General features: G+C 52.0%; 1 protein-coding gene across 1 annotated transcript; it reads right to left on the bottom strand.

The window, feature by feature from the left end:
• Nucleotides 1–65,588: 65,588 nt before the first annotated feature.
• Nucleotides 65,589–114,720, bottom strand: LOC137447108 (perilipin-3-like). Its single transcript, XM_068150377.1, has 8 exons — nt 114,565–114,720; nt 71,117–71,196; nt 70,171–70,366; nt 68,662–68,744; nt 67,824–68,082; nt 66,811–67,010; nt 66,548–66,676; nt 65,589–66,453 (listed from the first exon to the last, which is right to left on the bottom strand). Exons 2-8 carry the CDS (start codon nt 71,189–71,191, stop codon nt 65,998–66,000), a joined length of 1,398 nt encoding a protein of 465 aa, XP_068006478.1. The 5' UTR covers nt 71,192–71,196; nt 114,565–114,720; the 3' UTR covers nt 65,589–65,997.
• Between the last annotated feature and the right edge of the window lie 12,319 nt (nt 114,721–127,039).

Below are 127,039 nucleotides of genomic sequence, written 5' to 3'. Positions count from 1 at the left end.
AGAACAAGAGGACACAGTCTCAAGCTGTGCCAGGGGAGGTTTAGGCTGAAGGGTGAGAAGAAAGTTCTTCCACAGAATGATAGATTGGCCCTTGGGATGTGCTGGCCCAGGGAGGTGGTGGAGTCCCCATCCCTGGAGGGTGTTCAAGCGGGGACTGGATGTGGCACTTGGAGCCATGGTTTAGTAGTCAGGAGGGTGTTGGGTGACAGGTTGGACTTCATGATCCTTGAGATCTCTTCTAACCTTATTGATTCTATGACTCTAATGCTCTGGGATCCCCCTGACCCTGCAGACACTGAGAGCTGGAGGAGCAGCTGTTTGTAGCCCAGCTCTAGAGGGTGTCTTAAAGGTCCCAGGATCTCCTTCCCACTGAGGGGTTCGAAGAGAGGACACTGTGCTAAAGCAGTGACAGCCCAAACCACACAGATGAGATGAGTGAGTCCGTGTCCCTGGTAGCTCACTCAGGCTTCCTGCTGCCTTTTGCAGCTGGGTCCTCCTAAACCCCCAGGTTAGCTCCTGGTTGTCTCTGCCACCTGCATGCAATAAGGGCAGAATCAGGAGCACACAGGAGCTTATCCCTCTGTGCTGCCAGTCCTCACTGCTGTGCTCTGGCCAGAGATTACCAGCTGAGTGCTTTGCACTCTCCCCCAGAGAGGAGCCCATCCTGCCTCTCCATGCTTCACCAAGCTTTCTCCAGAGGGAGGGGATCCTGCCCCTCTGCTCTGTTGAGACCCCACCTGGAGTACTGCATCCAGTTCCTGAGCCCCCAGCGTAAGAGGGACATGGAAGTGTTGGAGCAGGTCCAAAGGAGGTCATGAAGACAATCAGAGCTGGAGAACCTCCCCTATGGGGACAGGCTGAGGGAGTTGGGGCAGTTCAGCCTGGAGAAGAGAAGGCTCCAGGGGGACCTTAGAGCAGCCTTCCAGTACCTGAAGGAGGCTACAGGAGAGGTGGGCTGGGACCAAAGCCATGAATGCATTTTTGGTTTATTTCTGGCCTTGGGCTCTCTAAATCTCACCCTAAATAAAGAAGACAAAGAGGACAGAGCCAGACCTCATCCTTCCCTGAACTGAGGTTAAATGTTACCAACATCCCTCTTGCAGGGGAGAAGAGAAGGCTTCAGGAAGTCCTTAGAGCAACCTTCCAGTACCTGAAGGGGGCTATGAGAGAGCTGGGGAGGGACTTTGGAAAAGGGCTTGGAATGACAGGATGAGGGCAATGCTTTGAGCTGGGAGAGTGGAAATTGAGACTGGAGATGAGGAAGAAATTCTTTAGAGTGAGGCTGGGGAGACACTGCCACAGGTTGCCCAGGGAGGCTGTGGATGTCCCCTCCCTGGAGGTGTTCAAGGCCAGGCTGGATGAGGACTTGAGCAGCCTGGGCTGGTGGGAGGTGTCCCTGCCCATGGCAGGGGGGTTGGAACTAGAAGATGTTTAAGGTCTCTTCCAATCCAAACCATTCCATGAATCTCTGAAGCCCTATGCCCCCATCCTCACCACCCACTGAAAACACCAATTGCACAGAGACACTCAAACCATAGCAGGAGACACCAAGCAGCCTCCAGCTCTGGTGCTGAGCCCTGAGATCCCTAACCCACAAAGCACTTGATGACTCCAAGAGGATCTTCCACGGGGTCCTGGCTTCATCTCAAGGAGCTCAGCTGCATCAAATGCAGGAGAGACAGAGCCCTGTCAGCTACATAACCTTTAAAGCAATTAGCTCCTGGTTTCTCTGCCTCCTATTTGTGGCTATTTGCTGTAATGGATTCAATCATGTAAAACATGCACAGAAATTGACACCAGATAAGAATGCTTCCTCAGTTAGGATTCCTGCTAGCTGCTGGGCTCAGCTCTCCAGGGTGCCAGGGGTTTCATTTAGCCCTTAACTCATTGATTGAGTGTTTACAGACGAGGGCTTTGTGCAGAGCAGCCCTGGCCTTCTGACAGCTTTATTTTGCTTTATCTCTCCAAGGGGCACCTTTGCTCACTCTGTCCTCACCATAGCACTGCCACTGAAGGATAGGATAGGATAGGATAGGGAATAGGATAGGATAGGATAGGATAGGATAGGATAGGAGTAGGATAGGAGAGAAGGGAAGGGAAGGGAAGGGAAGGGAAGGGAAGGGAAGGGAAGGGAAGGGGAAGGGAAGGGAAGGGAAGGGAAGGGAAGGGAAGGGAAGGGAAGGGAAGGGAAGGGAAGGGAAGGGAAGGGAAGGGAAGGGAAGGGAAGGGAAGGGGAAGGGAAGGGAAGGGAAGGGAAGGGAAGGGAAGGGAAGGGAAGGGAAGAGGGAAGGGAGGAGGGGAGGGGAGGGGAGGGGAGGGGAGGGGGAGGGGGGGAGGGGAGGGGAGGGGAGGGGAGGGGAGGGAGGGGAGGGGAGGGGAGGGGAGGGTGAGGGGAGGGGAGGGGAGGGGAGGGGAGGGGAGGGGAGGGGAGGGGAGGGGAGGGGAGGGGGAGGGGAGGGAGGGGAGGGGAGGGGAGGGGAGGGGAGGGGAGGGGAGGGGAGGGGAGGGGAGGGGAGGGGAGGGGAGGGGAGGGGTGAGGGGAGGGGAGGGGAGGGGAGGAGGGGAGGGGAGGGGAGGGGGAGGGGAGGGGAGGGGAGGGGAGGGAGAGGAGAGGAGAGGAGAGGAGAGGAGAGGAGAGGAGAGGAGAGGAGAGGAGAGGAGAGGAGAGGAGAGGAGAGGAGAGGAGAGGAGAGGAGAGGAGAGGAGAGGAGAGGATAGGAGAGGAGAGGAGAGGAGAGGAGAGGAGAGGAGAGGAGAGGAGAGGAGGAGGAGAGGAGAGGAGAGGAGAGGAGAGGAGAGGAGAGGAGAGGAGAGGAGAGGAGAGGAGAGGAGAGGAGAGGAGAGGAGGAGGAGAGGAGAGGAGAGGAGAGGAGAGGAGAGGAGAGGAGAGGAAGAGGAGAGGTGAGGAGAGGAGAGGAGAGGAGAGGAGGAGGAGAGGAGAGGAGAGGAGAGACAGGGGAGAGAAGAGAATAGAAGAGAGAAGAGAATTAACCAGGTTGAAAGAGACCTTTGAGATCATCAAGTCCAATCTATCACCCAGCATCATCTCATCAACTAAACCATGGCACCAAGCACTGTATCCAGTCTCCTCCTAAATGTCTTGTAGTCAGGAGGTGTTGGGTGACAGGTTGGACTTGATGATCTTTGAGGTCTTTTCCAACCTTATTGATTCTGTGATTCTATGATGTGCAGGGATGGGGACTCCACCACCTCCCTGGGCAGCACATCCCAATGGCCAAGCTCTCTTGCTGGGAAGAACTTCTTCCTAACATCCAGCCTAAACCTCCCCTGGCACAGCTTGAGACTGTGTCCTCTTGTTCTGGTGCTGGGTGCATGCCTGGGAGAAGAGACCAACCCCCACCTGGCTATAACCTCCCTTCAGGTAGTTGGAGAGAGCAAGAAGCCTGAAGAAGAGGAGGCTCAGGGGAGGTTTAGGCTGAACACCCCCCAGCTCCCTCAGCCTGGCCTTTATAGCAGAATTGCTCCAACCTTCTGAGCATTTTTGTGACTTCCTCTGGACCCTCTCCCATCAGGTCCAGGTCCTTCCCAATATTGAGGTCTCCAGAGCTGCACGCAGTACTCCAGGTGAGGGTCTCACCAGGGCAGAGCAAAAGTGGCAGAGTCACCTCTCTGGCTCTGCTGGCAATGCTGCCTTGGATGCAGCCCAGGCTGTGATTTGCCCTTCTGTGCTGCAAGCTCACACTGCCTGCTCCTGGCCAGCTTCTCATCCATCAGCACCTCCACATCCTTTTCCACAGGGCTGCTTTCTATCACCTCATCCCCCAGTCTGTGTTGATAGTGAGGGCTGTTCCTGCCCCAAAAGGTGAACTATTCCTTTAGCACTGAATCACCTCATCTCCAGCCTCCAGCACCACTCCAAATGGTCCCACAAAGCCTGGCCAAAAGAGAAGAGGTGTGGCAAGATGACTGCTCAGCCACCCCCACAGGTGAGAGCTCACAAAGCAGCTCAGCTCCATGTTCTCCTACCTCCTTTTCTCATCCCACATTGCAGAGACATTTGAGAGTCCACTCAGCCTTTAAAACACACAGATTCTGACATTCTATTACTTGCCTGTCTGTTTTGTGGTTGTTAGGGTGGGTGAAAAATGAAGGCTGCTGGAGGCTGCAAGTGAAACCCTCTGCTCACTCAAAGGCCATGTAAGGAATGGCTGCATCTTCTGGAGGAGACAGAAGGAGATTTAGGACCTTCTCAGTTGCTTTGCATAATGACCATGAGCACTTCCAGTGGCAGAAGCTCAACCTCAAGTCCTTTCTGCCCACCCAGTAACATTCATTTCATCCCCTCCCCTGCTCCCTGCAATGATTCCAGCTCCCAGGACACCAAGCTGGGGGCAGGAGTTGATCTGTTAGAGGATAGGAGAGCTCTGCAGAGGCACCTTGCCAGGCTGGACAGATGGGCAGAGTCCAACAGGATGGCATTCAACAAGTCCAAGTGCCAGGTGCTGCACTTTAGTCACAACAATCCCAGGCAGTGCTATAGGCTGGGGTCAGAGTGGCTGAGAGCAGCCAGGCAGAAAGGGACCTGGGGGGTAGTGGTTGATCGCAGGCTGAACAGGAGCCTGCAGTGTGCCCAGGTGACCAAGAAGGCCAAGGGCATCCTGGCCTGGATCAGGAACAATGTGGCCAGCAGGAGCAGGGAAGTCATTGTGCCCTGTGCTCAGCACTGCTGAGGCCACACCTTGAGTCCTGTGTCCAGTTCTGGGCTCCTCAGGTTAGGAAAGATGTTGAGCTGCTGGAAGGTGTCCAGAGAAGGGCAACAAAGCTGGGGAGGGGTCTGGAGCACAGCCCTGGGAGGAGAGGCTGAGGGAGCTGGGGTTGCTTAGCCTGGAGAAGAGTAGGCTCAGGGGAGACCTTCTTGCTCTCTCCAACTCCCTGAAGGGAGGTTGTAGCCAGGTGGGGGTTGGTCTCTTCTGCCAGGCACCCAGCATCAGAACAAGAGGACACAGTCTCAAGCTGTGCCAGAGGGAAGTTCAGGCTTGGTCTGAGAAATTCTTCCCAGAAAGAGAGATTGACCATTGGGATGTGCTGCCCAGGGAGGTGGTGGAGTCCCCATCCCTGGAGGTGTTCAAGAGGGGACTGGATGAGGCACTTGGAGCCATGGTTTAGTTGTCAGGAGGTGTTGGGTGATAGTTGAACTTGATGACCTCTGAGGTTTTTTCCAACCTTATTGATTCTATGAACCTATGATTCTATGATCTCAGCTGGAAGATTGTTACAGACCTAGGAGTGGGAGAAGGTTGAACAGCAGTGGAGAAGCAGCAGTGCCAAGGGGCAGCTGTCCCACTGGTAGAAGTCATGGAATCATAGAACCATGGAGCTCTTTCTGATGGAAAAGGCTTCTAAGATCATGGAGTCCAACCAACAACCCAACCCCACCATGGCCATCAAACCATGGACCCAGGTGCCATGGCCACAGCTTTCTTGAGCACCCCCAGGGATGGGGACTCCATCACCTCCCTGGGCAGGCTGTGCCAATCCCTGACCACTCTTGCAACAAAGAAATTTTGCCTAATCTCCAACCTAACCTTCCCCTGGCACAATTTCAGGCCATTTCCTCTCCTATTACCTGGGACTGGGGAGAAGAACCCAACCCCCACCTCACTGCAACCTGCTTTCAGGGAGCTGCAGAGAGCAATGAGGTCTACCTCAGCCTCCTCTTCTCCAGGCTGAACACCCCCAGCTCCCTCAGCTGCTCCTCCCCAGCCCTATTCTCCAGACCCTTCCCCAGAAGGGACAAATGCTGTCTGGGGGAGGTGGGACAGTGTGAGATCTGCAAAAGTGTCTATGTGAGCTGGCCTGGGATGTGCTCAAGGCCAGTTTTCTCCAGCCTCCCCAGACAGTGGTCATTGGGATGTGCTGCCCAGGGAGGTGGTGGAGTCACCATCACTGGAGGTGTTTAGGAAGAGCCTGGATGAGGCACTTGGTGCCATGGTTTAGTTGATCAGATGGTGTTGGGTGATAGGTTGGACTGGATGATCTCTGAGGTCTTTTCCAACCTGGTCTATTCTACTCCTATTCTATTCTATTCTATTCTATTCTATTCTATTCTATTCTATTCTATTCTACTCTACTCTACTCTTCTCTACTCTACTCTACTCTATTCTCCCTTTCCCTGCCCCTCATCTCTGCAGCTTATTGCTGCATGAGGCAGCAGTGCAGCTCCAGCTCCTGCTTCTTTCCCCTTTTCTTACAGCTGCTCCCTCCCTCCTTCCCTCCTTCCACTCCTCTTGTTCTCCTTTTTCTGCCTTCCTTCTGCTTGGGTTTTTCTCTTTGACTTTAAAAAAAAAATGGAAGCTGGCTGTAAAATTCACCTCCTAGGTTCTCCATTTTTCAAGAGAGTGCTCCTGACATGGCATGGAGGGAGGTGGAGAGGGGGGAGGGGGGAGAGGAAATCAGGAGGAATGGATGACTGCAATCGAGCACACAGCAAAACCACTTCCTCCAGAGAGCTCCTCACAGTTCACTGAGGAAGGAAAAAAAACCCCAACCACAATCCCAGACACTGAATCATGAACCTCCAGCTTAATTATAGACACCAAGCAGCAGAGAATCAGAGCCCTGATGTCAGTGCTTGCACCGCTCCTGCCTGCCTCTGCCCAGCAGCAGGCGAGGAGCTGATGGAGCGCTGAGCTCAAGTCATCCTTCAAACCAAGGCTCCAGTTAGGAGCAGGAGCAGCCAGAACTGCTGGCAATTGCAGTGTGTCAGGGAAGTGGCCAGCTCATCTGGGAGAAGGAGGTGGGGGGGAATCACTCAAAGTGTTTTCATCAATGAGGGAAGAGAAATGGGACGGAGAGAGGAGAAATGGTAGGAACGGAAAGGCAGAGAGGAGCTGAGAGGAGGGGGGTGGGGGGAAATAATCAGGTTGAAATCTTCCTTCCCAACACAAAGGGGCTGGGTGGAGGGAGGGGGTGCTGGGTGGCATCAGTTTGGTGGAAATTGTGGGAAGTGTTTCACCTGTAGAATGACTGCTAAAGACATGTTGAAATGCATTTCATTAGTTAAATGTGCCTTAGAAAGCTGAAAGAAGGGAAGGTTTGCTTCAGCCTTTGACCATCATTTCTCAGCTAGGAAAAACTGGCCTCCACGGGGCCCTCTGGCCTGGACTTTTGGAGGGGTGGCACTGCCATGGTTCTTGGAGGTGGAAGGTTGAGCTTGGATGTCCTCATTACTGGCTTAGGGTTGCCAGTGCTCCTGGCAAGCATGAGAGCTCTACCCTTGTGCCTCAGCCTTGGGCAGCAGTATTTGGGCATCCCAGTGGGAGCCCAGCTTCCCTGGCAGGTTAGGGTGGAAGACAGGATCCAGGGGAGGAAAGAGTGGGATAAAGACACAGGCTAAGCACCCTTAGGGAGGGGTTGATCAGGCAAGAACAAGGAGACAGAATGCAACAGTCAGGGATACCCACTGAGTCCTTCATTTCCCTCTGAGCATTCTCAGGCAAAGCCCAGAAGATTCCAAGGCACAAAGCTGTGCTGATAAACAAATCCCAGCCAGCTTCCCGGGCAAGCCTGAACATTTTGTAGCTGAAGTTCAATGCAGGATGTTTTATGCCCTTCACCATGGTTTTAGGAGCTCAAAAGCTGTGTTGTTCTTCCCACACACCTCTCCAACCTCTGGGTGGTAAGCTGTCACTGGGCAGCGTAGACTTTTCTTGCTTCATTATGCAGCTGATACAAAAGGCACAGCCCCTGCTCACCTTTAGGGCCTTACCAGGTACCATGCAGACAAACAATGAAGTCTATCCCTGCTCCAAAGCACTGATCTTTAAAGGACAGGTTAGACATGGGTGAGAAGCTGGATGTGAGCCAGCAAAGGGTCTGGCAGCCCAGAAGGCCAATGGCATCCTTGGCTGCACCAAAAGTAAGGTGGCCAGAAGGGCAAGAGAGGCGATTCTGTCCCTCTGCTCTGCTCTGCTGAGACCTCACCTGCAGTGCTGTGTTCAGCTCTGGAGTCCTCAACACAGGGGGGATGGAACAAAACTAGAAATGGGGAGATTCAGCTTAGATGTGAGGAAGAAGCTATTCCCCATGAGGGTGGTGAGAGCCTGGCACAGGTTGCCCAGGGAGGTGGTGGAAGCCTCCTGCCTGGAGGTGTTTGCAGCCAGGCTGGATGCGGCTGTGAGCAACCTGCTGTAGTGTGAGGTGTCCCTGGCCATGGCAGGGGAGTTGGGACTGGCTGATCCTTGAGGTCCCTTCTAACCCTGACAATTCTGTGATTGTATGACTCCCTTGTCCTGAATGGACAAAAAAAGCCTCAAAATTGCTCAGAATCAGACAATGAGGCAGAAGTTAGTAGACCTGGTTCTTTAGGCTTGCCTGAACATGTTTCAGAGCCAGAATGAGCCAGGTGGGGGTGCTTTTGGCCATGTTTAGAAAGAAGGCTCTCACGAGTCCTGTGTCCAGTTCTGGGCCCCTCAGTTTAGGAAGGAGGTTGACTTGCTGGAGCATGTCCAGAGAAGGGCAACAAAGTTGGTGAGGGGTTTGGAGCACAGCCCTGTGAGGAGAGGCTGAGGGAGCTGGGGTTGCTTAGCCTGGAGAAGAGGAGACGCAGGGGTGACCTTATTGCTCTCTCCAACTCCCTGAAGGGAGGTTGTAGCCAGGCAGAGGTTGGTCTCTTCTCCCAGGCAGCCAGCACCTGAACAAGAGGACACAGTCTCAGGCTGCACCAGGGGAGGTTCAGGCTGGAGGTCAGGAGGAAGTTTTACACAGAGAGAGTGATTGCCCATTGGAATGGGCTGCCTGGGGAGGTGGTGGAGTCGCCGTCACTGGAGGTGTTCAGGAGGAGACTTGATGGGGTGCTTGGTGCCATGGGTTAGTTGGGTGGGTGGTGTTGGATGATAGGTTGGACTCGATGATCTTGAAGGTCTCTTCCAACCTGGTCTATTCTATTCTATTCTAATCCATTCTATTCTATCTATTCTATAGGTTGCAACAGCAGGGTTTTATCCCTAGCTCTGTGCTGCTACTGGCCATTATGCCTCGGGAAATCTATAAGTATCAGCCCAAAGAGCCAGAGCATCGTCTTGCAATGTCCACCCTCTGGAAGGAACCACGAGCTTTGCTTGGAAGCTGAACTGTGTTTCAGCTTACCCAGACAGGACAGCAAGGACCCCTCACTATTCTCAGTGTTGTAAAGCCCAGAGGACAGACAGACGTCTTGCCAGGCCGAGAGGCGAAACCCCAGAGGAGCTGAGTCCCCGGGACAGTTTCGTTTGACTGGAGCAAGGAGTGAGCACTGCTACAAAAGGGTTACAGCCGAGAAACCTCCTCTCTACAAAGCTTTCAGCTGCAAACCCTTTGGGAACAAATCCTGCCTCAGCAACAAGTTGCAGACACCAACAGAAAGTGAAACTCTGCTCCTGCAGCTGCCACGTGGTCGGCGCCAGTTTGGTTTGTCTAGATCTTAACGTGTGCCACGAGGTGTCAGGAGCAGTGAGGGATGACAATAGCTGACTGTGATAAGCATCTATTGAAGGTCTGTTGCCCTAGGGAATTCTAGAGTTAGAAATTCATAGTATCAGTCAGGGTTGGAAGGGACCACAAGGATCATCTAGTTCCAACCTCCCTGCCATGGGCACGGACACCCCACACCAGATCAGCCTGGCCAGAGCCTCATCCAGCCTGGCCTTAAACACCTCCAGGGACAGGGCCCCAACCACCTCCCTGGACAACCCATTCCAGGGCTTCACCACTCTCATGGGGAAGAACTTCCTCCTCACCTCCAGCCTCAATCTCCCCACCTCCAGCTTCATTCCATTCCCCCTACTCCTATCACTCCCTGAGATCCTGAGCAGTCCCTCCCCAGCCTTCCTGGAGCCCCCTTCAGATCCTGGAAGGCCACAATGAGGTCACCTGGGAGCCTTCTCTTCTCCAGACTGAACAGCCCCAACTCCTTCAGTCTGTCCTCACAGGAGAGGTGCTCCAGCCCCCTGCTCATCCTCCTGGCCCTTCTCTGGACACCTTCCAGCACCTCCACATCCCTCTTGCAATTGGGGCTCCAGAACTGGAGGCAGTACTCCAGGTGGGGTCTCACCTGAGCTGAGCAGAGGGGGAGAATCACCTCCCTTGCCCTGCTGGCCACACTTCTCCTGATGCAGCCCAGGCTCTGGTTGGCTTTCTGGGCTGCAAGTGCACACTGAGAGCTCCTGGTGAGCTTCTCCTCCACCAGCACCCCCAAGGCTCTCTCCTCAGGGCTGCTTTCCAGCCAGTCACTGCCCAGCCTGGATTTGTGCCTGGGATTGCCTCCACCCAGCTGCAGGACCCTGCACTTGGTCTTGTTGAAGCTCATGAGGTTGGCTTGTGCCCACCTCTCCAGCCTGTCAAGGTCCCTCTGGATGGATCCCTTCCCTCCAGCTGTCTGCTGCACCACACAGCTTGGTGTCATCAGCAAACTTGCTGAGGGTGCACTCAGTGCCACTGTCCATGGCACCCACAAAGATGTTGAACAAGCCTGGTCCCAGGACTGATCCCTGAGGCTTGTCCCTGGCCTCCACTGGGACATGGAGCCATTGACAGCCACTCTTTGGGTGCAGCCATCAAGCCAGTTCTGTATCCATCCAGTGCTCCACCCATCACACCCATGTGTCACCAGCCTGGAGACCAGGATGTGGTGCGGGACAGTGTCGAAGGCTTTGCTCAGGGCCAGGTAAACGACCTCAGTTGCTCTCCCCTCAGCTATTAATTTCATCACCTGCTCACAGAAGGCCACCAGGTTGGTCAGGCAGGATTTGCCCTTGGCAAAGCCATGCTGACTGTTCCCAATCACCTCTTCACTATTTTGAGCCAGTAGTGCCTCCAGGAGGATCTGCTCCATGATCTTTCCAGGCACAGAGGTGAGACTGACTGGCCTGGAGTTCCCTGGTTCCTCCTTCTTACCCTTTTTGAAAGTGGGGGTGATCTTTCCCCTTTTCCAGTCTGTGGGGACTGCCCCAGACTGCCATGACTTTTGGAATATAATAGAGAGGTGTTTAGCAACCTCATCTGCCAGTTCTCTCAGCACCCGTGGGTGTAACCCATCTGGTCCCCCTGCCCCGTTGGGGGCAATCGCCGGCTTCAGTGCCGAGGTTGCTTTTCTTTGCGGTTTAAAGTGCTGTTTGTTGTTTCTGGATTTGTGTACATATTGTTTCAATTGTTACTTGTTCCTGCTGGGGAACCCCTCGAGTCTGTAAATAGGTTTTGATTAGTGCTTTTTTTGGCGGGATTTCTTTTGTGATTAATAAAATTATTAATATTTTTATTAACGGCTCCGCTTACTGAACATTAATTAACATTAACATTAACATAGTGTGGGGTGTCCCTGCCCATGGCAGGAGGGTTGGAACTAGATGATCATTGTTGTCCCTTCCAACCCTGACTGATACTACTGATACTGGTGCTGGGAGATAGGTTGGGGAGGCATCTGGAGGTGCTAGAAGGTGTCCAGAGAAGGGTCAGGAGGATGAGCAGAGGGCTGGAGCACCTCTCCTATGAGGACAGACAAGGAGTTGGGGCTGTTCAGTCTGCAGAAGAGAAGGCTCCCAGGTGACCTCATTGTGGCCTTCCAGTATCTGAAGGGGGCTCCAGGAAGGCTGGGGAGGGACTGCTCAGGATCTCAGGGAGTGATAGGACTAGGGGGAATGGAATGAAGCTGGAGGTGGGGAGATTGAGGCTGGAGGTGAGGAGGAAGTTCTTCCCCATGAGAGTGGTGAAGCCCTGGAATGGGTTGTCCAGGGAGGTGGTTGGGGCCCTGTCCCTGGAGGTGTTTAAGCCCAGGCTGGAAGTTCAGGCTGGAGGTCAGGAGGAAGTTTTACACAGAGAGAGTGATTGCCCATTGGAATGGACTGCCCGGGGAGGTGGTGGAGTCGCCGTCACTGGAGGTGTTCAGGAGGAGACTTGACAGAGTGCTTGGTGCCATGGGTTAGTTGATTAGGTGGTGTTGGGTGATAGGTTGGACGTGATGATCTTGAAGGTCTCTTCCAACCTGGTTTATTCTATTCTATTCTATTCTATTCTATTCTATTCTATTCTATTCTATTCTATTCTATTCTACTCTAGTGTGGGGTGTCCCTGCCCATGGCAGGGGGGTTGGAACTGGATGATCCTTGTGGTCCCTTCCAATCCTGACTGATGCTATGATACTATGAATTTATCCTTTTTATAGACCACAACATTCCTTTCCCACTTTCCTCTCCAACCTCTCCATTTAAAAAGTATTTCTTTTCCAATTCCAAACCTATGATATCTCCCCTTCGTTCCCCTGGGATCATGCTGGCCCACTCTTTCTTTTCCTAAAGAAGGAGCCCATTTGAATAAACCTTTATTTAGAATAAACCAAACCAGGTTGGAAGAGACCTTCAAGATCATCCTGTCCAACCCATCAACCAATCCAACCCACCCAAACAGCTAACCCATGGCACCAAGTACCCCATCAAGTTTCCTCCTTAACACCTCCAATGATAGCAACTCCACCATCTCCTTGGGCAGCACATTCCAATGGGCAATCACTCTCTCTGTGTAGAACTTCTTCCTAACATCCAACCTAAACCTCCCCTGGTGCAGCCTGAGACTATGTCCTCTTGTTCTAGTACTGGCTGCCTGGCAGAAGAGACCAACCTCTGCCTGTCTACAACCTCCCTTCAGGTAGTTGTAGAGAGTGATAAGGTCACTCCTGAGTCTCCTCTTCTCCAGGCTGAGCAAACCCAGCTCCCTCAGCCTCTCCTCACAGGGCTGTGTTCCAAGCCCCTCACCAACTTCGTTGCCCTTCTCTGGACTCATTCCAGCAAGTCAACCTCCTTCCTAAACCGAGAGGCCCAGAACTGGACACAGTACTCAAGGTGCAGCCCAACCAGCTCATTTGGCAGCTCAGGAGGAGCTAATGGGCAGATTTTGCCATCATGCTCAGCACCATTAGTGCTCTCCTCGTCCCCTTTGGCAAGGCACATTTGTATGTTTAATTGAAGAAGGTTATCTGTCAAAACCCATATCTCAAGGTAGCACTGAGCTGGATATATATGTCAGAAACAAAAGCTCCTGCTGGGGGAAACAAATGTTCAGAAGATTCATCAGTTGGAGGATCTCAAGGCTGAGCAAATCAGGCCAAAGTGACAGCTCTGTTTCAGAACTGCTCACTGCTCCATCTCCCCCCTCCTCTGCTACTACAGAGCAAGGGGCAGAGACAGGCTGGTTGTTTCTCCAGCTCAAAGAGGGAATTACAGAATCACAGAATGGTCCAACCTGGAAGGGACCTCTAAAGGTCATCCAGTCCAACCCTCCTCTGCACTCAGCAGGGACATCCTCAGCAAGGTCAAGTTGCCCAGAGATCTGTTCAGCCTCACCTTGAATATCTCCAGGGATGGGACCTCAACCACCTCCCTGGGCAACCTGTTCCAGTGTTCCACAAGCCTCAGAGTGAAGAACTTCTTCCTGATATCCAACCTAAATCTGCACTTTTCTAGTTTGAAGCCATTGTCCCATGTCCTGTCCCTTCAGACCTTTGCCAACAATCTCTCTCCTTCTTGTAGCCCTTCAGGTACTGGCAGGCTGCTATTAGGTCTCCCTGGAGCCTTCTCTTCTCCAGGCTGAACACCCCCAGCTCCTAGCAGAGCTGCTCCAACCCCCTGATCATTTTTTGTGGCCCTCCTCTGGACCCTTTCCATCAGGTCCATGACCTTCCTGTATTGAGGTCTCCAGAGCTGCACACAGTACTCCAGGTGAGGTCTCCCCAGAGCAGAGCAAAGTGGCAGAATCACCTCTCTCTGGTGGTGAGGAGCAGTTCTGCTCCTTAACAGCCTGAGCTACCTGCAACGGTGGTGAGGAGCAGAAGTTCTGCAACTGACCATGGCAGGACTGATTTGCAGAGGTGCAAGCCTTGTGCTTTCCTGGAACCATCCCGTCAGCTGGTACACCCTAGGCCCCATCTGATCCATCCATCTGCTCTGGCTTGTCTCAGCCCCTTCAGCTAAACAGCTTTGGATCCAACTTCAGATCCATCTGCAGAGCACCCAGCATAAGGTGGGGGCAGGCTGCCTGAGCTCCTCTGGATTTCCAGGTGTAACTGCAATGGGAAAAGCAAGCCCTGGATTAGGGAGACCACAACTGCAGAGCACAAACCAGTTCTCTTGAAACACAAACCAGCAAGGAATGGCTACAAGCCCCTGGTAAATATGTGAAAGAAGTCCCCTCTGAAGCTGGCAGGGGAAGGGGACATGTCCTCCTCTTTAATCCCACACTAAAACCAATGGACTGTAATATCTCCATAGCAAGTAAAGGGAGGGAAGATGAGGCTGGGGGAGATCTGGCAGCCCCTCCTGGTTTCCAGGGCAAAGCATGAGCCCTGTAGCCAAGTGCTGAGAAATCAATCCCTTGCTGGGAAAAGCAGGAGCAGTCCCAGCTCCAGCACAAGCAAAGCCAGTTCAGCTTTTGAAGAGGAATACCTTCATCCCAGAGGCCAGAAGGCTAATGACAAGAAAATTCAGCCTTAAAGGAGGCAATTCCTTCAGCATGGTAAGTGATTAAAATCAGCCTTTGAAGCTTCCAGAGGCTCCCACTGATGCTGTCAGAAACAGAGAGAGAGAGAAAAAAAAGCCAGCCCTGGGTGAAGCTCAGCTCTTCAAAGTGCTTCCAGGGGCTGGGGAGCTCAGAGCAGAGCACACCACTGCTGCGGGGGCCAAGACAGCCCAGGTTCCTATCTGCCTCCCAGCGGGGGACCTAGTCATGATTGAGTCCATCAGCAGTAAATTTGCAGATGACACCAAGTTTGGAGCACGAGTTGATCTGTTAGAGGGTAGGAGAGCTCTGCAGAAGGCCCTTGCCAAGCTGGACAGATGGGCAGAGTCCAAGGGCAGGAGATTGAACACATCCAAGTGCCAGGTTCTACACATTGGCCACAACAACCCCATGCAGAGCTACAGGCTGTGACTGTGGTTCTGTGACTGTGGTTCTGTGACTGTGATTCTCTGATTCTATGCTTCTCTGATTCTGTGACTCTGATTCTGTGACTGATTCTGTGGCTCTCTGATTCTGTGACTGAGACTCTGTGATTCTGTCACTCTGTGATTCTGTGTGGTGGTTTGAGCCTTAACTGGGAGTTAAGAGCTCAGATGGGGGCAAGGCTGAGAATCTCTCCCCTGCTCCCCCCTCCTCCCTCCCAACAGAGAGGAAAAGAAAAGGAAAGGGAAGGAGCAAATCCACCAAACAATAATTTGGAGTTGGCCTGGGAGTAGAGAGTTAAAGAGTTGTCTTTAAACAATATATATATATATATAACAATAACAGGTAAGGTTCACAAGGGCAAGGGACAAGGATGGATGGGAGGGGGGGGAAAGAAGAAGAATACAAAACCAGTCTCTCTCTGAAGAGGAGCAGAGGCAGCAGGGAGAAGGATCAGCCCCAACCACATGGCAGAGGAGCAGGAGGGCAGCTGCAGTAGCTCTCATCCAGGAGAGGCAGAAGCCAGAAAGGAGAGCAAATGACTCCAATGCCTTCCCTTTTATACCCTAGCTGGGCAGGGAGGGGGGAGTGGAACAGACTCAGTTTCCCAGGGAGAAAATGTGCTGCAGGGAGGGCAAAGCACTGGCTAGCCCTGCAGCCTGTTTTCAGAACAGGCATTAACCCACCACACTCTGACACTCTGTGATTCTCTGATTCTATGACTCTGTGGCTCTGTGATTCTGTGCTAGCCACACCAAGTTGCAGCAGTAAAGAAAGGAACTGGCTGCAAAGAACTGCAGAAATATCTGAGAGATTGGCTGACCAGGCAGCCAAAAGGTGGAAGAGGACACAGTCTCAAGCTGTGCCAGGGGAAGTTTAGGCTGGAGGTGAGGAGAAAGTTTTTCACAATGAGAGTTGTTGGCCGTTGGGATGTGCTGCCCAGGGAGGTGGTGGAGTCACCATCCCTGGAGGTGTTCAAGAGGGGAGGTGGATTGGAGCCATGGTTTAGTTAGTCAGGAGGTCTTGGATGAGAGGTTGGACTTGATTTCTGAGGTCTTTTCCAACCTTATTGATTCTATGATTAGAGTTGCTGCCCCTCGCTTGCTGGCAAAGGCAGATCCTGAGCTTGGGGGATTTTGCTCCAGTCTGATGCAGTTGAGCTTAGCTGAGCACAGGCAAGGAGCACACTCTGATGCCTAAAAGCACTTTAATACAGATCTGTCTCTTTTTGCTCAGTTTCTTTGCCTGCAGACATGGTGGCTCGTGCTCTCAGCAGTGTTCTTGGACACAGGCTTGGGTGGATGCTGCTGCTGGAGGCTGGCAGGATGAGGTGTGGGCAGAGCTCTGGGCGTGGGGCAGCACCTCAGCTACCCAAACATCTCCAGCCTCCACAGGAAGCATCTTGCACATCCTTTGACTCACTGAGTGCTAACTGAAGATCATGGCTGGGGACACAAATACAGGCCAGGCAAGGAGTGGCTTGAGAGCAGTGCTGAGGAGAAGGCATTGGGGGTGTCAGCTGATGACAAACTCCCCAGGAGCCAGCAGTGGTCCCTGGCAGCCCAGCAGGCAGCTGTGTGCTGAGCTGCAGCCAGAGCAGGGAGAGCAGCAGCACAGGGAGGGGATTCTGCCCCTCTGCTCTGCTCTGCTCAGAGCCCACCTGCAGCACTGCCTCCAGCTCTGGGGCCCCCAGCACAAGAAGGACCTGGAGCTGCTGGAGAGGGTCCAGAGGAGGCCACAGAGATGACCAGAGGGCTGCAGAACCTCCCCTGTGGGGACAGGCTGGAAGAGTAGGAGCTGTTCAGCCTGGAGAAGAGAAGACTCCAGGGAGAACTTTGAGAAGCCTCCCAGTACCTGAAGGGGCTCCAGAAGAGCTGGGGAGGGACTTTGGACAAGGGCTGGGAGTGCCAGGATGAGGAACAATGGGTTTGAGCTAGGAGGGGGGAGGTTGAGACTGGAGAAGAGGAAGAAATTCTTTACAGTGAGAGTGGGAAGACACTGGCACTGGTTGCCCAGGGAGGCTGTGATGCCTCCTCACTGGAGGTGTTCAAGGGCAGGTTGGATGACACTTTGAGCTGCTGGGAGGTGTCCTTGCCCGTGGCATGGGGTTGGAACTGGGTGATCTTTAAGGTCCCTTCCAACCCAAACCATTCTATGATGCTAAGCCGATGCAGCCTGGAGCCAGCAGTGCAGGTGGCAGGGCTTTGTTGTGCAGGGTAACAGACTAATTACTGGTGGAAGGGATCTGGCCTCAGTGGAATGCTTCACAGCCCTCTGGGTGGGGCAAAGGGGAAGGAGGAGAAGGGAAGTCATAGTTCACTCCCATCCATGTTTTAAACAACCCCTTTCAATTACTCTAAGTAAGGTTTTAAGAGGCTGCAACTGCAGGAGCTGAGGAATAGAATAGAATAGAATAGAATAGAATAGAATAGAATAGAATAGAATAGAATAGAATAGAATAGAATAGAATAGAATAGAATAGAATAGAATAGACCAGACCAGGCTGGGAGAGACATTCAAGATCATCAAGTCCAACCTATCACCCAACACCACCTAATCAAATAAACCATGAAACCAAGCACCCTATCAAGTCTCCTCCTGAACACCTCCAGCGACGGTGACTCCACCACCTCCCTGGGCAGCACATCCCAATGGGCAATCACTCTCTCTGTGTAGAACTTCTTCCTAACATCCAGCCTAAACCTCCCCTGGCACAGCTTGAGACTCTGTCCTCTTCTTCTGGTGCTGGGTACCTGGGAGAAGAGACCAACCCTCACCTGTCTACAACCTCCCTGCAGGGAGTTGGAGAGAGCAAGAAGGTCTCCCCTGAGCCTCCTCTTCTCCAGGCTAAGCAACCCCAGCTCCCTCAGCCTCTCCTCACAGGGCTGTGCTCCAGACCCCTCCCCAGCTTCGTTGCCCTTCTCTGGACACACTCCAGCAAGTCAACCTCCTTCCCAAACTGAGGAGCCCAGAACTGGACACAGGACTCCAGGTGTGGCCTAAGCAGTGCTGAGCACAGGGCACAATGAGCTCCCTGCTCCTGCCGGCCACACTTCCTGATGCAGGCCAGGATGCCATTGGCCCTTTTGGCCACCTAGGCACACTGCAGGCTCATGTTCAGCCTACCATCAACCAGCACCCCCAGGTCCCTCTCTGCCTGGCTGCTCTCAGCCACTCTGACCCTAGCCTGTAGCACTGCCTGGGATGGCTGTAGCCAATGTGCAGAACCTGGCACTTGGATGTGTTCAACCTCCTGCCCTTGGCCTCTGCCCATCTGTCCAGCCTGTCCAGGTCCCTCTGCAGAGCCTCTCTACCCTCCAGCAGATCAACTCCTGCCCCCAGCTTGGTGACACCTGCAAATACACTGCTGATGGACTCAATGCCCTCATCCAGATCATCAAAGATGTTAAGGAGCACAGGGCCCAGCACTGATCCCTGGGGCACAGCAGTACTGATGGGCCACCAGATGGATGTGGCACCCTCTGTCATGATGCACGTCTCTGTCATGATACCGCGGTGGGGGCTGGGGTGGCAGGGGGTGGTTGTTGATTTGGTTCGTTGGGGTGGGGTTATTTATTTATTTATTTAACAACCAAAACCCAGGCTTCAATTTATGGGGCTTTAGCCATGGTAGATGAATTTTTATGGCAGAAATCCACACTCCAGTTTTGCTCTCAGGTTGCTCTCTGAGGAACCGAGCCCTTCTTTATTGCTGTTAGCCCAGACTGTCAAAGGTAGTTATATTGCTCTCCTAAAAGCAGATGCAAAAATCACTTGTCCCTGTGCAGCATCAATAAAATTGAGGCTTTTCTGGCTGCTAAAATTCCTTCTCTTAATTCTAGCAGAAAGAGTGACGTCGGGCTCACAGCTGCCTCTTCTTTCACCCAAAGTCATAGAATCGATAAGGATGGAAAAGACCTCAGAGATCATCAAGTCCAACCTGTCACCCACCACCTCCTGACAACTAAACCATGGCTCCAAGTGCCACATCCAAGCCTTTTTTGAACACCTCCAGGGATGGGGACTCCACCACCTCCCTGGGCAGCACATCCCAATGGCCAATCTCTCTTGCTGGGAAGAACTTTCTCCTCACCTCCAGCCTAAACCTCCTCTGGCACAGCCTGAGACTGTGTCCTCTTCTTCTGCTGCTGGTTGCCAGGGAGAAGAGACCAACCCCCACTTGGCAACAACCTCCCTTCAGGGAGTTGGAGAGAGCAAGAAGGTCTCCCCTGAGCCTCCTCTTCTCCAGGCTAAGCAACCCCAGCTCCCTCAGCCTCTCCTCACAGGGCTGTGCTCCAGACCCCTCCCCAGCTTTCTTGCCCTTCTCTGGACACCTTCCAGCAGCTCAACATCTTTCCTAACCTGAGGAGCCCAGAACTGGACACAGGACTCAAGGTGTGGCCTAACCAGTGCTGAGCACAGGGCACAATGACTTCCCTGCTGCTGCTGACCACACTCTTCCTGATGCAGGCCAAGGTGTCATTGGCCTTCTTGGCCACCTGGGCACACTGCTGGCTCCTGTTCAGCTGCTGTTAACCACTACCCCCAGGTCCCTCTCTGCCTGGCTGCTCTCAGCCACTCTGCCCCCAGCCTGTAGCACTGCCTGGGGTTGTTGTGGCCAATGTGTGGAACCTTGAGCCTAAACTTCCCTTGGCAGAGCTTGAGACTGTGTCTTCTTGTTCTGGTGTTGGCTTCCACCTCCCAGATTCCCCCAACACCACCATTTGCTTTCTGCCTTCAGCTCAACAGGAAGGAAAATCTCTTCAAGACAGCATTAGGAGGCTCTCCAGTGGGTGCTCTCTTTCTCTCTAGAGAGACCAGCACCGAGAGCAGCACATCTCATTCCCTTACAGAACATTTGCTCTGGAGGCATTAGCATTAATCAAACTGGGTGCAAGCATCTAAATAAAAGATGTGCAAGGTAATTCCTGCTGATTGCTGCCTCAGCTTTTCAGATGCTGGGCTGGGGAGAAAGGGGAAAAAAGGAGGAAGCAGCCCCAGCCAGCACCCAGGCAAATGAAAAGCTGCAGCTTTCTTGGCCCTAATTAAATCCAGGCTGCTCTGCCTGCAGGTGCAGTGAGCCTCTTGCTCCTCCCTGTGCAAAATGACAAATTAATAACTTGACTAACAAGAGTTCAACAGAAACAGCCTGATGACAAAGCTTGATAGGATAGAAGCAGCAGCAACAACAACAAATAGGTGTTGTTGCAGGAGTGGTTTCCACTTCAAAGGCAGTAAATCAGCTGTCTCTGAAGGAAGGGGAGAGCAGCTTCACAGCTGATTTAAATGAAGTGATGGTAAATAGGAGAGGCAGTGCCCATATCTCTTATTACAGGAGTATGAGCCAGGCAGAGGAAAACCTCAGCAGAGGAGCTGCTTCAATTTGCTGTTATCAGAGGGGATTAGAGCTGAAGATCCCTGATAGCCACAAGAGCTTTCTGGTGTTATTAACCAGGCCTGGTGGTATTTTTTCCTCCTTTAGAACACAAATGGGGGGGTGGAAAAAAATAAACCTCTTCACTTGCAATGCAGGGCTGGGTGGTTCCTGCTTTAATGCAGCATTTCTCCACTGCAGTATTCCCACAAACTTCTGCTTTGATTATACTGCTGGAGAGCAGAGCTTGGCAAGCCACATCAGAGCACATTATGCCCAAAGCCTGGCAGCTTCTGGAAGCAGCAGGCAGTGGAGGGGATGAGGAGACCTTCTCCTTGCTCAGAGGATGCAGCACACCACAGGCAATGTCAGGAACATGCCTGTGGACACTGGGAGGGAGTGCTTTAGGCACTGGGAAATAGGCTTTTTCCTTTGGACATTAGGAAGAAGTTCTTTGGACATTAGGAAGAAGTTCTTTGGACACTGGGAAGAAGGGTTTTTTATCTTTGGACACTGGGAAGAAGGTTTTTTTTTCCTTTGGACATTAGGCAGAAGTTCTTTGGACATTAGGAAGAAGTTCTTTGGGCACTGGGAGGAAGTTCTTTTCTTTGGACATGAGGAACAAGTTCTTTGGCCATTAGGAAGAAGATTTTTGGACCCTGGGAAGAAGTTCTCTTCTTTGGCCATAAGGAAGAAGTTCTTCATCATGAACTGGCTGAAAGTACACTCTGGTCCTTCATCCAGGGCATTGATGGAGATGTTGAACAAGGCCAGACCCAGTACTGATCCATGGGGAACAACACTAGCCACAGGCCTCCAACTGTCCAAAGAACTTCTTAAAATCATAGAATCACAGAACCAGAGAATTGTCAGGGTTGGAAGGGAGCTCAAGGATCAGTCAGCTCCAACCCCCCTGCCGTGGCCAGGGACACCTCACACCACAGCAGGTTGCTCACAGCCACATCCAGCCTGGCTGCAAACACCTCCAGGCAGGAGGCTTCCACCACCTCCCTGGGCAACCTGTGCCAGGCTCTCACCACCCTCCTGGGGAATAACTTCTTCCTCACATCCAATCTCAACCTCCCCATTTCTAGTTTTGTTCCATCCCCCCCAGTCCTATCACTCCCTGACACCCTCAAAAGTCCCTCCCCAGCTTTCTTGCAGCCCCCTTCAGATCCTGGAAGGCCACAATTAGGTCTCCTGGGAGCCTTCTCTTCTCCAGACTGCACAACCCCAAATCCCTCAGTCTGTCCTCACAGCAGAGCAGCTCCAGCCCTCTGCTCATCCTTGTGGCCCTTCTCTGGACACCGTCCAGCACATCTGACAATGTGTTCACAAAAACCTCAGGTCCTGGACTCACAGGTTTGCAAATTAAATCATGTTAATTTTTCTCATGTAGCAGAGGTTGTCCTGTTGGGCATTGTCAGGGAAAGCCAACATTGCTTCCCCTACTTCACAGGGAATCCAATGCTCAAGGGGGCAAACAATGGTGGAAGGGGACCTGGCATCCAGACACCAGGTCTCTCAGAGCCCATCCATGGCACAGCCATCCCTAGACAAGAAGACATCAGGAACAGTGTGGCCAGCAGGAGCAGGGAGCTCATCCTGCCCTGTGCTCAGCACTGCTTAGGCCACAACTTGAGTCCTGTGTCCCGTTCTGGGCTCCTCAGGTTAGGAAAGATGTTGAGATGCTGGAAGGTGTCCAGAGAAGGGCAACAAAGTTGGGGAGGGGTCTGGGGCACAGCCCTGTGAGGAGAGGCTGAGGGAGCTGGGGTTGCTTAGCCTGGAGAAGAGGAGGCTCAGGGGAGACCTTCTTGCTCTCTCCAACTCCCTGAAGGGAGGCTGTAGCCAGGTGGGGGTTGGTCTCTTCTGCCAGGCAGCCAGCACCAGAACAAGAGGACACAGTCTCAAGCTGTGCCAGGGGAAGTTTAGGCTGGAGTTGAGAAAGAAATTCTTCCCAGCAAGAGAGATTGGCCCTTGGGATGTGCTGCCCAGGGAGGTGGTGGAGTCCCCATCCCTGGAGGTGTTCAAGAGGGGATTGGCTGTAGCACTTGCAGCCATGGTTTAGTTGATCAGGTGGTGCTGGGTGACAGGTTGGACTTGATGATCTCTGGGGTCTTCTCCAACCTTACTGATTGTGTGATTCTCTGCTTCTATGACATGAAGTGCAAGGTGCCTGTCTGCTCTCCCTCTCTGCAGCATTATTCTTGAAGTGCTTCCATCAGGTACAGGAAGAAGCCCAGGGAGGCACAGAGATAAATCCTGTAGACAACTGGAGGGTTTAAGCTGCAGCATAAAAAATTTATGGCTTTCCAATTAATGTTCACCTGCTCTCCTGTTCTGGAGGTGTCCAGCCCCTTGGGGATCTCAGTTCTCTGCTTTAAAGGTCAGTTTCATCCGGGAGCAAGTCTGGCAGCAGGGGATACTCAGAGAGCCTAATTAGAAACTGCTGTAGCTACAGAAGCAATGAAAAAGAAACCCCCATGATAACTCTGCCCTCTTGTCCCCAGGGCTCCCAACCATCTTCCAGCTTGCCTCTTTTGTCCAAGAGAGGATTACATGAGCTGCCTGCTATTTGGGGAGGGCATCTTTGATTCCCCTTTCCTCTAGGGGCCTCCCCCCCCCCCCCCACTCCACCAGGTTTGCAGGAGCAGCTTTTCAGAGTATCACAGTATCACAGTATCATTTAGGTTGGAAAGGACCTCGAGGATCATCGAGTCCAACCTATCAACACAGACCTCAGGACTAGACCATGGCACCAAGTGCCACATCCAATCCCCTCTTGAACACCTCCAGGGATGGGGACTCCACCACCTCCCTGGGCAGCACATCCCAATGACGAACGACTCACTCGGTGAAGAACTTTCTCCTCACCTCGAGTCTAAACCTCCCCTGGCACAGCTTGAGACTATGTCCTCTTGTTCTGGTGCTGGGTGCCTGGGAGAAGAGACCAACCTCCACCTGGCTACAACCACCTTTCAGGTAGTTGTAGAGGGCAATGAGGTCACCCCTGAGCCTCCTCTTCTCCAGGCTAAGCAACCCCAGCTCCCTCAGCCTCTCCTCACAGGGCTGTGCTCAAGGCCTCTCCCCAGCCTTGTTGCCCTTCTCTGGACACCTTCAAGTGTTTTGATGTCCTTCTTAAACTGAGGGGCCCAGAACTGGACACAGGACTCAAGGTGTGGCCTAACCAGTGCTGAGCACAGGGCACAATGACTTCCCTGCTCCTGCTGGCCACACTGTTCCTAATGCAGGCCAGGATGCCCTTGGCCCTCTTGGCCACCTGGGCACACTGCTGGCTCATATTCAGGCAGCTGTCAATCAGCACCCCCAGGTCCCTGTCTGTTTGGGAGCTCTCAGTCACTCTGACCCCAGCCTGTAGTTCTGCATGGGATTGCCATGGCCAAAGTGCAGCCCCTGGCACTTGGACTTGTTGAATGCCATCCCATTGGACTCTGCCCATCTCTCCAGCCTGTCGAGGTCCCTCTGCAGAGCCTTTCTACCCTCTAACTGACCAACATCTGCCCCTAGCTTGGTGTCATCTGCAAACTTGCTGATGCCTGACTCGACCCCCTCATCTAGATCATCACTGAAGATGTTAAAGAGCACAGGGCCCAGCACTGATCCCTGGGGCACACCACTGGTGACTGGCCACCAGCTGGCTGTGGCACCATTCACCACCACTCTCTGGGCTCAGCCTCCAGCCAGTTCCTAACCCAGCACAGAGTGTTGCAGTCCAAGCCACGGGCTGACAGCTTGGCCAGGAGTTTGCTGTGGGAGATGGTGTCAAAGGCCTTGCTGAAGTCCAGGTAGACCACATCCACAGAGCTCCTAAAGGACCACGTCTCTTCTTCAGTCAACAGCAGATCTGTGTTAAAGCTACTTACATGGATGGAAGTGTTTCAAAAGTCTTGCCTACACAGCCCTAGCAAACCACTGGCCACTTAAGAGAGGCCAGAGCAGCCCCATCATAGAGCCACAGAATCACAGATGGTAGGGGTTGGAAGGGACCTCCAGAGATCATTGGGTCCAACCTCCCTGCCACATTAGCATCACCCAGGGCAGGCCACACAGGAACACATCCAGGTTGGCTTTGAAAGCCTCACAGAAGTACAGAAACATTCAGGTTGGAAAAGAGCCTCAGGAGCACCAAGTCCAACCCAGAACCCTACTCTGCAAGGCTCACCCCTAAACCACAGCCCCAAGCACCACAGCCAAACCACCCTGGAACACAGCCAGGCTTGGGGACTGCACCACCTCCCTGGGCAGCACATTCCAGTCCCTGACCACTCTTGCTGGGCAAAAACGTTTCCTAATGTCCAGTGTAAACCTCCCCAGTCACAGCTTGAGGCTGTTCCCTATTATTCAATCACTAATTACCTGTGAGCAGAGACCATCCACAGCCTCTCCACAACCTCCTTCCAGGCAGCTGCAGACAGCAATGAGGTCTCCCCTCAGCCTCCTCTGTTTCACACTATCCATCCCCAGCTCCTTCAGTTGCCCTTCACCAGATTTCTTCTCCAGGCCCTTCCCAGCTTCCTTGCCCTCCTCTGCCCTGGCCCCAGCACCTCCACATCTCTCTTGGACTGAGGTGCCCAAACTGAACACAACACTCCAGGTGTGGCCTTACCAGAGCTGAGTCCCAAGGGACCATCCCCTCCCTGCTCCTGCTTGACACAGCATTGCTGATCCCAGCCAGGAGGCCTTTGGCTTTCTTGGCCACCTGGACACGCTGCTTGGTCATATTCAGCTGCTCGTCCATCAGCACCCTCAGGTCTCCAGAGAAGGAGACCCATCATACCAGCTTGACCTAATGGCTCAGCATTAACACAGCTCTTCACTCCTCAACATCATTTCCCACCTGCTCAGGAGGCATTTGGCAATCTCCCTTCAGAAAGAGAACATGACCCAGAGCCAGTGCCAAAAGGCATGGGTGGAGGCTGGCAAAGGCTGCTCCTGCTGTGTCAATGATTTCTGACAAACAATTATTCACTTGGAAAGCTACCAACCACACTGACCTGCTGGCAGCTGGGAAGCACCCAGCCATGCCCCACGTCAGCCAGCAGCAGTAGCAGGGCCAAGCTATTCCCTCTGGTTTGCCTTGTGATAAATCCATGGTCATAAAGACAAGCAAGCAGCAAACCTGCCAACAAACCACAGCCCCCAGGCTGGGAGCATTCCCCAACCCCCTTTGCCTCTGGCTGTTCCTCTCTCCCTGAGGGACTCAGCCAAGCCCTGGCCAGCACCCATTTCTCCCATACCCCAGCTTTAGCCTGGCCCACAGCAGTCACACCTCTGGGTTCAGTTTTGGGCCCCTCAGTCTAAGAAAGACATTTGAGGGGCTGGAGTGCATCCAGAGAAGGGCAATGAAGCTGGTGAGGGTTCTGGAGAACAGATCTGGTGAGGAGCAGCTGAAGGAACCTTGGGGGTTTTTAGTCTGGAGAAGAGGAGGCTGAGGCTCCTTGCTCTCTACAGCTCCTTGAGAAGATGTTGGATCAAGGTGGGTGTTGGGCTTTTCTCCTGAGTTTCAGGTGCTAGAAGGAGAGGAAATGGCCTGAAATTGTGCCAGGGAGGGTTAGGTTGGAGAGGAGGAACATTTTCTTTGCTGCAAGAGTGGTCAGGGATTGGCACAGGCTGCCCAGGGAGGTGGTGGAATCCCCATCCCTGGAGGTGTTTAGGAAACCTGTGGGATGGCACCTAGGGACATGGTTTGCTGTCCATGGTGGTGGGTTCCTGGTTGGCCTGGATGATCTTAGAGGGCTTTTTCCACCCAAACAATTCTATGATTCAGTTCAATGAGAGCAGACAAGCATTGCCCACCACTGCAGCAGAGGTTACCAGCCACCAGCAAGCCACCAGCCAGAGAACTCTGGGCAGACACACAAGGTTTCTGCAAGCCCAGCTCTCATGGCAGCACAGCACCAAAGAACCCAAAGCTTCAGCCAGCTTTGCATCAAGGTTTTTATTTAATTCTTACCTTTATTACACATTTGCTCTTGAATCTTAATGTCTTCATTGATGATCTGGATGAGGGGGTTGAGTCCATCAGCAGTAAGTTTGCAGATGACACTAAGCTGGGAGCAGATGCAGATGTAGAGAGTTGGAGAGCTCTGCAGTGGGATCTTGCCAGGCTGGACAGGTGGACAGAGTCCAAGAGGATGGCATTCAACAAGTCCAAGTGCCAGGTGCTGCACTTTGGCCACAGCAACCCCAGGCAGTGCCACAGGCTGGGATCAGAGTGGCTGAGAGCAGCCAGGCAGAAAGGGACCAGGGGGTACTGGTTGACAGCAGCTGAGCAGGAGCCTGCAGTGTGCCCAGGTGGCCAAGAAGGCCAATGGCATCCTGGCCTGCATCAGGAAGAGTGTGGCCAGCAGGAGCAGGGAAGTCATTGTGTCCTGTGCTCAGCACTGGTTAGGCCACACCTTGAGTCTTGTGTCCAGTTCTGGGCCCCTCAGTTTAAGAAAGATGTTGAGCTGCTGGAAGGTGTCCAGAGAAGGGCAACAAAGCTGGGGAGGGGTCTGGAGCACAGCCCTGTGAAGAGAGGCTGAGGGAGCTGGGGTTGCTTAGCCTGGAGAAGAGGAGGCTCAGGGGAGACCTTCTTGCTCTCTCCAACTCCCTGAAGGGAGGGTGGAGCCAGGTGGGGGTTGGTCTCTTCTCCCAGGCAGGCACCCAGCACCAGAACAACAGGACACAGTGTCAAGCTGTGCCAGGGGAGGTTTAGGCTGGAGGTGAGGAGAAAGTTCTTCCCAGAAAGAGGAATTGGCCATTGGGATGTGCTTCCCAGGGAGGTGGTGGAGTCCCCATCCCTGGAGGTGTTCAAGAGGGGATTGGATGTGGCACTTGGAGCCATGGTTTAGTAGTCAGGAGGTGTTGGGTGACAGGTTGGACTTGATCATCTCTGAGATCTTTTCCAACCTCATTGATTCTATGATCATCAAGTCCAACCTATAACCCAGCACCATCTGACCAACTAAACCATGGCACCAAGTGCCTCATCCAGGCTCTTTTTAAACATCCCCACTGATGATCACTCCATCACTTCCCTGGGCAGCAGCTCTGTACAGAATGCAGATGCTGCCTTGATTTTTTGTTTGCCTCCCCTTGAATATTGTGTTCACTTTTGGGCTCCTCACCACAAAGAGGACATTGTGGTACTGAAGTGTGTCCAGAGAAGGGCAACAAAGTTATGGAAGGGTTTGGAGAACAGAGTTGGTGAGGAGCAGCTGAAGAAGCTGGGGGTGTTCAACATGGAGAAAAGGAGGCTGAGAGAAATCATAGAAGGGACCTCAGAGATCATCTGCTTCATCCTCCCCACCATGGGCAGGGACACCTCTCAACTAAACTCAGCTGCTCAAGGCTTCATCCATCCTGGCCTTGAGCACCCCCATGGAGCAGACATCCACAGCCTTCTTGGGCAGTCTGTTCCAGAGTCTCAGCACCCTTGTACTGAAGAACTTCTTCCTCAGCTCCAGTCTAACCCTGCTCTCCCTTAGCTTCAAAGTATTCTCTCTTGTCTTGTCTCCAGACACCCTCAGGAAAAGTCCCTCTGCATCTTGCCTGTAGGCTCCCTTCAGCAATTGGAAGGCAGCTCTAAGCCCCCCCCGCCCACAGTCTTCTCTTCTCCAGGCTGAACACCCCCTGCTCCCTCAGCCTGTCCTTATAGCAGAGCCCTTGGATTATCTTTGTGTTCTCCCCTGGACTCACTCCAACACTTTCATGTCCTTCTTATGGTGGCTAATCAAGCCCAGCTTCCCACCTCAGACTTTCATAGAATCATAGAATCCATAAGGTTGGAAAAGACCTAAGAGATCATCAAGTCCAAGACCTCCTGACTACTAAACCATGGCTCCAAGTGCCACATCCAATCCCCTCTTGAACACCTCCAGGGATGGGGACTCCACCACCTCCCTGGGCAGCACATCCCAATGGCCAATCTCTCTTGCTGGGAAGAACTTTCTCCTCACCTCCAGCCTAAACCTCCCCTGGCACAGCTTGAGACTGTGTCCTCCCAAGCACTGTGAACAAACTGCTCACTAACAGTTCCCAGAGCAGGAAGGAACGTTAAAAATCACCCCAGAAGTCCTTTTTTGAATAACAAGTAAACCCAAGACATTCATATACCACTGGCAAGCAATTTCCAAGCAGGAGAAGTAGTCAAATTCATTAAACAAATTAGACATTACATTTTACCCACCCCCCACCCCCCTCCACCTCAGCTCTACTAAAGATTATAAACCAATCTCTATCCAGCCACAAATAAGGCTCAATTAGAAGTATTTGTCCAAACTAAGTGCAGGAATGCAAAGCATCCTATGAGCAGTCAAGCAGTGGGAGTCATCTGTAAATACAGTGCTGTGTGGTCTAATTACTGTGATAAACTTAACCCAACAGCCTGAGCACAAACACTCACAATTAGGGACTCAAAAACGAAGCCAAGGATCAATAACCATTCACTGAGCTCAGCTGACAAAATATTTCAGTTATTATTCCAGCACTTATTGCCCTGCTTGCTCCATAAACTACCTTAAAGATCTCATCCATCTCTTGCCTTAATGAAGGTGGTGGAGACAAGCCACACTTTGTTCTCAAACAGCTTGCCAGAGGGAAAGCCATGGGGAGCAGGGAGCTTAATCCTCATCAATCTGCTGGCCTCAGCCCTTCCCCCATTTCCTTCCCATCACGGTGCTAAGCTCTGTGTTTTGCCCTCTCACTCGGTGCAGCAGCAGCAGCAGCAGCAGCAGCAGCAGCAGCAGCAGCAGCAGCAGCAGCAGCAGCAGCAGCAGCAGCAGCAGCAGCAGCAGCAGCAGCAGCAGCTTTGCACCAGTTCTGCTGAGGATGTACCCTGTCCCTGGGACTGTGGCTAATGCCTTGATTTAAGCCTAACAGACCCCCACCTGCCCTCTGGGCTGCACATAATGGGAGCTGAACGTGGGGTGGCCCAGAGCAGAGGCACGTGAAGAAAGGTTTGGTCTGATTAGATGTGTGCACAGGTGGCCAAGAAGGCCAGCAGCTTCCTGGCCTGGATCAGCAGTGGTGTGGCCAGCAGGAGCAGGGCAGTGACCATGTCCCTGTACCCATCCATGGTCATAAAGACAAGCAAGCAGCAAACCTGCCAACAAACCACAACCCTCAGCCTGGGACCTGGGGGTACTGATCGACAGCCGCCTGAATATGAGCCAGCAGTGTGCCCAGATGGCCAAGAATGGGGAGCTTCTTTTCTAGGGGAGCTCCTCTTCTAGGGGAGCTTCAATTCTAGGGGAGCTCCTCTTCTCAGGGGGCTTCTCTTCCAGGGGAGCTTCTCTTCTAGGGGAGCTCCTCTTCTAGGGGAGCTCCTCTTCTAGGGGAGCTTCTTTTCTAGGGGAGCTTCTTTTCTAGGGGAGCTCCTCTTCCAGGGGAGCTCCTCTTCCAGGGAGCTTCTTTTCTAGGGGAGCTTCAGTTCTAGGGGAGCTCCTTTCCTAGGGAAGCTCCTTTTCTAGGGGAGCTCCTTTTCTAGGGGAGCTCCTCTTCTAGGGGAGCTCCTCTTCCAGGGAGCTTCTTTTCTAGGGGAGCTTCAGTTCTAGGGGAGCTCCTCTTCTAGGGAAGCTCCTCTTCTAGGGGAGCTTCAATTCTAGGGGAGCTTCTTTTCTAGGGGAGCTCCTCTTCTAGGGGAGCTCCTCTTCCAGGGGAGCTTCTTTTCTAGGGGAGCTCCTCTTCTAGGGGAGCTCCTCTTCTAGGGGAGCTCCTTTTCTAGGGGAGCTCCTTTTCTAGGGGAACTACTTTTCTAGGGGAACTTCTTTTCTAGAGGAGCTCCTCTTCTAGGGGAGCTCCTCTTCTAGGGGAGCTTCTCAAGGACAAGGCAAGTCCTGCAGTCACAGGCATGGCGTGGTTGTGTTTTGGGCACCTGGCACAAGCACCCAGAGCACAGGGCTGCCCAGATCATTGACCATGCAGTCAACACACCTCTGCAGTCAGAGCCTTGCACAAGCAAGCGAGCTAAGATGCTGCACACACATTTGAGTTCCTAGAGAGAGCAACTGGCCTCATGTGCTCAGGACCTTAGCATTTCACAGCCACCATGGAAAGTGATTCTTTTTCACGAGGATGGAGACTCCCTTTTTACAAGGAGTCCCATGGGAAGGACAAGGTTTAAATATCAGCTTCCCAGCAGGGCCTGGCTCTACATGTTTGGATAAGGCTTGGTGCAAGATGGTTAAGGAAAGTGAGTTAAAATGAGTTGCTTTTTCAGTGAGGTTTCTGCAAAGATCCTGGAAGGGCCTTCCCAGTCCAATCAGCAGAGGATTGTGCACAGCCATGGGATCTTTCCTGGCTATCCTAGAATCCTTCTATGGTCCTACAGTAAGGATTTCAGCTTTCTGTAAGTGAGTTTCTCCATGGATCCTTTTGTTTTCATAGTATCATAGTATCAGTCAATGTTGGAAGGGACCACAAGGATCATCTAGTTCCAACCCCCCTGCCATGGGCAGGGACACCCCACACTAGATCAGCCTGGCCAGAGCCTCAGCCAGCCTGGCCTTAAACACCTCCAGGGATGGGGCCTCAACCACCTCCCTGGACAACCCATTCCAGGGCTTCACCACTCTCATGGGGAAGAACTTCCTCCTCACCTCCAGCCTGAATCTCCCCACCTCCGGCTTCATTCCATTCCCCCTAGTCCTATCACTCCCTGAGATCCTGAGCAGTCCCTCCCCAGCCTTCCTGCAGGCCCCCTTCAGATCCTGGAAGGCCACAATGAGGTCACCACGGAGCCTTCTCTTCTGCAGACTGAACAGCCCCAACTCCTTCAGTCTGTCCTCACAGGAGAGGTGCTCCAGCTCCTGCTTTCCAGGAACAAGTACATAAAAGGTGGCTCCCAGGAGGATGGAGGCTCCCTTTTTACATGAGTCCCCTGGAGAAGACAAGAGGTGATGAGGACAAGTTACTGCTGGGGACATTCCCACTGGACTCCAGAAGAACATTTGTCACCATGGGAACAGTCAGACACTGGAATCATCTCCCAAGGGGAAGCAGTGGATTGCCCTGCACTGGACAGCTTGAAGACTCATCTTGGCAGTGCACTGAGCCAGCTCATTTCAACTAGACCATTACTTAGGAAACTTGGAGCAGATGATCCTTGAGGTCCCTTCCAAGCTGGCATTCTGTGATTCTATTCTCCAAAGAGGAAAGACAGACAAAAGAATAATGCATAGGCTGCTCACTGGGCAGATAAAAGATGTGATGACTAATTTGGTGTGACACACAGGTCCAGGTACCACTTCTGCCTCTGCTCCTAAGCTGAGGAAGGTAAATGTCACAGCAGAGATCAGCCATCATGTGTTGTAATGTACTTGGAGGCTAATGTCTCTGCTGAAGAGTGCACATGGCAGGGCTGTCTCCTTTCTGAGGGTGCTTTATGTCAAGTGCTATTGCAGCTGATCTCTCTGCAGCTGGGTTGGATGCCCTGTTGCTTCCTGGCAAGTACAAGCTCCTGAGGACTTACAGTCCCAGCACTGACAGGCAGCAGAGTGCATTTGCAGAGAAACTGAAGTGGCAGCGCAGCCACTCACCCATCTCCTCCAAACCAGCCCTCCTCTTTCCTGAGATGCCACAACGATCACAGAAAGCACAGAAATCAGAGTGTGAGGGGCTGGAAGGGACCTCAAAAAGCTCATGCAGTCCAACCCCCCTGTCAGAGCAGGGTCACCTAGAGCAGACCACACAGGAACACATCCAGGCAGGTCTTGAGTATCTCCAGAGAGGGAGACTCCACAACCCCCCTGGGCAGCCTGCTCCAGGGTTCCATCACCCTCACAGTGTCCTCATAGTATCAGTCAGGGTTGGAAGGGACCACAAGGCTCATCTAGTTCCAACCCCCCTGCCATGGGCAGGGACACCCCACACTAGATCAGCCTGGCCATAGCCTCATCCAGCCTGGCCTTAAACACCTCCAGGGACAGGGCCCCAACCACCTCCCTGGACAACCCATTCCATTCATGTTCCCCTGGAACTTCTTATGCCTTCCTATAATAAGTGCTCTCCCATTTGGTGCTCAGGATCTACCTTCTCACCACAAAACCAAGGGGACAGGAGCACCCCAGCCACATCCCTGGGTTCCTGGAGCTGAGGCAAGGCAGGGGAGGGGTGTAGTGGAAGGGGCCCCTGCCCCTGGTGGGAGGCTTGGAACTAGATGATCTTGAAGGTCCCTTCCAACCCAACCCATTCCATGAGTCTGTGGATCTGATGAGAAGCCCTCTGACCCTGGGCTTGAGTGGCCACTTGCATTTGCAGTGTAGGTTTCTGAGCAGCATTGCTGGGTTTGGTCCTTCTGGCTTCCTGAGTGGGAAAGAACAGCATTTCCAGCACAGAGCAGCTGAAATCATCATCAGGAGCTGACACCTTTTAACACCCTGCTGTAAAACAGGTTGTAGGAGGAGGGCAATAAATCCTTGTGGTGATCACCTTTTTCAGGCTGCATTTGAAAGGGCTTGAAAGGGAAGCATTTGCCTCAGGACCACTGCAGAGAAGTAGCTGCTGGCTGATGTGGGATGGGAAGGGCACAGTGTCTCAGCCAGAGAAATTTCTCTTCCACTGCCCAAACCCCCCCTGATCTCTTCTCACAGGTAATTAGCAACAGAACAAGAGGGAATGGCCTCAAGCTGCCACTGGGGAGACTTAGACTGAACAGTAGGAAGAATTTTTTCATGGCAAGAATGGTCAGGGATTGGAATGTGCTGCCCAGGGAGGTGGTGGTGTCCCCAAGCCTGGATGTGTTTCAAGGTGGTTTGGATGAGGTGCTTGGGGACATCAGTATCAGTATCACTAAGGTTGGAAGAGACCTCAAAGATCATCGAGTCCAACCTGTCACCACAGACCCCATGGTTAGAGTAGGGAGGACACTACTGCCCACTGCAGGCTTGGATTCACGACCTTCCCATTAAGAGTCTTATGCACTACCAACATGGTTTAGGGGTGACCCTTGTAGAGTAGAGTAAGTGGTTGAAATTGGAGATTCTGAGACACTGAGACACTTGAAGGTGTCCAGAGAAGGGCAACAAAGCTGGGGAGGGGTCTGGAGCACAGCCCTGTGAGGAGAGGCTGAGGGAGCTGGGGTTGCTTAGCCTGGAGAAGAGGAGGCTCAGGGGAGACCTTCTTGCTCTCTGCAACTCCCTGAAGGGAGGTTGGAGCCAGGTGGGGGTTGGTCTCTTCTCCCAGGCAACCAGCACCAGAACAAGAGGACACAGTCTCAAGCTGTGCCAGGGGAGGTTCAGGCTGGATGTTAGGAAGAAATTCTTCCCAGCAAGAGAGATTGGCCATTGGGATGTGCTGCCCAGGGAGGTGGTGGAGTCCCCATCACTGCAGGTGTTTAGGAAGAGCCTGGATGGGGTGCTTGGTGCCATGGTTGAGTTGATTTGATGATGTTGGGTGATAGGTTGGACTTGATGATCTCCAAGGTCTTTTCCAACCTGGTTAATTCTATTCTATTCTATTCTATTCTATTCTATTCTATTCTATTCTATTCTATTCTATTCTATTCTATTCTATTCTATTCTGTTCTGTTCTGTTCTGTTCTGCTCTATTCTAACAGGGAAGGGTTGCAGAGTGGACAGAGCAGGCAGAGTGAGGAGAGCAGGCAGTGATGGCAGCGAGGGCAAAACAGGGAAAGTTGGCAGAGCAGGCAGAGTGCACAAAGTGGGCAGAGCAGGCAGAGTGGGCAGCAGTTCCTGTGGGCAGCAGAAGCTCACTGTTGGTGTCCTACAAGAAAGACGGAGCAAGACTGTTTCCAAAGGCCTGCAAGCATAGCATAAGGGGCAGTGGCTTCAAACCAGAGAAGAGGAGATTCAGATTAGATGTTAGGAGGAAGTTTTTCACCATGAGGGTGGTGGAACACTGCAACAGGTTGCCCAGGGAGGTGGTTGAGGCTCCATTCCTGGAGATATTCAAGGTGAGGCTGAGCAGTCTGATCTCATTGGGGATGTCCCTGCTGACTGCAGGGAGTGTTGGACTGGATGAGCTTTGGAGATCCCTTCCAACCCAGACTATTCTGTGATTCTTTCAACTTTAATATCACATCAGAGACAGTTTTGCTGGGGGTGAGGAGGGGGGAAGTGCATCCTGAATGCTTTTCTCATCAGATCCTGAGAGCCACTGAAGTGTTTTGGATAATAGGGATGAATAATGGATCGTGCACTCCTTGCCTACCAGACTGATTTGTTTACTAATAATTTAAAGCCCATTATTGTTTCACTGCTCACACACTGATTTACTTCCCAACACCAACTGAACAGATATCATTACATTAGATTTATCCATTTATTTATTTATTTATTTATTTATCTAACTCTGGAAATAGATTGGTAGCAATTTGCTCCCTTGCAAGGAAGGCCCTTGGGCTGAGCTGCAGAGATTTGTCTCTAGGATTAGGGGTCCAAAGTCATCTCCAAGCTGAGTATTTCCCAGGATTTTTCCAAGGCTTCCTTTTAGTCTTAGGATCAGAGAGGCACAGAATTGTTCAGGTTGGAAGGGACCTTCAACAGCATCTGTTGCTCAGATGCAGGGGCATCTCCCACCAGCCCAGGTTGCTCATCCAGCCTGGCCTTGGACACCTCCAGGGAGGAGGCAGCCACAGCCTCCCTGGGCAACCTGTGCCAGTGTCTCCCCACCCTCACTGCAAAGAATTTCTTCCTCATCTCCAGTCTAAACCTCCTCCACCTGAATTTGGTTCCCTCTCCTCCTGTCCCTTGTATAAAGTCCCTCCTCAAGAAGACCCATTGGGATGCGCTGCCCAGGGAGGTGGTGGAGTCACCGTCCCTGGAGGTTCAAGAGGGGATTGGATGTGGCACTTGGAGCCATGGTTTAGTAGTCATGAGGTCCTGGGTGACAGGTTGGACTTCACAATCCTTGAGGTCTTTATTGATTCTATGATTCTATGATTAGCAGCCCCTCTGTGAGTCATTTGAATAGACACTAAGCCTAAAGCTCTGTGATGATCTTTGCCCCTGGACTGTCTCTCTTCAACCTGTGAAGAACATCAGGAGCATCACTCCACGCTTCTGCACTTAGCTTGGCAGTGCCAAGCTGGTTTGTGCTGTGTTTTGCAAGGAGCAACATTTCTGTGCTGATGAAATTGAGAAGCAGAAGAAGTCCATCGGGAAAATCTCTCTCTAGTTGCACTGCAGTGCAGCAAAGCTTGCATGCTCCAGCTGAAGGAAGGGAGGGAGGTGTAGGTCATGCTGCTGGCAATGCAGGAAGGGAAAGGAGGAAAGGGAAAGGGAAAGGCAAAGGGAAAGGGGAAAGGCAAAGGCAAAGGGGAAGGGGAAGAGGAAGGGGAAGGGAAAGGGGAAGGGGAAGGGGAAGGGGAAGGGGAAGGGGAAGGGGAAGGGGAAGGGAAAGGGAAAGGGAAAGGGAAAGGGAAAGGGAAAGGGAAAGGGAAAGGGAAAGGGAAAGGGGGGTTGAAAGAGGGAGGGGAAATGAAACGGGAAGGGAAGGGAAGGGAAGGGAAGGGAAGGGAAGGGAAGGGAAGGGAAGGGAAGGGAAGGGAAGGGAAGGGAAGGGAAGGGAAGGGAAGGGAAGGGAAGGGAAGGGAAGGGAAGGGAAGATGTGGTGGAGGGCTGCAGTGGATGGTCTGGTGCAGAGGCAGGGGCCCCTCCAAGGGAAGCTGTAAGAAACAGCTGGATCAGCATCCCTGGGGTGGGCTGGGGCTGACTCTGCTGGGCTGGGGAAAGCCCAGCTCAGCTTTGAATTCTTCCACAGCCCTTTTATCCAAGCTTCTGCATTGCTGTTTGGGGAGCAGAGTGCTGGAGCTGTGGGGTGCAGGGTATGTGTGTGTGTCAGCACCTTCAGTAAGCTGGCTGTAGAAAGACTCCAGCATCTCCTGCATGATTTGCCTTTTCAGTGCTTAGATGTGAGAGAATTCAAATGATGCTGGAAGGGGGCTCTGGGTGGATGTACTGCTGGCCAAGCCCAGCCACCATCTGCTCTTAACTGAGTTCTGAGAGTGGTCTGGAGGAAAAGGAAGGGTCACCTCTGTGCAAGTTTGGGCCACCTTCATTCAAGATAAATGGGGTCAAAGGATGTTTGTTCTGGAGGTAGGAAATTACCTCCCACTGCTGTTGCATCTGTTAACTCACTGCAAAGAAGAAACTGAGGTTTCACAAGCCCTTGGAGCTGGCTCCTCAGCAAGCCTGCTTGGAATTCCTCCAAAGAGAAAATCAATGCAAGCTGTGGGGCTACAAAGACCCCAAAGCAGGCAACCCTTTGATTGTTTAATTTTTTGTATTGTCCTCCCCCCTCAGACTTAGAGAATTTAAAACCAGAGAAGAGGAAAGCATCTTGACATTGCTTCCAGGGATAAGAGCTGGGAAGAGATTGCAGAGCTTAGAGGATGAGAAAGAACTTAAACCACAGCCTACAACCCCCCAATATCCCAGCTGCAGGCTCATCCACGAGGTGAAACCAATCTCATTTGTTGGACTCTTTCTTCCCAAAGCCTCCTGAGCCCTTGAAGTAGAAGAAAGAAGCTACCCAGAGAGCAAAGAACATTTCCAGCCTGGAGGAGCAGAGGAGATGTCATGTTTAGTTAAAAAGAGAGAAGGGACAGTGAAGTGGAAGGCAACCTTGGGTGCCTTCAAGCTCTGCCAGGCAGATCCTGGGAGAGATGAGCCTATGGCTCACAGCCCCTCCTGCTTTGCTCCAGGCAGCTGTGGGGAATCATAAAATGGTTTCAGTTGAAAGAGACCTCTAAGATCATCCAGTCCAGCCTTCAACCCAACCCCACCATGGCCATCAGACCATGTCCCCAGGTGCCATGGCCACAGCTTTCTTGAACACCTCCAGGTGTGGGGCCTCCACCACCTCCCTGGGCAGCCTCTGCCAATCCCTGACCACTCTTGCAGCAATGACATTTTTCCTCATCCTCAGCCCAAACCTCCCCTGGCACAATTTCAGGCCATTTCCTCTCCTTCTAGCACCTGATGCTAGGGAGCAGAGCCCAATCCCCACCTCACTGCAACCTCCTTGCAGGGAGCTGTAGAGAGCAATGAGGTCTCCCTCAGTCTCCTCTTCTCCAGACTGAACACCTCCAGCTCCCTCATCTGCTCCTCCCCAGCTCTGTTCTCCAGACCCTTCCCCAGCTCAGTTGCTCTTCTCTGGACCTGCTCCAGCTCCTCAATGTACTTCTTGGAGTGGGGAGGCCCAAAACTGGACCCAGTACTCAAGGTATAGCCTCACCAGTGCTGAATACAGGAGGACAATCACTGCCCTGCTCCTGCTGGCCACACCATTGCTGATCCAGGCCAGGATGCTGTTGGCCTTCTTGGCCACCTGTGCACACTGCTGAGAGAAGAAACCTCCAGCTCAGCTCACACAGAGTGCAAAGGGCTGTGATGCTTATGGAGCCACAGAAGGAGGAGGTTGGTCAGTGGGGACAAGGTGGGCAGGAGGGAGCAGCCTGAGGGTGGTGATGCAAAGTCAACCAGGTACCAGGCACCCAACAAAGTTGCCTGTGGGCCAGCTGGTGTGGAAAAGCACTGAGACAAAAATGCTCTGAGCTATGAAAAGTATCTCCTTAACACCTTGAGCAAACAGACTGTCTGTATATATCACAGAGAAAGAAGGTCCCTTACTCATCTGCAGCTGGCAAGTTCCATAGCTGCTCCTGCTCCTGGGAGCTGTGATGAGCAATCCCTCAGGGCAGAGGGAGGGATTCATGCTCTGCCCTGCAGCTATTTGCCATTTTGCCTGACAAAGTGCTGCAGCTCTCATGGAATGGTCAAAGCCTCAACGAGATTATTCAAGCACTTAATCACTGTGCTTTGACTCGAAACTGCACTTCTTGATGCACTGATGATTGAACCTGAATCCCTGCATCATTCCATAGCTTAATCCCCTGCCTGAACCACAGCCAGCCACAGCAACCTGTTCCAAGCCTTGTCCAGTTGAGTCTTGAATGTCTCACAGCCTCTTTGCACCCCTGGTTCGGTGTTTGGTGGCTGTTTGATCACCCTTCCTCCCCCACTTCTGTCTAATGAAGGTTTCCCTTCTTTCAACTTTGTGTTTCTTGTCGACTCTCACCCTTTCACCATGTACCTTTTCAATGCCTTCTCACCAGGCCATTGCAGATGGTGATGAAGTCTCAGCTTAACCTTCCCATTTTCATGTGGAACAGATCCAGATCACTCAGCCTGTTCTTGGATGTCCTGTTCTCCAGCCCTGACCATTTTGATGGCCTCACTGGACTTCCCCTGGGAGCCAAAACAGCCCAGCAATACAGATGGGGTTTCACCAGAGCAGAAAAGGGGAGAGGATCCCCTGCCTTGCCATGCTGGCTGCACTCTTGCTAATGCAGATTTTAGAATAATAGAATTGTCAGGCTTGGAAGGGACCTCAAGGCTCAGCCAGTTCCAACCCACCTGCCATGGCCAGGGACACCTCACACTACAGCAGGTTGCTCACAGCCACCTCCAGCCTGGCTGCAAACACCTGAGGCAGGAGGCTTCCACCACCTCCCTGGGCAACCTGTGCCAGGCTCTCACCACCCTCATGGGCAACAATTTCTTCCTAACATCCAAGCTCAATCTCCCCATTTCTAGTTTGTTCCATTCCCCCCCAGTCCTATCACTCCCTGACACCCTCTAAAGTCCCTCCCCAGCTTTCTTGGAGCCCCTTTCAGAGCCAGAAGGTCACAATTAGGTCTCCTCAGAGCCTTCTTTTCTCCAGACTGAACAACCCCAACTCTCTCAGTCTGTCTCCAGAGCAGAGCAGCTCCAGTCCTCTGCTCATCCTCATGGCCCTTCTCTGGACACCTTCCAGCACCTTCAGATCCTTCCTGGCTCAGAGGCTCCAGAACTGGACCCAGAGCTCCAGCTGTTGTCTCAGCAGAGTGGAGCAGAGGGGGAGAATCCCCTCCCTGGCCCTGCTGGCCACACTTCTCTTGCTGCAGCCCAGGACACAATTGTTCTGCAGGGGCTCAGTGGTGATTCATGCTTGACTTCTCCACCAGGATCTTTTCCTGCAGATCTGCCATTGTATCCAGTGGTGTTGGGCTGTCTCCCAGGGCAGGATTTGTGGAAGGTACCACTCCTGCAGCCTGCATAGGTCCCTGGAGGGAGCAGCCCTTTTCCTCCAGCATCCCAACCATTGCCCCTGAGGCACAGGGAAAGCACTGCAGAGCCTGTGCTGCCGAGGAGGGCATCTCCATTCTGCACCAGCTCCAAGAAACTTCCTGTTTCCAGGCATTTTAAAACTCAAACTAGTAAGGTTAATTGGAATAGAGTGCAGGCTACATTTTTGTGCTCCAACCTCTGCTCAGCCTAAAATTTCTGATGCCTGACCTGCTTACCGAGCTCAATCTCTCTCTTTCTCTCCACACTCACAGTGGAGCTGGTGGAATGAATACATTATTCAGGGAGGTAGTCCTTCAATCCAGGATCCAAACCCATTTTGCTGCAAATATATTCATTGCTTCCTCATGTTTGTTGACTTGTTGTGTGAAGGACATTCAGGCTGTTGCAGAGCATTTGGGAACATTCTGCTTTGTTTGAGGAGCGTTGCTTGTGGTGGGGAGGTCATAGCTGAGCCTCTAAAAGTATTGTTCCCACCCCTCCAAGCTTTCTGACTGAAGATCAGTGAATTCCAAATGCAGACACCCAAGAGCTGCAGAGTAGGGAATAATAAGGGTTAGCTCGGCTTCCAGGTCAGGAAATCCTAATTGCACTACAAGTTTTGCTCCGGGAGGAGCAAGTTTGTCTCCCAAAGGCTGCTGGAGATGTAGATGAGTAGATTCAGCTTGAATGGGAGGGACTTCTGAGGGTGTCAGGGAGTGATAGGACTGGGGGGATGGAACAAAACTAGAAATGGGTAGATTCAGCTTGGATGTTAGGAAGAAGCCTCACCCCTGGAGGTTTTTTGCAGCCAGGCTGGATGTGGCTGTGAGCAAGCTGCTGGAGTGTGAGGTGTCCCTGGCCATGGCAGAGGGGTTGGAACTGAATGACCCTTGAGGCCCCTTCCAACCCTGACAATTCTGTGATTCTATGTGTGGCTTGAATTGCTCCTAATGTCCACAGCTAAGGTCTTTGTAGGACTGCCTTCTCCTTGGGGCAAGAAGAAGGGGCCAGGCTCTTCTCAGGGGTGTCCTGACAAAGAGCAATGGACACAAAGTGGAGCACAGGAAGTTCCACCTCAGCATGAGGACAAACTTCTTTACAGCGAGGCTTCTGGAGCCCTGGAGCCTCCTCTGGAGACTTTCAAGACCTATCTGGATGTGTTCCTGTGTGACCTGCCCTGTGTGATCCTGCAGCTCCTTTATTTAGTACACCACTGATACACAGTGAACTCAGTCCCTCCCTGACATGAGGACAGGATGAGAGCATTGGGGTTGTGCAGTCTGGAGAAGGCTCTGAGGAGACTTAATTGTGGCTTTCCAGTGTCTGAAGAGGGCTCCAAGAAAGCTGGGGAGGGACTTCTGAGGGTGTCAGGGAGTGATAGGACTGGAGGGAATGGATCCAAGCTGGAGGAGGGGAGATTTGGATTAGAAGTTAGGAAGAAGTTGTTGCCCATGAGGGTGGTGAGACACTGGAACAGGTTGCCCAGGGAGGTGGTGGAAGTTTTTAAGGCCAGGCTGAATGTGACTCTTGGCAATCTGATAAAGTGTGAGGTGTCCCTGCCCATGGCAGGGGCTTGGAACTGGCTGATCCTTGAGGTCCCTTCCAACTCTGACAATTCCATGATTCCATGAACCTGTCTGACATCATTGCTAGGGCTGAGTCCTCAGGAGCTCCTGAGATTGGGCTGGGCCCTTGTTGTCTACATTCCTGCATGCAAGGAGCATTGGATGTCCTGACAGGGCCTCTGGGACCTCCACAGATCTACCATCCTGGTACCCCCAGGGCTAGCAGGTCAGCCCCAAATCCCCCAGGCTCCCAGAGGACCAGCTGGATCCCACCTCTAGCAACAAGAAGCACCCAGGTGCCCGAGAGCAATGGCCACCTCCAGCCCAGTCTACCTCACTGCAGAAATCCCAATCAATATCCCCATTAGAGAGCTGCTGAAGTGGAAGCAATTTGGCCAGGAGCTGTTGCTGGAGGTCTGCTCTGCCTGCTCTGGGCTGGTGAAGGCTCTTAGGGTGAAAGATGTGGAGCGCTCTGGAGTGGCTGGGTTATCCTTCATGAGGCAGGAATGCTGACAAGCTGAGGCTTTTCATCTTCATTCCACTCCTGCAGTCCCTCTTGATGCATTGCGCTTTGGCCTTCTCCTTGGTGTAATGAAATCAAAATGTTTGTGTTGAGATATAATATAGAAAGAGAGCAGCATTGATTCCCTTTCCTGCAGGGCATTTGATTACTCTCAAGCTGCCAAAGCCTTCCTCAGGCTTTTGAGTTGTTTATTATTATTATTATTATTATTATTATTATTATTATTATTATTATTATTATTATTATTATTATTATTATTATTATTATTATTATATTATAATTAATAATAATTAATATAATTAATATAATTAATTAATAATATTTAATAATCATTAATATTAATAATAGTTAATACTATTTAATAATAAATATTATTAATATTTACTATTAATAATAATAAAAAATAATAATAATATTAATATCATTTAATATAGTTAGTTATTTAATAATAATTATTTAATAATATTTTCTATAATAACTTTAATTTAATAAGTTAATAAGTCATCTAATAATAATATTTAGTAATAATTATTAATAATAAAATATTTTATGATTTGGTATTATTTCAATAAAATAATACATCATTATTATTATTATTATTATTATTGTTATTATTATTATTGTTATTATTATTATTATTATTTCATTGCAACACATTTTCAAACCCACAGCTTTTCCTTTTTCTAATTCTATTTTCTGATTACTCTGGAAACTTCCAAAACCTTCCTCAGGTCTTTTTGGTTTCTTTTTTCCCCCCCTTATTGTATTATTATCATTATTAAAATCATTATTACTACCACTATTGCTATCATTATTATTACTATTATTGTTGTTATTATTATTACAATTACTGTTTTATTTCAACACCTCTTCAAACTCACAGCTTTTTTGGTTTTCTAATTGTATTTTCTAATTGCTATGAAGCTTCCAAAGCCTTCCTCAGGTCTTTTTGGTTTTATTATTGTTGTTATTATTATTATTATTATTATTACTACTACTACCACTATTCTTGCTATTATTATTATTATTGCTATTATTATTCTTACTCTTACTATTTTATTGTAACACCATTGCAAACTCACAGCTCTTGTTTTTCTAATTGTACTTTCTGATTGCTATGAAGCCTCCAAAACCTTCCTCAGGTCTTTTTCGGTTAATTATTTTATTAATGTTATTATTATTATTATTATTATTATTATTATTATTATTATTATTATTATTATTCCTATTATTATTGCTATTATTGCTATTATTGCTATTATTAGTATTATTGCTATTATTAATATTATTGCTATTATTAGTATTATTATTATTGCTATTATTATTCTTACTATTTTTATTGTAACACCATTTCAAACTCACAGCTCTTGTTTTTCCTATTGTACTTTCTGATTGCTATGAAGCTTCCAAAGCCTTCCTCAGGTCTTTTTGGTTTATTATTATTGTTATTATTGATTATTATTACTATTCTTGCTAGTACTATTATTATTGCTATTATTATTCTTACTATTACCATTTTATTGTAACACCATTGCAAACTCACAGCTCTTGGTTTTCTAATTGTACTTTCTGGTTGCTATGAAGCCTCCAAAGCCTTCCTCAGGTCTTTTTGGTTATTATTAATGTTGTTGTTGTTGTTGTTATTACTATTATTATTATTATTATTATTATTATTATTATTATTATTATTATTATTATTGTTGTTGTTGTTGTTATTATTATTATTATTGCTGCTATTATTATTCTTACTATTACCATTTTATCACAACACCATTTCAAACTCACAGCTCTTGTTTTTCTAATTGTACTTTCTGGTTGCTATGAAGCCTCCAAAGCCTTCCTCAGGTCTTTAAGGTTTGGGTTTTTTTTGCCCTGTAGTAGTAGTAGTCATATTAATCTTATTGCTACTATTACTAATATTATTTTATTGCAACACCTTTTCAAACTCACAGCTTTTCTTCTTCTTTTTTTTTTTTTTGCTAATTGTGTTTTCTGCTGAGAAAAGCTGGAGGTGTTCAGGAGGAGACTTGACAGAGTGCTTGGTTGCATGGTTTAGTTGATTAGGTGGTGTTGGATGATAGGTTGGATGCAATGATCTTGAAGGTCTCTTCCAACCTGGTTTATTCTCTTCTCTTCTCTTCTCTTCTCTTCTCTTCTCTTCTCTTCTCTTCTCTTCTCTTCTCTTCTCTTCTCTTCTCTTCTCTTCTCTTCTCTTCTCTTCTCTTCCTCTTCTCCTTCTCTTCTCTTCTCTTCTCTTCTCTTCTCTTCTCTTTCTCTTCTCTTCTCTTCTCTTCTCTTCTCTTCTCTTCTCTTCTCTTCTCTTCTCTTCTCTTCTCTTCTCTTCTCTTCTCTTCTCTTCTCTTCTCTCTTCTCTTCTCTTCTCTTTCTCTTCTCTTCTCTTTCTTCCTTCTCTTCTCTTCTCTTCTCTTCTCTTCTCTTCTCTTCTCTTCTCTTTCTCTTCTCTTCTCTTCTCTTTTCTCTTCTCTTCTCTTCTCTTCCTCTTCCTCTTCCTCTTCCTCTTCCTCTTCCTCTTCCTCTTCCTCTTCCTCTTCCTCTTCCTCTTTCCTCTTCCTCTTCCTCTTCCTCTTCTCTTCCTCTTCTCTTCCTCTTCTCTTCTCTGTTTCTGTGGATTCTGTGATTCCTGTGCTTCTGGGACAATCTCTTGCCCAGCTGCTCTGTTCCAGGTGCTAAGCTGGTCCTACAGCAACCGCCTTCCTCCTTCAGCTCCTTGGAATTATTGATTTACTGAGACAGAATGTTAATTATTGCAGAACCCCTGACAAGGCTTGTTTTCTTTTTTCCCTTAATGAGCAGTGGTTCAGCAATTAATCTTGGGTTTCTTATGCATGTGGGGGGAAGATTCTCCAGCCCCACCAAAGGCATTGATTTTGTTGTGGTGGTTTCAATGTGTTTATGCTCAGCACAACTTCACCATTCCCTTGTTTACTAAAAAAGGGAAGGTGAGCTATAGATGAAGCTGGAGCAGGCTTTTCCCCTAGAGGTGTTCACTTAGTTGTTCAAACATCAGCTTCCCAGCAGGGCCTGGCTAAGCTGATGGATGTCTGCTTCTAGAAATCAATTATTGCAGAAAATCCACTGATACAAAGGGCAGAAGTTGTTCCCCATGAGGGTGGTGAGAGACTGGCACAGGTTGCCCAGGGAGGTGGTGGAAGCCTCATCCTGATGCCTGGAGGTGTTTGCAGCCAGGCTGGATGTGGCTGTGAGCAACCTGCTGTAGTGTGAGATGTCCCTGGCCATGGCAGGGGGGTTGGAACTGGCTGAGCCTTGAGGTCCCTTCTACCCCTAACAATTCTGTGCTTCTATGATCCTGCATTTCTTTGGGATTGATTTCTCTTGGGAATGCTCACCTGAGACACAGGAAAGCTCAAGTCCACATCCCCCCCCTGCCCTGGAGGGATCCTGGCCTCATTCTGCACCTCCTGTTTCAGTCCTAATCCAGAACTCCATAACACAGAACCACAGAAATGAACCAGGTTGGAAGAGACCTTTGACATCATCAAGTCCAACCTGTCACCCAACACCATCTAACCAACTAAACCATAGCACCAAGTGTCTCACCCAGGCCCTTTTTAAACGATTATAGGGACTCCACCACCTCACAAACTGCAGAGACAAGATGACCTTTGAGGATCCCTTCCAACCCAATGCAATCTCCTGAGTCTGTAGCAAAACTGGACCCTGGAGTTAAATCCAAAGTTCTTCTGCTTCATTACTCTGGACCTGTGTCCAGTTCTGGGCCCCTAAGTTTAGGAAAGATGTTGGAGGTTGCTGGAAGGTGTCCAGAGAAGGGCAGCAAAGCTGAGGAGGGGTCTGGAGCACAGCCCTGTGAGGAGAGGCTGAGGGAGCTGGGGTTGCTTAGCCTGGAGAAGAGGAGGCTCAGGGGAGACCCTGACCAGTGCTGGGTACAGGGGTAGAATGTCTTCTCTGCTCCTTATGGCCACACTATCCTGATGCAGGCCAGGATACCCTGAGATAAGCTAACACACTGCTTTCTCCCAGCTTCTCTCTCTCTGGTCTGGGGGGGTTGGGAAGTTTGAGGGGTTTGGGGAGGCAGTGGAGCAGCTTTCCTGGTCTCTTTTTGACCAGGGGGCTTTCCATGTTGTTTGCTAATTGTAATTAGCTGTATAATATTGTAACTCCCACATATTTTGTATCTATTCACAGAACCAAAGAATCATCACCAAGGTTAGAAGAGACCTCAAAGATCATCGAGTCCAAACTATCACCACAGACCTCATAACTAACCAATGCACCAAGTGCTACATCCAATCCCCTCTTGAACACCTACAGGGATGGGGACTCCACCACTTCCCTGGGCAGCACATCTCAAGGGCAAATCTCTCTTGCTGGGAAGAACTTTCTCCTCACCTCCAGCCTAAACCTCCCCTGGCACAGCTTGAGACTCCTCTTGTTCTGGTGCTGGGTGCATGTCTGGGAGAAGAGGACCAACCCCCACCTGGCTACAACCTCCCTTCAGGGAGTTGGAGGAGAGCAATGAGGTCTCCCCTGAGCCTCCTCTTCTCCAGGCTGAGCAACCCCAGCTCTACATTCCATTTCAGAGTGTAGTGTTTGCTTGTAAACACAGCTCATCTGCTTCTAACTGAAGTTGGTCTGGCTAAAGTTAATGCTGGGGGAAACTCCAACCCACCACAGCATCCACAAGCCAAAGGAGAATCCACAGCTTGGAGATGTTGGGAGACTTCAGGTCCAGCCTCTTTGGAAGACTGATCACAGTATCACAGGATCACAGTATCACAGGATCACCAAAGTTGGAAGAGACCTCGAGGATCATCGAGTCCAATTCTGTCAACTCAGACCCCATGACTAGACCATGGCACCAAGTGCCACATCCAATCCCCTCTTGAACACCTCCAGGGATGGGGACTCCATCACCCTCCCCTGGGCAGCACATCCCAATGACAAATGACTCGCTCGGTGAAGAACTTCCTCCCTCACCTTGAGTCTAAAACCTCCCCTGGCCACAGCTTGAGATTGTGTCCTCTTGTTCTGGTGCTGCTTGCCTGGGAGAAGAGACCAACCCCTTCCCGGCTACAACCACCTTTCAGGTAGTTGTAGAGGGCAATGAGGTCACCCCCTGAGCTTCCTCTTCTCCAGGCTAAGAAGATGCCACAGGAGGGAGGGCAAAGCAAGCCTCATGATGCTGCTCCCCAAAGGAATCATTTCTGCTTACAGAGAAAGGGAAAAAACTGAATTGGGGCATTATGAAAAAGGGGAGGGGGGAGAGAATACATATATATATATAAAAAAATAATAAACCCCCTCTCTGTGTAGGCTGCAACTGGAAGCCAGATCATTCATTTAGGCTAAATATATGGCTGTAATTGAAACCCAAATAAGGACTGCATTCTGCATTGATCCATGGGATTTAAATCAAGCTATAAACCATCCAACATTACCCAGCGAAAGCTGCAGGAGAAATGGCAGCCAAGCAGAAGATGAAATTCCAAGGAGACCATTGAGCTGGCTGGGAGGAGAACTTAATTGATTTTAGACAAAGAAACCTATTTGCTGTTTAATTGATTCCTGCTCTAAATTCACAGCACTTCCAACCCGAGCAGGGAGAAGCAGCAGAACAGTTGATTACGCCACAGCAAATTACAGCTGGCCAGGGCTGCAAGACTTCAGGTCCTGCTTATTCTCTGTTTACCAAATTACCTCTGTGGGTTTTCAGGGACCCCCAACACTAAAATCTACTCAGAGAGGCACATAAATCTCTGCAAGAGTTGCAGGCTGATTGAAAGAGCTATTCAGACCACTAGAAAAGGCCTCAGGAGGAGCAGTGAGAATCCTCAATTTATTCCAAAGGTTTCTTCATGCTCTTCTCCACCTCCTTTAGAATCATAGCATCATGGAATCAACCAGGTTGGAGATGACCTCAGAGATCATCAAGTCCAACCTGTCACACCAACACCTCATGACTAGATAAACCATAGTTCCAAGTGCCTCATCCAAAGCCTTTCTTTAACACCTCCAGGGATGGGGACTCCACCACCTCCCTGGCGCAGCACATCCCAAGGGCCAATCTCTCTTGCTGGGAAGAAGCTTCTTCCTAACATCCAGCCTGAACCTCCCCAGCACAGCTTGAGACTGTGTCCTCTTGTTCTGGTGCTGGGTGCATGCCTGGGAGAAGAGACCAACCCCCACCTGGCTACAACCTCCCCTTCAGGGAGCTGGAGAGAGCAAGAAGGTCCTCCCCTGAGCCTCCTCTTCTCCAGGCTAAGCAACCCCAGCTCCCTCAGCCTCTCCTCACAGGGCTGTGCTCCAGACCCCTCCCCAGCCTCACAGGTTCGTGGGAGATGTCCTTTGCTGGCTTGGAGGGAAGGAGGGGATCACAAATTGTGTCAGTGTTGTAAAGCCCAGCTGGGCAAAACCCAGGACAGCAATAGATGACTCTTCTCAGCTTTGACAGATGGCTGTGCCATGCTTTTCCAGGACCTCCCACCAGCAGGCTGACCTCCAGTCCATCTTCCCTACTTCTGGGGAGAAGTTGTTCAGCAGCCTCATGAGTCCCAGGAACAGGACCGTGTCCAGGTGCAGCTTGTGTAGCTCCAAGTTATGCTGGAAGCCTGATGCCTCCCAAGGGTCTGCAGAGGCATCACTGAGCTTTTACCTTCATGTCAGGGAGGGGGTGAGTCTTTTTTTTCCCATCTTAAAACAGAGAAGCAGTCCCTGCAGAACCACTGTGGTGGTGTGGAGCTGCACAACAAAGTCAGTGGATGTCGGAAAAGGACCTCAGGAACTGTGTGAGTGGGGAAAGTCACCAAGCCACCCATGCTGCTGCTGCTGCAAGCATTGATGTGTGACCTGCAATCACAGCATCACAGAATGCTAGGGGTTGGAAGGGACCTCTGGAGATCATCTAGTCCAACCCCTCTGCCAAAGCAGGCCACACAGGAACACATCCAGGCAGGATTTCAAAGCCTCCACAGGAGATTCCACAACCTCTCTGGGCAGCCTGCACCAGGCCTCCAGCAGCCTCAAAGAAAGTAAGTTTTGACCTAAGTTCAAGGGGAACCTTGTGTGTCCCAGTTTGTGTCCATTGCCCCTTGTCCTATCACTGGGCACCACAAAAAGAGCCTGGCCCCTTCTTGACACCCACCCCTCAGACATTAACAAGATCTCCTCTCACCCTTCTCATCCCCAGGCTGAACAGCCCCAGAGCTCTCAGCCTTTCCTTATCAGACAAATGTTCTATTGATCTTATCATCCTTGCAGCCTCTGCTGGATTCCCTCCAGCAGTTCCCTGTCTATCTGAACTGGGGAGCCCAGAGCTCCTGAGCCCAGATGTGGTCTCACTAGGGCAGAGTATAGGGAAAGGAGAACCTCCCTCACCCTGCTGGCCACACTCTCCTTAATGCATCCCAGGACACCATTGGCCTTCTTGGCCACAAGGGCACATTGCTGGCTCAGGGTCAAATCATTCTCCTCCAGGAATCCAAGGTCTTTCTCCATGGAGCTGCTTCCCAGCAGGTCAGCCTCTCACCTGTACTGCTGCAGAGGGTTACTCCTGACTGCTGCAGACCTGCCAGCCCAGCTCACACAGCCCTTGTCAAGAAGGCTCCTTTGCTGGGGCCATCCTAACTCCAGGAGTGGTTTCTTCAGGAGCAAGGAGGATGGTTGATGTCATCCTCATGAACCCATCACTAGAAGCACAATTGAGAGCCCAGAAGGCTCAACAAGACCAAGTGCAAGGTCCTGCAACTGGGGCAGGATAAACCCAGGCACTAATATAGGCTGTGCAGGGACTGGGTTGAGAGCAGCCCTAGAGAAAAGGCCTTGGGGGTGCTGGGGGAGGAGAAGCTCAAGAGGAGCCAGCAGTGAGCACTTGCAGCCCAGAGAGCCAAGCAGAGCCTGGGCTGCAGCAAGAGAAGTGTGGCCAGCAGGGCCAGGGAGGGGATTCTGCCCCTCTGCTCCACTCTGCTGAGACCACAGCTGGAGCTCTGCGGCCAGTTCTGGAGCTTCTGTGCCAGGAAGGATTGAAGGTGCTGGAAGGTGTCCAGAGAAGGACCACAAGGATGAGCAGAGGGCTGGAGCTGCTCTGCTCTGGAGACAGACTGAGAGAGTTGGGGTTGTTCAATTTGGAGTGGAGAAGGCTCTGAGGAGACCTAATTGCGGCCTTCCAGGATCTGAAGGGGGCTACAAGAAAGCTGGGGAGGGACTTTGGAGGGTGTCAGGGAGTGATAGGACTGGGGGGGGGGGGGGGAATGGAGCAGAAATAGAAATTAGTAGATTCAGATTGGATGTTAGGTAGAAGTTGTTCCCCATGAGGGTGGTGAGAGCCTGGCACAGGCTGCCCAGGGAGGTGGTGGAAGCCTCCTGCCTGGAGGTGTTTGCAGCCAGGCTGGATGTGGCTGTGAGCAACCTGCTGTGGGTGTGAGGTGTCCCTGGCCATGGCAGGGGGGTTGGGACTGGCTGATCCTTGAGGTCCCTTCCAACCCTGACAGCTCTGTGATCTCACTGTTGTTTAATCCATGTTTTCCCCAGTGCCTCCCTACCAATGACCGATGGACCTGTGGCAAAGATTTTTCAATTTGAAAAATCCATTCTCATTTCAGAAATCATCTTCCTCTGCACTCATCCATTTGTCATTTGATGATGGCAGGCAGAGCTGGGGCTGCATTGCTCCTCTCCAGCAGGGAAGGCAAGGGCTGGAGAGCTGGGAGAGAAAGCGTGGTAATTGTAACCTGGAGAAGGAAGAATAAATCATTGACTTGGTTTCCTAATAATTAGGCAAAGTATGTTGGAAAGTGTTAAGAGGCAGGCTGGGCCTAAGAATACATCATGATGATCCTAGAATCATTGAATCAACCAGGCTGGAAAAGACCTCAGAGGTCATCAAGTCCAACCTGTCACCCAACGCCTCCTGACAACTAAACCATGGCTCCAAGTGCCACATCCAATCCCTTCTTGAACACCTCCAGGGATGGGGACTCCACCACCTCCCTGGGCAGCACATCCCAATGGCCAATTCCTCTTTCTGGGAAGAACTTTCTCCTCACCCCAGCCTAAACCTCCCCTGGCACAGCTTGAGACTGTGTCCTCTTGTTCTGGTGCTGGGTGCATGCCTGGGAGAAGAGACCAACCCCCACCTGGCTACAACCTCCCTTCAGGGAGTTGGAGAGAGCAAGAAGGTCTCCCCTGAGCCTCCTCTTCTCCAGGCTAAGCAACCCCAGCTCCCTCAGCCTCTCCTCACAGGGCTGTGCTCCAGACCCCTCCCCAGCTTTCTTGCCCTTCTCTGGACACCTTCCAACTTCTCAACATCTTTCCTAAACTTAGGAGCCCAGAACTGGACACAGGACTCAAGGTTTGGCCTAATCAGTGCTGAGCACAGGGCACAATGACTTCCCTGCTCCTGCTGGCCACACTCTTCCTGATGCAGGCCAGGATGCCCTTGGCCTTCTTGGCCACCTGGGCACACTGCTGGCTCCCTTTCAGCTGCTGTCAACCACTACCCCCAGGTCCCTTTTTGCCTGGCTGCCCTCAGCCACTCTGACCCCAGCCTGATCATCAATACTTTAGGGTTAGTCTTATTCTTTCAGGGTTTATTCACTTTTCCCATCTCTCATGCTGAAAGTCATCTTGCTTGGAGGTCCCCCAGGAGTGGAGGAGCACAGCTGCCTGTGGAACAAGCAGCACATGAAGATGCCAGCTGTGTGGCTCCATGCTGGGGCTATCCTTGCAGATGCTGCAGAGGCAGATCAGGCACAGACTACAGCTTGAAGACCTGACCTCAAACCTCTGTCCAGAGAAGTGAGGCTTTTCCACAAGCCAGAGAAGTTTTCTGTAACCCCTGGGAAAGAGAGAAGCCTCCAGCAGCTGTGGGAGCAGACATGACAAATGACAATTCCCCAGCTTGCCCTTTTGCAAGCTCTGCCCTAATTAAAAGCAGGATGCTGAGAAATCAGCACAGCCAAGGCCTGAGGGACCACATCAGGTGGCTGAGTGCTTTTGGTGCATCCTTTCAGGAAGGTGTTCACAGCCTTGAGGTCTGCTCTGGATTTCTTTCTTTATTTTTTCCACCCAAAGCTGAGGCTCCTGTGGACACCTAACTGGAAAGGAACCTCTGCTCTGATGCAAGCAGAGAAGCATCCTGAGAATTTCCTTCCTGCTTCCAACTCTGTGAATCAAAAAGGTCTGCAATCAAAAGAGAAAGAGCAAAGGGAAACCTTTCTGCTCTGGAAGCTCCACTGAGTGCACTGCCAGCAGCATGCTTCACGAAGTCCAGAGAATCATGGAACCACAGAATGCTTTGAGTTAGAAGGGATCTCAGAGATCATCCAGTTCCAAACCCCCTGCCACAGGCAGGGACACCTCCCACCAGCACAGGTTGCTCACAGCCACATCCAGATTGGCCTTGAACACCTCCAGAGAGGAAGCAGCCACAGCCTCCCTGGGCAACCTGTGCCAGAGTCTCCCCACACTCACTGTCAAGAATTTTCCCCTCATCTCCAGACTCAATCTCCCCTCTTCCAGCTCAAAGCCATTGTCCCTTGTCCTGTCACAACAAGCCTTTGGCAAAAGTCTCTTCCCAAAATGCAGGATGGGTGAAATGCAATTATCAGAGCAGGAACTTGGGCAAACCCAAAGCATCCAAGACAGAACCACAGAATTGTCAGGGTTGGAAGGGACCTCAAGGCTCATCCAGTCCCAACCCCCCTGCCATGGCCAGGGACACCTCACACCACAGCAGGTTGCTCACAGCCACATCCAGCCTGGCTGCAAACACCTCCAGGCAGGAGGCTTCCACCACCTCCCTGGGCAGCCTGTGCCAGGCTCTCACCACCTTCATGGGGAAAAACTTCTTCCTAACATCCAAGCTGAATCTCCCCACTTCTAGTTTTGCTCCATCCTCCCCAGTCCTATCACTCCCTGACACCCTCAAAAGTCCCTCCCCAGCTTTCTTGGAGCCCCCTGCAGATCCTGGAAGGCCACAATTAGCTCTCCTCAGAGCCTTCTCCACTCCAAACTGCACAACCCCAACTCTCTCAGTCTATCTCCACAGCAGAGCAGCTCCAGCTCTCTGCTCCTCCTCATGGCCCTTCTCTGGACACCTTCCAGCACCTCCAGATCCAGATACTGGAAGGCCACAGGAAGGTCTCCTCAGAGCCTTCTGTTCTCCAGACTGAACCTCAGTCTCTGGCTGGGTCCTGCCTTTTCCCTCCAAATTGATATTTTCTTCACTCTAGTCAGAGCTTCAACTCTTCATCCAAACCAGCCATGGTGAAGGTCTGGTTGCCATAACTCACCCTTCCAAGCCTTGCCAGTCCTGCCAGAGAACACAGCCCCTGCAGCACTGCTCACCCAGCAGCAGCTTCTCTCTGGTCCTGTTTCTGTATGAGTTGGACAGAAAAAGAAATAGGAAATAAAAAAGAATCATCTAACTCTTCACTTCAGGGCCCCCTGGAGCTGCAGCTGCAGGGCCTGAACCTGCTGCCAGGGCTGTGAGCTCTGCCCAGGAGGGGTAGGGGGAATGTCACTGGGCTGTTCTCATTTAGGAAAGATGTTTTGCTACTGGAAGGTGTCCAGAGAAGGGCAAGAAAGCTGGGGAGGGGTCTGGAGCACAGCCCTGTGAGGAGAGGCTGAGGGAGCTGGGGTTGCTCAGCCTGGAGAAGAGGAGAGTCAGGGGAGACCTTCTTGCTCTCTCCAACTCCCTGAAGGGAGGTTGTAGCCAGGTGGGGGTTGGGCTCTTCTCCCAGGCAACCAGCCCCAGAACAAGAGGACACAGTCTCAAGCTGTGGCAGGGGAGTTTTAGGCTGGAGGTGAGGAAGAAATTCTTCCCAGCAAGAGAGATTGGCCATTGGGATGTGCTGCCCAGGGAGGTGGTGGAGTCTCCATCACTGGAGGTGTTCAAGAGGGGATTGGATGTGGCACTTGGTGCCATGGTTTAGTTGACTAGATGGTGTTGGGTGACAGGTTGGACTTGATGATCTCTGAGGTCTTTTCCAACCTGGTTAATTCTATTCTATGCTATGCTATGCTATGCTATGCTGTGCTATGCTATGCTGTGCTATGTTATGCTATGCTATGCTATGCTATGCTGTTCTATGCTATGCTGTGCTATGTTATGCTATGCTATGCTATGCTATGCTATGCTATGCTATGCTATTCTGTTTAGGTTGCAGGTCCTGGAAGGCTTTAGCTGCAGTGCTGGGGGCTGCCTCAAACAAGAATGCTTCTCTCTAACACAGTGAACTAGATCTGGCTGACATTTAAGGTCCCTTCCAACCCAAACCATCCTCTGATGCCATGAAAAGCAGCTTGTTTGGCACTGCTTCCTCTGTTGCTCTCTAGCTTTTCACATTAATCACTGCAACCCAGGCTCCAAACCCCTGCCAGTCCCCAAAAACAGCGTAAAACAGAATCTCAAATGGGAGCAGAGTGCTCAGAAAGAAGCATCTAGGACACTTCAGCCATCAGGTTTCCAACTCTCAGGTCTGTTATCTGCAGGCAGCACTCTAGCTGCACAGGGATGCCTCTGTTGGTGTGGGGCTGAGGTCTGAGGGAGCCTCAGCAAGTTCTCAAGAAAGGAAACAGCTAGAGGGATCGATCAGACACCACTGCACCCTGCAGATAAAAGCAGCTCGACGTTTAAGATCATCACTTGTACAGGAACAGCCTGGCTTAGGTACAACACAGACAGCCAGGCAGAGCTGTCACTGAGCCACAGGGTTACATAAGCAGCACTCTGCACAGAGGGTGAGGGGATGGGGCTGAGGGATCCACTTTCCTCTGGGTCAGATGGATCCACCTTCCTCTGGGGCTGATGGATCCACCTTCCTCTGAGGCTAAGGGATCCACCTTCCTCTGGGGCTGATGGATCCACCTTCCTCTGAGGCTAAGGGATCCACCTTTCTCTGGGTCAGATGGATCCACCTTCCTCTGGGGCTAATGGATCCACCTTCCTCTGAGGCTAAGGGATCCACCTTCCTCTGGGGCTGATGGATCCACCTTCCTCTGGGGCTGATGGATCCACCTTCCTCTGAGGCTGATGGATTCACCTTCCTCTGGGTCAGATGGATCCACCTTCCTCTGGGGCTGAAGGATCCACCTTCCTCTGGGTCAGATGGATCCACCTTCCTCTGGGGCTGATGGATCCACCTTCCTCTGGGTCAGATGGATCCACCTTCCTCTGGGGCTGATCGATCCACCTTCCTCTGGGTCAGATGGATCCACCTTCCTCTGGGTCAGTTGGATCCACCTTCCTCTGGGGCTGATGGATCCACCTTCCTCTGAGGCCGATGGATCCACCTTCCTCTGGGGCTGATGGATCCACCTTCCTGGAGTGCATTAAGAAGAGTGTGAGGGAAGTTCTCCTCTCCCTCTACTCTGCCCTGGTGAGGCCACGTCTGGAGTCTTGGGTCCAGTTCCGGGCTCCTCTGTTCAAGAGAGACAGGGAACTGCTGGAGAGAGTCCAGCAGAGGCTACAAAGATGCTGAGGGGCCTGGAGCAGCTCTGTGAAGAGCAAAGGCTGAGAGCCCTGGGGCTGAGAGCCTGGAGAAGAGCAGCCTGAGAGGAGATCTGATTAATGCTCAGCAAGAGCTAAAGGGTGGGGGGCAGCAGAATGGGACCAAACACTTTCAGTGGTGCCCAGTGACAGGACAAAAGGCAAGGGGTACAAACTGGAACCCAGGAGGTTCCATCTGAACAGGAGGAGAAACTTGTTTGGTGTGAGGGTGTTGGAGGCCTGGAGCAGGCTGCCCAGAGAGGCTGTGGAGTCTCCTTCTCTGGAGAGATTCCAACCCCACCTGAGCATTGTGATCCTGGGCAAGCTGCTGTGGATAAACCTTGCTTTAGCAGGGCTGGGTGATCCCCAGAGGTCCCTTCTGACCCAGACCATGTTGGAATTCTGGGATTATGTTAAATTTTATTTACTCTTTGTTTTCTGCATCCCTCTTCTGGTAAATGGGAGAGTTGGGAGGAAATGGGAAGAGGCTGCTCAGCCCACTGGTGAGTGATGGAAGAAGCCTGGAGAAGAGGAGGCTCAGGGGAGACCTTCTTGCTCTCTATAACTACCTGAAGGGAGGTTGTAGCCAGGTGGGGGTTAGTCTCTTCTCCCAGGCAACCAGCACCAGAACAAGAGGACACAGTCTCAAGTTGTGCCAGGGGAAGTTTAGGCTGGAAGAAGTTCTTCCCAGAAAGAGAGATTGGCCTTTGGAATGTGCTGCCCAGGGAGATGGTGGAGTCACCATCCCTGGAGGTGTTTAGGAAGAGCCTGGATGAGGCACTTGGAGCCATGGTTTAGTTGTCAGGAGGTGTTGGGTATTAGTTAGTAGGTTGGACTTGATGATCCCTGAGGTGTTTTCCGACCTGGTTGATGCTGTGATTCTATGGCAGGCTTCTGTCCTTCACTTCCTTTATTCTGTAGGGTTTGCTGCAGTCTCTCTTTTGAGCCAAACTCATCACAGCAATATTGACAGCAGGGAGGGAGGAAAGCTCTGAGCCAGGAGCTGCAGAAGCACCAAGGCTTGAAAGCAATTCTGGCTGCCTTTTTTTGCCACTTCATCCTTTAGCTTTAAACAAACCTGAGAGATGGGAGTGCAGCCCCAGTTTCCTTCCCTCTGCTTGAGATGCTTCTGTTGTCAGCCCCTAATTCAGAGCCACAATCAGGAGAGATCCCCAAGCCCTGAGTTTCACAATAGAAAACAAATTGTTTAGCCTCATATGGCAATTTGAAGGAAGGAATCCTGGAGGTAAGGATTGCATTGAAAGTCTGATTTTTATAATGGACTCCATTACTGCTTCTTGCAGCATAGCCAGCAGGGCCAGGGAGGGGATTCTGCCCCTCTGCTCTGCTGAGACCACAGCTGGAGCTCTGGGGCCAGCTCTGGAGCCTCTGTGCCAGGAAGGATCTGGAGGTGCTGGAAGGTGTCCAGAGAAGGGCCAGGAGGAGGAGCAGAGGGCTGGAGCTGCTCTGCTGTGAGGGCAGACTGAGAGAGTTGGGGTTGTGCAGGCTGGAGAAGAGAAGGCTCTGAGGAGACCTAATTGTGGCCTTCCAGGATCTGCAGGGGGCTCCAAGAAAGCTGGGGAGGGACTTTTGAGGGTGTCAGGGAGGGACAGGACTGGGGGGGGATGGAACAAAACTAGAAGTGGGGAGGTTAAGATTGGATGTTAGGAAGACGTTGTTGCCCATGAGGGTGGTGAGAGCCTGGCACAGGTTGCCCAGGGAGGTGGTGGAAGCCTCCTGCCTGGAGGTGTTTGCAGCCAGGCTGGATGTGGCTGTGAGCAAGCTGCTGTAGTGTGAGGTGTCCCTGGCCATGGCAGGGGGGTTGGGACTGGCTGAGCCTTGAGGTCCCTTCCAACCCTGACAGTCCATGGCTTGGACAGGAGCACACTGCAATGGGTTAGGAACTGGCTGGAGGCTGAGCCCAGAGAGTGGTGGTGAATGGTGCCACAGCCAACTGGCAGCCAGGCACCAGTGGTGTGCCCCAAGGATCAGTGCTGGACCCCAGCCTGTTCAATATCTTTATTGATGATCTGGATGAGGGCATTGAGTCCATCAGCAGTAAATTTGCAGATGACACCAAGCTGGGGGCAGGAGTTGATCTGCTGGAGGGTAGAGAGGCTCTGCAGAGGGACCTTGCCAGGCTGGACAGATGGGCAGAGGCCAAGGGCAGGAGATTGAACACATCCAAGTGCCAGGTTCTGCACATTGGCCACAGCAACCCCAGGCAGTGCTACAGGCTGGGGTCAGAGTGGCTGAGAGCTGCCAGGCAGAGAGGGACCTGGGGGTGCTGGTTGATAGTAGGCTGAACATGAGCCTGCAGTGTGCCCAGGCAGCCTGGAGGGCCAAGGGCATCCTGGCCTGCATCAGGAAGAGTGTGGCCAGCAGGAGCAGGGAGGTCATTCTGCCCCTGTACACTGCACTGGTTAGGCCACACCTCGAGTCCAGTGTCCAGTTCTGGGCTCCTCAGTTTAGGAAGGAGGTTGACTTGCTGGAAGGTGTCCAGAGAAGGGCAACAAAGTTGGTGAGGGGCTTGGAACACAGGCCTGTGAGGAGAGGCTGAGGGAGCTGGGGTTGCTTAGCCTGGAGAAGAGGAGGCTCAGGGGAGACCTTCTTGCTGCCTACAACTACCTGAAGGGAGGTTGTAGCCAGGCAGAGGTTGGTCTCTTCTCCCAGGCAGCCAGCACCAGAACAAGAGGACACAGTCTCAGTCTGCACCAGGGGAGGTTCAGGCTGGAGGTTAGGAAGAAGTTCTATACAGAGAGAGTGATTGCCCATTGGAATGTGCCGCCTGGGGAGGTGGTGGAGTCACCATCGCTGGAGGTGTTCAGGAGGAGACTTGATGGGGTGCTTGGTGCCATGGGTGAGTTGGTTGGGCGGTGTTGGATGATAGGTTGGATGATCTTGGAGGTCTCTTCCAACCTGGTCTATTCTATTCTACTCTACTCTACTCTATTCTGTTCTATTCCTTCTCTGGACACCTTCCAGCAACTCAACATCTTTCCTAAACTGAGGAGCCCAGGACCAGCTAGGATCTGATCCTCCTCTGCTTTACAGCCACTCCTCCTGGATGCAGAGATGTTGTTTTGCCTTGAGCTGGGATACCAAGCTGTCTCACTGGGTAAGATACACACACACTGCCCTTAAAAATACAAAGGGAGCCTCAAGCTCCCTGATATCTGGTTCCTCTCCTGCCCTCCACCTTGCCCAAGTCCTGCCTCGGGTGAACTCCTCTCTGTTCAGCACTTCTCTGCTTTCCTCCTGGTTTTCACACAAGCCCAGCATGGTGGGGTTGGAAGGGAGCTCTGGAGATCAACCAGTCCAACCCCCCTGCTAAAGCAGGGTGACCCACAGCAGCTTGCCCAGGAGCCCAATGGCTGGGGGGGTTGGAATCTCTCCAGAGCAGGAGACCCCACACCCTCTCTGGGCAGCCTGCTCCAGGGCTTTGGCAGCCTCGTGGCAAAGAAGTTTTTCTTCATGTTTAGGAGGAACCTTCTGGGTTCCAGCTTGTGCTCACCATCCCTTTTCTTATCACTAGGGACCACTGAATCTCCTCCACACTTCCAGATACTGTTTATTCCTCCTCCTCCATGCTAACTTAATTTTCTTCTGTAATCCCAATTGAGTTTCTTTCCTTCCAGCCTCTAACCTGTTTTCTTCCTCCTGTCTCCTCCCCCAGCTCACTCCCCTCTTCTGCTTTTCCATTCCTCCTCTCTACAGTCTCATCCTCAAACTCCTCCACACCCTTTCCTGCCCCATCCCTTTCTTGCCCTCCTCACCTGTCTCTCAGATCATCACAAACGGTTTAGGTTGAAAGAGACCTTAAAGGTCATCCAGTTGCAACTCCCTGCCATGGGCAGCGACACCTCTCACCAGCCCAGGGTGCTCAAGGCCTCATCCAACCTGGCCTTCAACACCTCCAGGGAGGGGACATCCACATCCTCCATGGGCAACCTGTGCCAGTGTCTAACCATCCTCACTGTCAAGAATTTCTTCCTCACCTCCAGGCACAATCTCCCCTCTCCCCTTTCAAAGCCATTGTCCCTCATCCTGTCACTCCCAGCCGCTGTCAAAAGTCCCTCCCCAGCTCTCCTGTGGCCCCTTCAGGTACTGGAAGGCTGCTCTGAGCTCTCCCTGGAGCCTTCTCTTCCCCAGGCTGATCTCCTGTACCCCCTTCAGGTACTGGAAAGCTGCTCTGAGCTCTCCCTGGAGCCTTCTCTTCCCCAGGCTGATCTCCTGTACCCCCTTCAGGTACTGGAAAGCTGCTCTGAGGTCTCCCTGGAGCCTTTTCTTCTCCAGGCTGAACAGCCCCAACTCTCCCAGCCTGGCCCCACGGGGGAGCTGCTCCAGCCCTCTGATCATCTTCAAGGCCTCCTGTGGCCCTGCTCCAGCAGTTGCAATGCAGTCACACTTTGCATGAGAGAGAGCAGCATGGGGGAAGCTGCCTGCCAGCCTGAGCCTCCTGCACCAACCTCCTGTCAGAGATTCTGAAACAAGCTTAACACAGAGAGACAAAAAAGCAAGCAGCAGCATGGGGGATGGGATCAAATCCAGCCACGTCAGCACTGGGCTTGCTAATTATCCTCTGGGTTGTCCCCACCTCCAAATTCCCTGCTGGAGAACCTCAAGCCACTGCTGGATCTAAATAAATAGGAGAATCAGAGGGGGGTGGAAGTCAATACTGCAACCTAACTGCTTCTGCAAACAGCTTTTCATTAGCATAGGGCAGCCACCGGTGTCCACACAGCACCAGGACAAGGGGAATGAGCTGCTGGCAGTGCTCTGCAGTCACAGGAGGGCCTTTTCCTTGTTTGCAGCAGCAAAGGGCAGCTGAGCTATCGATCAGGTCAGCTGCCTGTCACTCCAGCAGGCATCAGTGGCTTTAACAAGCCATGCAAGGACCGCGCTGGTATCGCCACAGGCTGACGCTTGGTTTGCAAGGCAATTGGAAGCGGATTATCGACACCCCCTTCCCTTCCCCTGCCAGCCACACTGGGCCAGCTCAAGGTCTTGCCAGCATCTGCCAGAAGAGGTCTACCTGGCAGGAGCATCTACAAGAGGGAAGGGGCAAGGGGAAAGGGAAGGACCAGGTTGGAAATGACCTTCAAGATCATCAAGTCCAGCCTATCACCCAGCACCACCTAATCAACTAACCCGTGGCTCCAAGTGCCACATCCAGGCTCTTCCTAAACACCTCCAGGGATGGGGACTCCACCACCTCCCTGGGCAGCACATCCCAATAGCCAATCTCGATTCTTGTGAAGAACTTTCTCCTCACCTTCAGCCTAAACCTCCCCTGGCACAGCTTGAGACTGTGTCCTCTTGTCCTGCTGCTGGGTGCATTCCTGGGAGAAGAGACCAACCCCCACCTGGCTACAACCTCCCTTCAGGGAGTTGGAGAGATCAAGAAGGTCTCCCCGAGCCTCCTCTTCTCCAGGCTAAAAAACCCCAGCTCCCTCAGCCTCTCCTCACAGGGCTGTGCTCCAGACCCCTCCTCAGCCTTGTTGCCCTTCTCTGGACACCTTCAAGTCTCTCAATGTCCTTCTTAAACTGAGGAGCCCAGAACTGGACACAGGACTCAAGGTGTGGCCTAACCAGTGCTGAGCACAGGGCACAATGACTTCCCTGCAAGAGCTGAAAGGCAAAAGTTCTCTTTTCCCCCTTCTCCCTTCCATGCTTCTTGACACACTTGGACATTGACATCTGCAACTGCTGCACTCTTGCCTGCTGTGCAATAACATTGCTTGGAAAAGATCTGTGACCCCCCTGCAGGGCTGCTTGGGTAGCTGAGGCCTTGCTGAAGCAGCAGCTGGCTGGCTTCCAGTTTTTGTGTCACCTTAAGTCCCTGTGGTTGGGGAACTTGAAGACCTTCGAAGTTGATTGGAATACATTTGCAGTGGAAGCAGAATGAAGTTGCTGTCCTCGGTGCTGGAAGATGGAGATGCTGGCTGCCCGCGGTGGGAGCAAAGTCACACTGTGGGACCTACTCTCCTATACATGCCCCCTGCTGTTGTCTGATGTGAGCAGGCAGCAGTTTCGTTTCAGTGGTTAGCATTTAGTCCTGTTCTCTTCTGCTGCAGCTTTCCCCATCACAGAACTGTCAGGGTTGGAAGGGACCTCAAGGATCAGGCAGTTCCAACCCCACTGCCATGGCCAGGGACACCTCACACTACAGCAGGTTGCTCACAGCCACATCCAGCCTGGCTGCAAACACCTCCAGGCAGGAGGCTTCCACCACCTCCCTGGGCAACCTGTGCCAGGCTCTCACCACCCTCATGGGGAACAACTTCTTCCTAACATCCAATCTCAATCTCCTCACTTCTAGTTTTGTTCCATCCCCCCCAGTTCTATCACTCCCTGACACCCTCAAAAGTCCCTCCCCAGCTTTCTTGGAGCCCCCTGCAGATACTGGAAGGCCCCAAGAAGGTCTCAGAGACTCCTCTTCTCCAGACTGCACAATCCCAACTCTCTCAGTCTGTCTCCAGAGCAGAGCAGCTCCAGCCCTCTGCTCCTCCTCCTGGCCCTTCTCTGGACACCTTCCAGCACCTCCAGACCCTTCCTGGCACAGAGGCTCCAGAGCTGGCCCCAGAGCTCCAGCTGTGGGCTCAGCAGAGTGGAGCAGAGGGGCAGAATCCCCTCCCTGGCCCTGCTGGCCACACTTCTCTTGCTGCAGCCCAGGCTCTGCTTGGCTCTCTGGGCTGCCAGTGCTCACTGCTGGCTCCTCTTGAGCTCCTCCTCCCCTAGCACCCCCAAGGCCTTTTCTTCAGGGTTGCTCTATCCTCGACCTTTCCTACTGCACCTCCTCACCTTGCATTGGTAGAGGAAACCAAATCTGTCGGGACATGAGAAACTTAGAGGGACTTCAATGTCTCTAGGCTGGATTGTGCCAGCCTGAAATGATCAGGTGAGCTCAGTGTGGGCTTATGAGCCCCTGAAGATGTGCATTTGTCTGTTGGAGTGAGGCAGAGGTGCTTGTAAGATGCTGCTGAAGGGATCTGTACTCCCAGGTGCTGAAGCACACCAACTCTTTTCCAGCTAAAAATCTTTGCTGCCATCAACACTCAACCACTGGTTAGGCCACACCTTGAGTCCTGTGTCCAGTTCTGGGCTCCTCGATTTATGAAGGACATTGAGACATTTGAATGTGTCCAGAGAAGGGCAATGAGGCAGAAGGTGGCATCCAGCATGAGAGAAACAAGGAACAAGACCCCTGTGACTGCATTCCATATTCAAATCAGCCTGTGGCAGAGCTATCAAGTGTGACCACAGCAGCAGCTGGGAGGAACTACAGTAGGGGAGGGGGAGATAAAAATCACTTGGGCTGTGATAATCAAAATCAAGGAACACTACCTGATTTCTAAGGGCTCCTGAGAGCCAGAAGAGACCTCAAAGTGTACCAGGAGGTATCCCTGCCCCTATCAGGGTGGTTGGAATACATGGTGGAATGGCTCAGGTTGGAAGGGACCTCAGAGATCACAGAATGTTAGGGGCTAGAAGGGATCTCGAGAGATCACCCAGTCGAAGCCCCCTGCCAGAGCAGGAGCACCTACTTCATCCTCCCTGACACAGGCAGGGATGATGCCTCTCAACTAGACTTGGTTGCCCAAGGGCTAGAACACCCCCACCTGAGTGGGGCAGGAGGTTGGAACTGAATGATCCTTGAGGTGCCTTCCAGCCCTGACAGTTCTATGATTGCCCCAAAGCAGCAGGAGTAGCTCCAATGCTGCCTGCAGTAAGTGCCCCACTTCCCACCCCACAATTACCTCCAGTGGCAGATTGAATCTGCCCCTCTTGGAGCTCCTTTCCAGAGAAATGGCTCAGCAGAAACCAGAGAGCATGAAGCAGAGATGACCCCCAGCAAATCCTCTCTCATCTCTAACTAACAGTTTGGCCTTTCCCTTGCATTGCCTGGCTTTGCTTTCAGCAGAAACCAGTTGCTGCCTGAGGAGCACAGGGCTGGGTTCTTGTCTGGTAGCCTCTGACATGCTGAGCCCTCAATCTGGACCCAAATCTTTGCTACATCAGGGGGTTGTGGTGCATGCATGGAATAACTGAAGGATGGCACAACCCAAAGATCATGTGGTCCTGGTACAGTACAGCACAAAGCCATAACACACAGCAGGAGGGGATGAGTGTCACTGAACCAGGCACTTCTGGGCCACTCAGTTCAAGAAGGACCTCAGGGAACTGCTTGAAAGAGTCCAGAACAGAGCCACAAAGATTATGAAGGCAGTGGAACATCTTCCTTATAAGGAGAGCCTGAGGGAGCTGAGGGCTCTGGAGCTTGGAGAGGAGGAGCCTGAACTTTCTCCTCACCTCCAGCCTAAACTTCCCCTGGCACAGCTTGACACTGTGTCCTCTTGTTCTGGTGCTGCTTGCCTGGGAGAAGAGACCAACCCCCACCTGGCTACAATCTCTCTTCAGGCTCTTATGGGGGACACACATCTCTGTGGCTGTCATTGGAAGTGGCCATACTGAAATACTCCTTCTCTGAGCCTGTGGAACTAGGCATCCCTCATGCCTCTGCTCTGGGCTGGGGTGATGGGAAGTGCTGTGCTGGAGGCCCCCTGTCTCCCGCTCCAAGCTACTTGTTTGCTCTGACAATCATCTATGGTCAGCCACTTACAGGCACTGTCTTTCCTCAGCCAAGCTGGCAGCCTGTGAGGAGGGTGCAGGCATGATGCCTGTGGAGCAGCAGCAGGAGAGGAGGAGACTGAACTTTCTCCTCAGCTCCAGCCTAAACCTCCTCTGACACAGCTTGAGACTGTGTCCTCTTGTTCTGGTGTTGGTTGCCTGGGAGAAGAGACCAACCCCCTCCTGGCTACAATCTTCCTTCAAGTAGTTGTAGGCAGCAAGTTCCATGAAAACAAGAGGAAGAATTATTTCCTCCCTCTGTGAGGGTGACAGAGCCGTGGAGCAGGCTGCCCAGAGGGCTTGTAGAGTCTCCCTCTCTGGAGAGATTCAAGACCTGCCTGGATGTGTTCAGATGTGAGCTGCTCCAGGTGATTCTGCTCTGGCAGGTGGGGTTGGACTGGATGAACTTTTTGAGGTCCCTTCCAGCCCCTCACATTCTGTAATTCTGTTTAAGAAAGGTGGAGGTTCCACCTCTTCCAGACTATCTGCTCTCACCAGGAAAGCCTGCCCCAGACCCTGTTTCTGACCTCCAAAAAACTTTTAACCAATCTTTTCAGAAGTCTAAAAGCAGCAATGCTCACCTCAGGACAGATTCCATCTCTTGAAGGATGAGGAGCAAGGAGGTTTCACTTCAGAAGTTCAATAGAGGGTTGGTCCATCAGCCTTAGCTACAGCACTGCCTGGCAAGTCACAAAGTATTGGATTGTTCAGCTTTTCTAGAAGAGCCAAAGGCTGGATGAGGCCTGGAGCAGCCAAGTCGTGCTGGGAGGCATCCCTGCCCCTGGCAGGGAGCTTGGAGTAACTGATCTCTGAGGTCCCTTTCAGCCTGAGCCACTCTGTGGCAGCTGAAGAGCTCCTAGATCAGCTGGAGCATCTAAGCAGGAGATGTCAGTGCTGACAGTGAGCTTGTCACCCAGGTCCCACCCACTCTCCATCACTGAATCCTTGTCTCTCCTAGACTAGCTTCTGCAGCACACCACAGACTGAAGTCTTCACCAGGTAGCAGCAGACAACTGGCTGGAAAGCAGCCCTGAGGAGAGAGACTTGGGGGTGCTGGTGGACAAAAAGCTCAACAGGAGCTCTCAGTGTGCACTTGCAGCCCAGAAAGCCAATCAGATCCTGGGCTGCATCAGGAGAAGTGTGGCCAGCAGGGCAAGGGAGGTGATTCTCCCCCTCTGCTCAGCTCTGGGGAGACCCCACCTGGAGTACTGCCTCCAGTTCTGGAGCCCCTATTGCAAGAGGGATCTGGAGGTGCTGGAAGGTGTCCAGAGAAGGGCCAGGAGGATGATCAGAGGGCTGGAGCACCTCTCCTGTGAGGACAGACTGAAGGAGTTGGGGCTGTTCAGTCTGCAGAAGAGAAGGCTCCCAGGTGACCTCATTGTGGCCTTCCAGTATCTGCAGGGGGCTACAGGAAGGCTGGGGAGAGACTGCTCAGGACCTCAGGTAGTGATAGGACTAGGGGGAATGGAATGAAGCTGGAGGTGGGGAGATTCAGGCTGGAGGTGAGGAGGAGGTTCTTCCCTATGAGAGTGGTGAAGCCCTGGAATGGGTTGTCCAGGGAGGTGGTTGGGGCCCTGTCCCTGGAGGTGTTTAAGGCCAGGCTGGATGAGGCTCTGGCCAGGCTGATCTAGTGTGGGGTGTCCCTGCCCATGGCAGGGGGGTTGGAACTAGCTGATCCTTGTGGTCCCTTCCAACCCTGACTGATACTATGATACTACAGGAGGAGAGTTAGGCCTGGGAGGACTAATCACAAAAAAGTCAGAATCCTGGCAGCTCCCCAAGCATGGGAAAGTGCCAGGAGGACACATACATACCTCCAGGCTTGGAAGTGAGGAGGAATTCCAACCCCATAGATCCCAGGATGGTACCAGTGCTTACAAACTGCAATCAATACTGTACCACCAACTGCTCACCAGCTCCTGCACTGGGAGTGGATTGGAGGGGTCCAGGCCATAGCTGTTGACTCTTCCAGTGGCTCTTCAAGAGAGACTAGGAGGCACTAAGGGGTTTTTGCATGCAATAGTTTTATTGTAAGCAGTTATGACCTATTACAAGCAGCTTTTAGGAAGCTAATTTTTTGCATCAGTGACTAGCTGAAGGTTTAAGACCAACAGCAACCATTGCATTGAGTCTAAGCAGTGCTGGGTATGTGTCATAGCTTGCTAGGGAAGCATTGCAGAGCCTCAGCTCTGCTCTTTTGCCCCAGAGCTCAACCAACATTCCTGAAAGCTGTGACATGCACTTAAGAGTTGCCACCATCACCTTCCTTAGACACTCCTAAGGATTTATTCACCAGGACCCCAGTAACAGCTCCCCCCCCAGCTGATGAGTGGAGCTATGAAAAGCTAAGCTCAAGCTCTCACCAGGGCCATGCCAAGCAGGCTTGTGCCCATGGCCCTTATCCTTTACATGAGGGTGGGTTACATTTCATGGTGGCCTACTTCTGCTCTGTCTGCCTCTTCCTCCTCCTGGGAGGGTTCATCCTCCTCCGATGCCGTTGTCTCTGGTGAGGTTTCCTCTTCCTCTGAGGTTTCCTCTTCCTCTGAGGTCTCCTCTTCCTCCTCCCTGGGGGAGAAGGGTCCCACCACCCATGACAGAGGTATGTTGTTCTTCAGGTAGTCCAGTAGCTCCTCCATATACTCCTGGATCATAGCCATCTTCTCCTGGCTTTGGGTCAAGACACTGCTGGACAAGTCCTGGAAGGAATTGGCCAGTGAAAAAGAAGCCTGAAGCTCCTCTATGGTTGTCAGAGATTGTTTCACCTTGTCCTGAAGGCTTGAGGGAAGGCCTCGGACTGCAGACACTATTTTACAGCAGGTCATTCGCAGTTGCTGTGTGATGCTGCGTGCCATGAGCAGTGCTAGAGACTCCACGTCCTGGGAGGAGGCACAAGGAGAAGACCAGCAGTGAGTTACTTAAGCCAGGGGACACCCAGAGCCCCCTTTTTCCCCTCCCTTCCCAGGGAGCTACCTGTGGCTCTGCTACATTTTCATCTCCAGTCTCTTTGGGAGACTTCCTACTCCAGTCCAGCCACATCTCATGAAGCTTCTCCTGCCCTTCCTCAAGCTTCTGATTAAATCCTTGCTTAAACACATCAATCTGTGGCAGGGAAAGACCAGAGAGTCAAGACAAGACCTACCAGTGGTGAGCAGCACAGCTCTGTCACAGCAATGACATTTAAACCACCTCAGTGATTTTGGTGCCCTCCTTCTAGGAGACAGGGCTCTACCTACCAGCTCAATGACGCAGTGAAGCTGGGAAAGGGTATCCTGCATGCCCTGCCAGGCCTGCTTCATTTTGTCAGTGGAGTGCATGTAGGCAAACAAGCGAATTTCATCCGAGAGGGAGCCCAGGCGCACAAAGTAGCTCCTCCTCTCCTGCTGCTGCTCCACAGGCATCATGCCTGCACCCTCCTCACAGGCTGCCAGCTTGGCTGAGGAAAGACAGTGCCTGTAAGTGGCTGACCACAGATGATTGTCAGAGCAAACAAGTAGCTTGGAGCAGGAGACAGGGAGCCTCCAGCACAGCACTTCCCATCACCCCAGCCTAGAGCAGAGGCACAAGGGATGCCTAGTTCCACAGGCTCAGAGAAGGAGGATTTCAGTATGGCCACTTCCAGTGACAGCCACAGAGATGTATGTCCCCCATAAGAGCTTGAAGAGAGGTTGTAGCCAGGTGGGGGTTGGTCTCTTCTGCCAGGCAAGCAGCACCAGAACAAGAGGACACAGTGTCAAGCTGTGCCAGGGGAAGTTTAGGCTGGAGGTGAGGAGAAAGTTCCTCACAGAGAGAGTTGTTAGCCATTGGGATGTGCTGCCCAGGGAGGTGATGGATTCACCATTCCTGGAGGTGTTCAAAAGAGGCTTGGATGTGGCACTTGAAGCCATGGTTTAGTAGCCAAAATGTCTTGGGTGACAGGTTGGACTTGAAGATCTTTGAGGTCTTTTCCAACCTTATTGATTCTAGGGCTCAGAGTATGGTCAGCAGCAGTGTGGCTTGGATAGAATCATAGAATTGTTAGGATTGGAAGGGACCTCAAGGCTCAGGCAGTTCCAACCCCCTGCCATGGCCAGGGACACCTCACACCACAGCAGGTTGCTCACAGCCACATCCAGCCTGGCTGCAAACACCTCCAGGCATGAGGCTTCCACCACCTCCCTGGGCAACCTTGTGCCAGGCTCTCACTACCCTCATGGGGAAGAATGTTTGGTGGTTCCCATTGCAAATAACCACATCCAGGGCTAGTTACCTAGTTCCTCATTTTCAATAGGAAGAGAGTTGTCTTCTGTTGTCTCCACCACAGCTTCTGCTCCTGCTGCAGCCACCTGCCCCTCTCTGGAGTCCATCACCACTCCCACAGTGTTGCTGGACACTGCAGATCTGGCAGCCTCCACACTGCTCTGAAGAGTCTCCTTAGTCACATCTATTATCTCTGTCACTTTGCTGCTCATAGCATCCTTGGCTTCAGCCACCCTGGATGAGATCTGCTCTTTCATGTCAGAGATCACCTGGGGAGGAGGAGACTTGAGTCAGTTAAGGAAAAGGAACATGTAGTACACTCCAACTCTGAGCCACACCAAGTGGACAACTGGCACAGTGCCTTACAAAGAGGGCAGGGAAGCTGGGAAGGGCCTGGAGAAGAAATCTGGTGAAGAGCAACTGAAGGAGCTGGGGATGGTTAGTGTGAAACAGAGGAGGCTGAGGGGAGATCTCATTGCTGTCTGCAGCTACCTGAAAGGAGGTTGTGGAGAGGCTGGGGATGGTCTCTTCTCACAGGTAATTAGTGATGGAACAAAAGCAAATGGCCACAAGCTGCCATTGGGGAGGTTTAGACTGGAGAGTAGGAAACATTTCTTCCCAGCAAGAGTGGTCAGGGATTGGAATGTGCTGCCCAGGGAGGTGGAGTCCCCAAGCCTGGCTGTGTTTCAAGGTGGTTTGGATGTGGTGCTTGGGGACATGGCTGTAGGGCAGGGTCAGTGGTTAGAGTAGGTGATCCTGAGGCTCTTTTCCAGCCTGAATGTTTCTGTGGCTCTGTGTGGAACCAAGCACCTCTGGAAGCCAAGGCCAGCACAGGCTTTGAGTCTTACCTGCTCCACTGACTTCTGCAGGAGTGGGAGCTTCTCCCCTCGTTCATCCAAGCCCTTGGAGGCATACTCACTGCCTGCAGCAACTGGAAAGGGAAAGGAGACAACTTTCTGCAACTCTACCTCAAGTTCCACCTTACTGAACATGGTGCTCTGCTGAAGTCTAGATGGAAGCCTCCTTTCATATCACCAGACCAGGTGTGCCAAGGTGAATGTGTAGAGCAGCTCACCTTGGTCTCCTCAGATCAGTACAAACACCTGTACAGACAGCCAGCTTCATTGGATCCCTTCCTGCAGCTTTCTTCACTAGAAATCAATGCTTAGCACACATCTCTGCCCAAGGCTCCATGCCCCAAGGATCCAGGGTGAGGGTCACTGGCACAGAAGGGATGCTTTGCAGATTTGTCATTAGGAATAGTCCCTGCCTTGAGGGCTTTCAAAGCTCCTTCTCGGCTGTAGTCACTTGTAAGGGCCATGGCTGACCTTAGGATGTCATAGTTCTCCAGGAGAAGGCCTTTCCCCATAGCCATCATGCACTGGTGAACATGTGACTACAAGTATCTAACATTCCAGACCTTACAACAACAGTTTTAGAGAAGTCACCATCAAGACCTGGTCTTCCATCACATTACATGCACTAGGACCCAGCTTTTAGCCTCACTTGTAAGCCAAGAGTTGACTTTTTAGTAGGGTGATGAAGTACATGTCCACATCCTAGGACTCCTTCCAGAGCTGGAAGGACACAGAGTCCCTCACAGGCAGATGCAAACCTGCCCTTCCCCAGGTAGAACCACCTCATGGGTCAGTATAGGCTGGGGACTGACCTGTTGGAGAGCAGTGAAGGGGAAAAGGATGGGAGGTTGACCATGAGCCAGCAATGTGCTCCTGTGGCCAAGGCCAATGGCATCCTGGGGTGGATTAGAAGGGCTGTGGTCAGTAAGTCAAGAGAGGTTCTCCTGCCCCTCTGCTCTGTCCTGCTGAGGCCATGCCTGGAACATTGTGTCCAGTTCTGGGATCCTGAGCTCAGGAAGGACCTCAGGGAACTGCTTGAGAGAGTCCAGCACAGAGCCACAAAGATGCTGAAGGCAGTGGAACATCTTCCTCAGGAGGAGAGCCTGAGGGAGCTGAGGGCTCTGGAGCTTGGGGAGGAGGAGCCTGAGGGTGACCTCATTGCTGGGGATCAAGATGTGCAGGGTGAGTGCACAGAGGCTGGAGCCAGGCTCTGCTGGGGGATGCCCAATGCCAGCACAAGGGGCAGTGGTGGAAGCTGAGGCAGAGGAAGTGCCATGCAAACACAAGGAAAACCTTATCTCCCTGTGAGGCTGACAGAGCCCTGGAGCAGGCTGCCCAGGGGGGTTGTGGATTCTGCCTCTGTGGAGATATTCAGAGCCTGCCTGGATGTGCTCCTGTGTGACCTGCTCTAGGTGACCCTGCTCTGGCAGAGGGCTGGCCTGGAGAAGCTTTGGAGCTCACACCCAGCCCCTACCACTCTGTGACTCCCCAGGGGATTACCAGGAGGCTCCAGCGTGGCCAGAAGTGGTTGCACACAGCTGGCTGTGGCTTCGGTCCCACTCTTCACTCCTTCCTCTGCTGCATCACACACGGACTTGATGGAGGGGTGGCTCTCCTTGGGGGAGGCATGAGCTGTAGAAACCTCATCACAGGCAGAGCTGATCAGGGGTGGACTAGTCACCTCATTTACTGCATCCTGGAAAGAGGGGGGGGGGGGACAAAACAAACAAAAACCACCATGAAGCCTGCAGACATGAACCTAAGCTTCCTATGAAGTCTTGCATCTAAAGCTCTTGAAGTCACCCAGCCTGGCCGAGGCAGCAAGGCTCACCTTGTTTGGACACATGCTTTACAAACCTACAATTCAGCTGTGGGACAGCCTGTGGAGCACTGACATTCATGGCTGGTCCTTTCTAGAAAGGTCTTCCTCTGGCACAACGCTACCCAAGGGACAGCTGAGTTTGTGTCATCCTTCTATAGCCCTTCCCAGATCTGCTTCATCTGGTAGAGATCCCAGGGAGAGCTTCATCACAGAGGGGCTAGGTGGTTTAGAGCTGTCAGGCTATGCTCCATGCAAGGAGCATGCTTGCTGGTCATGAGAACACAGCAAAAGCAGCAGGTTTCAGGGCTGCTGAAGCATGGGAGCCTCACCATCGAAGCACTGCCTTCAACAAGTCAGAAGCCCTGGCTAGAGAGCTCGAGAAACATCTTTCCCAGCTAACATCCAGGCTCTTTTCCGCAGCCTAGGAGGTTACTTGCAGGATCTTCAAGCCTGCTCTTCTGTCTGTTGTCACCCATGCTTCCAGAGAAGCTGGAGGGCACAGCCTAAGCAGAGGAAGCGCTCCTCCCTTTGGGGAGGCTTTGGTCTCTCCAGCCATAGCAGGACCCCCTCCTCATACCTGCCTGCAGGACCTACCACTTCCTCCATCTCACAGAGAGCACCTACCTGCTGCTGCTCCTCTTCCTTCATCTCCAGGGAGCCCTTGGCAGCTTCCTCTTTGTCAGGCATAGCAGAGGCCATTGCAGCTGCAATGCAAGAAGCAGCATGGCTTTAGGAAAAGAGAAAGCAGCTGGGGAGCCTCCTGAGGGATTCCCCTTCCAAGGGGACCCTTCCCTCGGACCTCACTGAAGGGAGAAGTTCCTTTACTACCCATGAAGGGAAGTCAGCCAGGATGGGCCTCTCCCCAGAACAGAAGGGATCTGTGCTACTTACAAAGCTAACAGGTATGTCCCACATGGTTCAGTCAGAGCAATGAGAACAAAGCCTTCCCTCACCCAGGAGAGCTCATCAACACACTCAGAAGAGGCACTGGGTGCCTCTTTCTGCCCCACCTAGGCTTTGAGGGTGCCTTGCATTAGAGATGTGGCAACAAGAGAAACAGGGGTTGAAAAGGGCAGCTCAAGGAGTTGCTCTGCTGCCTTCTGCACCCCAGCCAAAACCAACTCAAAACCAGCACAGTCTACAGCTCCCCTTCTCAAACAGGACCACAAGCAACCTTCTCTTAATTAAAGCTCATTCCATAGTTAAGCCAAGTAAGAACTATCAACACAGAAACTGGGAGTTCATAGAGCAATTATAGCCTTAGCAACTAAAAATATCCCCCCCCCAAAATCTGAGAGCAGCACCTTTGGGCCCTACTGAAGGTGAAGAGCCAGCACAGAAGAACCAGACACCACACCATGCTTCCCCCACCCCTGCCCTGCCTTTTTATACTGGCTGGGATAGGAAAGGGGGGGTGGGGATAAGGAAGGACCCTCAGTGACTGACAGCTCTGGGAGGCAGCAGAAAGGAGCCAGCCCCTGCTCTGACCAATTAGAGGTGGAATGGGGCAGAGATGGGCCCTGCTGTAGCTCATTAATTAAGCTGCAGTTAAGCAGGCACACCTTGTCCTGTGTAGGGAAGCTCTCTTTGGAGGCTGCTGCTCCTCCACAATGCCAGAGGCATTGCTGACCTGGACCATGCAACCTCTGTGATCTGAGGATCACCACCCTCTGGAAATCAGCCACTGGTTTTGTTGCTCGAGGTGAGGCTGGAGGTGAGGAGAAAGTTCTTCCCAGCAAGAGGAATTGTCCATTGGAATGTGCTGCCCAGGGAGGTGGTGGAGTCCCCCCCATCCCTGGAGGTGTTCAAAAGAGACTTGGATGTGGCACTTGGAGCCATGGTTCAGCTGTCAGGAGGTGTTAGGTATTAGGGCATAGCTTGGACTTGGTGATTTCCAAGGTCTTTTCCAACCTGGTTGATTGATTCTATGAGTCTATGATTCTCTTTCTGATGGGAAACAGCCACCACAAAACAAAAGCAAATGCAGCCAGAGAATGGCTTAGGTTGGAAGGGGCCTTAGAGATCACCTGCTCCATCAAACAAGTCCAGAGAAGGACTTTCACACCTGCTGTGGCTTTTACCTGCCAGTGCTGCTTGTGTAATGACAGAAGCAGCTGCCCCCCAACACAATAGAGACATGGACATGATGGTGTGGGTCCAGAGGAGGCCATGGAGATGATCAGAGGGCTGCAGCACCTCTCCTAGGCTAAGAGAGTTGGGACTGTTCAGCCTGGAGAAAGGAAGGCTCCAGGGAGACCTTAGATGTCAGTATTTGAAGAGGACCTACAGGAGGGCTGGGGAGGGACTGCTTGGAAAGGCTTGGAGTGATAGGACAAGGGGCAATGGTTTGAAACTGGAGCAGGGGAGATTCTGTCTACAGCTACCTGAAGGGAGGTTGTAGCCAGGGAGGGGTTGGTCTCTTCTCCCAGGCACCCAGCACCAGAACAAGAGGACACAGTCTCAAGCTGTGCCAGGGAAGTTTAGGCTGGAGGTGAGGAGAAAGTTCTTCCCAGAGAGTTGTTGGCCATTGGGATGTGCTGCCCAGGGAGGTGGTGGAGTCACCATCCTTGGAGGTGTTCAAGAAAGGCTTGGATGTGGCCCTTGGAGCCGTGGTTTAGTTGTCAGGAGGTGCTGGGTGACAGGTTGGACTCAATGATCTCTGAGGTCTTTTCCAACCTTATTGATTCTATGATATAGGTTGGACATCAGGATGAATTTCTTCACAATGAGAGTGGTGAGATACTGGAGGAGGTGGCCCAGAGATGTGGTTGAGGCCTCATCCCTGGAGACATCCAAGGCATTAAATGTGGTTTCTGAGGCACATTTAATGGTAAACTAAGTGACAGAAAAGGGGGGAAGCAGTTTTGAATGGCCCTGGCTGCAGGAAGCTCCTGCAGGCTGAGTTTGGGTGATTATGCAGCTGCAAACTAAGCCTGTTGTAATGGCCATGGAACTGCTGGCAAGCATGATGCTGGAGGCTACTCCAGTAGAGCTGGAAGTTCTGACATGCTGTCACTTGTCAGAGCTCACTGTCACCATAATGGAGTACATGAGAGCAAGCAGAGTGGCAAGCCTGCAGGATGCTCCCTTGGCTCTGCTCTGCAAAAGAGCAAAACATCCTCCAAGTACAAAGTGTCCTCCAGACAAGCCCTGAAGCAGAGGGAAACCTCATGTCAGAGGATCCCGTGTGCCAGACTGCCCTGAGGAAACAACACTTTGTGCTGTTTGCCTTGAGGGCTATCTGTTACTTTCTGCTTTGGACTGGGACAGCAGCAGCCCTGAAATTGGTCATCCTCTTGCACAAGGACCCATGCACCTGGCTCCCACCACTCACTTCTCATCATAGGGCTGGAAGGGACCTCAAGGATCAGCCAGTTCCAAACCCCCTGCCATGGCCAGGGACACCTCACACTACAGCTGCTTGCTCACAGCCACATCCAGCCTGGCTGCAAACACCTCCAGGCAGGAGGCTTCCACCACCTCCCTGGGCAGCCTGTGCCAGGCTCTCACCACCCTCATGGGGAACAACTTCTTCCTAAGGTCTAATCTAAATCTCCACTCCTCCAACTTGGATCCATCCTCCCCAGTCCTATCACTCCCTGACACCCTTAGAAGTCCCTCCCCAGCTTTCTTGTAGCCCCCTTCAGATCCTGAAAGGCCACAAGAAGCCTCAGAGCCTTCTCTTCTCCAGACTGAATGACCCCAACTCTCTCAGCCTGTCCTCACAGCAGAGCAGCTCCAGCCCTCTGCTCCTCCTTGTGGCCCTTCTCTGGACACCTTCCAGCACCTCCAGATCCTTCCTGGCACAGAGGCTCCAGAACTGGACACAGGACTCAAGGTGTGGCTTAACCAGTGCTGAGCTCAGGGCACAATGACTTCCCTGCTCCTGCTGGCCACACTCTTCCTGATCCAGGCCAGGATGCCATTGACCTTCTGAGCCCCCCAGGCACACTGCTGACTCCTGTTCAGCTGCTGTCAACCACTACCCCCAGGTCCCTCTCTGCCTTGCTGCTCTCAGCCACTCTGACCCCAGCCTGTAGCACTGCCTGGGGTTGTTGTGACCAAAGTGCAGCCCCTGGCACTTGGACTTGTTGAATGCCATCCTCTTGGACTCTGCCCATCTGTCCAGCCTGGCAAGGTCCCTCTGCAGAGCTCTCCAACCCTCTAAGAGATCAATTCCTGCCCCTAGCTTGGTGTCATCTGCAAATTTACTGCTGATGGACTCAATGCCCTCATCCAGATCATCAATGAAGATATTGAACAGGATGGTGCCCAGCACTAATGCCTGGGCCCTACCACTGGTGCCTGGCTGCCAGCTGGCTGTGGCACCACTTCCACCACTTCCATTACTCTTTTATTCTTTCACTCTCCTTAATTTTCATCTTTTGTAAGAATTTAATTCCCTCTGAAGCCTCTTTCCTGTTCTGTAAGATCTGATTGAAAAGCAGCCAGTGGTTATAGAAACCACAGGGTAGGGACAATTTTAAAGCCCAGAGGAGACAGTTCCCCTGCAATGGGAAATCAGAGATAAGCCATCTGAGTTTCATTCATCCCCAGCACTTACAAGTTTTCCTTCTCTGTTAACTGAGGTCATTTAGAGCCATTTATTCCAATCCTCTCTGCTCCCTCTTTTTTCCTTCCAAGTGTCTCAAGGACCTGGCCAACACCCAGCAGAAGTTTCCACTCAAGACCTGCCAGGGGCCCTGTGCAAGGTCCAGCAGCAGCCTCAGCTCACAACCTTTTCAGTGTGACTACAGAGGACAATGGCCAATCTCTCTTGCTGGGAAGAACTTTCTCCTCACCTCCAGCCTAAACCTCCCCTGGCACAGCTTGAGACTGTGTCCTCTTGTTCTGGTGCTGGCTGCCTGGCAGAAGAGACCAACCCCCACCTGGCTCCAACCTCCCTTCAGGGAGTTGCAGAGAGCAAGAAGGTCTTCCCTGAGCCTCCTCTTCTCCAGGCTAAGCAACCCCAGCTCCCTCAGCCTCTCCTCACAGGGCTGTGTTCCAAGCCCCTCACCAACTTCGTTGTCCTTCTCTGGACTCGTTCCAGCAAGTCAACCTCCTTCCTAAACTGAGTGGCCCAGAACTGGACGCAGGACTCAAGGTGTGGCCTAACCAGTGCAGTGTACAGGGGCAGAACGACCTCCCTGCTCCTGCTGGCCACACTGTTCCTGATGCAGGCCAGGATGCCATTAGCTTGGGCTGCACCAAAAGCAGCCTTGCCCGCAGGTCCAGAGAAGTGACTCTGGCACTTGGCTCTGGTGAGACCTCACCTGGAGTTCTGTGTGCAGGTCTGGAGAGCTCAATGCAGGAAGGACATGCAGCTTCTCTAGGCAACCTGTTCTAGTGCCTGACAACTCTTTCAGTACCTCACTACCCTCACTTAGAAGAATTTCTTCCTAAACTCTAATCTAAATCCAGCTTCTTCCAGCTTGAAGCCATTACCTTTGTCCCTGTCACTCTATGCCCTGGTACAAAGTCCCTCCCCAGCTCTCCTGTAGCTCCCTTCAGGTACTGGAAGGCTGATCTAAGGTCTCCCTGCAGCCTTGTCTTTTCCAGGATGAACAGCCCCCTACATCATTTTATAGTGGAGAATCTGTGTCATACTTCTTGGCAGGGAGCCCACAGAGTGAATCTTCAGGGTCTTGATGGGTCTGGATGAAGGTTGTCTGTGGTCAGTTGAATTCTAGCCAACAAACACTGAGGTTTCAGGCTTCCATAGAGTACTTTAGAAGTGTTGGCACCATTTAAGGGTAGTTGGTAGATTAATTTCACTGTGGTTCCATTTGCAGTCTAATGACACCAAGGCTGCAAATTATTACAGCTTAGCATCAAGAGACAGGGTGAGAGGAATTGGCCTGAAATTGTGCCAGGGGAGGGTTAGGTTGGAGATTAGGAGAGATTTCTTTCCTGCAAGAGTGGTCAGGCAACCCTCTAGGATTTTCAAGTTCAACCATCAACCCAGCCCCACCATGGACATCAAACCATGGCCCCAGGTGCCAGGGCCACAGGTTTCTTGAACACCACCATGGATGGGGCCTCCACCACCTCCCTGGGCAGCCTGTGCCAATCCCTGACCATTCTTGCAGCAAAGAAATTTTGCCTCATCTCCAACCTAACCCTCCCCTGGCACAGTTTCAGGCCATTTCCTCTTGTTCTATCTCCTGATACTAGGGAGCAGAGCCCAACCCCCACCTCACTACAACCTTCTTTCAGGGAGCTGTAGAGAGCAATGAGGTCTCCCTTCAGCTTCTCTAGACACCCCCAGTCCATAGAATCAACAAGGCTGGAAAAGACCTCAAAGATCATCAAGTCCAACCTATCCCCCAACACCTCCTGACAGCTAAACCATGGCTTCAAGTGCCACATCCAAGTCTCTTTTGAACACCTCCAGGGATGGTGACTCCACCACCTCCCTGGGCAGCACATCCCAAGGGCTAACAACTCTCTCTGGGAAGAATTTTCTCCTCACCTCCAGCCTAAACTTCCCCTGGCACAGCTTGAGACTGTGTCCTCTTGTTCTGGTGCTGGCTGCCTGGGAGAAGAGACCAACCCCCACCTGGCTACGACCTCCCTTCAGGGAGTTGCAGAGAGCAAGAAGGTCTCCCCTGAGCCTCCTCTTCTCCAGGCTGAGCAACCCCAGCTCCCTCAGCCTCTCCTCACAGGGCTGTGCTCCAGACCCTTCCCCAGCTTTGTTGCCCTCCTCTGGACACTCTCCAGCCCCTCAATGCCCTCCTTGGAGTGAGGGGCACAAAACTGACCCCAGGATTGGAGGGGTGACCTCACCAGTGCCCAGCACTGGGGCACAACCAGGAGCTCCTCTCCCTGCTTCCATGGCTGCCTGCTGCCTGTGGCAGAGCTTTTGCAGAGAGCTCTGACTTGCAGGGGGAAGCGCTGGGGCTGTGTTCCTCGCTGGGTGCTTTGCTGGTGTTTTACTCAACTGCTTGCTCTCCAGCAGCCTTTGTTTGCATCATTATCTGAAGCAGTGTGATTGTGACTCGTCCTACTTTGCCTCCTGTAAAAATAGCTCCGAAATAAGGTTTGATCTCTTTCCAACCACCGAGATAATTGTGAGCTGTTTGCTTCCACCATCCTCCCAGGCAGTTGCTACAGACACTTGAAAATGATTCTTTCAGAGCTTCTTTTTGGTGTTCCTTTCCTTTTCTTTGACAGGGTCATCAGGATTGGTGGTGAATCTTGTTACACTTACCAAAACATTTGGGGGTTGGCTTGTTTTGGGGTTTTTTTCTTTCCCTGATAGAAAACTTCATAGTGGATGTTGCAGCCTTGACTGTGTTTTAATGTCTGTCCCTTTCTTTTCCCAGTCTTTGCTGTGGAGGGTACAAATCTCAAGTCTTTTGTTCTGCATCCTCTTAGGAAAGTGTCTCCACACAGCTGCTTGCTGCTTGCATTCTCTCTTAGAATCACAACATTGGCAGGGTTGGAAGGGACCTCAAGGCTCAGCCAGCTCCAACCCCCCTGCCTTGGCCAGGGACACCTCACACCACAGCAGGTTGCTCACAGCCACATCCAGCCTGGCTGCAAACACCTCCAGGCAGGAGGCTTCCACCACCTCCTTGGGCAACCTGTGCCAGTCTCTCACCACCCTCATGGGCAACAACTTCTTCCTAACATCCAAGCTGAATCTCCCCACTTCTAGTTTTGCTCCACCCCCCCCCCCCCCCAGTCCTATCACTCCCTGACACCCTCACAAGTCCCTCCCCAGCTTTCTTGAAGCCCCCTTCAGATCCTGAAAGGCCACAGGAAGGTCTCCTGAAAGAAGAACTTTCTCCTCACCTCCAGCCTCCCCTGACACAGCTTGAGACTGTGTCCTCTTGTTCTGGTGCTGGGTGCATGCCTGGGAGAAGAGACCAACCCCCACCTGGCTCCAACCTCCCTTCAGAGAGTTGGAGAGAGCAAGAAGGTCTCCCCTGAGCCTCCTCTTCTCCAGGTTAAACAACCCCAGCTCCCTCAGCCTCTCCTCACAGGGCTGTGCTCTGGAAGTGGGGTGCCTCCTTCTGAGGGCAAACCCCAGCACCTGCTCATGAAAATTATCATCTCTGCAGAGATCCAGCACACAGCAGCAAGACTCCTCGGGAGCATGAGTGACCAGGCAAGCTTTGAAGGCTGCTTAGTTTAGAGGAGAGGACATCAACACCAGCTGCAGCTTTCACTCTGATAAGAGATTCCTGCACAAAAGCTAAAGCCAAAACCCAGGGGCTCAGCCTGAGGTGAGCAAGGGGCAAGGGAGGTGCTGGAAGAAATTGCTGATAATGGGAAAGTGAAGCATGGAGGAAGCTGTAGTCTCCCCCTGTGGGACCCTGAAGCACAAGACAGACTTTATCTGTCAGATACAACATTGTACAGATGTCCATGCCCCAGAGCACAGGGGCTGGGCACCTTCCATGGCTCCTTCTCAACGCTGCCAGGGTGGGGACAGAGAGGGGAGGAGGGGAGATTGAAAAATAAATGTAAAAGATTTGATACAACCTTAACAAAGAACCACAGAATGGCTTGAGTTGGGAGAGACCTTCAGGATCCTCCACTTCCAACCCCCTGCCATGGGCAGGGACACCTCCCATCAGCCCAGGTAGCTTAAGGCCTCATCCTGCCTGGCCTTGAGCACCTCCAGGGAGGGGACATCCACAGCCTCCCTGGGCAACCTGTGCCAGTGTCTCACCACCCTCACTCTCAAGAATTTCTTCCTCCTCTCCAGTCTCAATCTCCTCTCTCCAAGCTCAAAGCCATTGCCCTTTGCCCTGTCTCTCCCAGCCCTTGTCAGAAGTCCTGTGAACACCTTTAAAATCATTGAGTCCAACCATTATCTAACTCTAGCATGGTGCTAAACCACTATCCTCAGAAGCTGGGGCTAAGCCATGGCCCTCAGCACCTCACCTCTGCCTCTTTTAAACACCTCCAGGGATGGGGATTCTTGATTACATCACATCACAGGCTCACAGGATGTCAGGGGTTGGAAGGGACCTCTGGAGATCTTCAGGTCCAACCCCCCTGCTAGAGCAGCACCATAGAATCCAGCACAGGTCACACAGGAACACATCCAGATGGGGCTTGAAAGGCTCCAGAGAAGGAGACTCCACAACCTCTCTGGGCAGCCTGCCCCAGGGCTTTGTGACCCTCACAGGGTAAAAGTTTTCCCTCATGTTTCCATGGAACTTCCTATGTCTCATCTTCCACCAGAGATCTTTCAGTTCAACCCCCCTGCCAGAGCAGGAGCATAGAATCCAGCACAGGCCACGCAGGAACACATCCAGACAGGGCTGCCAAGGCTCCAGAGAAGGAGACTCCACAACCTCTCTGGGCAGCCTGCTCCAGTGCTCTGTGGCCCTCACAGTGAAGGATTTCCTCCTCGTGTGGAGGTGGAACCTCCTGTGCTGGAGTTTCCATCCATTGCCCCTTGTCCTATCCCAGAGTGCAACTGAGCAGAGCCTGTCCCTGTCCCCTCCCTCCTGACCCCCAGCTCTCAGATATTGATAATCATTCATCAAATCCCCATCAGGATTTCAGTATTCAGTATTCAGTATCACTAAGATTGGAAGAGACCTCAAAGATCAGAGGGGGCAGAGGGGCAAGGGCCGTCTGTATGGCACACCTTGACTCCTCCTGCACACCAGTGGGGTTGCCTAGGCTGTGTTATTAAAAGAACAAGAATGATGATGCCATGCACTGGCTGTGAGCTAGCACAGCCACCCAGCAGGCCACAGCTGGACCTGCAGGTCTCCTTTTACAGGAGTACTCTCCTGGCAAGGAGCAGCTTGAAAGCAGGGAGGAAACAGTGTACATTTTCACAGCACTTAATTAACTTAAAGCCACTTTGCAGGCAGGAAAACAAACCAATTAACTACAAATCCAACCAAGTGCTGTGGCTGCTTGCTGCAGCTCTCCCTGCATCTCAAGTGGGACAACCTGAGCTACCAGCATCTTACAATCACAGAATTGTCAGGGTTGGAAGGGACCTCAAGGCTCAGCCAGTTCCAACCCCCCTGCCATGGCCAGGGACACCTCACACTACAGCAGGTTGCTCACAGCCACATCCAGCCTGGCTGCAAACACCTCCAGGCAGGAGGCTTCCACCACCTCCCTGGGCAACCTGTGCCAGGCTCTCACCACCCTCATGGGGAACAACTTCTTCCTAATGTCTAATCTGAATCTACCCTGCTCTAGCTTGGGTCCATTGCCCCCAGCCCTATCATTCCCTGACCCCCTCAAAAGTCCCTCCCCAGCTTTCTTGGAGCCCCTTTTAAGATGCTGGAAGGAGACCCACAGACAGCCTGAAGAAAAACCTCAGCTCCTTGGGCCTGAACACCCCTGTGCTTAAACTCCTTTGGAGCCCTGTTTGTGATGTGTGAGTCCAAGCCCCTTTTGTGCAGCTAATCACATGGGAATGCTCCTAACCTACTGCCAGAATTGAGGAAGGACACATCTGCCACCTGGAAAGCTCTCCACAGCTCCCTGTGCATGCAGCTGCTGTAGCAACAGCCTCCAGATGTGATGGTGCAATGCAGGAGAGCTGAGTTCTGTTCCAGGCTGTATCTTGGTGCAGAGTGGAGAGCTCTTGTTGGGCTATTGGGGGACACACTCACACACACCACGGAATGGAAGATCACCATGGCCAGCACACCACCTGGTTCCCAGCTCCAGTCTGGTCTTTGCTACCAGGTTCATTAGGCTCTGTCCATTGACTGGAAACCCCAAATGCATTGCACTCTGCCCTCAGCTCCATCTAAAGCAGTGATGAAAGCAAAGGAGGAGTAAAGCATCAATGATCACAAAGGCATCCAGACCCTGAGCTTCCCAGGGAGGTGGTGGAGTCACCATCCCTGGAAGTGTTCAAGAGGGGATTGGATGTGGCACTTGGAGCCATGGTTTAGCTGTCAGGAGGTGTTAGGTACTAGATAATAGGTTGGACTGGATGACCTCTGAGGTCTTTTCCAACCTGGTTGATTCTTTGATTCAAGCAGGGTCAGAAAGTTCGAAGGGAAAAGTGTCCCCCTCTGAGATGCTCAAAGTATTGTATGGCTTTGTTTCTTTTAAACATAGAATGGGTTGGGTTGAAAGGGACCTTAAAGATCATCCAGTTCCAAGCCCCCTGCTATGGGCAGGGACACCTCCCATGAGACCAGGTGGCTCAAGGCCTTATGTACCTCCAGGGAGAGGGGCAACCACAGCCTCCCTGGGCAGCCTGTTCCAGGATCTCTCCACCCTCACTGGAAAGAACCTTTTCCTCATCTCCAGTCTCAATCTCCCCTCTTCCAGCTCAAAGCCATTGCTCCTTGTGCTGTCTCTACAAGCCCTTGTCACAAGGCTTTTATCTTTCTCATTCAAAACCTCTTCACTGAGCCTCGCCCTGCTGTTTCACACCCCAAGGAATAAGCATCTGGGGGCAAATGTCCTGCTCATGAGAACATTTCACCCAGTTCCTGTTTTGCAGTCAAGCAAGGATCAGGCTTTGCTGATGCAGGAGCCATGAACATGTCTTACCCCCAGTGCCAGGAGCTTGAGACAAGAGCTCTGGGCTCTGTTGGCACTGCTGGGAGTGCTCCTGCAATTAGTGCAGTTTCATAGACCACAGAATCAATAAGGTTGGAAAAGACCTCAGAGATCATCAAGTCCAACCTGTTTCCCAAGACCTCCTGACTACTAAACCATGGCTCCAAGTGCCACATCCAGTTCCCTCTTGAACACCTCCAGGGATGGGGACTCCACCACCTCCATGGGCAGCACATTCCAGTGGCCAATCTCTCTTGCTGGGAAGAACTTTCTCCTCACCTCCAGCCTAAAATTCCCCTGGCACATCTTGAGACTGTGTCCTCTTGTTCTGGTGCTGGGTGCATGTCTGGGAGAAGAGACCAACCCCCACCTGGCTACAACCTCCCTTCAGGGAGTTGGAGAGAGCAAGAAGGTCTCCCCTCAGCCTCTTCTTCTCCAGGCTAAGCAACCCCAGCTCCCTCAGCCTCTCCTCACAGGGCTGTGCTCCAGACCCCTCCCCAGCTTTGTTGCCCTTCTCTGGACACCTTCAAGTCTCTCAATGTCCTTCTTAAATTGAGAGGCCCAGAACTGGACACAGGACTCAAGGTGTGTCCTAAGCAGTGCTGAGTCCAGGGCACAATGACTTCCCTGCTCCTGCTGGCCACACTCTTCCTGATGCAGGCCAGGATGTCCTTGGCCTTCTTGGCCACCTGGGCACACTGCTGGCTCCTGTTCAGCTGCTGTCAACCAGCACCCCCAGGTCCCTTTCTGCCTGGCAGCTCTCAGCCACTCTGACCCCAGCCTGTAGCACTGCCTGGGGTTGCTGTGGCCAAAGTGCAGCCCCTGTCACTTGGACTTGTTGAATGCCATCCTGTTGGACTCTGCCCATCTGTCCAGGTTGTCAAGCAAAGGTTGGCAGGGAACACACACATCCCCACCCCAAACCAGAGTAAGAATCCTCTGCAAATCCAGCCCTGGCCAGGCATGAGGCTCTGAAACTCCAACCTTGAAATGCATCACCCAGGGAGGTTTTGTTATCCTCATCTTTGCCTTTTTATCACTGAGGATCTCAAGGAGATAAGGGCTCAGAAGCTGCCAGGGTTGGCCAGCAGCACCATTTGGCTCCTGTCCTTGTTCACTCTGGATTAAAGACCAGAAAGCTTTTATACAGTCAAAGAGGGGGTTTAGGGAGGGGGCAAAAAGAAAAGTGATCTGTCCTCTGGATCCCCTGCTGTTGGCTGGTAATTAAGTTGGTTACAATCTTGACAGAGCTGGGAACAATGGAAGGAATCAGAAAGAAAAGGCAGAGGGAGGTAAAATATAATAAAGAGTCTCTCCAGAGCCTTTTTATTTTTAACTTCTGATTCTGTTACCAGATAGAAAAGAAAAGGAAGGGGGAAAAAAATAGATAGATTAAAAGAAATAATGGTATTTCCATGGTGTTTGCTCCCCCAGCCCCACCAGAGAGAGAAATTAAGCCCTAACAATTTGTCCAGGTGGGGTTTTGGGGTGGTTTGGGGTTTTTTCTTTGAACTCAGGTAATGTCATTCCAATATTTGCTGGGCTGCCTGCCAGCTCCTCCTGAGGCTTATATCCATTCAGATCTAGTCTCTCCCTCTTCATCACTCCCTCTTTGTTGTTTTCTCTCAGTCCCTTTCTGCTGCTTGAAGAAAGGAAATAGAACTCATCCCAGCTCAGCAGCAGCTCTGGCCAGGCTGATCTAGTGTGGGGTGTCCCTGCCCATGGCAGGGGGGTTGGAACTAGATGACCCTTGTGGTCCCTTCCAACCCTGAATTAAACTATGATACTATGATCTCAGGTGCCAGGGCTGAAGGGCAGCTCAGCAGAAGGCCCTGCCCATGTCTCCCCCCCTGCAGGGATCATTAGGGATCATTTCCATCTTCTGCTCTGCCCACTGCAGACCAGGCTGCAGGGTAACAACAAAGTGCTTGGGGCTGGTTGCTGCTGTAGGCACAAAACCTCCCTGCTCAACCTCCTACCAAAAGGAGGAAGGCCAGGGCATAATTTGGGCTTCAGCACTGCTCTGAGCCCTTGTGCCAAGCATCCCATCATTGGCAAGCTGCAGGAGATCATCCAGCTGGCAGCCAGGCACTAGTGGTGTCCCCCCGGGGTCAGTGCTGGGCACCATCCTGTTCAGTATCTTCATTGATGATCTGGATGAGGGCATTGAGTCCATCAGCAGTAAATCTGCAGATGACACCATGCTGGGGGCAGGAGTTGATCTGTTAGAGGGTTGGAGAGCTCTGCAGAAGGACCTTGCCAGGCTGGACAGGTGGGCAGGGTCCAAGGGAATGAAATTAAGCACATCCAAGTGCCAGGTTCTGCACATTGGCCACAGCAACCCCAGGCAGTGCTACAGGCTGGGGTCAGAGTGGCTGAGAGCAGCCAGGCAGAAAGGGACCTGGGGGTAGTGGTTGACAGCAGCTGAACATGAGCCAGCAGTGTGCCCAGGTGGCCAAGAAGGCCAAGGGCATCCTGGCCTGCATCAGGAAGAGTGTGGCCAGCAGGAGCAGGGAAGTCATTCTGCCCTGTGCTCAGCACTGGTTAGGCCACACCTTGAGTCCTGTGTCCAGTTCTGAGCTCTTCAGTTTAGGAAGGACATTGAGAGACTTGAAGGTGTCCAGAGAAGGGCAACAAAGCTGGGGAGGGGTCTGGAGCACAGCCCTGTGAGGAGAGGCTGAGGGAGCTGGGGTTGCTTAGCCTGGAAGAGAGAAGGCTGAGGGGAGACCTTCTTGCTCTCTGCAACTCCCTGAAGGGAGGTTATAGCCAGGTGGGGGTTGGTCTCTTCTGCCAGGCAACCAGCACCAGAACAAGAGGACACAGCCTCAAGTTGTGCCAGGGGAATTTTAGGCTGGAGGTGAGGAGAAAGTTCTTCCCAGCAAGAGGGATTGGACATTGGAATGGCCACTCTCTCCCCAGCCTGTAGCTCTGCCTGGGGTTGCTGTGGCCAAAGTGCAGCCCCTGGCTCTTGGACTTGTTGAATGCCACCCTGTTGGACTCTGCCCATCTCTTCCAGCCTGGCAAGGTCCCTCTGCAGAGCTCTCCAACCCTCTAACAGATCAACTCCTGCCCCCAACTTGGTTTCATCTGCAAACTTATTAATGGTCAACTCTCTCTCCTCATCCAGACCATCAATAAAGATATAGAAGAGGATAGGGCCCAGCACTGATCCCTGGGGAACAATCTGCACAAGGGGACAGTCAGCTGTGGAGAGGGATTTTCAGGCTTGGAAAGGCACATTTCCAGACTGTGGAACAGTCTTTGTACTGGAGATGGCTTTAAAAGGAAAACCTGAACCTGGGGAATATCTACAAACAACTACCCTAAGGATATGGACTCACCCCTGCTCTGCCACTGCCCAGCTTTGGAGCTGTTGCTGGCCTCTGCATGACCATGGAGCCCCTGACCAGTAGGATTTCTCACTGTTTTCCTTTAGTTCCCTGGGACTGATGATAGATATTTCAAATCACAGAATGAGTCAGAGTTGGAAGGGACCACAAGGATCATCTAGTTCCAACCCCCCTGCCATGGGCAGGGACACCCCACACTAGATCAGCCTGGCCAGAGCCTCAGCCAGCCTGGGCTTAAACACCTCCAGGGCTGGGGCCTCAACCACCTCCCTGGACAACCCATTCCAGGGCTTCACCAGAGCTGAGCAGAGGGGGAGAATCACCTCCCCTGACCTGCTGGCCACACTTGATGCAACCCAGGGGGAAGCAGTCCCTGCCAAAACCACTGCAGCACTGAGAGACACCACAGGACAGCTGCTCCTCAGTAAATCTTGTGCTTTCCCAGCTCCCCCCACGTCTGCCAAGGGCTCTCAGCACGGCCTGTGCAGAGGGGGAGGGTGGAAATAACGTTTATTTTGGAATATTTCCACTTGTCATCAGAATTAATCACCAGAACCCAAGGGAAAAAAAAAAAAACCAGAGGAGCAGAGTTTATGAAAACATCAAGCAGGGAATGTGACCACAGCAACCTGACAAATGGGACAGCAAGACAGAGAGATGGTTCAGAATAATCCATTTCCATGCCAGCTCCAGTGGAAAAAAAGAACCAGAACAGAGGAAGACTGAGCAGCAGCCTTCCCCATGCCAACCTCCAGGCCATAATCATGGCCCTCATCTGAAGCCAAGCAGCAGCCCTTCAGAACAGTTTTGGAAGACAAGGTGCAGTATTTTTCAAGCTCAGTCTCCAGCAGGATGCTCAAGAGAGTCCTTCTGCCAGGAAAAATAAATGCTCCTCCATAAAACAGCCAAATCCACATCCTTCAACCCCCTGCCTCAAAGCTTGGACATGGACTTCAGAGCAGGCAGAATAATGGTGCCTAAACTTTTGCTGTGAGGACCCTGGCAAGATGGACTCAATTTATCACAGTATCACAGTATAACTTAGCTTGGAAAGGACCTCGAGGATCATCGAGCCCAACCTATCACCACAGACCTCATGACTAGACCATGGCACCAAGTGCCACGTCCAATCTCCCCTTGAACGCCTCCAGGGATGGGGACTCCACCACCTCCCTGGGCAGCACATCCCAATGACGAACGACTCGCTCGGTGAAGAACTTTCTCCTCACCTCGAGTCTAAACCTCCCCTGGCACAGCTTGAGACTGTGTCCTCTTGTTCTGGTGCTGGGTGCCTGGAAGAAGAGACCAACCCCCTCGGCTACAACCACCTTTCAGGTAGTTGTAGAGGGCAATGAGATCACCCCTGAGCCTCCTCTTCTCCAGGCTAAGCAACCCCAGCTCCCTCAGCCTCTCCTCACAGGGCTGTGCTCCAGACCCCTCCCCAGCCTTGTTGCCCTTCTCTGGACACCTTCAAGTCTCTCAATGTCCTTCTTAAATTGAGGAGCCCAGAACTGGACACAGGACTCAAGGTGTGGCCTAACCAATGCAGAGTCCAGGGGCACAATGACTTCCCTGCTCCTGCTGGCCACACTCTTCCTAATGCAGGACAGGATGCCCTTGGCCCTCTTGGCCACCTGGGCACACTGCTGGCTCATGTTCAGGCAGCTGTCGATCAGCACCCCCAGGTCCCTCTCTGTTTGGCAGCTCTCAGCCACTCTGACCCCAGCCTGTAGCTCTGCCTGGGGTTGCTGTGGCCAAAGTGCAGCCCCTGGCACTTGGACTTGTTGAATGCCACCCTGTTGGACTCTGCCCATCTGTCCAGTCGGTCGAGGTCCCTCTGCAGAGCCTTTCTACCCTCTAACTGACTAACATCTGCTCCCAACTTGGTGTTATCTGCAAACTTGCTGATGACTGACTCTACCCTCTTATCCAGATCATCAATGAAGATGTTAAAGAGGATGGGGCCCAGCACTGATCCCTGGGGGATGCCACTGGTGCCTGGCTGCCAGCTGGCTGTGGCACCATTCACCACCACTCTCTGGGCTCAGCCTCCAGCCAGTTCCTAACCCAGCACAAAGTGTAGTGGTCCAAGCCATGAGCTGACAGCTTAGCCAGGAGTTTGCTGTGGGGGATGGTGTCAAAGGCCTTGCTGAAGTCCAGGTAGACCACATCCACAGCCTGCCCCACATCCAGCAGACGGGTCACCTGATCATCCCCATCTTTCTCTCACAGCATTTCCAATCCCCTCCACCATCTGTCAGGATGGAGCAGGCTCCTCTGGGATTCGTCCCTGCAAGGTTAGCAGCATCAACATGTAAGAGAAGAAGGGGGTGGCTTGCTTCCTAACTCGGCCGTTGGGAGGTAGACTTCAAAGTGAAACAGTGAGGCTGTGACAGCTGCACCCATGGAGCATTTCTTCATGGCAGAGGGACCTGGAGGTCCTGGAGAGGGTCCAGAGGAGGCCACAAAGATGATCAGAGGGCTGCAGAACTTCCCCTGCGGGGACAGACTAAGAGAGTTGGGGTGGTTCAGCCTGCAGAAAAGGTCCCAGGAGAGCTCAGAGCATCCTCCATCCCTGGAGGTTTTTAAGGTCAGGCTGGATGTGGCTGTGAGCAACCTGCTGTAGTGTGAGGTGTCCCTGGCCATAGCAGGGGGGGTTGGGACTGGATGAGCCTTGAGGTCCCTTCCAACCCTGACAATTCTATGATTCTATCCAAGCCACACTGCTGCTGACCTCACTCTGAGCCATGAGGCTCCCATGGGGGGGACACATCTCTGTGGCTGTTATTTGAATTGGCCATACCAAAATCCTCCTCAGTGTTCCCCAGGGAGCAAGTCCCCAGCTGGAACCTGCAGAGAAGGTGGGAGCTCTCTGCTCCAAAAGCTGGAATTCGATTTCTGCTTCCTAATTAACCCCCCAGATAACAGCTTTCACGTGTGAGCTGAAGCATTAAATCACAGAGGTGGATCTAAGCCTTTTCACACTGGGTGGAGGTTACTCATGTGCATATTTCCTGATGCATCCTCCAGTGGATTCATTAGTGAGGGAGAAACAGAACAGTGACCAGGCCTCAGCTGGATGGCATGGGTCAGAACTGTGAGGATGTTGCAGCTCTTCCCTTGCAGACTACAAAGGAAGTTGGGGGTTGGGGGTTGGGGTTTGATATCAAAACCATTCCTCATCCTTCAAGCTGTGCACCACGTGACCTTTGGCAGAGACACCCTAGTGGAACTCACTTCTCAGCAGCCTCCACCAAGGTCTGTGGGGCTGGTAAAAGGAGGCAGTGATGCCCTCTGAATCTCTGTGACAGTCTTCTCCGGATCCTTATTCTGGGTCTTAGCCACCAGGCATGCCTTAGCCAAGCAAATGTGAGAGGACCACCATGCACACTGCACTCCCCTATAGAATCATGGCACAGTTTCCTTTGGAAGGGACCTTCAAGATCATCTGGTTTCAAGCCCTCTGCCATGGGCAGGGACACCTCCCACCAGCCTAGATTGCTCAAAGCCTCATCCAACCTGGCCTTGAACACCTGCAGGGAGGAGGCAGCCACAGTCTCTCTGGGCAACCTGTTCCAATGTTTCATGGAATGGAATGGAATGGAATGGAATGGAATGGAATGGAATGGAATGGAATGGAATGGAATAGAATAGAATAGAATAGAATAGAATAGAATAGAATAGAATAGAATAGAATAGAATAGAATAGAATAGAATAGAATTAACCAGGTTGGAAAAGACCTTGGAGATCATCCAGTCCAACCTCTCACCCAACACCATCTAATCAACTAAACCATGGCACCAAGCACCCCATCCAGGCTCTTCCTAAACACCTCCAGTGATGGTGACTCCACCACCTCCCTGGGCAGCACATCCCAATGGCCAATCTCTCTTTCTGGAAGGAATTTCTTCCTAACATCCAGCTTAAACCTCCCCTGGCACAGCCTGAGACTGTGTCCTGCCCTCACTGGAAAGAATTTCTTCCTAATCTCCAGTTTCAATCTCCCTTCTCCCAGCTCAAAGCCATTGTCTCCCATCCTGTCACTCCTAGTCTTGTCAAAAGTCCCTCCCCAGCTCTCCTGGGCCCCTTCAGATACTGGGAGGCTTCTCTAAGGTCTCCCTGGAGCCTTCTCTTCTCCAGGCTGAACAGTCCCAACTCTCTCAATCTGCCCCCACAGGGGAGGTTCTGCAGCCCTTTGACCATCTTTATGGCCTCCCCTGGACCCTCTTCACCAGCTCCATGTCTGTACTCTCCTCAGCTATAGGAAATGAAAGCAGAGGGTGTTGGATGAGATTTCCTCTTGTTCATTGCCCTTAGCTCAGACATCAGGGACTGTACAACACAGCCACCCCCCTCCTCCTGCTTTGGCTCAGGCCTCTTGGTAGCTCTTGCCAACACAACCTTGCCATTGCTTGTGTAGACCAGCAGAAAGGCTACCCAGGAGCAGCTCTTCAGGCTGCCACTCACAGAGCTCTTTGTTGACCTTCAACAATTCAACAGCCAAAGGCAGGACCTTTGTGGCTGTTCACACCCCCAAATCTAAGCATCTTAACTCATTGGGGGTGGGGGCTGGGGGTGGAAGTAGAGCAGGACTGATAGAATCAGAATGTCCCTGCTAATTACTGCACACATTTCCTCAGTAGATTTTTGCAGGGCTCTCAAATGGTCAAATAAATAATGGATGCCAGGGAATAATTGATGGGGAGCTTTGTTTCTTCCTTTCACACCTTCTAATTGCTGGTAGGAACACAGCCCAGTGAATTATTTGAAGTCAGAGAATAAATAATATTAAAATTAATTTGTCACACACACACAGACAGAGGCCCCAAGCACAGGAGGAGCCAAGTTCAAACAGACCTTTCATTCTGCCAGCTTGGTGCACTCTCAATACTCAGCCCCACAACTGACAGCAGGAGAGGAAATCTTCCTCCTGGCCAGCTTGGTTCAGAGATCCATTTCTTGCTGGAACATTTCCAGAGAAGGGCAACAAAGCTGGGGAGGGGTCTGGAGCACAGCCCTGTGAGGAGAGGCTGAGGGACCTGGGGTTGCTTAGCCTGGAGAAGAGGAGACTCAGGGGAGACCTTCTTGCTCTCTCCAACTCCCTGAAGGGAGGTTGTAGCCAGGTGGGGGTTGGTCTCTTCTCCCAGGCAGCCTGCACCAGAACAAGAGGACACAGTCTCAAGCTGTGCCAGGGGAGGGTTAGGCTGGAGGTCAGGAGGAAGTTGTACACAGAGAGAGTGATTGCCCATTGGAATGGACTGCACAGGGAGGTGGTGGAGTTGCCATCACTGGAGGTGTTCAGGAGGAGACTTGACAGGGTGCTTGGTGCCATGGGTTAGTTGATTAGGTGGTGCTGGATGATAGGTTGGACATGATGATCTTGAAGGTCTCTTCCAACCTGGTTTATTCTATTCTATTCTAAAGTTCTTCCCAGCAAGAGAGATTGCCCATTGGGATGTGCTGCCCAGGGAGGTGGTGGAGTCCCCATCCCTGGAGGTGTTCAAGAGGGGATTGGATGTGGCACTTGGAGCCATGGTTTAGTTGTCAGGAGGTGTTGGGTGACAGCTTGGACTTGATGATCTCTGAGGTCTATTCCAACCTTATTGATTCTATGATTCTAAGTATCCTAAGTGCTGGGAAGGTGAATGTGTGAGCTCAGAGCCTAGCAGACAGTAGAGAATCAGGTGGAGAGGGTCCAAGTTGCAAAGAAAGCTCAGGGAGGATATTCAAGGGGTCAGGATCTGCCTCATCAGCCACACAGTTTGGGGGCTGCCTGTGCTCAAGGGTCATGCTCGTGGTTCTCCTTCTGCAGCTTTGGGTGAGCCTTCTCATATGGTGGTGAAATCACCATCACTGGAAGAAGAGACTGGAAGAGGCACTTGGTGCCATGGTTTAGTTGATCAGATGGTGTTGGGTGATAGGTTGGACTGGATGATCTCAAAGGTCTTTTCCAACCTGGTTAATTCTGTTCTATTCTATTCTATTCTATTCTATTCTATTCTATTCTATTCTATTCTATTCTACTCTGGGTTTTGGCTGTGCCTTTCAGTGTTGAAATTCAGCAGCTGGAGCTAAAGAGATGGTTTAGGTGGGAAATGACCTTCAAAGCCCTGCTGAGGCCATGCCTGGAACATTGTGTCCAGTTCTGGGATCCTCAGATCAAGAGGAACTTCAGGGAACTGCTTGAGAGAGTCCAGCACAGAGCCACAAGGATGCTGAAGGCAGTGGAACATCTTCCTCAGGAGGAGAGCCTGAGGGAGCTGAGGGCTCTGGAGCTTGGAGAGGAGGAGCCTGAGGGTGACCTCCTTGCTGGGGATCAAGATGTGCAGGGTGAGTGCCCAGAGGCTGGAGCCAGGCTCTGCTGGGTGCTGCCCAATGCCAGCACAAGGGGCAGTGGTGGAAGCTGAGGCAGAGGAAGTGCCATGGAAACAGGAGGAAAACCTTATCTCCCTGTGAGGCTGACAGAGCCCTGGAGCAGGCTGCCCAGGGGGGTTGTGGATTCTGCCTCTCTGGAGATATTCAGAGCCTGCCTGGATGTGCTCCTGTGTGACCTGCTCTAGGTGACCCTGCTCTGGCAGAGGGCTGGCCTGGAGGAGCTTTGGAGGTCCCTTCCAGCCCCTAAGATTCTGTGATTCTGTGATGACTGAGTCCAACTAAATGCTACTCCACCAAGCCCACCAATAAGCCACAGACCAAGCAACACATAGAATCATAGAATTATAGGACTATAGAATCAACCAGGTTGGAATAGACCTCAGAGATCATCAAGTCCAACCTGTCACCAAACACCTCCTGACAACTAAACCATGGCTCCAAGTGCCACATCCAATCCCCTCTTGAGCACCTCCAGGGATGGGGACTCCAACCACCTTCCTGGGCAGCACATCCCAATGGCAAATCATTCTCTCTAGGAAGAACTTTCTCCTCACCTCCAGCCTAAAATTCCCCTGGCACAGCTTGAGACTGTGTCCTTGTGTTCTGGGGCTGGTTGTCTGGGAGAAGAAACCAACCCCCACCTGGCTCCAACCTCCCTTCAGCAAGTTGGAAAGAGCAAGAAGGTCTCCTCTGAGCCTCCTCTTCTCCAGGCTAAACAACCCCAGCTCCCTGGGGAGCATCTAGAAGGCTTTTAAACACCTCCAAGGATGGGGACTCCACCGTCTCCCTGCCAGCCTCTTCCAATCCCTGGCAACCCTTTCAGTGAAAAAGTTTTTCCAACTGTCCATCATAAACCATCCCTGGTGTAGCTTGAGGCCATTCCCTGTAGTTCCACCACAAATTCCCTGGAATAAGTGACCAATCCCCATCCCACTCCAGCTGAGAGAGTGGAGATTGAGAGTGGAGATTAGGAAGAAATTCTTTAGAGTGAGGGTGGAGAGACACTGGCACAGGTTGCCCAGGGAGGCTGTGGATGTCCCTTCCCTGGAGGTGTTGAAGGCCAGGCTGGATGAGGCCTTGAGCCACCTGGGCTGGGGGGAGGTGTCCCTGCCCATGGCAGAGGGTTGAAGCTGGTTGAGCTTTAAGGTCCCTTCCAACCCAAAGCATTCAGTGCTTCTGTGATAGTATCATTGCCTCTTTTACACAGTAATTTAAAGGACAGTCTCAAGCTGTGCCAGGGGAAGTTTAGGCTGGAGGTGAGGAGAAAGTTCTTCACCAAGAGAGTCATTAGCCACTGGAATGTGCTGCCCAGGGAGGTGGTGGAGTCCCCATCCCTGGAGGTGTTCAAGAGGGGATTGGATGTGGCACTTGGTGCCATGGTTTAGGCATGAGGTGTGTGGTGACAGGTTGGACTCGATGATCTTTGAGGTCTCTTCCAACCTTGGTGATTCTGTGAGAGGGAGGTGCCAGGCCTCCTAAACAGAATTGTAGCTCAGTGTGGTCTGGTTTTGCAGCTGTGCCTAGAGGTTAGAAGCAGCTGGAGGCAGCCAGGCAGTAATTAGTGCTGCTGGTTGTTCACACACTTGGTTGCTTGCTTCTCACAGGCCTGTGGTGTGGTAATTGTGTGCCTGGAGTTAAATCCTCTGCTCTGCAGGGTGGGTTTCCTGGCACATGCTGCTGTGGTCTGCTGCAAACCTGCCCCAGATGCATTGCCCAGCCAGCTGTTTGCAAAGGGCTGCAAGCCTTTAGCAGGAGGGTGTGACTACAGGCTTCCATCTGAGCTGCTGAGTGTTGCCTGAAAGGATGGCTGCTGCCACTCCCCTCGGCCCAGCAGGCACACCCCAGCCAAATCCCTGCTGCTTACCTATTAGTTATCCACTTACTCAGTGTACCAGGGTGTGCAGCTCATCATTCAAACCCAGCCCCTTTCCCTCTCTCAGCAAACCCCTGCTTAAGGTGATTGATGAACTGCAGTCCCCTGAATGCCAGATTCATCTGCAAGAAGATTCATCCTAGGTCAGGGGGATCGTGGTGACATTGCCTGCAGCAGGCTGCAGCCAGGAGATGTCCCACCAGACACTGCAGCCAAGGGGCACTGCGCCACCAGGAGCACCAGCATCACAAGTCTGCAACCCTCCCTGCTCCGTGCAGAGCATCCAGGCTGGGCTTGGACTGCTTCCGGGTGGCCACTGGCAAGAGCACAGCTCTCAAGAGCAGTGTTTTTTCCCCTAGCAGGGGATGAGCAGTGATGAAATCATGGATCAAAATAATAGCACATATGGAAACCAGTTCAACAGCACAATTGTTTTGGTTGGGAAAGACCTCTAAGATCATGGAGCCCAGCCACTGACCTAACACAGAATCACATGAGAGGTTGGAAGGGACCTCCAGAGATCATCCAGTCCAACCTCCCTGCCAGAGCAGGAGCACCCAGAGTAGTCTGCAAGAGTGCAACCAGGTGGGGTTGGAAAGTCCCCAGAGAAGGAGACTCCACAACCTCTCTGGGCAGCCTGCTCCAGGGCTCCTCACCCTCACTGTAAAGAAGTTTCTCCTCATGTGGAGGTGAAACCTTCTCTGTTCAAGTTTGTAACCATTGTCCCTTGTCTTATTCCTGTGCACCACTGAAAAGAGCTTGGCCCCCACCCCTCAGATATTAGAATAGAATAGACCAGGTTGGAAGAGACCTTCAAGATCATCGTGTCCAACCTATCAACCAATCCAACCCACCTAAACAGCTAACCCATGGCATCAAGCACCCCATCAAGTCTCCTCCTGACTACCTCCAACGATGGTGACTCCACCACCTCCCCAGGCAGCACATTCCAATGGGCAATCACTCTCTCTGTGTAGAACTTCTTCCTAACATCCAACCTATTGATAGACATCGATCAGATCCCTTTCAGCCTTCTCCTCTCCAGACTAAACAGCCCCAGGGCTCTCAGTCTCTCTCCATAGGGGAGATGCTCAAGTCCTCTAATCATCCCCACGGCTCTCCCTTGGACTCTCTCCAGCAGGTCTCTGCCTCTATTGACCTGGGGAGCCCAGAACTGGACACAGGATTGCAGGTGTGCTCTCCCCAGGGCAGAGCAGAGTGGGAGAAGAACCTCCCCAACCCTGCTGGCCACACTTTCCTTGCTGCCCCCCAGGATACATCCTGGCCATTAAACCACATCCCCAAGTGGATGGCTCAGACCTAACACTTAGCAAACCCAAGCTCAAATCCTTATCCTGCACTTGTGTGTGCAACACCATGGCAGGGGGTCAGGAACTGCTTGCCTAGAATGAGCTGGGGCATCCAGATCTGACTTTAGATACCTCCTCCTGCCTGTTAGGATAGGATAGGATAGGATAGGATAGGATAGGATAGGATAGGATAGGATAGGATAGGATGGGATGGGATGGGATGGGATGGGATGGGATGGGATGGAATGGAATGGAATGGAATGGAATGGAATAGAATAGAATAGAATAGAATAGAATAGAATAGAATAGAATAGAATAGAATAGAATAGAATAGAATAGAATAGAATAGAATAGAATAGAATAGAATAGAATAGAGCGGGTTGGAAGAGACCTTCAAGATCATCAAGTCCAACCTATCATCCAACACCACCTAATCAGCTACACCATGGCACCAAGCTCCCCATCCAGTCTCCTCCTAAACACCTCCAGTGATGGTGACTCCACCACCTTCTTGGGCAGCACATCCCAATGGCCAATATCTCTCTCTCTGTAGAACTTCTTCCTAACCTCCAGCTTAAACCTCCCCTGGCAAAGCTTGAGACTGTGTCCTCTTGTTCTGGTGCTGGGTGCCTGGGAGAAGAGACCAACCCCCACCTGGCTACAACCTCCCTTCAGGGAGTTGGAGAGAGCAAGAAGGTCTCCCCTGAGCCTCCTCTTCTCCAGGCTAAGCAACCCCAGCTCCCTCAGCCTCTCCTCACAGGGCTGTGCTCCAGACCCCTCCCCAGCTTTGTTGCCCTTCTCTGGACACCTTCCAGCAGCTCAACATCTTCCTAAACTGAGGGGCCCAGAGTGACCTCAAGCCAGGGACAGGAGAGGTCACCCAGAAGGCAGATATCAGGCGAGTGAAACAGACTGGAAGTGACATTCTTGAATGTGTCACTTCAGATTAACCTCTGTGCCTGCAAGACAAAAAGAGCTATTTTGAAGTTGGGGAGGAGATTTCAAGTTTTTCAGAGTTTTTGATCCTTTTCCTGACTTTCCTCTGGACTTCCTCACATCTCCTTTCTCCTGTTGTATCCCATACATTCATCAGGGCTTTTTATTTCTCCACAGAGCAGCTATCCACCTGTGATTTCTTTTTTATTCCTTCAAGGATATTCTGTGGAAACTCAAAGGGAACAATTCCCTGAGCAGCTCCACAAATGGAAAATACTAAATCCTCCATAGAAGAGTAGCAGCAACTGGAGAGGTCCAACACAGACACACAAAACATTGTCTTAAAGACAGCTCAGCTTGCTAGCAAAGCTGCAGACAGACAGAAGGTAGCATTCACACTTTACCCTAGTCCTCAGAATATGATCATTTAGAAGCATAGAATCATATAATGGTCCAGGACAGAAGGGATCTCCAAAGGTCATCCAGTCCAGCCCCTCTGAAGTCAGCAGGGGCATCCTCAACTAGATCAGGCTGCCCAGGGCCTCATTGAGCCTCACCTTGAATATCTCCAGGGGTGGAACCTCAACCACCTCCCTGGGCAACCTGTTCCAGTGTTCCAACCACCTTCATGATGAAGAACTTCTTCCTCACATCCAATCTCAATCTGCTCTGCTCTAGTTTGAAGCCATTGCCCCTGGTCCTGTCCCTGCAGGCCTTTGCAAACAGTCTCTCTCCATCCTTCCTGTAGCTCCCTTCAGGTACTGGCAGGCTGCTATGAGGTCTCCCTGAAGCCTCCTCTTCTCCAGGCTGAACACCCCCAGCTCCCTCAGCCTGTCCTCATAGCAGAGCTGCTCCAACTGCCTTGATCATCCTCATGGCCCTCTTCTGGACCCTCTCCATCAGGTCCATGTTCTTCCTGGATTGAGGACTCCAAACCTGGATGCAGTACCCCAGGTGAGGTCTCACCAGAGCTGAGCAAAGTGGCAGAATCACCTCTCTGGCTCTGCTGGCAATGCTGCTTTGGATGCAGCCCAGGCTGGGATTTGCCTTCTGTGCTGCAACCTCACACTGCCTGCTCCTGTCCAGCTTCTCATCCACCAGCACCCCCAAATCCTTCTCCTCAGGGCTGCTTCCATCCTCCAGCCTGTATTGATAGTGAGGATTGTTCCAGCCCAGGCACAGAACCCTGCACTTGTTCTTATTAAGCCTCTATTTAGGAGCAAATGCAAGAAGGGATACAACAAGAACAATCTTCCCAGCCTCCATCCATGCCCAAAAGCAAAGTTATTAAACCTGGCTTGTGAGACAGAGGCCAATCCCAGAGTAAAAATCATGCTCCAGTTATTTGTAGAGTAGACACAGGGAGCCTGAGCCAGGGTTGCTTGCCCAGAGCATCATATAGCCAAACATAGCATCTCCATCTGGTTCCACACAAGGCACAGCACAGGGAGCTGCTCAAGCTCAGCTCAGAGGCAAGGCTGTAGCTCAGCACCATCCCAGCAGCCATGGCCACAACTGCTCCAGGTTCTGTCATTCAGGTACAAAGGAGCAATGGACACAAACCACAGCACAGCAAGTTCCACCTCAGCGTGAGGAGAAACTTCTTTACTGTGAGGGTGATGGGGCCCTGGAGCAGGCTGCCCACAGGGGTTGTGGAGTCTCCTTCTCTGGAGATATTTGAGACCCATCTGGACTCATTCTTGTGTGGCCTGCCCTAGGTGCTCCTGCTTTGGCTGGGGGGATTGGACTCAATGACCTCCAGAGGTCCCTTCCAACCCCTACTGTTCTATGCTTCTATTAAATGCTCAGGACAGCAACACTGAAGTGTGATCCCCTCAAAGCCCAGGGGTCACAGGCACTAATATTTTGTTGTGGGACAGGTTCTCCACTGCTGCTATCTCATGTGTCACTTGCCCACATGCAGGGGTGGGCAGAACAGATTCCTTCTGGCTGCACACTGAGCTTTGCTTTGACATCCCCAGGTGTAGACTTAGGTTGGACGTTAGGAAGGAGGTCCCAGAGGAGGCCACAAAGATGAGCAGAGGGCTGGAGCACCTCTGATGTGAGGACAGGCTGAGGGAGTTGGGGCTGTTCAGCCTGGAGAAGAGAAGGCTCCAGGCAGACTTCAGATAAATATTTCAATATCTGAAGGACAGCTGCAGGAAGTCTGGGGAGGGTCTGCCCAGAAGGTGACAGAATGAGGGGCCATGGTTTGGAATTGGAGCAGGGGAGGTTTAGGCTGGGCATCAGGAGCAAGTTCTGCACAATGAGGGTGGTGAAACACTGGAACAAGTTGCCCAGGGATGTGGTGGAGGCTCTATCCCTGGAGACATTCAAGATCAAACTTGCTGTGGCTCTGAGCATCCTGCTCCAGTTAAAGATGTCCCTGCTGACTGCAAGGGGATTGGAGAAGGTGACTTTGGAAGGTCCCTTCCAAACCAATGAATTCTGTGACTCTGTGCAAGTGAGAAGAGAGGTGAAGGAGGGTGATGAACAATGCCCTGGGGAAAAGGGAAGGGGAAGATCATCCCCTCTCACCAGCAGGAAGCCAGACAAAACGCCGCTGCTTGCAAGCACCATCAAAGGCTCTCTCTGTGCTAATGAGGTGGAGGTGAGCCCGGGGAGAGGCACTGCACTCACATCCAGCCCGGAAACAGAGGCAAACAAGAGCAGGCACCGCTCTTGTCAGGCTTTGCTCCTCCATTCTGCCTGGTCCAGTGACTTAGTGTGCCCTGAATATTCAACCAGAGCATCTCAGGTGTACTTTGCTTCATAAATGATAAATCAAGCAAGGGGTTTTTTAATTATTATTATTATTCTTATTATTATCATTCATTTTTAAAGCTACACCTTCTGATGGTCTCTCCTCCAGCGTTTTCCTGGGCAGCAGTGATGATTATTTAGTGCAGGCTGCAGGTATAATGAAATTTCAGGCACACTTGTTTGATCTATAGCCTTGGAAATAAAAATCCCATTAGTCTAACAAGCTCACCAATTATTTCCTGAGCTCATTGAGCCTACTCCAGTGAAGACAGTTGCACCAAATTGGAAGTGAATGGAGGAGAGTGCAATGAGTTGTTTTACAGAGTAAAAGGGTTGAACAGGGTGGTTCACAGCGTGTTGGAGGAGTGGGGGCAGAAAGGACGGGGGGGGGAGAGGAGAGGAGGCTGAGGGGAGACCTTCTGGCTCTCTACAATGCCCTGAAAGGAGGTTGGAGCCAGGGGAGGGGGAGGGATTGTTTAGCCTGGAGAAGAGGAGGCTCAGGGGTGACCTCATTGCCCTCTACAACTACCTGAAAGGTGGTTGTAGCCAGGAAGGGGTTGGTCTCTTCTCCCAGGCAACCAGCACCAGAACAAGAGGACACAGTCTCAAGCTGTGCCAGGGGAGGTTTAGACTCGAGGTGAGGAGGAAGTTCTTCACCAAGCGAGTTATTCGTCATTGGAATGGGTTGCCCAGAGAGGTGATGGAGTCCCCATCCCTGGAGGTGTTCAAGAGGGGATTGGATGTGGCACTTGGTGCCATGGTCTAGTCATGAGGTCTGTGTTGATAGGTTGGACTTGATGATCCTCGAGGTCCTTTCCAACCTAAGTTATACTGTGATACTGTGATACTGTCTGCTCTCCCAAATAGCAAGAGTGGACTAGAGGAAGTCATAGAATCACAGAATGTTAGGGGTGGGAGGAGTCCTCCACAGATCATCGAGTGCCAAAGCAGGATCACCCAGGGCAGGTCACACAGGAACACATCCAGCTGGATTTTGAAAGTCATAGAATCAGAGAATCAATAAGGTTGGAAAAGACCTCAGAGATCATCGAGTCCAACCTGTCACCCAACACCTCCTGACAACTAAACCATGGCTCCAAGTGCCACATCCAATCCCCTCTTGAGCACCTCCAGGGATGGGGACTCCACCACCTCCCTGGGCAGCACATCTCAAGGGCAAATCTCTCTTGCTGGGAAGAACTTTCTCCTCACCTCCAGCCTAAACCTCCCCTGGCACAGCTTGAGACTGTGTCCTCTTCTTCTGGTGCTGGGTGCATGCCTGGGAGAAGAGACCAACCTCCACCTGTCTACAGCCTCCCTTCAGGGAGTTGGAGAGAGCAAGAAGGTCTCCCCTGAGCCTCCTCTTCTGCAGGCTAAGCAACCCCAGCTCCCTCAGCCTCTCCTCACAGGGCTGTGCTCCAGACCCCTCCCCAGCTTTGTTGCCCTTCTCTGGACACCTTCAAGTCTCTCAATGTCCTTCTTAAATTGAGGAGCCCAGAACTGGACACAGGACTCAAGGTGTGGCCTAAGCAGTGCTGAGCACAGGGCAGAATGACTTCCCTGCTCCTGCTGGCCACACTGTTCCTGATGCAAGTCTCCAGAGAAGGAGACTCCACAACCTCTCTGTGCAGCCTGCTCCAGGGCTCCAGCACCCTCACTGTAAAGAAGCTTCTCTTCATGCTGAGGTGGAAATTCCTGTGCTCCAGCTTGTACCCACTGTTCCTTGGCCTGTTACTGGGTACCTTCAAGGGCCTGGCACCTTCATCCTGACACCCACCCCTCAGACATTTCTAAACATTATTAAGATCCCCTCTCAGACTTCTCCAGACTAACCAGCCCCAGGTCTTTCAGTCTTTCATCATCAGACACATGTTCCTGTCCCTTCATCATCCTCATACCCTCTGTTGGACTCTCTCCAGCAGGTCTCTGTCTCTCTTGAATTGGGGAACCCAAAACTGGACATAGCATTCCAGGAGTGGTCTCACCAGGGCAGAGCAGAGGGAGAGGAGAACCTCCCTAGCCCTGCTGGCCACACTTTTCTTGCTGCACCCCAGGATACTATTAGTCCTCTTGTTGCACCTGTGGAGGTTTAGGTTGGACATGAGGAACAATTTCTTCCCCAAAGGGTTGTCAAGCCCTGGAACAGGCTGCCCAGGGCAGTGGTGGAGTCCCTGTCCATGGAGGGATTTAAAAGACTCAGAGATGTGGTGCTTAGGGACAGGGTTTTACTACTGACTTGGCAGTGTTGGGTTAATTCTATGAGGATTCTGTGGCTCTGTGATTCTAAGAGCAGAGAACTTGGTCTGCATTAGCTGGGTGGATGTAGACCACTTAGTGCTGCAGAGTTGCAGCCCAGAAAAGTTTATTTCTCTCTCTCAGCTCCAAATGAAGCCTGCAAAACTGACCCAGACACAGCTGTTGGCACTGGAAACGTCTCAAGTTGGTTCATGCACACCTCCCCTTTGTGTCCAGTCTCCCCCAGGCACCATAAGCTTCAAGGGGCTGAGGAGACAATGTCCCCCAGGAGCCACTCAGTCTAGCTCTCCAAATTAAATGAGCTGCCCTCTCTGGTCATCACCTCTTGCCACCACCTTGGCTCTATGAGCTCTGATGAGCTGTCTCAGCTTCAGCTGGCTGATAGTGGTGAGCTGAATCCACATCCAATCTTTCTTGAACACCTCCAGGGACAGGGACTCCACCACCTCCCTGGGCAGCACATCCCAATGACTAACAACTCTCTCTGGGAAGAACTTTCTCCCCACCTCCAGCCTAAACCTCCCCTGGCACAGCTTGAGACTGTGTCCTCGTGTTCTGGGACTGGTTGCCTGGGAGAAGAGACCAGCCCCCACCTGGCTCCAACCTCCCTTCAGGGAGTTGGAGAGAGCAAGGTCTCCCCTGAGCCTCCTAATAATGATAGTAATAATAATCATCATCATCATCATCATCATCCAGATTGGAAGAGACCTTCAAGATCATCGTGTCCAACCCATCAACCAATCCAACCCACCTAAACAACTAACCCATGGCACCAAGCACCCCATCAAGTCTCCTCCTGAACACCTCCAATGACGGCGACTCCACCACCTCCTTGGGCAGCCCATTCCAATGGGCAATCACTCTCTCTGTATAGAACTTCTTCCTAACCTCCAGCCTAAACCTCCCCTGGCACAGCTTGAGACTGTGTCCTTTTGTTCTGGTGCTGCTTGCCTGGGAGAAGAGACCAACCTCTGCCTGTCTACAACCTCCCTTCAGGTAGTTGGAGAGGGCAAGAAGGTCTCCTCTGAGCCTCCTCTTCTCCAGGCTAAGCAACCCCAGCTCCCTCAGCCTCTCCTCACAGGGCTGTGCTCCAGACCCCTCACCAACTTCGTTGCCCTTCTCTGGACTCATTCCAGCAAGTCAACCTCCTTCCTAAACTGAGGGGCCCAGAACTGGACACAGGACTCAAGGTGTGGCCTAACCAGTACAGTGTACAGGGGCAGAATGACCTCCCTGCTCCTGCTGGCCACACTGTTCTTGAAGCATGCCAGGATGCCATTGGCCCTCTTGGCTGCCTGGGCACACTGCAGGCTCATGTTCAGCCTACCTTCGACCAGTACCCCCAGTTTTTCCTACTGTCCATCATAAACCATCCCTGGTGTAGCTTGAGGCCATTCCCTGTAGTTCTACCACAAGTTCCCTGCAATAAGTGACCAATCCCCATCCCACTCCAGCTGAGAGAGTGGAGATTGAGAGTGGAGATTAGGAAGAAATTCTTTAGAGTGAGGGTGGAGAGACACTGGCACAGGTTGCCCAGGGAGGCTGTGGATGTCCCCTCCCTGGGGGTGTTGAAGGCCAGGCTGGATGAAGCCTTGAGCCACCTGGGCTGGTGGGAGGTGTCCCTGCCCATGGCAGGGGCTTGGAGCTGGATGATCTTTAAGGTCCCTTCCAACCCAACCCAAACCCTGGTGTGATCAGAAGGATTCATCAGCTGAAGGTAACAAGGAGCCAAGTTCAAGGCAAAGATTCTCAGTGCAAATCTGCAGCTTGGAAGAAGCTGGTAGTGGGCACGGGGCAGGAAGCAGGCTCAGTTTGACAGCCTGTCAATGATAATGGCATCAGCAAAGCCCTCACAAGTTGTAATTTCCTGCTGGCAGTGCTGGGGCTTTAAAATGAAGATTACAGCCAAATCCTGCTCCTCCAGACACTTGGTAGCTCATGGATCAGTACACTGAGGAGAGCATGAGAAAAGAGATTCAACTTGGTCACTCCCCCAGTGCAACTCCAGGGCTTTCATCAGACCTTTCTCTGCCACTCACAGTGGTTGGCAAGAGGTGGGGGAGCACCAGGGCTCTGCCTGCAAGCAAGGAAAGCCAAAGTACAACTTAACTCCTGTTTGCTGATCAAGGCTGTTGTGAGATGCTTTTTATGTGATGAGAGTGGGGCAGGGGAGCCTGCAGCAGCAGCAGCACAGGCAGGCACTGATTGGAGAGCAGGCCCTAGCACAAAGACATCGAGCTGCGGCATGTCTGATGTTCTCTCTGCACCACAAAAGGGGTTTTGTGCCTGATGAAACATCCCTGAGAAACACCAATTAAGCAGACCCTGCCAGCAGGAATTCCTTGTCCTGTAGGATGGGGTCAGCAGCAAAAGAGGGCACTGACAGACAGGAAGGGTGATGGGGATGGATCCCACAGGATCCCTGCACTTCTGGTGGGTTATGGCTTTGTGCATGGAGTCAAGAGGTGCATTTTGAGTGCTGCTTTCACAACTCCTTGCAACCACCACAACAACCTCAGCACTTATCTTCTGTGTGCAGATTTAGGTTGGACATCAGGAGGGAGTTCTGCACAGTGAGGGTGGTGAAATCCTGGAGCAGGTTGCCCAGGGATGTGGTGGAGGCCCTACCCCTGGACACATTCAAAGTCAAACTTGATGTGGCCCTGAGCAACCTGCTGTAGTTGGAGGTGTCCCTGCTGACTGCAAGGACAAGATGACCTCTGAGGGTCCCTTGCTGTCTACAGCTACCTGAAAGGAGGTTGTAGCCAGGTGGGGGTTGGTCTCTTCTCCCAGGCAAGCAGCACCAGAACAAGAGGACACAGTCTCAAGCTGTGCCAGGGGAGGTTTAGGCTGGAGGTTAGGATGAAGTTCTTCATAGAAAGAGAGATTGGCCCTTGGGATGTGCTGCCCAGTGAGGTGGTGGAGTCACCATCCCTGGAGGTGTTTAGGAAGAGACTGGATGGGGTGCTTGGTGCCATGGTTTAGTTGTCAGGAGGTGTTGGGTGATAGGTTGGACTTGATGATTTCAGAGTTCTCTTCTAACCTGGTCTATTCTAGTCTAGTCTAGTCTAGTCTATTCCAACCAGGTGCAATCTGTGAAGCTGTGACTCTGTGAGACCCATGCAAACAGGTCCATGAGCCACTTCTCATTCACTCCTAAGGTTTGTCAAGCACTCCTCACACACACAGCAGGATATTAATTAAGGACCTGAACAGATGGGCAGCTGCAGTTCAGAAACCAGAGCCACTCACTCTTCCCAGGAGCTGCTAATCACCCCCCACCAGCTGGGCATCACAGCTCCAGGGCTGAGACATGCCCATGGTGCTGGAAGGCTTCCAGAGCAGATTGACACAGCTGGAACAGGGTTGGAACATGGATGCTCACCTGAGCAGCCAATCTTATTTTCACCAGAAACTGGCACTGGAAGACCCTCCCTTTGGGTATGGAGACCTCCTGCATCCAGGGTGCTCAGCCCAAAGATGACTAGTGCCTGGAAAGCCATGCAGAGACAAAACACTGAACCAAAGGCAGAAGCCAGAGGAAGGATTTCTTCTTGGAGCTCAGGACCAAGGCATCAACTTTAGGGACACCATTTCACAGAAAAGAAAATGAGGAGAGCTCAGGACATAGATCCACTTGGTGCCCACTTCCAAAGCAATGCTGGCAATAGCTAAAGAGGAAGAGAGCTCAGACATTGATCCACTTGGTGCCCACTTCCAAAGCTATGCTGGCAATAGCTAAAGAAGAAGAGAGCTCAGACATTGATCCACTTGGTGCCCACTTCCAAAGCAATGCTATAGAGGAAAGATTGTCTGCTGGGCCAGCACTTGCCCTGCCCACAGAGGCTGCAAGAGTTCCTGCTTGGTTTCCAAGAAATAGAGTTTTTCATCTTTCTTTCCCCTTTTCCTGCTCATCATCTGGTCTCCATCAGGCTGCCTTCCATCAGCCAATTGCATTCCTACCTGGAAGCCCAGCTGGACATCTCCTGATTTACTATTGCCCACCCAAAAACCAGAGAGCACAGCCCAGGCCCTCTCAGCTCTGCAGCAGGTTTGGCGGAAACCCCAGGGGGAGGCTGCTAAACTCTGCTGCAGTTTCAGCTGTACCATCCCCAAACCAAGGGCTTCCCTGAATAAAAGATGATGACCCAGAACACCACACATGCAGTGCCACTGTGCTCTTGAAGCTGATATTAAATGCCATTTATTTCACCCAACTCTTACATTTTGAATCTCCAGTGAGCTACAGAATATTCGGGGAGGGGGGATAGCAGTGTCATTAAAACTGTGACTGGGAGCTCCAGCAGCTGAGCTGGAAATACTGCACACAGGGTGGGAGGTCTCAGCAGAAGCCTCCTGGAGCTCCTGGTAGCAAAAGAAAAATGAAAAATCATCCCTGGTAAAACTTCCCCTGCAGCCATGGGGTCCTGGGTGGGGAGGGCTCTTTGTAGCCCCAAGGAAGAGATCTTTGTAGCCCCAAGGAAGGGAACTTTGCAGCCTCAAGAGATCTTTGTAGCACCAAGTAAGGGATCGTAGCACCAAGTAAGGGATCTTTGTAGCCCCAAGGAAAGGATCTTTGTAGCCCCAAGAAAGGGATCTTTGCAGACTCAAGAGGTCTTTGTAGCCCCAAGGAAAGGATCTTTGCAGCCTCAAGGAAAGGGTTCTTTGTAACCCCAAGGAAGGGATCTTTGTAGCCCCAAGGAAGGGTTTTTTGCAGCCCCAAGGAGGGGTTTCTGTAGCCCCAAGGAAGGGATCTTGGTAGCCACAAGGAAGTGCTGTGTCCAGTTCTGGGCCACTCAATTCAAGAAGGACATTGAGAGACTTGAAGGTGTCCAGAGAAGGGCAACAAGGCTGGGGAGAGGTCTGGAGCACAGCCCTGTGAGGAGAGGCTGAGGGAGCTGGGGTTGCTTAGCCTGGAGAAGAGGAGACTCAGAGGAGACCTTCTTGCTCTCTCCAACTCCCTGAAGGGAGGTTGGAGCCAGGTGGGGGTTGGTCTCTTCTCCTAGGCAAGCAGCACCAGAACAAGAGGACACAGTCTCAAGCTGTGCCAGGGGAGGTTTAGGCTGCATGTTAGGAAGAAGTTCTTCCCAGCAAGAGAGATTGGCCATTGGAATGTGCTGCCCAGGGAGGTGGTGGAGTACCCATCCCTGGAGGTGTTCAAGAGGGGATTGGATGTGGCACTTGGAGCCATGGTTTAGCTGTCAGGAGGTGTTGGGTGATAGGTTGGACTTGATGATCTGAAAGGTGTTTTGCAACCTTATTGATTGTGTGATTCTAAATCTCACCCAGTGCTGGTTTCACTGGCTTTCTCCAGCCTTCCCAACATACTTCCCCTGTCTGTAGGGAAGATCAGGGATGTGTGAATGAAAACCAGAAGCTTTGCTGATGTTCCAGGCTGTCTGCACACCCCTGTGCAGATCAGCAGCTTGATTATACAAGTGTGGGTCTGGCACAGCACACAGCTGTGCTTACAATGCAAGCTCTGTGCTTATCTCCCTTTTCCACAGACAGGCAACCTCCCCAGCTGCTGTGGAGAAGAGAAGGCTGAGGGGAGATCTCATTGCTCTCTACAACTCCCTGAGAGGAGGTTGGAGCCAGGTGGGAGTTGGTCTCTTCTCTCTCATATCAAGTGAGAGAATCAGAGAATCAGACAATTGTCAGGCTTGGAAGGGACCTCAAGGCTCAGCCAGCTCCAATCCCCTGCCATGGCCAGGGACACCTCACACTACAGCAGGTTGCTCACAGCCACAGCCAGCCTGGCTGCAAACACCTCCAGGCAGGAGGCTTCCACCACCTCCCTGGGCAACCTGTGCCAGGCTCTCACCACCCTCATGGGGAACAACTTCTTCCTAACATCCAATCTGAATCTACCCATTTCTAGTTTTGCTCCATCCCCCCCAGCCCTATCACTCCCTGACACCCTCAAAAGTCCCTCCCCAGCTTTCTTGGAGCCTCCTTCAGATACTGAAAGGCCACAATTAGGTCTCCTCAGAGCCTCCTCTTCTCCAGCCTGCACAACCCCAACTCTCTCAGTCTGTCCTCAGAGCAGAGCAGCTCCAGCCCTCTGCTCCTCCTCCTGGCCCTTCTCTGGACACCTTCCAGCACCTCCAGATCCTTCCTGGCACAGAGGCTCCAGAACTGGCCCCAGAGCTCCAGCTGTGGTCTCAGCAGAGCGGAGCAGAGGGGCAGAATCCCCTCCCTGGCCCTGCTGGCTCTGCTCTCAACCTGCTGGTAGGCACAAGGCAGCTCTAAGACAAGGTTCAGCACTAACATTTCTTCTCCCTCCACCTCCCCCCTCCAAGGTCAGCTCTTTCTTCTGGGTTTTTAGGGAGTCAAACCCTACAGATTAATAACTTCTTGCACAAAGTTTTCCTCTGTCAGCAGAGTGATTTGTGAATAAATGTTTTCATTACTTGGCTGGCTCTGTGGATGGATGAATAGTATCCATCAAATAAATTATTCATCTCTTCTTTTTTTTTTCCCTTTGCCACTCCTTGCCATCATCAGATAAATTCTTTGTGATTTATATTTGTTCATTATTCATCTGGCATATTGGAGATGGGTTAAGAGCTAAATCTGCTTTACTGAAACCAACGACTAAGCTCTGGCTGATACTGGAGGCTGTTCCAACACAAAACTCATCCCATGGAGCTCAAATGGCCTCTGAGCAGTGATGCTTGGAGCTCTGTTGGTGCTGGGAGTCCCTAAGGTAAGAGCTGAGGGCAAAGCCAAACTCTCCTGCTCTGACACCTCTGATGATACTAAACTTCTTAAGTGCCTCTGGTATGTTGGGGCTGCCTTGCCAGAAGCCATGGAAGCGTTATGGAAGTGCTGAAAGGTGTTCAGAGAAGGGCCAGGAGGAGGAGCAGAGGGCTGGAGCTGCTCTGCTGTGAGCACAGCCTGAGGGAGTTGGGGTTGTGCAGTCTGCAGAAGAGAAGGCTCTGAGGAGACCTTATTGTGGCCTTCCAGGATCTGCAGAGGGCTCCAAGAAAGCTGGGGAGGGACTTTGGAGGGGGTCAGGGAGTGATAGGACTGGAGGAATGGAGCAAAACTGGAAGTGGGGAGATTCAGATTGGATGTCAGGAAGAGGGTGGTGAGAGCCTGGCACAGGTTGCCCAGGGAGGTGGTGGAAGCCTCCTGCCTGGAGGTGTTTGCAGCCAGGCTGGATGTGGCTGTGAGCAACCTGCTGTAGTGTGAGGTGTCCCTGGCCATGGCAGGGGGGTTGGAACTGGCTGAGCCTTGAGGTCCCTTCCTAATAATTCTATGATTGTAGGGTTGCCAGCCTGGATGGCTGATGACTCACAGCATCACAGAATGGGAGGGGTTGGAAGGGACCTCTAGAGCTCAACCCCCCTGCCAAGGCAGGTTCACCTAGAGCAGGTCAAACAGGAACATGCCCAGGTCAGAGCTACAGGAAATGGACATCTGTGCTCTGAGAGGCTGCAGTTCCCCAAAGTCCTCTGGTGTGCTGGGGTCCAGGGACAGAGGAGAGAAGGAGGACTGTCAGTCTTGACAGCAGCTCTTAAAGCACCTCCCATAACACAGGGGGGTGGGGCTGCAGCCCCTCCGTTGCCAGGCTCTTTCTCAGCCTGCTTTTTGCCCCTGGCAAAGGGGCAGACTTTCCAGCAGTGCTGGAGGAGAAAGGGAGGGGGAAAGGACTTGACTTGGCTCCTCTACAAGAAAAAAAAAGAGGACAAGAAAACCACACAGAAACTGACAGAAGGGACAGAGGTAGGAGATGCCTGCTGCTCCTGCTCAGAAGTGACCTGGTTTGTTCTCCTGATTTGCAAGTGCTGGTCCACAGCTTAGTAACTGAACCAGTTTCAGGTTTCAGACTTTTGCTTTTCTTGCCTTGTTTCAGTTCTGGAATCTGTGTCTGCATTTCTTTATGTATGTTTAAGCCACTGAGCAAAACATCTCCCATGACTCAAAAACATAACAGCATGTTCTTCAAAGCTCTTTTTTTTGCCTCTCAAAAGCTTCAGGCAGACAGAAGATACAGAAAGTTTCCTCTTTAGATAGTGAATAGAATCAAAGGATTGTTTGGGGTGGCAAAGCCCTCTAAGGTCATTGAGTCCAACCATCAACCCAACCCCACCACAGCCATCAGACCATGGCCCCAAGTACCATGGCCACAGGTTTCTGAAACACCTCCAGGGATGGGGACTCCACCACCTCCCTGGACAGTCAATCCCTGACCACTCTTGCAGCAAAGAAATTTCTCCTCATCTCCAACCTAAACCTCCCCTGGCACAATTTGAGGCCATGTCCTCTCAATCCCAGGCACTAATACAGGCTGGGCAGGCACTGGCTTGAGAGCAGCCATGAAGAAAAGGCCTTGGGGGTGCTGGGGGAGGAGAAGCTCAACAGGAGCCAGCAGGGAGCACTTGCAGCCCAGAGAGCCAAGCAGAGCCTGGGCTGCAGCAAGAGAAGTGTGGCCAGCAGGGCCAGGGAAGGGATGCTGCCCCTCTGCTCCACTCTGCTGAGACCACAGCTGGAGCTCTGGGGCCAGTTCCGGAGCCTCTGTGCCAGGAAGGATCTGGAGGTGCTGGAAGGTGTCCAGTGAGGGACCACAAAGATGAGCAGAGGGCTGGAGCTGCTCTGCTATGAGGACAGACTGAGGGAGTTGGGGTTGTGCAGTCTGGAGAGGAGAAGGCTCTGAGGAGACCTAATTGTGGCCTTCCAGGATCTGAAGGGGGCTCCAAGAAAGCTGGGGAGGGACTTTGGAGGGAGTCAGGGAGTGATAGGACTGGGGGGGATGGGGAAAAAAAATAGAATTGGGGAATGGAGCAAAACTAGAAGTGAGTGGCTTCAGCTTGGATGTTAGGAAGAAGTTGCTCCCCATGAGGGTGGTGAGAGCCTGGCACAGGTTGCCCAGGGAGGTGGTGGAAGCCTCACCCCTGGAGGTTTTGAAGGCCAGGCTGGATGTGGCTGTGAGCAACCTGCTGTAGTGTGAGGTGTCTCCACTGGACCAGGCTGCTCAAGGCTCCATCTAGCCTGGTCACAATCTCCCTGGGCAACCTGTGCCAGTGTCTCCCCACCCTCACCGTAAAGAATTTCTTTCTCAGCTCCAGTTTCAGTCTCTCCTCTCCCAGATCAAAGCCATTGTCTCTCATCCTGTCACTTCCAGCCCTTCTCAAAAGTCCCTCCCAGCTCTCCTGTACTTCCTGTACTTCAGGTACTGGAAGGCTGCTCTAAGGTCTCTCTGGAAGTCTCTCTTCTCTAGGCTGAACAGCCTCAACTCCCTCAGCCTGTTCCTGTAGGGGAGGTATCACAGTATCACAGTATCACCAAGGTTGGAAGAGACCTCGAGGATCATTGAGTCCAACCTGTCACCACAGACCCCATGACTAGACCATGGCACCAAGTGCCACATCCAATCCCCTCTTGAACACCTCCAGGGATGGGGACTCCACCACCTCCCTGGGCAGCACATCCCAATGGTGAATGATTCGCTCGGTGAAGAACTTTCTCCTCACCTCGAGTCTAAACCTCCCCTGACACAGCTTGAGACTGTGTCCTCTTGTTCTGGTGCTGGCTGCCTGGGAGAAGAGACCAACCCCTTCCTGGCTACAACCACCCTTTAGGTAGTTGTAGTGGGCAATGAGGTCTCCCCTAAGCCTCCTCTTCTCCAGGCTAAGCAGCCCCAGCTGCCTCAGCCTCTCCTCACAGGGCTGTGCTCAAGGCCTCTCCCCAGCCTTGTTGCCCTTCTCTGGACATGTTCAAGTGTTTTGATGTCCTTCTTAAACTGAGGGGCCCAGAACTCTACACAGTTCTGCAGCCCTCTGACCATCTTCATGGCCTCCTCTGGACCCTCTCCAGCAGCTCCCTTTCCTTCTTGTGCTGGGGGCACCAGAACTGGAGGCAGTGCTGCAGGTGGGGTCTGAGCAGAGCAGAGGAGCAGAATCCCCTCACAGATGAGATGTTCCTCCCCCCAGCCCTGCTCTGTTCCAAGGAGTGCAGCCCCCTCACCTCTCCATAAATAAACCACCAGAAAGACCTAAAAATAACACTCTTTTTTTTTCCCTCTTTCCCTGCCAGAGGACATTCAGCTGCCTCTCCAGAGCTCCTGCAGTTTATTCCAGGATCAGAACTACTCTATCCCCTCTTGCAGATTGACTAAACAAGCCAGAAGGGTCCATGTTCCCCCTAAATAACACCAACAGCAGTCAAGCAAGGTTAGAGCTGCCACAGATGAAAACAGGATATTTATGTCCCCTTTCAGTCCCAGTCACTCTTATATGACCTCAGCTCTTATAAAGAGGGTCACAAATCTCCATGGAGCCCTCAAGCACTGGGTTGTGCTTTTGGATCCTCCAAGGCATTTCAAATGGCATGAAGATGGACTGCTCCCTGTTGGCCAGCCAGAGACAGAGGCACAGGAGCACACAGGAATTACTCCAACCTGACTCCAGAATCAATTGCCATCTGCTTTCAAGTAGAGGAAGAGGAAGGAATGTGCTCCCCAGGGAGGTGTTGGAGTCCCCATCCCTGGAGGTGTTCAAGAGGGGATTGGATGTGGCACTTGGAGCCATGGTTTAGTTGTCAGGAGGTGTTGGGTGACAGGTTGGACTTGATGATCTCTGAGGTCTTTTCCAACCTTATTGATTCTATGATTCTGTGATTTCTATGGGCAGACCTCTGGAGCTGGTGAACCAGAAGACCTGTAAGGTTCAATTAATCTCCCAGCACCTGGGCAGGAAGAATAAACTGTAGCAGGACAGGCTGGGAGGGGATCTGCTGGAGAGCAGCCCTGGGGAGAAGGAGCTGGGAGTGCTGGTGGATACCAAGTTCTGCATGGGACAGCAATGTGCCCTGCTGGCCAAGAAGGCCAAGGGGATCCTGGGCTGCATTCAGAGGAGTGTGGCCAGCAGAGCCAGGGAGGTTCTCCTCCCCCTCTGCCCTGCCCTGCTGAGGCCACACCTGGAATATTGCATCCAGCTCTGGGCTCCCCAATTCAGGAGGGACAGAGATCTGCTGGAGAGAGTCCAAGGGAGGGCTGCAAGGATGCTGAAGGGACTGCAGCACTGCCTGTGAGGAGAGGCTGAGAGCCCTGGGGCTGTGCAGTCTGCAGAGGAGAAGGCTGAGAAGGGATTTAATAAATGTCTATCAATATCTGAGGGCTGGGGGGCAGGAGGGAGGGGACAGGGACAGGCTCTGCTCAGTTGTGCTCTGGGATAGGACAAGGGGCAATGGATAGAAACTCCAGCACAGGAGGTTCCACCTCAACATGAGGAGCAACTTCTTCACTGTGAGGCTCACAGAGCACTGGGGCAGGCTGTGGAGGTTGTGGAGTCTCCTTCTCTGGAGCCTTTGCAGCCCTGTCTGGATGTGTTCCTGTGTGACCTGTGCTGGATTCTCTGCTCCTGCTCAGGCAGGGGGCTTGGACTTGGTGACCTTTGGAGGTCCCTTCCAACTCCTAACATCCTCTGATCCTGTGATCAAGCATCACAATCACTGCTGCTGCTCTGAAATAGCTGCAAACTCTCCCTTCCCCTTTGGTGGGTGAAGCTGGGTTGGTGATGATGTGAAACCAGGCTGCTTAGGAGATTTTAGATCCTTCTGGGAAGCTACAATGGAACAACGTTGGGCAGATGGCATTTGCAAGGTGCTCTCTCTTCCCATCTGAGATGGTTATTGCAGGAGAGGTGGAAATGAGAATCAACATGAAAGTTCCTGCAGCCTGGGCAGATGGCTGCTGCTTCTTTGCAACAAAGACCCTAAAGCAGACCTGTGTTTGGGGGGAGAAAGGTGGAAGGGAATAGAGCAGCCTGGGATCACTTAGGACACAGGGCTGGACTTGACCTCACAGACCTTCATATCCACTTCCCCACAAAAGCTCAATAATCATAGCATCATTGGAAGGAACCTTAAAGAGCATCTAGCTGCAACCCTCCTGCCATGGGCAGGGACACCTCCCTGCAACCTCCATAAGCATAGAGCAGAGCCAGGCACCAGGACCTGGTTGCCTGAAACTCAGCCCTGGATTTCCCTGAGGATCCAGAGCCCTGCCCAGCTTTCTTCTACAGCATCCACCACAACAAAGGTGCTGAGGACTCTAGGAAAAGCTGCTGGCTCCCCCCTTCAACACCCTCCTGCTGTGAGCTGTCAGCACCCAGGGAGCCTGCACCCTGAGCAGGACAGAGCTGTGAGCTTTGGTTTAACCATCAGTATGGAAAGGTGGGGGAGAGAGAAAAGGGGGAGGGAAAGCAGCAGCCTGTTTTGGAAGAAGAGCAGAATTCATTTCTGAAGGGATGGAGGAAAAACCAGGATGAGAACCTTTCCAAAGGCACTCCCAGTTGCTTTCCCAACATGCACTCAGCTTGGCATAGAGACCCAGTCTCCATCTCCCCACCATGCAAATCCATTCCCAAAGACCATACTGCTGCTCATGCCCACCACAGATCCCAGCACTTCACAGGATCACACCACAGTGGGGGTTGGAAGGGGCCCCAAGAGGTCATCCAATCCAAGCCCCCTGCCAGAGCAGGACCACTGAGGGCAGGTCACACAGGAGCACATCCAGGCAGGGTTTGAATGTCTCCAGAGAAGGAGACTCCACAACCTCTCTGGGCAGCCTGCTCCAGGGCTCCAGCACCCTCACAGGGAAAAAGCTTTTCCTTCTGTTCCTGTGGCACCTCCTCTGCTCCAGCTTGCCCCCACTGCCCCTTGTCCTGTCACTGGACATCCCAGAGCAGAGCCTGGCTCTGTGCTCCTGGTATTGCCCTGCACATCTTTATCACCAGCAAAGAGGACACTGCTCAGGTTCCTCTGCTCCAAGCTCCAAGCCCCAGCTCCCCCACCTGTCCTCACAGGGAGGTGTTCCACTGCCTTCAGCAGCTTTGTGGCTCTGCAGCTGGACTCTTCAAAGCAGTTCCCCCCTTCTCCCCCAGAGCTGCTCCTTGAGGAAGCCAAATAAGCTGCACCAGGGGAGGTTTAGGTTGGACATTAGAAGAAAACTCTTCACTAAAAGGGTTCTCAAAGCCTGGCACAGGCTGCCCGGGGAGGTGGTTGAACCCCCATGCCTGGAGGCGTTTCCAAGAGGCAGAGCTGTGGTGCTGAGGGCCGTGGCTTAGCCCCAGCCTTGGTGGAATCAGAGAAGGGTTGGACTGGACTATCTCAAAGGACTTTCCCAATCAAAACTGTTCTATGGATTCCAAGACCTTGTGCAGGGCACTACATTGTTCACTACACCAAATATGCAAGCAGCAAACACAGGTCTGCCTGTCCAGCTGTTCACCCAGGCACCTAAGTGCCTCCCTGGGCTGATGACCCTCATTTTGATCTGTCCCCTGCCCAGCTGCAGACCGCTACAGGTCGGCCGTGCGGCGACGGCCCCGTGCTGGCACCACCCCAGCCTCTGCCCGCCTGAAGCCCAGGACTTTCACTGGAGCTGCCTGCCAGAATGAAGGTTTGCCAGTGCCCCAGCAAGGACTTGCACTGACACTGCCTCAGAGGCTTAAAAATAACGAATGGGTCCCATTTATCAAAGCAGCAGACAGCAGCAGACTGGGGCTTGCCAGTGATGAATGCACTAACTGTGAGAGATGGAGCTGGAGTTAGGAGCTCCCAGGTCCCATCCAGCGCAGTCAGAGGCACAAATCTTTGCAACAGCTCTAGCAGAGAACAGAAACGCAGCAAACAACAAAAACAAACCCCTGGAAGTTCAGCCCCCACGTGTTCAAAGTTGCAATTCTTACCAAGAAGGTGTCCCTCGGTGCAGTAGAGAAAGAGAGCCACAGCCTGGCGACCTTCCCTGTCTCTTCCAAATCCACAGCCTTGTGTTCTCCTCCAGCCCCAGGGTGTTCCCCTCGGGGGTTTTATGCCCCAGCCCAGGCTGTTCCTGCCTTCTAGGTGACGTTTAGCATGATCTGGGTGGGGAGGTGAGTGAGAGAGTCATGCCTGCTTAGCATGTGCTTCCCTGGGCTCATTACCATACTGGGGGGTGGCAACTTCGATATTAAAATTGCAGTTAATTAGGCAAAGGTCCTCACTCAGCCACCACAGCCTTGACAATCTTGTTTGGAAGCTGCATGTTTTGCAGCTTTCAGCCTTGCTTTCAGTAGATTCAGCCAAAACAGGGCCACCTTATCTTCCCCAGGCTGCCTCCTTCAGCCACCTGGCAGCCCAGCTCAGCAGGCCTCCCCTCCCAGAGATAACAGAAACATCTCTTGGCTGTGAACATCTCGACCTTGCTCCTGAAGGGCCCTCAATGAACCTTGCATTCCTTGTACCACATCAGCTAGGCTCAGGCTCACCCCCCACACTGGGAGGGAGAGAGCCCTTCAAGCTGGGGGAAATGTACAAGGACATCTGGGCAGGCTGAGAGCTGGCTGCAGCAAACCTCATGAATATAGGATAGGATAGGATAGGATAGGATAGGATAGGATAGGATAGGATAGGATAGGATAGGATAGGATAGGATAGGATAGGATAGGATAGCATAGCATAGGATAGAATAGAATTAACCAGGTTGGAAAAGACCTTTGATATCATCAAGTCCAAACTATCACCCAAACACCATCTCATCAACTGAACCATGGCACCAAGTGCCTCATCCAGGCTCTTCCTAAACACCTCCAGGGACAGTGACTCCACCACCTCCCTGGGCAGCACATCCCAATGGCCAAGCCTCCCCTGGTGCAGCTTGGGACTGTGTCCTCTTGTTCTGGTGCTGGGTGCCTGGAAGTTCAATAAGGACAGCTTCAGGGTCTTGCATCTGGGGCAGGCACCAGGAAAGGTTGGGGGCTGCCCTGCTGGAAAGCAGCTCCATGGAGAAAGACCTTGGAGTGCTGGTGGACAGCAGGCTCTGCATGGGACAGCAATGTGCTATGGTGGCCAAGAGAGCCAATGGGATCCTGGGGTGCAGCAAGAAAAGTGTGGCCAGCAGGGCTAGGGAGGTTCTCCTCCCCCTCTGCTGTGCCCTGGGGAGAGCACACCTGCAATAATGTGTCTAGTTCTGGGCTCCCCAGGTCAAGAGAGACAGAGACATGCTGAAAAGAGTCCAAGGGAGAGCCACAAGGATGCTTAGGGGACTTGAGCATCTCCCCTGTGAAGAGAGACTGAGAGCCCAGGGGCTGTTTAGTCTGGAGAAGAGAAGGCTGAGAGAGGATCTGATCAATACCTGAGGGCTGGTGGGTGTCAGGAGGGTGGGGTTAGCTCTTTTCAATGGTGCCCAGTGGCAGGACAAGCAGTAACAGGAAGAAACAGGAGAACACAGGAGGAAGTTCTTTACTTTGAGGGTGGCAGAGCCCTGGAGCAGGCTGCCCAGAGAGGCTGTGGAGCCCTTCCAACCCCGCCTGGATGCATTCCTGTGCAGACTGCCCTGGACAGGGATCCTGCTCTGGCAGGGGGGTTGAACTCAATGATCTCTGGAGGGCCCTTCCAACATCTAATGTTCTGTGATACTGTGATAAATACTCCACTAGGGCCATGAATGATTTGGAGCAAGAGTTGGGTTGGTTTCTAACACGACAGTTGCTGATGCATCAGAGAAGGCTACAAATGACCTCCAGCTATTACCAAACGAGGTGTCAGCGTGAAACAGCCACAGAGTGATTCATACAACACAGCCCAGCACAGCTGATCAATCTTTCATTGTCTCTGCAGCACTTCAGGCTCCTCAGCAAACACACAGCTTACAACTGCTTGGCTCTTCCAAGCTCTCTGCTCTCCTCTCTCAGCCCAAGAGGCAGAGGAAAGGTTCTAAAGAAGAAGCTACAAGCTCCCGAGGCTGGGGCTCCAGAGCGTTGGAGTAACCCAAGGCTGCTGTGTGCTGCCCAAGCAGGATGGAACCCACTGGCTCCTGGATGCTGCCATGTCACAGAACCAGATAATCACTGAGTCATGGAATCATTGAATCATTGAGTCATAGAACCATGGAGTCATTGAACCGTAGAACCATAGAATCATTGAATCATGGAATCATAGATTCATTGAGTCATAGAATCATTGAGTCATTGAGTCATAGAACCATAGAATCATTAGACTGTAGAACCATAGAATAATTGAATCATTGAATCATGGAACCATAGAATCATTGAGTCAAGGAATAATTGAATCATTGAGCCATAGAACCATAGAATCATTGAATCATAGAACCATAGAATCATTGAATCATGGAACCATAGAATCATTGAATCATGGAACCATGGAATCATTGAATCATGGAACCATGGAATCATTGAATCATGGAACCATAGAATCATTGAATCATGGAACCATGGAATCATTGAATCATGGAACCATAGAATCATTGAATCATGGAACCATAGAATCATTGAATCATGGAACCATGGAATCATTGAATCATGGAACCATAGAATCATTGAATCATGGAACCATGGAATCATTGAATCATGGAACCATAGAATCATTGAATCATGGAACCATGGAATCATTGAGTCATAGAACCATAGAATCATTGAGTCATGCAATCATTGAGTCATAGAACCATAGAATCATTGAGTCATGGAACCATAGAATCATTGAATCATGGAACTATGGAATCATTGAGTCATAGAACCATAGAATCATTGAATCATGGAACCATGGAATCACTGAGTCATAGAACCATGGAATCATTGAGTCATGCAATCATTGAGTCATAGAACCATAGAATCATTGAATCATGGAACCATAGAATCATTGAGTCATAGAACCATAGAATCATTGAATCATGGAACCATGGAATCATTGAGTCATAGAACCATAGAATCATTGAGTCATGGAACCATAGAATCATTGAATCATGGAATCATAGAATCATTGAATCATGGAACCATGGAATCATTGAATCATGGAACCATGGAATCATTGAGTCATGGAACCATAGAATCATTGAGTCATGCAATCATTGAGTCATAGAACCATAGAATCATTGAGTCATGGAACCATAGAATTATTGAATCATGGAACCATGGAATCATTGAATCATGGAACCATGGAATCATTGAATCATGGAACCATAGAATCATTGAATCATGGAACCATGGAATCATTGAGTCATAGAACCATAGAATCATTGAATCATGGAACCATAGAATCATTGAATCATGGAACCATAGAATCATTGAACCATGGAACCATGGAATCATTGAGTCATAGAACCATAGAATCATTGAGTCATGCAATCATTGAGTCATAGAACCATAGAATCATTGAGTCATGGAACCATAGAATCATTGAATCATGGAACTATGGAATCATTGAGTCATAGAACCATAGAATCATTGAATCATGGAACCATGGAATCATTGAGTCATAGAACCATAGAATCATTGAGTCATGCAATCATTGAGTCATAGAACCATAGAATCATTGAGTCATGGAACCATAGAATCATTGAGTCATGGAACCATAGAATCATTGAATCATGGAACCATGGAATCATTGAGTCATAGAACCATAGAATCATTGAATCATAGAACCATAGAAGCATTGAATCATGGAACCATAGAATCATTGAGTCTTGGAATCATTGAGTCATAGAGTCATAGAACCATAAAATCATTGAATCATAGAACCATAGAATCATTGAATCATAGAACCATAGAATCATTGAACTGTAGAACCATAGAAGCATTGAATCATGGAACCATAAAATCATTGAGTCATGGAATCATTGAATCATTGAGTCATAGAATCATGGAATCATTGAATCATAGAACTATAGAATCATTGAGTCATAGAATCATGGAATCATTGAATCATAGCACCATAGAATCATTGAATCATGGAACCATAGAATCATTGAGTCATGGAATCATTGAATCATTGAGTCATAGAATCATAGAACCATAGAATCATTGAATCATGGAATCATTGAGTCATAGAACCACAGAATCATTGAATCATGGAACCATAGAATCATTGAATCATGGAATCATTGAGTCATAGAACCATAGAATCATTGAATCATGGAACCATAGAATCATTGAATCATTGAATCATGGAATCACTGAATCACAGAACCGTAGAATCATTGAATCATGGAACCATAGAATCATAGACTTATAGACCCAAACACAGAACCATAGAATGATCTGAGTTGGAAGGGACCTCCAAAGGTCACCCCGTCCAACCCCTGCACTCAGCAGGGACATCGTCAACTGGATCAGGTTGCCCAGAGCCCTCTTGAGTCTCACCTTGAATATCTCCAGGGATGGGGCCTCAACCACCTCCCTGGTCAACCTGTTGCGGTGTTCCAGCACCCTCCTGGTGCAGAACTTGTTCTTGACATCTAATTTGAATCTCCTCTTGTCTAGTTTGAAGCCACTGCCCCTTGTCCTATCCCTGCAGGCCTTTGGGAACAGTCTCTCTCCATCCTTCTCGTAAGCCTCCAGCATTCAGCTTCTACCCACAGGAACTGCTGCCCACTCTCCCTGCCCTGCCTGCTCTGCTTTCTCTGCTAACTCTGCTTGCTTTGTCAACTCTGCCCTCTCTGCCTGCTCTCCCCTCCCTGCCAGCATTCTCTGTTCTGCCCTCTCTGCCATCACTGCTTGCTCCCTTCACTCTGCCCACTCTGCCAACTCTCCCCTCTCTGCCCATTCTCCCTGCCATGCCAGTGCCCTGTAGCTAGGAATAGAGGCCAGCAGCAGGCTCTGACTGGTGGAGCAGAGCCTGTGGCCAAACCCAGTCTCACTGCCATGGCTTACAGCTCACAGGAGGACCTCCTGCCATGAACAGCTCCTGCAGGAGAGAGAGACCAGGGAACCCACACTGCCAGGCTTTGGAGTTTGAAAGCTCTCCAAATCAAAGAGCAAAAGTGCTTCTTCCTTGGGATAACACAACTGGGATATTCCTTGCTGGCCCCAGGGCTGTGTGCTGCCCTGCAGGGATCTGCTCAGCTGGCCACAGCACCTGCCCAGGTGTGCAGGATGGGTGCATCTTCAGGAAGGCCCAGGAGCTGCTGCTTGCATTTAGAATCACAGAATCCTAGGGTGGTTTGGGTTGGAAGGGACCCTAAAGATCATCCAGTTGCAACTCCCTGTCATGGGCAGGGACACCTCCTACCAGCCCAGGTTGCTGAAGGCCTCATCCAGCCAGGCCTTGAACATCTCCAGGGATGGGGCATCCACAGCCTCCCTGGACAACCTGTTCCAGTGCCTCCCAACCCTCACTCTAAAGAATGTCTTCCTAATGTCTACTTCAAATCTATCCTGCTCTAGTTCAACACCATCACTCCTCAGCCTGTCACTCTGTGCCTTTGTAAAAGGTCCCTCTCCAGCTCTCCTGTAGCCCCTTCAGGTACTGGGAGGCTGATCTAAGGTCTCTCCAAGGACTCTAAGGTCTCCCCAGAGCTTTCTCTTCTCCAGGCTGAACAACCCCAACTGCCTCAGCCTGTCCTCATCAGGGAGGTTCTCCAGCCCTCTGATCAGATTGGGGACCTCATCTGGGCCCTCTCCAACAGATCCAGGTCCTTCTTGTGTTGGGGGCACCAGAGCTGGATGCAGTATTCCAGGCAGAGCAGAGATGAGGGGCAAAATCCCCTCCTTCCATCTGCTGGCCAAGGGAAGCGATGCTGCCAACCTCCTCCGCTCCCTTTTCCAGCCTCTCATGCAGCGGCTCACAGGAGGAGCTGGTGGGGGGAGTGGGGGTGGTTGGACAGACCTTTACAACCCTTCTCTGCCTGGCTGAGGTTTGGCCACGCAGCACCCCCCCCAGGCCATGAAGCACAGATAAGGAAGGAGGTCTGCTAATCATATTTATTGATGATCTGGATGAGGGCATTGAGTCCATCAGCAGTAAATTTGCTGATGACACCAAGCTGGGGGCAGGAATTGATCTGCTGGAGGGTAGAGAGGCTCTGCAGAGGGACCACAACAGGCTGGACAGATGGGCAGAGGCCAAGGGCAGGAGATTGAACACATCCAAGTGCCAAGTTCTGCACTTTGGCTACAACAACCCCATGCAGTGCTACAGGCTGGGGTCAGAGTGGCTGAGAGCAGCCAGGCAGAGAGGGACCTGGGGGTGCTGGTTGATGGTAGGCTGAACATGAGCCTGCAGTGTGCCCAGGCAGCCAAGAGGGCCAATGGCATCCTGGCCTGCACCAGGAACAGTGTGGCCATCAGGAGCAGGGAGGTCATTGTGCCCCTGTACACTGCACTGGTTAGGCCACACCTCGAGTCCTGTGTCCAGTTCTGGGCCCCTCAGTTTAGGAAGGAGGTTGACTTGCTGGAATGAGTCCAGAGAAAGGCAACGAAGTTGCTGAGGGGTTTGGAACACAGCCCTGTGAGGAGAGGCTGAGGGAGCTGGGGTTGCTTAGCCTGCAGAAGAGGAGGCTCAGGGGAGACCTTCTTGCTCTCTCCAACTCCCTGAAGGGAGGTTGTAGCCAGGCAGGGGTTGGTCTCTTCTGCCAGGCAGCCAGTACCAGAACAAGAGGACACAGTCTCAAGCTGTGCCAGGGGAGGTTTAGGCTGGAGGTCAGGAGGAAGTTTTACACAGAGAGAGTGATTGCCCATTGGAATGTGCTGCCTGGGGAGGTGGTGGAGTCACCATCACTGGAGGTGTTCAGGAGGAGACTTGACAGGGTGCTTGGTGCCATGGGTTAGTTGATTAGGTGGTGTTGGATGATAGGTTGGACTGGATGATCTTGAAGGTCTCTTCCAACCTGGTCTATTCTATTCTATTCTATTCTATTCTATTCTATTCTATCCTATTCTATTCTATTCTATTCTATTCTATCCTATTCTATTCTAATTCCTTCCTGTTTCCAGCAGCAGCTGAAAGGAGCTGCGCGGTGAGCAGGGTGCCAGAGGAGCTGGCAGGTGAGCTGTGCTGTGGTGGGAATTCAATTACACATGGGGGTTTTTTCCCTTCCTTTCATTCATTTATTTATTTATCTATCTATCCCTCTCCCTGGCTGAAGCTGATGCATTGTGAGGATGCAGGAGCTTGGGTGCTAATGAGCTGCTGGGAGCTGCTGTATTTCTCCCTGCGCTTAGTACCCAGGAGCCACTTTAATTACAGCTGCAGCAAAGAGAAAGGGGGGGGAGGGGAAGAAAAAAAACAGACAACTCCATAGAGTTACTACCTGCATTTTACTCCTGGTAATAACAGTTTCCTTGCATTGCCAGGAACATTATGGATTCACTTCCCAGCCACATTTTATCCCAAACAACCTGCCTGTGCTAGCAGGCAGGCAGAAAGGAGCTCTGCTTCCCCCCTCAGCCTTCTCTGCTGGGGCTGTAAAAGGGTCATTTACAGCAGGAGATGAATCAAAGGTGTCTGAGTCACAGCATCCTCAGAATAAAAGCATTTATGGGTGTTGTCTGAAGAGAGGGGATTTTGTTTTGGCTTTGGGGTTTTGGTTTTTGTTATACTCAAGGGGCTCAAGGCCAAACTGCAGCCTGTATCCTGGGCTGCATCTGAAGATGTGTGGCCAGCAGCTCAAAGAAGGGGATTCTGCCCCTCTGCTCTACTCTGCCTGGAGTGCTGCATCCAGATCTGGTGCCCTCAAAAGAAGGAGGATATGGAAGTGTTGGACTGGTCCCAGAGGAGGCCACAAAGATGAGCAGAGCATCTCTGCTACAAGGACAGGCTGGGAGAATTGAGGCTGTTCAGCGTGGAGAAGAGAAGGCTCCAGGGAGGTGTTAGAGCAGCCTTCCAGTACCTGAAGTACATGGAGTACAGAAGAGCTGGGGAGGGACCTGGAGCTCTGGGTCCAGCTCTGGAGCTGCTGTTCCAGGTAGGCTCTGGAGGTGCTGGAAGGTGTCCAGAGAAGTGCCACGAGGAGGAGCAGGGGGCTGGAGCTGCTCTGCTATGAGGACAGACTGAGGGAGTTGGGGTTGTGCAGTCTGGAGAGGAGAAGGGTCTGAGGAGACCTATCCTGTGGCCTTCCAGGATCTGAAGAGAGCTCCAAGAAAGCTGGGGAGGGACTTTAGAGGGTGTCAGGGAGTGATAGGACTGGGGGGGATGGAGCAAAACTAGAAGTGGGGAGATTGAGCTTGGCTGGGAGGAAGAAGTTGTTGCCCATGAGGGTGGTGAGAGCCTGGCACAGGTTGCCCAGGGAGGTGGTGGAAGCCTCCTGCCTGGAGGTGTTTGCAGCCAGGCTGGATGTGGCTGTGAGCAACCTGCTGTGGTGTGAGGTGTCCCTGGCCATGGCAGGGGGGTTGGATCTGGCTGATCTTTAAGGTCTCTTCCCACTCAAGCCATTCCCTGAGAGATTCTATGATTCTATGACAATATTTTGTCAGGGCCACAAACTGCTGGTAAGGAACAGGCTGGGAATTGAAATGCAGGGTCCCCTCTCTCTGCTGCATGAATACATCAGTAATAATTAATGAATGATTTATGCAATTGCTGTTGAATTATTCTAGGCTGGGCTGGTAGAAGGGGCAGTGATCTGTATGAATCATTCCATCTGCAGCACCTCACAAGCATGCTGCAAGAGGTGCAAACACAGGAGCTAATCAATTCTCCACGGCACTACAAGCAGGGCTCTGCTCCCCCCTTCAAGTGGAACTCACGGAGCTGCAGCAGCCAGAGGCAGAAGGAGAGGACACAGACTCAAGGTGTGCCAGGGGAGGTTTGGGCTGGATAGTAGGAAAGATGTTGAGATGCTGGAATGTGTCCAGAGAAGGGCAACAAAGCTGGGGAGGGGTCTGGAGCACAGCCCTGTGAGGAGAGGCTGAGGGAGCTGGGGTTGCTTAGCCTGGAGAAGAGGAGGCTCAGGGGAGACCTTCTTGCTCTCTCCAACTCCCTGAAGGGAGATTGGAGCCAGGTGGGGGTTGGGCTCTTCTCCCAGGCAAGCAGCACTAGAACAAGAGGACACAGTCTGAAGCTGTGCCAGGGGAGGTTTAGACTGGAGGTGAAGAGAAAGTTCTTTCCAGCAAGAGAGATTGGCCATTAGGATGTGCTGCCCAGGGAGGTGGTGGAGTCACCATCACTGGAAGTGTTTAAAACAGACTGGATTGAGGCACTTAGTGCCGTGGTTTAGTTGGGGGATAGGTTGGACTTGATGATCTCAAAGCTCTTTTCCAACCTAATTAGTTCTGTGATTCAAAGGCCAGCAGGGACAGGACCAGGGGCAATGACTTCAAACTGGAGCAAAGCAGATTTAGATTGGATATGAGTAACAAGCTCTGCACCATGAGTGTGGTGGAACACTGGAACAGGTGGCCCAGGGAGGTGTTTGAGGCCTCATCCCTGGAAATATTCAAGGTGAGGCTCAAAAGGGCTCTGGGCAACCTGATCTAGTTGAGGATGTCCCTGCTGAGTGCAGGGGGTTGGACTGGATGAGCTTTGGAGGCCCCTTCCAACCCAGAGCATTCTGTGATTCTGTGATTTTCATGGGGAAATTATTACTAACTTCAACAAAGAGATTAAAAGCTTCCAAAGAGAGCAGAGCTGGGGGAGAGGCTGGCAGGAGGCAGCAGGCAGGCAGAGCAGTGGGGCAGGGTCAGACATTCAGAGGTGTAACATCTGTGCTGCCACCCAACCGTTCTCCAGTCAGAGCAGATGAGATCATAGGATCAGAGGATGTTAGGGGTTGGAAGAAACCTCTGGAGCTCATCATGTCTAACCCCCATGTCAAGACAGAGCTGATCATAGTATCATCATAGTATCAGTCAGGGTTGGAAGGGACCACAAGGATCATCTAGTTCCAACCCCCCTGCCATGGGCAGGGACACCCCACACTAGATCAGCCTGGCCTGAGCCTCAGCCAGCCTGGCCTTAAACACCTCCAGGGACAGGGCCCCAACCACCTCCCTGGACAACCCATTCCAGGGTCTCACCACTCTCATGGGGAAGAACTTCCTCCTCACCTCCAGCCTGAATCTCCCCACCTCCAGCTTCATTCCATTCCCCCTAGTCCTATCACTCCCTGAGATCCTGAGCAGTCCCTCCCCAGCCTTCCTGGAGCCCCCTGCAGATCCTGGAAGGCCACAATGAGGTCACCTTGGAGCCTTCTCTTCTGCAGACTGAACAGCCCCAACTCCTTCAGTCTGTCCTCACAGGAGAGGTGCTCCAGCCCTCTGCTCATCCTCCTGGCCCTTCTCTGGACACCTTCCAGCACCTCCACATCCCTCTTGTCATAGGGGCTCCAGAACTGGAGGCAGTACTCCAGGTGGGGTCTCCCCAGAGCTGAGCAGAGGGGGAGAATCACCTCCCTTGCCCTGCTGGCCACACTTCTCCTGATGCAGCCCAGGCTCTGGTTGGCTTTCTGGGCTGCAAGTGCACACTGAGAGCTCCTGGTGAGCTTCTCCTCCCCCAGCACCCCCAAGTCTCTCTCCTCAGGGCTGCTTTCCAGCCAGTCACTGCCCAGCCTGGATTTGTGCCTGGGGTTGCCTCCACCCAGCTGCAGGACCCTGCCCTTGGTCTTGTTGAAGCTCATGAGGTTGGCTTGTGCCCACCTCTCCAGCCTGTCCAGGTCCCTCTGGATGGCCTCCCTTCCCTCCAGCCTGTCCAGGTCCCTCTGGATGGCCTCCCTTCCCTCCAGCCTGTCTGCTGCACCACACAGCTTGGTGTCATCAGCACCCTTGCTGAGGGTGCACTCAATGCCACTGTCCATGGCACCCACAAAGATGTTGAACAAGCCTGGTCCCAGGACTGATCCCTGAGGGACTCTGCTTGTCACTGGCCTCCACTGGGACATGGAGCCATTGACAGCCACTCTTTGGGTGCAGCCATCAAGCCATCTCCCTTCCCACTGCAGCACCTCCTGTGCAGGAGGCCAGGCACTGGGGTGTCCATGGGCAGCAGGTGCTGGTTAGATGCATTTTCTCTCACCCTCACTATCCATTTCCCTTGGGTTTTGTTTCACAGTCAGAGGTACAGCAGAGCCCTGATACATGAGTCCCCTGCAGCCCACCAGCACAGCAACCAGGCTGAGAAAAGCAGCCTGCAAGCCAGCACAGCAAACTTGTTTGGAGGCAGAAGATTTTCATAGAACCACAGAAGGGTATGGGTTGGAAGGGACCTTAAAGACCACCCAGTTCCACCCCTCCTGCCATGGGCAAGGACACCCCCCATGAGACCAGGTGGCTCAAAGCCTCATCCAACCTGGTCTTAAACACTTGCAGGAATAAGGCATCCACAACCTCCCAGGGCAACCTGCTCCAGTGTGTCACCACCCTCACTGGAAAGAATTTCATCCTCATCTCCAGTCTCAATCTCTCCTCTTCCAGCTCAAAGCCATTACCCTCATCCTGGCACACCAAGCCCTTGTCAGAAGTCCCTCCCCAGCTATCCTGTAGCTCCCTTCAGGTACTGGAAGATTTTACAATCAGAGAATCAATAAGGTTGGAAAAGACCTCAGAGATCACCAAGTCCAACCTGTCACCCAACACCTCCTGACAGCTAAACCATGGCACCAAGTGCCACATCCAATCCCCTCTTGAACACCTCCAGGGATGGGGACTCCACCACCTCCCTGGGCAGCACATTCCAATGGCCAATCTCTCTTGCTGGGAAGAACTTTCTCCTCACCTCCAACCTAAACCTCCCCTGGCACAGCTTGAGACTGTGTCCTCTTGTTCTGGTGCTGGCTGCCTGGGAGAAGAGACCAACCCCCACCTGGCTCCAACCTCCCTTCAGGGAGTTGGAGAGAGCAAGAAGGTCTCCCCTGAGCCTCCTCTTCTGCATGCTAAGCAACCCCAGCTCCCTCAGCCTCTCCTCACAGGGCTGTGCTCCAGACCCCTCCCCAGCCTCGTTGCCTTTCTCTGGACACATTCAAGTCTCTCAATGTCCTTCTTAAATTAAGGGTATTAAATCTGGGGGCAGAGTAGCACACAGAGCACACAGAGAGGGAGCTCTGCTGCTGCTCACTTCATCCAGCAGTGTGCTGCAAGAGGTTCAGTCCAGGGAGGATCTTCCTCCCTGGCTCAGTACCCCAGGTGCCACAGTCCCTCACAGTGCCACTGAGAGCAGATAAATCCCCTTAGCATCTCTGCCCCTGCATCAACCCCTTTGGACCTTGCTTTGAGCTGCAGGGAAGGTTGTAGGAGCAATCCATCAGCTTCAGGCTCTGCAGAACGAAGGTTGCTGTGATACTATTTCAAACTGCCACTTGAGTGTCTTTTACCCATAGGAGGTATGAGGGATAAATCATAGAATCATAGCATTGTCAGGGTTGGAAGGGAGCTCAAGGATCAGCCAGTTCCAACCCCCCTGCCATGGCCAGGGACACCTCACACTACAGCAGGTTGCTCACAGCCACAGCCAGCCTGGCTG

The sequence above is a fragment of the Melanerpes formicivorus genome, unplaced genomic scaffold (genome assembly GCF_026170545.1).
Source record: "Melanerpes formicivorus ecotype bairdi unplaced genomic scaffold, bMelFor1.0.p_v2 SCAF_19, whole genome shotgun sequence".
In the NCBI taxonomy this organism is placed as follows: domain Eukaryota; kingdom Metazoa; phylum Chordata; class Aves; order Piciformes; family Picidae; genus Melanerpes; species Melanerpes formicivorus.
The sequence above is the reverse complement of the archived record's forward strand: the minus strand, read 5'-3'. Positions and strand labels throughout refer to the sequence as shown.

Excerpts from the sequence above, each read along its gene's own strand:
- LOC137447108 (XM_068150377.1), bottom strand. The coding sequence starts at position 71,191 with ATGGCCTCTGCTATGCCTGACAAAGAGGAAGCTGCCAAGGGCTCCCTG. Across the intron at positions 70,367-71,116 it reads AGGAAGAGGAGCAGCAGCAG|GATGCAGTAAATGAGGTGAC; the intron begins GTAGGTGCTCTC and ends CCCTCTTTCCAG. Across the intron at positions 66,454-66,547 it reads AAAATGTAGCAGAGCCACAG|GACGTGGAGTCTCTAGCACT; the intron begins GTAGCTCCCTGG and ends GCCTCCTCCCAG.